Genomic DNA, 144,179 nt, shown 5'->3' with positions numbered 1-144,179 from the left:
AAAAACTGTAGCTAGAAGCGTTTATGTTTTTTTGCAGGTATTCTCACGAAGGAGAAAGACCTGGGCGCGCAAAGCTTCAGTCAAATTCCTGACCGTTTATATTTTATATTAATGTTTAGAGTCATTCCATTAACAACAAGTAGCTCTTGGCTTAGTGGCAAACGGGGAAGCAAATGGTTCATGTAGAGGGAGAGGGTTCGATCCCTGCGCATGCTTATTATTTTGTGAATTATCTTGTTCACAGATTCAGTACATGTGTCCCCATACGGCTTCCTACGCGCCCTCATAATTCCACCAATGGATGAAAAATCATCAGATCCAACGTACAAGGATTGGAGGCTCCATCATGCACACTCAAGGGCTCCCCACATAGGATTACAGCCAGGTTCTATTTAATATTTTTTTTCTTCTTTTTCTTCTCTATTTTATTAAATGTTAATTAATATGGTTTAATTTAATTGATTTGTTTAGTTAAGATTAAAATATAATTTATCAATTAGGATTAAGAGTATATTAGGGTTTGGAATTATTTTCCCGGTTATCTCGATTATCCGATTTGATTTATTTAATCGGTTTAAACTATTATAAAATCACAAAAACCCTAGGAAAGTTATCAATGTATTAGGGTTTGTTCAATCCCATTGGCCCTTGGCCAAATATTAGGATTTAAATTATTATTCGTTTCGACTAAATTTATTAGTCGCGATGGTTAGTAATCGATTAATTTAATTAATCAAATCCTATAAATTGAAATACACTTTATTTTGCTAAATGGTTTTAACCATCTTATTGGTTATGATGATTAGCATATTTTCCTTATCAACTCGTTATTATTTGTAATCGAAACTATCGGTTACGAGGGGTAACGATGAATTAATAAGTTAATAATTAAAATATAAATCAAATTGTATTCGATTAAACGGTTGCAATTATCTTATTAATTGTGGTGATTAATCCTCCCTTTCTCTAAGTTTAATTTGTTATTATTTGTAATCGTATTAATCGATTATGAGGAGTAACAATACAAAATAAAATTCATAAAAAACAATAAAACATATTAATTCATTATTAGTGATAATCGAATCAATCGATTTGAATTGGTAATGATGCAAATCTCCTAATCTTGTAACTATGGTGATCAAATCTATTGATCATTGCGGTTAATAGTGCCAAATCAGGGTTGTACGCCTAAAACATTTAAAACACACTAAACCACGTTACTACAGCAATTCATCTCTTCAATTCTGCGATGTTCACAACTACGATAAGGTAACTCAAAATACCTTCGAACATTCGCATTTCAGAACAACTTCTAAACAAATTCAAATACATTCAATTCAATTTTAGGGCGTACAACCCGTCCCCCGAACTACGTAGACTCTGATCCTCCATAAGGAGGTACGTAGGCACTTGGCAACAAGGCGAGTCCCCTTCCCTAAAATCTCAATTTTCCCCTTATTCATTTCCTTACCTATAAACTTCAATAATTTTAGCCACAAACCTTTACCTTAGATTCAAAGCCAATAGGAAAGGGTTGAGGGTGCCTAACACCTTCCCTCGACCTGAATATAGTATCTTACCCTGATCTCTTAATTGCATAGGTTTCCTATTCGCCTTGGTAGAATAGGTGGCGACTCTCTAAAGCTAAATTTTTAGGCAGGTTGCTACAGCTGGCGACTCTGCTGGGGACACTATAATGGTGAATTATTATGCTCCTATAGGTTTTGGCAGGGTTTAGGTTTTTGGCAGACTTCTTTTAGGGTTTGGCTAATTTGCCAAAATTAGGTTTTATTTATATTTAAATATTTAAAGTTTTTACTTTATTTATTTATTTATTTATAATTTCATCTTTTACATCAATTAAATAAATACCTGTTTATTTTTTAAAAAAAATATATGTTTATTTAAATATTTGCTGCGTATTGTATTTTTTTAAATCGCAAGCGGCTGGAGTTCAAGGTTAGTTTTAAATATTTAAATTTTATTTATTTATTTATTTTCCTTTTCAATTTCATTACTGCAATTTAATTAAATATTTATTTAAGTGAATATTTATTCCTATTATATTTGCTGGTGTTTTTTTATGTTGTGTTAAACCCTAAGTGTGGGAGTTAACTTTGAGACCAATAGGGGAGTATGAATCTCCTACGAGTCTCATTGATAATTCCACTCGGAGTGGGTTGAGTATTCGGAAATGTCCAAAACGAGGCTTGACTTTGTTGAGGGCATGACTGGATACTTGGCTGATCTCTCCGGGAACCTACCCCAAAAATTCGAACCTCATGGATAAAATGAGTTGTTCTAAAATCCAAAGAGACAAAAAGTCTCGGAGGCTACGAACGACCCCATGAGACCTTCTAGAACCCTTCTATAAAAAGGTTGGCTCCCTAGAGCCCCCTACGTCGAACCTATGAACTTAGGACTTTCGTGCTTTTGTGCTTGCTATATGTTTGCAATTTATGTACTTCGAATACCCATGTGTTTCGATTTTGCAGGTATCCCCACGTGGTCCCTAGCCTGTAGGGACTCTAATTTCTAAAGATCATGTCTTTCCCACGAAGGACATCACCATCTATGCATCCCTTAGCCTGTAGGGATTTTATTTTTATATCCTCGTATTCTTGCAAATACGTGTCCTTCCCACGAAGGACATCTTCGCTTACGCACGTCGATTGGCTTCTCGATAGCCATGAGACTAAGTGACTGTCATGAACAGTCACTCCGCGCCCGCATCTACGCACTCCCTAACCTGTAGGGATTTTACTTTTATATCCTTGTATCTACAACTGCGTGTCCTTCCCCGAAGGACATTTCCATTAACACACGTCAATTGGCCTCTCGATGGCCATGCGATTCAGTGACTGTCTTGAACGGTCACCCCGTGCTTACACCTACGCACTCCTTAGCCTATAGGGATTTTCTTTCACACTCGTGCGTTTTCACAACGACGCGTCCTTCCCCGAAGGACAACTTCATTAGCATGCGTTCGATTGGCCTCTCGATGGCTATGAAATCTAGTGACTGTCCTGAACGGTCACTCCATGCTTATTCCCGCGCACCCTCTAACTTGTAGGGTTTGGATCCCCATTTACACATCACATCCCTAGCCTGTAGGGACTTCTCTTCGTCCATATCGTCCTTAGATAGGTTGTGTTCCGCATAGAGAACCTTCCCACGAGGGACAAATTCATTGGTACACGTCAATTGGCTTCTCGATGGCCATGAGATTTAGTGACTGTCTTGAACGGTCACTAGCCGCTATCTTCTGCATACTCTCGAATCCAAAGGATTTCCATTGGCGTGTCATAACATTTACCCTATAAAGATTCCAAGAGGGTCTAATGTCGCCTCTAAGGCTATCCCTAGGATCATATGTTACACGTCTGCATTGCATACGCGGAGTTATAATATAAGGAGTCTCTCGCTTACGCGTGCATTTGCATTTTCATGCATTCATACATTCACATGTGCATTTCTACCTTCGCCCGCATCCATACCAACCATGCTAGCCGGGTTCCCGAAACTCCCAAAAAATCAAAGGATCGTAGACTACGAAGCAAGGAGAATAAAAGATCTTAGTCTTGCTAAAGAAAAAAAGATGCCTTTCGCCATGCCAGCCGCATGTCCATGCCTTGTCATAACAGGATTATGAATACAATGAAGGTTGTCATCGAGCAAGGATTAGTTCAACAAAGAGTTCCCTCATAGATACACTCAAGATGTATCTAGTTATAAAGGGGTTCATCTTAGAACATATCAAACTTTCGAGGACGCTCTACGATAACCTGGGGGCAAGGATTAGTCCAACTGGGGCAATATCCTGAACAAAGAGGCATAACTACGATGGAGGGAATTCGACATATGTCAGCCCCACACCAAGAAAAAAGGGTCATAGGTGATACTATCCTTAGGAAAGGCAAAAGAGGTTCAGTCAAAGGAAACTCATGAAGTTCCGATACGACGAAAACCCACCGCTAACGACTTATTCCCGCCAGGTTTGACATGTCCAAAGAAAATTCGAGGTTGCCCTCACTTCTACAAGTTTAAGAATCTAGGGAGTGAAACAAGGTCAGTGGATCTACAAAGGAGATTATCCCTAGGATCAATAGGTGTTTACCGTGCTCACAATTTCAACCCTTACGACCGCTAAGTGTTACTCAAGATAAAAGTTGTACCTTCGGATTAGTAATTCTAATGGGAAAACCATGCAGGTTTTGGAATCGATTCATTCATTTCATTCACTCACTACTATGACTTTCCAGTCACACACTCCTATTTTTAGGGTTACTAACAAACTTGAGGGAGAATGACGAATACAAATGACTAAGTCCAGCTAAACATATGCTTTCAAGGTAAGACCAAGCCGAGGATGTACAGGCATTGTTTCCATTCCCAAACAGTGGAGATATAAGGATGTTAATCCCTCGTTACCCCCTCGAGCCAGGAGTTGGAGTTTGTTTCTACTTTTCAAAAGAACCTTGATTTTAACCAGGGGCAGGGTAGATGTCAACTAATTCAATGATGTATTTTGGTTGCCAAGAGAATCAGTCAATCCAAGCATAAGGTTCAAGCATATCTTCTTCCTCGCATTCATCCAAGATTGAGGAAGCAATGGAGGTAACATTTACAACACCTTCTTCCTCATTACATCATTCAAGATCAAGGAAGTATCAAAGGCGAATCTTACAAATCAAAATCGACATAGCAGTCACAACATGCAATATCCAAGAATCAATCTCAAAAGGAGCTTTCAAGAGTAAAAAACGCCCGCTAAGTCAAAATGAAAATTCCATAAAAGGAAACAAAAAGACTTAGGCAAAATTGGGGCATCCCGATGGGTCAAATTCAAAAGAATTAGCTCATGCAAAAATAAGGGATAAAAACAAAGGCGAAATACAAAGGATAATCTTGTGACTGCTAAACCATCAAAGCTTCACATCAATGCTTGGATCTTTACAACATATGTCATCAAAGTTTGGATCTCTACTAAGGCTTCTGCTCAACATCGAAACTGAAACGATTCTCTCGCAAATAAAGCACATCCATTGGATTAGGCGAATTTTTAGGATCTGGAGAACATCAAGGAGAAAGGGGTGGGATAAATAAAATTTTGAGCCTTATATCCATTGTTTCTTAAAACATGAACCAGGCCAAGTTACAACATTTAAAAGTCCTAATTGAGGCAAGGTTAACCATGAAAGCATGTTAAGCAGGAATTTGTTATACTGACTCCTATGTTTGTTAAAACTACTTCTAATAACGATTCTTTTCGAAACCATCCAGTCCTAATTCATAACGGACTTCAATTTCAAAACTTGCATACGCATTCCATTGGAGCTACTTCTCAAAAAGTACAACACCATCTACGAGTATACACTTAGCATCGAGGAAATCTCGAAATGGGTTAATCAAAGGTGATCATTTCTAATAAAGACCCTGGAGTCGGGGGAACCACATCTAGAGGGTTCTCCTAAACAGGGGCAAAAATTTCAAGGAGCACAGGGGCATACAATCGAACATCCTATTAACTAGGGGCAGTCTTCCTAAGGTTCAATCGACTTGGGGCACATCTCAAAGCAATCTCAAACAGGGGCATGTCAGACATGGGAAGAATTCAAATTCAGAGGATAGAACACTATGGATAACCTTCCATGCCCTGGAGATCAGGGGCACACCCTTCAATCTAAACATCGAAGCATATGACAAGGCTATTCCCTGGGGCACTTCCTTCATAAGCATCTTTCTCCATGAAAATACTGGGGCAATGGATATCAAATCCGCAAGACACACAACAAAAGGAAAAAGGCGTTCTCGCACTTTACAACATCGAACAAATTCTTTCTCCTAACTACGATCTTCCAAGCTCAAACAAGACAGGTATTGGGAAATCGCGCTAGCATCACACCCCATCCTAGCAAACAGACCTGCAACTCCAGCGAACTATATACGCTTTGGTTATTAATAACCTACCGTTGGAGCATCACACAAATACATACAAATCACGCATTACATACATTGGTTGATACATTACACCGTAACTCTTTATGTGGTCTTCTTCAAGACAAACATTCACATCCATTCAAAAGACCTTTTTCGGGTAATCTTACAGAAGACATTACTTCGTTCCACTCATTACGTCAACCAAGCATACGCATATGCATAAGCATACATAAACATTACAAAGCCAGCATAAGCATAGTCAGGGTATAAGTGCAAGCATGGAATAAACAAGTTCAAAGGGTTTGAGGAGATAAAACCATGAGATTGCATCAGCATTAGCATACATGCATACGCATTAGCATTAGCATATACATATCACAAAAGCCCAATTTTTATTGGCAATCCAAACCATTACAAAGTCCAGTTCCCGTCTGGTAGTCAGTCCTCGTCTGACCGTTTCATCAGTATACATACAACATATACATGTGTAAGCATTCACACATACGCATTATACAAACAACAGGGGCATGTGCATAACGCATAAGCATGATGCATACGCATTTACAAAACAAAATTCTACATAGGTAAATTTCGCGATAACACTCGCGGATAACCCTATTGGTGGTACAGGTAAATTCTGCGATAACACTCGCAGATAACCCTGATAACATAGGTAAATTTCGCGACAACACTCGCGAATAACCCTATTGGTGGTACAGGTAAATTCTGCGATAACACTCACAGATAACCCTGATAACATAGGTAAATTTCGCGACAACACTCGCGAATAACCCTATTGGTGGTACAGGTAAATTCTGCGACAACACTCGCAGATAACCCTGGTAACATAGGTAAATTTCGCGACAACACTCGCGAATAACCCTATTGGTGGTACAGGTAAATTCTGCGACAACACTCGCAGATAACCCTGGTAACATAGGTAAATTTCGCGATAACACTCGCGAATAACCCTATTGGTGGTACAGGTAAATTCTACGATAACACTCGCAGATAACCCTGGTGACATAGGTAAATTTCGCGACAACACTCGCGAATAACCCTATTAGTGGTACAGGTAAATTCTGCGATAACACTCGCAGATAACCCTGGTGAAACAGGTAGATTCTGCGATGATATTCGCCGATAACCCTGTCGGTGCAGGTGAACTTGCTAGAATTATAGCAAGCAATCCTATTGGGGTCCAAACTGCGATGTAACTTGCCAGAACTATGGTAAGTGAGAGGTACAAACTGCGATGTAACTTGCCAGAACTATGGTAAGTGAGAGGTACAAATTGCGATGTAACTTGCCAGAACTATGGTAAGTGAGAGGTACAAACTGCGATGTAACTTGCCAGAACTATGGTAAGTGAGAGTTCACAAACTGCGAGTAGCTTGCCAGAACTATGGTAAGTGAGAAATTCACAAACTGCGAGTAGCTTACCAGCACTATGGTAAGTGAGGGGTTCACAAACTGCGAGTAGCTTACCAGAACTATGGTAAGTAGGGGTTCAAACTGCGATAACGTACCAGAACTATAGTAAGTGAGGGGTTCATAAACTACGAAAACTTACTAGCACTATGGTAAGTAGGGGTTCAAACCGCGATAGCTTACTGGAACTACAGTAAGTAGAGGTTCACAAACTGCTGAAGCTTGCTGACCATAGCAAGCCAATTACACAACCAACAGAAGGTCCTCGCTATTCCTTTTCAGGAACCTTTCCAGGAAGTCTTCTTCAAGACGTATTCCATCCTTTCTAGGAGCTTTTCCAGGCATACAAGATTTTTCAAACGATTCCTCAATTGGGTTTATCACGTTAGTCCCTCGGCAGTGATATTCTCCAAAACATCACCAACAAACAATCAAAGGTGCTATCTTTCTTTTCAGAATTACTAACATACTTCAACTAACATAGTTAATAGTCATGCATCATTCAACTAACATACTTCATTCATACATAATGCATATACATACATCACTCTCATTTATTTTGAGAAGCTCACTGCATCATACATCGCATGCATCATAACATTGCATAAAATTCAGATTGCCTTTTTAGGCCGTGCTATAACCAAAACACAGTGGTCCATTTCAAAAGCGTTTGCTCCACACTCTGAAAAATGGTATTCACCTCGGGTGGCATCTGTAAGCCCATCTCCCACATGACTTCTTCCCAACAAACGCAAATTTAGGGGCATTCTCAGTGTTCGATCATCTTCTACCTTTAGATCATGATAGGCAGACGTGCCTATCTGACTCTTCAGGGTTTAGGGTTTAGGGGCATTCTCAGTGTTTGATCATCTTCTACATCTTTTTTTCTACAAATGTCATTTTTTATTAGTCAATTTTTCCTTTCAATCATAATTCTTTATCTTCTATTCCTTCCCAAACACATTTCCACACCCTTGATGATGTCATACCCCAAAATTTGCCCTCCTCTATTCATCTTCAATGGCTATAGGTTCAAAGGATCGTTCAAGTCATTCCTCCTTATCGATGGTCTCAAAGCTAGGGTTTGCACTTTATCAAAGGATTTTGAATTTCTAAGGCCTCAAATGGATCTCAAGAAGCTTCAATTGAGATGAAACTAAAGAGAGCCTTTAGAGGACACCTTAAGCTTTCTAAAGAGCCAAGAATCACCTCTATGGAATTAAGATCAAGGAAGTTATGACTTGTTAAGGTTGACTAATTTTTTGAGAAAATGCATGAAAGAGATATTGAGCAAAATTGAATTTTCTTTCAAGTGGGCCAATCCTTTCATGTTCTAAAACTCATTTCTAGCATGGTCCATAACCTCTAAGCCCAACTATATGATTTCCTTTTATTTATTTTATTTTATTTTATTGGATTTAATTCAATTCAATTTTAGTTAAAATAAATAAAGAAAAAATCAAAGATTGGTGTTAAGTTTATTTTATCAAATATTAAGAATACACTCATAATATTTGATTGAAGATTTGAGGCAAAAAGATCAAAAAATAGATTGGAGTTAAACTTGGAAAGATTTTATACAAAAAATCAAATCAAACTTTCTTCTAATCAAAGCATGATTTCTTTCCAATTTTCTAAACCCTAAAGTGATCCATATATATTCTAAATGATGGAGGAGGCAAGGGGGGACGAATTTTTGCAGCTCGGGGAACCAAAGCCGAGTCCTCCAAATTGAACAAAAAGGTCAAAATCATTAGGGAGTTGGAGGCGGATTGTAAATATTCTAAGCATCTCAATTGGTTTCTGGACAACTCGGGAAGCTAATCCAATAATCATCATCGATTCAGACGGTGCAGAGGCGTTCATATTTGCTCACGAACGAGCAAATTTTTTTCTGGAATTTGATTAAATACATATACGCGTTATATCTGTGAATTGATCATATATTTGTGTTTGTATTGATGTTATGATGCTATCTGGATAATTTGATTTGAGTTTAGGTGCAGGTATTGGAATCTACCATTATTAGGGTTCATAACCTCTGAATTGGGGCTATATAATTAGAGACCCAATTAACCCAAATTAATCGCGTTTTCATGTTCAGGGGACGGTGTTTAATAAATCTGGGTTATTGCTTGAGGTTGCTTGGCTACGATTTGCAGGTGTAATGAGTGTGGGGTTTTAGCCACGCACAAAAACTGTAGCTAGAAGCGTTTATGTTTTTTTGCAGGTATTCTCACGAAGGAGAAAGACCTGGGCGCGCAAAGCTTCAGTCAAATTCCTGACCGTTTATATTTTATATTATTGTTTAGAGTCATTCCATTAACAACAAGTAGCTCTTGGCTTAGTGGCAAATGGGGAAGCAAATGGTTCATGTAGAGGGAGAGGGTTCGATCCCTACGCATGCTTATTATTTTGTGAATTATCTTGTTCACAGATTCAGTACATGTGTCCCCATACGGCTTCCTACGCGCCCTCATAATTCCACCAATGGATGAAAAATCATCAGATCCAACGTACAAGGATTGGAGGCTCCATCATGCACACTCAAGGGCTCCCCACATAGGATTACAGCCAGGTTCTATTTAATATTTTTTTTCTTCTTTTTCTTCTCTATTTTATTAAATGTTAATTAATATGGTTTAATTTAATTGATTTGTTTAGTTAAGATTAAAATATAATTTATCAATTAGGATTAAGAGTATATTAGGGTTTGGAATTATTTTCCCGGTTATCTCGATTATCCGATTTGATTTATTTAATCGGTTTAAACTATTATAAAATCACAAAAACCCTAGGAAAGTTATCAATGTATTAGGGTTTGTTCAATCCCATTGGCCCTTGGCCAAATATTAGGATTTAAATTATTATTCGTTTCGACTAAATTTATTGGTCGCGATGGTTAGTAATCGATTAATTTAATTAATCAAATCCTATAAATTGAAATACACTTTATTTTGCTAAATGGTTTTAACCATCTTATTGGTTATGATGATTAGCATATTTTCCTTATCAACTCGTTATTATTTGTAATCGAAACTATCGGTTACGAGGGGTAACGATGAATTAATAAGTTAATAATTAAAATATAAATCAAATTGTATTCGATTAAACGGTTGCAATTATCTTATTAATTGTGGTGATTAATCCTCCCTTTCTCTAAGTTTAATTTGTTATTATTTGTAATCGTATTAATCGATTATGAGGAGTAACAATACAAAATAAAATTCATAAAAAACAATAAAACATATTAATTCATTATTAGTGATAATCGAATCAATCGATTTGAATTGGTAATGATGCAAATCTCCTAATCTTGTAACTATGGTGATCAAATCTATTGATCATTGCGGTTAATAGTGCCAAATCAGGGTTGTACGCCTAAAACATTTAAAACACACTAAACCACGTTACTACAGCAATTCATCTCTTCAATTCTGCGATGTTCATAACTACGATAAGGTAACTCAAAATACCTTCGAACATTCGCATTTCAGAACAACTTCTAAACAAATTCAAATACATTCAATTCAATTCTAGGGCGTACAACCCGTCCCCCGAACTACGTAGACTCTGATCCTCCATAAGGAGGTACGTAGGCACTTGGCAACAAGGCGAGTCCCCTTCCCTAAAATCTCAATTTTCCCCTTATTCATTTCCTTACCTATAAACTTCAATAATTTTAGCCACAAACCTTTACCTTAGATTCAAAGCCAATAGGAAAGGGTTGAGGGTGCCTAACACCTTCCCTCGACCTGAATATAGTATCTTACCCTGATCTCTTAATTGCATAGGTTTCCTATTCGCCTTGGTAGAATAGGTGGCGACTCTCTAAAGCTAAATTTTTAGGCAGGTTGCTACAGATGACATACATACTACCAGAACTCCTACGGGTACTAATATGCCTTCCATCTCTTACATGTCTACTTCCGTTGATAATCCTGCAATTTTTACTTCTCCCTTTTCTATTCCATTATTTGTTTCCTACCTAAATGATGTAACAAGTCAATCTAAGCATGTTGAACCTTTATTATCTACTGCTGAAACCAACATTGTTGCACCTAGTACTGATCCTACCGTTATTTCAGATGCATAACCTATCACACATTGTCATGAAAACATTGAGAATTTTGATATGCCAATATCTTAATCAGTCCTAACCTTGACTTGTCCCCATCTTTATCCAATGGTTCTAACCATGACTTGTCCCAACCCAACAGTCTTATTCCTGAATCTGTACCTTTAAGGCAGTCCACAATAACCTCCCATCCCGCTAGCTACTTAGTAGATTACCATTGCTACAATACATCTTCCTCAATCAAACATAATGTTGCACATACCTTATCCTTTGTCCTCTTTTATCATAATTGTTCCCCTTCTTATATACATTTAGGTTCCACCATTTCATCTAATATTGAACCAAAAATTTTAATCAAGCTATTAAATTTGATTGTTGGAAACGTGCTATGGATGTTGAGCTCAAAGCTCTTGAAGACAAATCATACATGGACTATTGTTGATTTACCACCCGGGAAGGTTGCTATTGGTTGCAGATGGGTCTATAAAATCAAATATAAATCTAATGGTTCAATTGAGAGGTACAAGCCTATGCTTGTTGCTAAAGGTTATACACAAATGACGGATGTTGATTATCTTGATACCTTTTCACCTATAGCAAAGATCGCCACAAGAAGAAGAAGAAGAAGAAGAAGAAGAAGATGATGATGATGATGATGATGATGATGATGATGATGATGATGATGATGATGATGATTATCAATGGAGTAAGAAATTTAACCACGAATCCAAATTTAGAGCATGACATAGATGCAAATCACATTGCTTGGGAAAAAAGGAGAAAACCCAAAAAAATACACATCACACCAAAAGAGAGATACATTGGCTAGATCTTGACCCAAAAAAGATAAAGGATAAGGTTCTCAAGTCAATTAAAGAATGCAGATATATTGATCACAGACCTACCAAAATATCATTTTCAAAGTAGAAAAATGTTATTCTCTTCCACCTCCTTTACACATGTAGATGAATATATAAACAGAACATTATTTTGGAAGTTTCATATTGACCATACAACAAAATGTTAGATCATAGATTGACCACTCCTAATTCTAGAGACTTCTTCCATTGATATCAACACCTTAAAAGGAGACAGAAGATATCTAAAAATGACTTAAAGGCACTTCAACCACCTAAAAATCATATACCACATAGACGTCGTGAAGTCACATATGTTACAACACATGTAGATGAATATATAAACAGAACATTATTTTGGAAGTTTCATATTGACCACACAACCAAATGTTAGATCATAGATTGACCACTCCTAATTCTAGAGACTTCTTCCATTGATATCAACACCTTAAAAGGAGACAGAAGATATCTAAAAATGACTTAAAGGCACTTCAACCACCTAAAAATCATATACCACATAGACGTCGTGAAGTCACATATGTTACAAATAGATGAAAAGATTAAAGACTTTGGCTCTGTTTGGCTAGCCATTTTTTGAGCTTATAGCTTATAACTTATAGCTTATAAGCTCATATGACAATAAAAGATTTGTTTGGTAACCGTCTTTTCTTCACGAGCTTATAGCTTATTTTACTGGCTTATAGCTTACTTTTCAGACGCTATTTCAAATAACATTTTAGCTTATAGCACATAGCTTCTCATTTTTTTCTTCCACTTTTGCCCTTATTATTTTAACTAAAACTCACTATTACCCTTTATAATTTATTTTAATTTAAAATAAAATAATTAAATATTAAATATCTTTTATGTCATTTTAATATATATCAGTTAATTGAACCACAAATTTTATCAAACACTTCAATTAATTTATCAACTATAAATCTTCAGTCATCAACTATAAACTATAAGCTACCAGTCATCAGCCATCAATCATAAACTATAAACTATCAACTAGTTTATTTGTCAATCGCTATTTTTACAAAATGAACATTTGTCTGCATAATGTATTGTTTGTTTGGCTTACTAATCTAAAGTTGAAAAAATAAAGGATTTTGAGATTTTGCTTTTGAAATTTGGAATTAGGTAGGATATTCTGATTATTTCATAGTTCAAAAAGATTTTTTTTTAAATTAAATTCATGTAAAAACATATGTAACATATGTATGAGTGAATTTGAAAAGATAAAAAACTAGTATAGTTGACAATGTCACATTAACATATTATAGAAATAATGAGAAAAAATATTTGAGACATTCATATTTTTTTGAAAAATGATAATTAGTTATTTTATGCTATAAATATAAAAAGTTTTAGGGTAATGCTAACTAGGGGCGGGAATAGGTCAGGCCGGCCTACGGCCCAACCTACATAGGTCAGGCCTATTTAATAAAGAAGTCGGGCTTGGGCTTTTTAAAAGCCTATTTTATTAAATAGGTCAGGCTTAGGCTATTAAAAAGGCCGATGAAGCCTTATAGGCCGACCTATATTTTCATATATATTAGAGATATGTTAAGTAAGTTGGTTCATATATGCATATATATTAGGAAAAAAACTAAATAGGCTACCCTATATATATATATATATATATATATATATATATATATAAAACAAATGCTAAATAGGTTCATTTATATACGTATATATAGGCCGACCTGCAAGACTTATTAAGTTATATAGATTAATTGAAAACTTTAATGAGATACAGACTTTTTAAATTTGCTTTCAGGTCAGGTCAGGCCAAAAAACTGAGCCTATGATAGGCCTTAGGCCAGACTTAGGCCTTTTAAGTTTATCGTAGGTCAGGCTCAGGCCTTCTAAAGCCTAACTCAGCCTAGCCTATTTCCACCCCTAATGCTAACGAGTGCCCCAGGGGCTCTGGTTAAGAGATTAAAAAGGTAAGTTGAACATTGTTTAATAAAATAAAAAGATATGTTTTTACTCAAAATATACGTATTCAATGCATTAAAAACATAAATAATTAAATTATTTAAAGAAGATTAGGTATATTCAATGTGTTGAATCTAAAATATTTTCTTTATTTAGAATGGTTAATCACAATCATTCCCTTGTGTGATTTTATAAATGGTTAAAATAAAAGTATAATATCCTTAAACACTCAAAGTCTATATTAACTAATTAAGTAAAATATTTTTATATTATTAATCCATATCATTTAAATTTAAAAACTTAATAAAATTTAATATTTGAAACTTCATCAGAATATGAATTTATAAGTAATTTAATATTTGACTTTACCAAACTAAATTTTACAGATTACATTTTATAATTTTCTTTTGGTAGAACATTCTTTAATATTTTTAAGGCTTAAATGCACTTTTGACCCCCCTATTTTCATTTTAATGAACTTTTGATCCTCCATTTTCAAAATTCCTTATTTTGATCCCCAAACATTCAGTTTTTTGGCAAATTTAGAGCCCCTCTCCAAAAATGCATATGTGGATGTGGGAATTGCTGAGTTGGCTAAAATTACTTAAGCCATGTAATTAAATTTATTTAATTTATAATTTTAAATACAAAACAATTTCTGAAAACCAATTCTCTTTTTATAAAACACGAAGATAGCTCATACGACAATTCTCTTCCTCTTCCTCTTGTTCGTGACCTAATTTCATTGTTCTCCAGCATAGCTTCATACAAATCCCAGAACCTAACCGCTTCACAAATTCGTTTCATCGCCCTCTTCTAGAACGAGCAATATGAGCAAGATTCCACCCATTCGCCCATCATCGGTATGCAAAGAGGATGTTCGGTATTGTATGGGGTATGTTCTCTTAACTCGTTATTTTTTATCACACTATTCAGTTGTCTAAGTATGCTGAATGTAAATTCTTTTTTGTTCAGACCATCTCAAAACAACTACATTAAGATAAGGTTTCATCATAGGGGGAAGTTTGTAGAGAGTCCATGTAAATGGTATGTTGATGGCTTAGTGACTGAATTGGACTGGACATGGGATACGAACTACATGTCGTACATGGATCTTGAAAATTTGATTAAGGCTGAGGGATATTGTAATATCAAAAGTATGTGGTACTGGAACCCTAAGTTTAGCTTTAGTCGTGGCCTTAGACCCTTAAACTGCGATAAAGATGTGCTTAAGTTTGTTGATGATATAAAGGGTTTTCAATTGGTGGATGTATATGTTGAGCACACAATAGAAGTGACTCCCGTTGTTGAGGATTATGTTGATGGCTGTCCAAACTATGCTGATGATGAAGCTGAATCTGATGTTGAAGTTGAAAAGGAGCATGTTGATGATGAAGTTGAAAAGGAGCATGTTGATGATGAAGTTGAAAAGGAACATGTTGATACTAAAGTTGAAAAGGAGCATGTTGATGCTGAAGTTGAAAAGGAGCATGTTGATGCTGAAGTTGAGGATGATGATAAAGAGTATATTGCAACTGAGAGTAAGATGAGTAGTTATAGTCATGACTTGAATGAGTGTGTTGCTGAAAGTGAGGATGAAGGCCAAGATGTGGAATTGGACTGGACAACTATCATTCATGGTGATGATGATAATGCTAAGGCTATATATTCTGAGGAGGATTATGATTCTGATGTATTGCACACACCTAATGAGAGTGACAATGATGATGAAATAGAAAAGTTTCCTTCTTTTAAGAGTGATTTCTCAAAGTTTGAGCTAGGTATGGTGTTTAGTAACAAAGAAAAGATTCACGAGGCTGTGGCAGACTATGCTTTGAAGAAGAACAAAAATGTTCATGTCAAGAAAAATGATGGAAAGAAGATGGTGATGAAATGTATGGAAGGATGCACTTTTCACATGAGGATTAGTAAAAGGGTTGGCAATCAATTTTGGCAAGTTGTAAGTTTGGTTGATGAACACAATTTTTCTAGAACTCCAAATAACAGGCAAGCAAAGACTACATATCTGGCTAAGCAGTTTGGCCACATTCTTAGACACAACCCTGATATGAAGCCAGCAGGATTGATAGCTCAAGCTATTGATAGATGGGGTGTGAAATTGTCATGGGATCAGGCATACAGGGCTAAGAGAAAGGCTATGGATTTGTTACAAGGTGCTTCTATGGACCAATTCAACCATTTGAGAAGTTATGCACAAGAGTTACTAAAATCTAACCCTAGTAGCACTTGTGTGATTAGATGTTCTCCTTCAACTGAAGGCCCTGTGTTTGAAAGGATTTACGTATGTCTGGGGGCTTGCAAGTATGGTTTTGCAATGTACTGTAGGCCATTGATAGGGTTGGATGCGTGTTTCTTGAAAGGTGATTTTGGAGGGAAATTGATGGCTGCTGTTGGGAGGGATGGAAACAATAGGGTTTTTCCTATTGCTTATGCTGTTGTGGAAGCAGAAACAAAAGATGCATGGGATTGGTTCATCAAACTTCTACTGGAAGATTTGGAAGCCATAAACAAAAGAGCTTATGCTTTTATTTCCGACCAACAAAAGGTATGGATCTTGATTGTTTCATGGTGACATGCTATATATTCATTCTCATTTAATATATGTCTTGTTTTTATAATAGGGTTTGCTACCAGCAATTCAAGCTGTGAGTGATCATGTAGAACAACGCCTTTGTGCAAAGCACTTATATGGGAATTGGAAGAAGAAAAATCCAGGGCTTGAATTCAAAGAGGTTATGTGGAGTGCAGCAAGAGCAACAACTGTGCCACAATGGGAAAGGGCAATGGCAAGGATGAAGAACATGAAACAATCAGCATGGAAGGACATGATGGATATCCCTGCACATTATTGGAGTCGATCTCACTTCAAAAAATATTCCAAATGTGATCTTCAGGTGAACAACATGTGTGAGGCTTTCAATAGGGCAATTCTGGAATATAGGGATAAGCCAATTATCACTTTATTGGAAGGCATTAAACACTACCTTACAAAGAGGCTAACTAAGCAAAAGGAACTCATGAGTAGCTACAACGGTGACATATGCCCTAAGATACAAGTGAGTCTTGAAAAGAAGAAGAAGATTGCACAACATTGGACACCCACATGGAATGGTGACGATGATATGGCAATATATGGTGTGACTAATGGAAGGGATACATATGTTGTTAATCTGAAGAAAGAGACTTGTTCATGTAGGAGATGGGATTTAACTGGAATCCCTTGCAGTCATTCGATCACATGTATGTGGCAAATCAAGAAAAAACTTGAAGACTATGTTTCTCAATATTACAGGTATTATGATCTACTATCTGAATTGCATCTGTGTATTAATGTTGTATGAACTAACTCTGACTACTATTATGATTTTAATTGGTTCTGTTGTGATTTACAGGAAGAGTAATTTCAACAACATCTACTCCCATATAATTTACCCTACTAATGGTCCACAGTTGTGGTCTTTGGATGAGGAGTCCACTATGAATCCTCCAGCTATGAGAAGGGCCATAGGTCGTCCCAAGAAAATGAGAAACAAGTCTAACGATGAACCAAAGAATCCACATGTCCTACCTAGAAAATTAGCAACTGTTACTTGTCATAAGTGTGGCGCAATGGGGCACAATAAAAGAAGCTGTAAGGGAAAGAGGGCTGTTGAAAGAGCCATTCCAAAAGGAGGCAATAGCAAAGGTGGACAAGGGAAGAAGAGTAAAACAAACCAAGTTGAGATTGGAACTCATCACAAGCACCTCCATCTACACAACCATCTCAGGAGTAGTGTTCTATAATTAGTGTGGTCATTTTTGTAATGAAAAAGTATATTTTGATGTAGTGTGGTTATCTTTTGCAATGAACAAGTAGATGTTGATGTAGTTTGGTTATCTATTGTAATGAACAAGTATATTTTAGGTTTCTAATGTTATGTTATCTTTTAGTTTGGTTGTAATGAACAAGTATGTTTAATGAACAAGGTGTTCTGTTATGGTATTATTGATTGTCTAATGTTATGATATTCTGTTATGCTTATTAGTAAACTATTCTGTTATAATCATTGGCATTGGCATTGGCTATTCTGTTATGCTGAGTTAGTTAGACATAAAATTACAGTTATGATTCGACACTTAATGCCTATGTGTCAATTCATGAGCCTTTATGAGTTGGCTCATGACTTCATGAGTCGATACATACTGTGATAAATCACAAACCAGTGGCTTCTCAACTTATATGAGTCGATGCAAACGTCGTATGATCCGAACCATACACTTATGGTTCGATGCATAAAGGCTATGGTCCGATTCATATTGAGTAAAGATGCAAAACAGAATTGCATAACAATTATGGTTCGATCCATGTATCGTATGAATTGGCTCATGTTATTTTGGTTCGATGCATAAAGGCTATGGTCCGATACATGCTGAGTTTGAATTGAAAAACAGATAAGCAGAAGCTGTAAAATAAATTGGTAAAAACTGTGATACAAATTGTGCAACAAACTGATCTCATTGATAACCATATTAGTACAACTTGTCTCATAATTAATCAAAAGTATTACAACTGGAAATTGAGACTGATACATCCGTATTCATTTAACAACGATAACTTTAACAAACTAGTTCATTACAAATCCTAACACTAGTCCCACTACTAACACGACAATGGACGCAATCGAAAGCTTCAAATACATTATCCTCATGTTCAAATTCTTGATCTTCTTGCTCATTTCATCTTCTTGGATCTTGGCTGCATCAATTTTGAGATTTGCAATTTTCAGTTTCTGTTTCAATGTTGAAATCATCTCTTTTGCTCTAGGGCCCATCTCTTCATCATACCAAACAAAATGATTACATCTCTTGTACCCCTGAATCTACAGAAATTTACAGATGCAATTTAGGATGGAATTTAGGGTTATTATCACAACTAAAAATTACAGAATAGGGGATGCTTACCTTGTACATCCCACACCCGTAAAAACGACGTCATGGGTTAGAATCAGCCCAAGAAGTCATCAAAGGTGCATCAAGACCACACCTACATTCGCCATGGACGGAAGGGGATTTTGTTCGACTACTTGCTTCAGAATAATGAGACATGGACAAGAATAAGAGAGGAATACGTTTGGGTTTTGTAAAAACGAAAAGGAATATTAAGTTCTGGAATTTAGGGGTACAAGAGATGGTATGCTGGAAAACGAAGAACTTAGGTCATGGCTGTCACGAACAAGATGAAGAAAGGGATTATGTTTCTGATTTATAAAAAAAGAATTAATATTATTTAGCATTTTCAGAAATTGTTTTGTATTTAAAATTATAAATTAAATAAATTTAATTACGTGGCATAAGTAATTTTAGCCAACTCAGCAATTCCCACATCCACATATGCATTTTTGGAGAGGGGCTCTAAATTTGCCAAAAAACTGAATGTTTGGGGATCAAAATAAGGAATTTTGAAAATGGGGGATCAAAAGTTCATTAAAATGAAAATAGGGGGGGTCAAAAGTGCATTTAAGCCTATTTTTAATTTGATCATCTGACTATACTTTATTTATGGAAGTAAAATTTTCAGAGTTTACGTATCTACCGCTACGGAGCTATCTTATTTAAAACGCATCTACCGCTATCTTATTTAAAATGTCATGTTAGTTTGCTAACAAGTAGTGCTCTTAGGGTAATGGTTAAACATTTTAAAAAAAATATATATTTTATAGAAAATTTAATATTTTAATTTTCGAGACATTAAATACATAAATTACCGAAATAAATTTACTATTTTAAAATTTTAACCATGGCTCTGAGGGCATTAATTAGTATTTCCTTTTACTTATATACTCCATTTTCTTACTTATATACTCCATATATCTATCAACTTGAGTCTCCATATGGACACATGAAGTTTAATTTCTTGTTTATTTGATTTGTTCAGAAGTCATCTTTAAATGCCAAAATTGTGTCAACTGTCATGTCCTATTCAGTTAAATTCATATATTAAAAAAAAACAATTTGATATATTTGTGTTTAAAAATATGTATAAAACCATGTGCTCAAGTCATTCGACATATCTTTGAGTCAATTGCAATTTGCATCGTTTCTTGTATGGTGGGTCTAATTTTCATTCAAATATCTGCATGGTTGATTGTTGCTTCTCAAAATATCTAAGCCGCATCAAAAATGTTAAACAGATTGATTATCTTCAAAAGCTTTGGAAACAAATGGTTCATTGCAAAATAATTTCTGGTTTTTTCTTTACTCACCTCCCTATGGGGTCATCCCCAGCGAAAATCTCATTTTACCCCTGCTTCGGAAATGCATTTCCGAAATTTTTTTTTTCTAAATTTTTTCAGACTTCGGAAGTGCATTTCCGAAAAAATCCCAAAAAATTGAGATTTTGATTAATTCAGAGATGCATCTCCGAAAAAACAAAAAAACTCTAAAAATTCCAAAAATTAATTTTAGGATATGAATTAATTTATATATTATAAATTTGATATAATTTATGAGTAATAAATAATAATAATTATATATTTTGATATAATTTATTAGTTATGAATAATAATTATTATATATTTCTATTCTGATTCATATTTTAAAATTTAAAATAATTTTAATTAAAAAAATTAAAATAATTTCACTTACAAAATGAGTTATAATTTTTTATTTATATATTTATATATTTATAATAATCATTATGTATTTACAAAAAAAATTAAAAAAATGAGTGTTTTAATTTATATATTTATATAATAATTATAATAATTATTGTATATTTATAAAAATTATTATATATTTATATATTTATATAATAATTATTATATATTAATTATAAATATATTTATATATTTATATAATAATTATAAAAATTAAAAAAATGAGTGTTTTAATTTATAATAATTATTATATATTTATATATTTATATATTAATTATTATATATTTATATATTATATATTTATATATTTCACTTACAAAATTAATAATTATTATTATATATTTATATATTTCTATTCTGATTCATAATTAAAAATGAGATAATTTTTTATTTAGTTTAAAAAAATTAAAAAAAGATTTTGTCTTAATTTTATTTAATGAATAAATTTTATATTTAATTCTATATAATTCAAAATTTACTTATGGAATTAAAATGTTTTTGATTTATATAAGTTAGTAAAATAATTTTTAACTTTCAAATAGTTTAGGATGTTTTGATTCACCTTGATTTTATACCTATTAATTGTATTGAATTCACCTTGATTTTAAATTTTTTAATAATTATTAATTATTTCGGAAGTGTATATCCGAAACATTCCAAGACCAATTTGGTCTTGGAATATTTCGGAAGTTCATTTCCGAATTCCTCCAAGGGGGTGCGTTCGGAGATGAACTTCCGAAAACACCACATTTTCTGAAAAGTAACTTTATTTCGGAGATGCATCTCCGAAATCAATATTTTATATTAAAAAAAAACACGTTTTCGGAGATACATTTCCGAAAACACTTTTTTTAACAAAAAAAGTACCTTTTCGGAAGTGAACTTCCGAAACAAGGGGTAGTGTGGTAAATTCACCGGGGGTGGGCAAGAAGGTTAGGAGGTGGGTGAAGAAATTTTCTAATTTCTTTGGGTAATGATTAATGCTCACTTTGGAATGACTTTCTATCAGAATTTATCAGTAACAATATATTTTTTAATTAAAACTAAAAATTAAATAGGTTAGATAACTTTCTTGTGATATAAAATACTAGTTTGCTGTTTTGGTGTACCTTGCTTAACTGTGTCTATAAGGTGTATTAGCCTTGGACATCGTATTAATTTAAATTTTGAAATTAGTATTTAAAAATTAAGATAATATCATATTTAAATTTATAAAAGTGTAGGAATAAATCAAGAAAAATAAAGGAAATTTATTGATTAACATGAAAATATATTACATGAAACCATTTGTTAAAATAAATTATGAAGACCAAAACATTTTATCATTTAAAATGTTTTACCCTATACCCCTACATTTATATATCCATTCATTTCAATAATTTTTAAAATAGTATCATTTGGTCCTTTTAACATGACAATTAATTTATCATTTAAGTTTTTATCACTTTCTTTAAGATTTTCGAATTTGAAGAATTTTATAATATGTTTACTAAGTATTTTTGAGAAAAGTCATTTGGTACGTTTTTTTTATCGGAGAACTTGTTGTTATGTTCTCCAGTGTATATTTTTTATACTCGGAGAATTTTTTTGATATGTTCTACGATTTGTAACCTGTGTCAGATAATTTGGTCTAAGGTTATTCTATGACTTTCATTTTGTGTTTCGAAGTACTTACCATTAAGTAATCTGATAGTTTTTCATTTAAATTTTTTAATGTTACACAAATATGTATATTCATTTAGGGTATCCACCAAATGAATGTATACATCTGTCATAAAGGTATGGAACAATTGTGCCACATTATTTCAGACATCCCTTATACAGACATATATCATCAAATGGATGTTCCACTCTATGATTCTCAAATTAGTGTCATGATATCAACAGGTGTCATCTCGTTCAATACATGTCTCAGATCATCCACCTTTAGTGCTCCTCACTTATATGCTCATTTCATAGCTTGCGAAAGTCCACCACTATTAGTTGCAATCCGATTCATTCCTCTTTTTTCAATAGTTGAAAAATACTCGTGAATCCAACATTGTTACAAAATTAATATCATCAATGAAAAATAATAAATAAATAAAAATAAATACATGTAGCAGAATGACATATCCGTTGAGTGACATATCCGTTGAGCTACTTGCAAATAAACATGGAAACATCTCCTAAATATCTACAGGATGTGACCAACACAATTGTCCCCCCAACTATATCTACTACATCCAGCCAAGTCCCTTAATAGTAGTATATACCTTCCCTCGACAAGAGTAAAAGTCTTATTGGAGAAAATGGTGCAACCTACCAGCATCATCATATAGGCTCTAGTAGCACAATCGAATTTAGAAGCAGCTCGATGACGTTTAAATAAGGCGTGCATCCAATCCAGCTTATAATAAGCATCCCTTCAAGCACTCATATTTAGTGTTGGCTCCTCAAATGGCACTCCCAACAAATCAACAGCAAGAGCAATAACTTCTTCTTTAGTGATACCTGGTTGAGGATCAGAGAACTAATCCCTGATCAGAAGGTGAAGCAGACAAGAAATATCGTCAAGTGTAATGGTCATCTCACCAAATGGCATATGAAATGATGATGTCTCTAGATGTCATCTCTCTGCAAATGTTGATAATAAGTTTGGGTCTATCCTCAATAAACTGGTTATCTAGAATATAGATAGATCAGATTCATCCAACCACCTTCTATCATATGTGTGGGACAATGTGGAACCCATCCTATCAGCTTGCTCCCGTTTACAGCAACCTTAAGTTCTTTCTTCAGACCTCTCTCCTGGAAAAAATGTATATATATATATTATAAAATATAAAAATTAAATTAAATTATTCCAAATAAAATTATTGCCATTTACTTAAGCAAGGGGAGCAGCATTGTCGTTCTTTTTTTAGTAACATATCGAAATCATTTCAATAAAGATATACCTAGTTAAATATTGGAAGTGGCATTGCCGCTCCCAAACTTTCACAAAAAATTATATTAGTTAAGTGGTGAAACAAACAAAATTATGTAGTTCATCTGATTATTAATAACAAAACTCTATTTAGTGAAAAGTGATTCTTGCTAGATGAAATGAAAATTTATTAATTATTGCTTTTACAAAATATGAGAAGAGACAAATAACATTGTAACAAAAGTCTTTATGGATGAACCTTATATACATGACACTTATTGTTTAGTTAACATCAATTTTAAATTAAATTTTGTCTCTTGCTCTGAACATATTGGATTCATAAAAGTCATCCTATTCGTATGCCAATTTCGTTTTGCAAGGGTCTAAGATATTTATTATATTGAGCAATTTTTTGTTGTTGTTATCGCTACAGAGAAGAAGATACTGATAGTCATAATCTCTTAATATTGATGCAAAGTCTTCCTGCAATTTCTAAAAACTAAAAAGTCATAAAAAAGTTAAAAAATAATATATCAAATAAATAACGTTTTGGATAAAAAAAAGTAGAAGAACTTAACTAATTTCAGCCAATTGATATCAATCGGGGTGAGTGTAATATGAAATAAAAAATGTTTTCATGGCATATGCATCGACTGTGATCACATGGTAAATCTTGTTGATATGATACTGTTTTTTAGTTCATGATTCCAAATATATTGTCACCATAATATCCTACTTGAACAACAACATTATGGGGGAGGTTATAGTATTGAACAATAGAATTCCAACCGCTGATTATAATATCATGATTGTTGTCTTTGTTATATATAGTAAAATGATGGACCCCTTCGTTGTTTAAGAACGTCCATGTTTTGTTCATGTCTTTTTGATACATATTTATAAAATCTGAATCAATTTTTGGATATGACTGTAAAAATAAATAAATAAAATGATCAAACTTAAAGATACAGTGTTAAATTTATATTTGTCAAAATATTTAGTAAATAAAACATTTAAAGACTTAGAGATATTTTCATAATTGTGAATGTGTCTATGAGAGTAGAATGAATAAGAACTTCATTTTAGGCCATGAATATTTCAAACTTATATGTAATTGGTTGTTGTTAAGAATTATGTGGTTTATAATTTTTAAAAGAAGAAGTTGAAGATGAAGTGTTATGAAATTATCATATAATGAAATAGTATATAAAGAGTGATAATTGTTGTATGTAAATTAACATGGTATGAATGAGATAGAATTGATAAAAGTTGATGCATTTGGATTTATGTAGTAAGAAGGTCATGTGTGAACATGAATGATATATAGATGATAATAAAAGATGTTGCATTTGGACTTATATAGTAATAAGTTCAAGTGTGTACATTATAAGATGAATTATGGCATTACTTTTGTAAGTTAACATGCAAATATGTTATCCATAATTGAGAGCAAGACATTTCCAATTCATGTGCATACTCATTATATTTTAACTATTGTAAAAGCAAAGTTGAGTTAGACATGATGAGTTGGTGAAGAAAGAGTCAAAATAGTTGAACCCTAAGATTATGAAGTATATGTTGAGTGTAAAACTGAAATAAGTAAAATGTTGTAGCATTGAATGGGCCATGAGTAAATGCATTAAAGAATTAAAGAATGAATATAAATGGCATTAGGTTTTCTAAGATAAGGTAAGGGTTTCTAGAAGATGTGTCTTAATGACAGGCTATCAGTGCACGTCATTTAGCAAGAAAAATTGTCGAGTTCTGACAAGAATTGTGCAAGTTAGAGGCATAAAAGTGAAAAGAGCTAAAATAAGCACTTTTGAGTGAATAAGGGACTTAGTGAGAAAATTGGTGAAAAAATAAGCAAAAACACGCCGAGGCCCCTAAAAAATATGCGCCCATAATGCACCGACGTTGTCTCTAACATGTTCGCATCAAAAAGCAATGTGTCCGCGTGAAGTATTATAGCGCAATGCACGCACATTGTAGCTTTTCACTGATATGTTTTTTTGACTACTTTATAAGGAGAAGAAAGAGGTAAAATATGGGGTTCGACTGTCAAGACTTGAAAGTGATGTTTTAGAGCGATTTGTTAGATTTTGGAGGCCATTGAGCCATTGGAGAGCTTTTTCTTCAAGGATTGTTCATGTTTTTCAAATATAAACTATCTGTATTGATTAATTTTAACATAAGTAGTAAGATTCCTCTTAGGTTAGGTTTTATTTGATGATGAACATGTTTTTACGTGATTGAGACATATGATCGGATGATGTTAATGTAATTTCTTTGAATCTTTGTTATTATTTAGTTAATGATTACGTGCATTGCCTTTTATTTGTTACAGCATTCAAATTGATCTTGATAATAGTGACTACTGAGTAGGATTATTTGTCTAACATACTTTAACTATTGAATTCTCTAATTGACTAGTGATAGTATGATTAGAATTTGTGACTTAGGGATTAACGACCTTTGTTGCCTAGCCTGACGTGATAATTGGCCTGAGGGATTGAGAAGTTAACATTTAGGATAGTGAGCTACATGCCAAGGGATTGAGTGTAGCGGTAGTGTTAATTTGTCGTGTAACTCTATATTCATTGCATGTTTGTTAATGCATGTTTCATCAATCAAGTAGAAATAGGGGATCATAATAATAAAACCTTGATGCTTTTGTCATAATCGTTACATTACTTTTTTCTTGTGTTTTCGACCAAAACAATCTCCCCCCCCCCCCATTTATTGTTTTTAATTGCATCGCACAACGTACCTTGTTCTAAAATTGTAATCCATGTGGAAACAAATTTATTTTTATTACTTCGATAACAACACTAGTACACTTGCTAGTAAATTGTCTATCGAGCAACCAAGGTAGGGGAAAACTCCAATTTATATGCATATTGTATGGCAGCGGGTTAGTACTATTCCTTGAAAAACATGTTTTGTGCTTGTCATTACATAGGTATAGATTAATGTAAATGTTGCATAGTGTATTTGGATATTAGATTGTTTCATCACATGTTGTGTTAAGTTTTGTTTGCATGTGTTTTGACCTTTGGCATTTACGATATCTATACTTTGAATCTATTGTGAATTATTTTATTATAGTTCGTCTTCAAATTCAAATGGCCAAAAATAAGAGGTTCAACGCACTTTGGCATCAATGATAGCGGGGGTCGAGCCTCAAAACAATGTCATATATCTTATGGACACAGAATCTGACGATAGTGATTATGAGAGTGAAGAATATTCAAAGGATACTGAAGATTAGAGTTTTGAATCTGATGATAGTGATGACGATGTGCCTCTGTATTTGGATAAAACTATTACATTTACATCAAAGGCGACAAAAATGTTCAGATAGTAAATACATCATAACAATTTTATTTTGACATATTTAGCTTGTTATAACATTATCTGTTGTATTTGCACTATTTTCCCATACCTTTTTCAGAAAGAGTATTGCATAAGGATTAAGATTCAATCCAGCTAATTGACGTTCAAAATGGAAAAAGCTATGAGTGAGATGTATACATTGTCAATAGAGATATAGATGAGAAGTACATTGCAAATGGTAGGTATGAATATGCTTAGGAGAAGAAACTCTGAATAGGTGATTTGTTGGGATTTATGATGCCTTTTGGTCCTGAGATGTTGTATTTAAAGAGGTTGAACCGTTGAATCGAGGGAAAGAGAGGATATCATTTGGTAGGAGAAGTTGTTAGATCAATCAAGGTGTTATGTTAAGCATGATCAGTATATACATGTGTTTATTTGAAGTAATATTTTTTGTTATGATTTAACTTATGCGAAGAATGTACCTTTGTGTAAAATTGAAGGATTTACTACTAAATGTCGCACTTTTATAATCATTATATATAAAGATGATGCCTTTTGGTGTTATGATTTAATTTGATAAATATTTTAAAATCAAATAGAACTAAAAACATGTTTACAAATATAGACAAATGATCCATGTTTCTCTTGAATTGTCTAGCTCGCTTCATAAGATATTTAAGTTTTTCACTCTCAATATGTCATCCTCCCTATTGAGCCTTTATCAACTGAGAGTTTGTGTGGGTGAAACATTTCTACCTATGATTCTATTTTTTTAAAATCTACTTATTTTAAATACAATTAATATATTTGGATGATATATACACTAAATACATTAATTATTAATTATTAGTGATTTAAAAATATGTTTCTTAACCCATAGATATGAGTAAATAGTCAACGAAAACTTTTAAAATAAAAGAAATACTCAACAAAGACAACAGGGCCGAACATCATCAAATAATCAATTCTTATTCATTCTAGTGTTTGGTTTGGCTTTTTCAAAAGCAATTTTAGAGGTGTAAAATAGATTCTAGGTGATTTTAAGATGTTTAGTTAGGCAAAAGTATAATTGATTTTGTCTCCAAAATTTATTTTATAAAAAGTATAATTAATTCTACCTTGAAGTTAGAATTGGTACAAATTACATAGTAATACATTTTCAATCTTTTATTTAATCTCATAAATAAAATTAATATTCATTTTAATCTTTTAAAATTACTTTCATTTCTCTTATTATCAATTTTTCTGTTAACTTCAATCTCAAATATAAGAGTAGACCATCATTTTGATAAGAGTTTAATAAAAATAAAAATACACAGAGCTGTAAAATATTTGATGTTACCATACATCTTCTTCTATTTTTTCTTTTAACAACCTAAAAAAGAGAATTTTTCAATGTACCCCATGAATCTCTTACACAGCGTGTGAAATTTCAATTATATATGTCTCCTGTTTCCTGAGAGGCACACTCGGAAGCATTTTTTTTAAATTGTCACCTTCCATAGGTACATCTACGGAAGTATAATAAACTAGTACAAATGGGGATAAAATACACATAAATTCAGTTCATGGATTGTTTCGAAGGTGCATTTACGGAATGGCTTAGCGCCACATTATTTCGTAGATGCATCTACAGAAGTATCTGATATAGTTTGAACCAGCTTGATCACTCCCCCATTGTTACATTTCTTCATCAACACTCACTCTCCACAACCTAAAAACCCTACTTCTCCAATACCATTTTTCACTCCAAAACTCAAACTTTTTGGTGCAACAAATCAAAGGGAGCAAGAGAATACTGAATTTCAGGTAAATATTCATCTTCAACCATTGCATTGCTCACATAATGCATTAAATTTCTGTTAAAAAAAGTAACGTTACTTCCGTAGATGCATCTACGAAACATGTTGAAGATGAACACTTCCGTAGGTGCATCTACGGAACAATGTCTGTGTTGTTTTTTCCAACAGTGTTGTAATTTTTTGTTATTTTGACCAATGTTTTAAAAACCGGATCAGTCATCAAACCGGTGAGGGAACTGGGTCACTGGTTCATCGATCGAACCACTGGGTCACTAGTCGAACCGCATGACCAAACCGAATTAAACCGGATTAAACCTGTCATTATAATAAAACTATATAATCCATTAAACCGGTAAAAACCGGTCGAACCGGATCATTCAATCTCTAAAAAAATTATAACTAGCACTTAAAAGCTGATCCATTAACAACATAATCTATAAATAAGGCTCTTGAAAATCACAAATTCAGAAGTTGTACATTAGGTGCTGAAAATACTAATAATCCATATAGTTTAAGGCTCTTAAAAAGCACAAATATAGTTTGCTCGGCACTTAAAAATTACAAATTTAGTGCAAATTTAAACATAAGTATTACACATAACAAAGTAGTACAAATTACAAAGTCTAATTGCAACATAAACTAATTGAATACTTTAGAACCAAAACACTCAAATATCTATTAAATTTAGTTCCAATGAGGTAAAATTATCTCAATGTTGGGATCTCCTTCAATATCAAAACCATCTACGACAAAATCAATCGCATTTGCAACATCTTCCCCATCAATGATATCATTACTTTGGTTGTTTTCTCCGGAGTTAAGTGGTGCATCTCCCTCAACATCAACCTCATCCAAATTTAATTCATCTATAAAAACATCAATTTAAAGAGTTTAGAAAGTGACATATTTTAAGAAATTAAAATAACATAATTGTAATCACAAAAATCAATACCATACCAATATCATTTGAAATAGGTTGGATTGTCATACTAGCAAGATCTTTGCGTAGCGCTTCCACCTCCTCAATGGTCAAGAATGGTGGGGAATCCTCCAACACCCAATTAGAATGATCACCAAATGTTTCAAAATTAATAGGATCATAATTTTGTTTCTTCTTGGTTCTACAAATCATTAACGGCAATGTCAAACATAGAACCAAATAAATTTAACAAATCTAACAATAATATACATTCTTAACAAACCAAGAAATATCACATATTCTTAAATATAGAACCATAAAATATTCTTAATAAACCAAACAAAATCATATATTCTTAACTATAGAACCAATATTCTTATGTCATCAAGAGAAGAACAAAATAGTCTTGTTTATAAACCAAACAGCCAAACAATAGCATATTTCTTAACTATAAAACGGTATCATATATTCTTAACCATAGAACCAATATTCTTATGTCATCAAGACAAGAACAAAATAGTCTTGTTTATAAACCAAACAAACCAAACAATAGCATATTTCTTAACTATAAAACGGTATCAAGTATCGAAACAATAGCATATAAAGCATAATAAGTGCAATACCTATTTTGTAGCCGTAAATTGTAACGATCATAAACGAGATCGTTAAGCTTTTGATGCTCCAACCTATTTCTCTTTTTTGAATGAATGTGTTCAAACACACTCCAATTTCGTTCACAACCAAATGCACTAAACTTGAGTCTAAGACTTGTTCCACAAATTGCTTTGCCTCGACATCTTTGGAATAAGTTGTGGTTGTCCACTTTTTGGATGTTACCATGACTCTTAGTGCATCTTTATGAGACATAATACTTTGCAATGCAATGAAATTAGTAGCAAAGCGGGTTAGAGCAGGACGAAGTATTTCTCTTCCACCTGTATGTTGTCTCATCAAATACAATGCAAAACAATGATTATATATGTATTTGGTAATTTTTGAAGCTTGTGACACTGTCTCACTTACTTCCTCTAATTTCCCCATGTCTTGCAACATCAAATTAGTACAGTGTGTTGCACAAGGACACCAAAACAACTTAGGAAACTCCCTTTCCAACAACTTTCCAGCAGCAACATAATTCGCAACATTATCTGTAACGACTTGAACAACATTCTCCTGGCCAACATACAACACAACTTCCGTGAAAAGTTTAAACAATGTTTCTGCAGTTTTAGAAGCACCAGAGGTATCAACAGACTTTATGAAAACAGTTCCTTTGGGGCAATAAACTAAAAAGTTTATAAGAGTTCTGTAGCGGGTCAAAAAATCATCGCCACGAAAATGTATCGAACAGAGTCGCCACCAAATTTTATTTATTCCAAAAGGAAAGGGAAAATAATGATAAAACCCACAAAGAAAGATAAAATAAATATGAAGACCAGATTAGGGTTCGGGAGTCGGTTAAGTAAGGGGAAGGTATTAGCACCCCTTACCTCCATCGTACTCGATGGGACCCATTTAGTTATTTTCGTGATCGATTGTTAGCTTATTATTTACTTGCGTTTTATTATTATAAGAAAGAAACAAAATAAAAGTTTTTATTATCGTGCTCGCCAAGACATTTGTATCTTGTGCCTACGTATTCCCTAGTGCAATGGGAAAGTCAGAGCAATCGTAGTTCGGGGTAAAACTACGAATTTTTGTTGTTTGATTTTAATGAACGACGTGTGAATCGCTCTTTTATGAAAAAAAGTGTTGCGAACTAAGTTAAAAGGTTTTTTTATGGAATCAAAGCATTCAAACAAAAGCTTAACGGCCATCGTCTAAATGCTTTAGAGCAACTTGTACAAGTACGTACAACCCCCTCTTGATTCATCCATTATAAACCGAAATTGATTTGATAAAAAACGTTTTGTAGAGAAAGGTGAGACAAATTGAATTTTAAGGGTCTTTAATGGAATCAAAGCATTCAAACAAAAGCTTAACGGCCATCGTCTAAATGCTTTAGAGCAACTTGTACAAGTACGTACAACCCCCTCTTGATTCATCCATTATAAACCGAAATCGATTTGATAAAAAAAAAAAAACGTATTGAAGTTTTTGACTATGAAAAAAGAAGTTTTGAAAAAGATATTTGGTGTTGACCAAAATTTACTGTGAAATTATTTAAAGCGAGCTCGATGTTGGATCGAGAACGTTTATTAGAGTGAAAATATATTTTTGAAGTTTTGAATTAATTCTAAATAAAACACTTATTTAATGTTAAGAGCTAAAACTAAGATTAAAATTAAAATAAGAAGGTAATGGTGTATTTATCAAATGGGGTGTTTGAAATGCATGACCATGGGCCAAAAAAAGGCCCATTTCGGCCAACCCTAGTATCCATGGAAGAAGAAAACTTTGAGAAAAGAAACCTAGAGCGAAACAGCCGCTGCCTCTTAGTTTAGCAAACCTCTACCAATAACTACCCTTTTTAATTTTGATAAAAACTTAATTAAAACAAAATAAAGGAGCTAATCTCTCTCTCTCTCCTCACGTTCACTCTGTTCCACGAAAAATGAAACGAAAACGCAGAGAAATTCAATCTCAGATTTCTTACTTGGTCCTCATCTCTCTCACGATATCTCTACTTCCCTATTCATCTCTCGCCCTCTCAGTGAATGAAACAACACCACAAGGAAAAATATTATATCTCCGCCTCTCTCGACCTCTCGGTCGTTTTCTCTCATCAATCTCTCCCGATTTTCATGGTTTCGACCTCACCTCTCAGTCGTTATCCCTCACGGTTTCGACAAGAAGGAAAAAAAAATGCAGCAGTAATCAAAGCAATAAAACCCTTATCCCAAATGAAACCCTAAATCCCCAATCATTTCTCATTAAGTTCATGGAGATTACAAGGTTGATGAAGAGAAAAAAACAAACATAGATTTAACGAAAAAAAAGTGAAAAGGAAGATTGAAACAAAACCAGGTATTTTCTACATTTTTGTTTGCTGTTTCAATGGTCTCCTTCCCTTTCTTCGCTTCTTTTGAGAGATTCTGTTGTTTTGCTCCGTGCGATTCTGCCGTGTATGCTTGTCGAAGTCGTTTACGTGTTTTGAGTGATTATTGTTCTGTGGCTTGTGCGTTGTTGTTGTTGTATGAGTGTCAGTGCAGAGTGAGGTTTACTGAGTTTGTATGTTCGGTTGGTGTGCGGATGATGGATTTGAGTATGGTTTGCGGTGAGTTGTGATGGTGGGGATGTGTGTTGCGGTTTTGGTTATGTGGTCTGAGTGTATAGCGGAAATTATGGTGATTGAAAGGTGATTATGCATAGGGATGTGAAGTGAAGCAAGTGTGGAGGTTGCGGTTTGGCTATGAAGATGTTGATAAAACAGTTACGAATCGGGTCAAAACAGGGTGAGATCTTTCTATAATTTCTTTATCTCTGAATCTCTTCTTCTACATTTCTGAAGGGTTTTTTGAATGGAAAATGATGATAGTTTAGGGTGTTATATGAACTGAATATTGTGTGAACTGAGTATTGTGTGAACTGAGTATTGTGTTCTGAAAATTCGCATCTTTGGGTATGATGAACAAATTGATGGTTTGTGAATGTTTGGTTATTTGCTGCGGCTAGGGTTTTGCAGATGAGCCCCCCCTTTGTTCAATGAAACAGTGGAATATATAGTCTGTAGGTTTCGATGTGATTCTAGGGTTGGATAGAAATGTTTAGGTTTGGAAACTGATTGGGAAAGAATGCAGTGTACTTTTGTGTAGCAGCTTGTGTTTTGCTATTTTCTTGCAATTTCTGGTCCCTGCTGTAACATAGTGATAGCAGTAAATGTTTTTGCTATTTTTCTTGTCAAATTTTGATGCAGGCAGCCACATAAAAAGGACAGGGCAAGAGTTTTTTTTTGTCTTGTTTTGTGGACCACAAAGTCTTGAGCAGGCCATAAAACTGGTCCATGTGCAGTCGCTCAGACTATTTGCTGTTGTTTATTTGGAATCTCTTCTTTGCTCATTTCTTTTGTGAATCAAAACCAAGTTTTGTGATTTGCAATAGGATTGCTTTTAGGCCCATGATTAATTATGAAATTGTATGAGGCCTTTTGTTGATTGAAAACAAATCCCTTGACAAAATTCTGATTCCTTCATCAAACCCTAATGATGAACTCGTGCATCCTTGATAAATTGTCCTTCATGTTCATATTTTGTGGATCAAACTCTAACCATTTTCTTCCTTTTTGTTTCATAAGCTACGGCATTGGGCATTGATGGTAAAGCAAGAAGAAGTTTGAATGAAAATTGAAGATTGTAAATTTCAAAAGAAGAAGATTGGAAAAAAAAAGAACTTAGCCTTGTGTAACTTTCATGTTTGTAATATTCGTTGAATAAACCTTGAATTTGTTTTTGTAATGAAATTTGAACCATAGATGTAATGAACTTTTGAATGAATGAAGAATGTTGAATGATCTTTGTACTTGAATTTAAATGACGTCTTGATTATTATGAATGAATGATAGAATTTGCATCCGATTAAATCGTTTGAAAACCCATACAACATAATCTTTGAATTCAAAATGAATCGAGACAAGATTACTTGAACCTTACGAATTAATGGTTAACTTTAACGCATTAAGAACTTGCATGAATACTTCCACCAACGAATTTAAATTCAAATCAATTCCTAGATCGAATTGAAATTTGCATATCAAACAAATAGCATACCACAAAATTCAATGATCATCAATTGAAAAAAAAAACTGTCATGCTCTAGCAACACAGGGAGATGAACCTTAATCTCGCGGCTCATTATGTAGAGATAAAAACAGATGAATTAATCTTTATTTGACAAGCACACTGATAAAACCCTAAATTGTACAAATGTCGTTCATTTGAAATCATGCCTTAGTGAATGAATGATATGCAAATGGTTTAATGGAACAAAATGCATGGTCAAAAATTGGGGTATGACAGATGCCCCTATTTAAGTGTCTTCAATCTAGAGATATGAAGATTGGAATCTTCGTCTCGACGTGATTGAAGAGACTTAAATACAAAAATACACAATTTTTGGCCCTAAGAACTGCAAATATGCCCATGATATGATATGTATGAATGCATATGAGGGAAATTAATGGCACAAGGCGTCACAAGAGACAAACTACCACTAGAGAGACAAAGTAAAAGACAAATGAACTCCACAAGAGAATATCGGCAGACCGACCTAACTATGGAAGGGATTACAACAAAGGGATATCCAAGTCCATTAGGAAATTGAATCCAACTCCAGTAGAGAAGAAATTACAGATCTACAGGGGAGAATACCCCCATTTGTAGAGAAACAAAGGATGCACCGACTTTTACTGAAGGTGAACTACCAACTTTTACTGAAGGTAGAGAAATAAGAGATACACCAACGTTTACTGAAGGTGAGCTACCAACTTTTACTGAAGGTAGAGAAATGAAAGATACACCGACGTTTACTGAAGGTGAACTACCAACTTTTACTGAAGGTAGGGAAACAAAAGATACACCGACGTTTACTGAAGGTGAACTACCGACTTTTACTGAAGGTAGAGAAAAGAAAAAAATACACCAACGTTTACTGAAGGTGAAATAAGAGGATAAAAGAATAACTTCATCTGAATACCAACTTTTAATGAAGGTACAGGAATCTTCATCTGGACATCGACTTTTTACTTGAAGATGCAGGAATCTTGTCATCTGGATACCAACTTTCATTGAAGGTACAAGAATCTTCATCTGGACATCGACTTTTTACTTGAAGATGCAGGGATCTTGTCATCTGGATACCAACTTTCACTGAAGGTACAGGAATCTTTATCTGGACATCGACTTTTTACTTGAAGATGCAGGAATCTTGTCATCTGGATACCAACTTTTACTGAAGGCACAAGAATCTTCATCTGGACATCGACTTTTTACTTGAAGATGCAGGAATCTTGTCATCTGAATACCAACTTTCACAGAAGGTACAGGAATCTTCATCTGGACATCGACTTTTTACTTGAAGATGCAGGAATCTTGTCATCTGGATACCAACTTTTACTGAAGGCACAGGAATCTTCATCTGGACATCGACTTTTTACTTGAAGATGCAGGAATCTTGTCATCTGAATACCAACTTTCACAGAAGGTACAGGAATCTTCATCTGGACATCGACTTTTTACTTGAAGATGCAGGAATCTTGTCATCTGGATACCAACTTTTACTGAAGGCACAGGAATCTTCATCTGGACATCGACTTTTTACTTGAAGATGCAGGAATCTTGTCATCTGAATACCAACTTTCACAGAAGGTACAGGAATCTTCATCTGGACATCGACATTTTATTTGAAGATGCAGGAATCTTGTCATCTGAATACCAACTTTCACAGAAGGTACAGGAATCTTCATCTGGACATCGACATTTTACTTGAAGATGCAGGAATCTCTTTATCAAAGATGTAAAATAAATACACTCTTGATCCAAATATCATTGATTTGAAAGGTCTAAATGATTAGAGACAAAAATCAGTCCAGGAATAAGCTGGAGAGAAACGGTCAACCAAGACTCTTCCTCATGAGAAATAATCTCATCTAAGGATTTATCCTATCCAAAATGGAAAGGAAAGCTAAAGAAAAACACTCCCACGAGGGATAAACTTAGTGGGGAATTTAGAAAGGATATACATTTTTTGCTTAGGGAAGACGCATATCATTTGGAGATAGATACGACCTAATGAAATAGGTTAAAAAGAAACATCGAGAAATGCATATGCACATGAATAATATAGGTATGGATGATGTAGCCATGAATGAATGCATGTCATGTATATGCTGACAAAACTGACAAAGATATATGTACTGGCGATGACCGAAATTTCATATCACAATCAAATACTCGGCGAGCCTCATTGGGGATGACAAGAGTCACTGATGGAGCAAAATTTTGTTATCACACTTGAATCTCTTGGTGGGAGGATAACACACATTTGGATCAAAGTTTGTAGTCCAACCTCCTAATATTAATAATCATGAACTCCACCTTGAAAGAGAGGGAAACAAACTTGAGGGATCACTAGGGATCATTCAAATTCAGTGTTCAATTAGGGGACATTAAATCACACATCCAAAACCCACTATATGCAAATATCTACAAACCATGCCATGATGATAGCCTGTTTTGAGCGACCACTCGGCTCTGTACTTGGATATTTAATCATTCCCTTTTGTGTTCACAAACTGAAAGAAAAACCTTTCGTCGTCATTCTTTTTTAAAATATTCAAACTCTTGGAGAGATTCGTTGAATCTCGACGTAACTGCCCCATATCACATGGTTTATTAGAAGAAACCATCTTAAGAGGATTATTACCGAAAACCTGGCATCCAAAAATGCCCCAATATCTTCAAATTCTTGGAGAGATTCGTCGAATCTCGACATGACTGCCCCAGATAGACTATATTTGGCAACAAAATCTTCAAACTTCTCCCCATAATGGTAAACAAACTGTGAAAGCATCACTTGGGAAAACAACCATCCCATGCTTAAAGTCTTCAGGTAACATGACCCTGGATGTGATCATTCTTTGAAATGATTCTCTAAATTCTCAATAGAGTTTCAGACCTCCAAAGATTAAGTTCAATCATTGATGCTTATATCTAATCTTCTTTAATATCAAGCAATGTTAGCAAGCAAAAAAATGTTTATATTGAGAATGATAATTCTAATGCAACATTCATGTTAATATCGAAGTTTTCATTGAACAGATGCCGCAACACCCTGTGAATGAATAACTGGTTATGATGCATCATTGATTTTTGAAAGACATCATGCATAAGTGATACCAGCAATGATCTTTACGCAACTTATGGGAGTCAGAAAACACTATCTTATCAAAGTACGTTTTCGAAATAAACCTTGCTTCAATTAGGACTTTTGAGGGTTGTAACATGGTCTGGTTCACGGTTTTCAAAAAAAGATTTAAAGGCTCAAAGTTTATTTGTACCCACCCATTCTTCGTGATGTTCTCCAATCCTATAATCAGTTAATTTAACATGAGTATTATCTTTTTAAAAGGACGACTTTGTGACAGTTAAGGAACCAATGAGATTTTAGAGTAACAGTCACCTCTTTTCCTCATAGTCACACGAATATGTTCTTTTGATTAGGATTTATACTTTGCAATCCTTTCCTTTCACTTTTGTTTTCCCTAACTTTTGCCTGGACATATTCTTTTGAATGAATTGACGGTCCAGCGGGATGCCCAATTTTTGCCTAAGTCTTTTATTTGCAGTTTACTGACTTAGCGGGCTTTTCTCCTTTTTTTCATTTCTTTTTTGAACAAATCGTGTGATCATAAGTCATTTTGACTTGTGGAAAATATTGTGACTGACTCAATCTTTGGTAGATGAGGGATAACCATTTTATTTGGTCCTTAGGTGCACACTTTTTGAATTTTGAACGCTCAGAATTAACTGAAGACTACCCTGCCCCAGGTTAAAATTTTGAGGGTTACTTATTTATTTTTTTAGAAAGGAAACTCCTACTTCAAAGCTCAAAAGGGGTTAACGAGGGATTATCTTCCTTATATCTCCAGTGTTTGGGAATTTGAAACAATGCCTTACATCATCAACAGGGTTTTATTCAAAACCATACAACCATACATTTTGCTTTTTTTCGATTTCATCATCCTCCCATCAAGAGTTGCAAAGGAAAGTTGGTATCATAATGCAGAAAAAACATTTTTATGAGTGAATACGAATGAATTACTTTAAGACAAACATACTCATTGTATCATCATTATCATTCAAAAACAAACAAGTTCTTACACACAAGCAAAGCATTATCAATCATTAAAGATTACAAAAATGAAAAGCAGAAGTGAACTAATCATCGAGAAGACCCTTTCCATTTGGACTTGTGTTTAAGGAACATCCTTAATTTCCAGGCATCTATCAACCACGCTTTCATCCATACTTGGACAAATAATTTGAACATTAGGTCCATGCTTCCTTAAAAAGACACAATACCACTTTTGGTTAGTTTTGTACTTCAGCTTTCAAAGTAATTATCTCCATACGAAGTTCAAGGATCTCTTGCTTAATGTTTTCCATTTTCTCTTAGCTCGAGTATTGTACTGATGAGACAACTTGATTTGTGAAGACCAAGAGACAGGAAAAAAGAAATTGGGTAACTCTTAAAAAGCAAGACCAAGTACAACATGATGCATGATATGTAAATGCTGGTTTTATTTGACTTTCAAGGAACTCAAGATATTGAATTCTAAACATCAAAGCATGAAGATAAAAAGTAGATCCAAAATTGGACCAAAGCGTTGATCGAGTTATCATCAAAATTAATCATCCATTTTGATGGATTAGGGTTTTCACCCTATCAACACCCAAGATCCATTAAGTTTGATGAAACTTATGATGTTTACAAATAAAGACCTTTAAGTTCCTTGTAAATCAAGTGAAAAATAGTTTTCGTGGATGCATGAATTTATGATTCACAAGTAGTAGATTTCAAATCAACTGGATACAGAAAGATTCTGATTACTCGGCACAAAGTAGCACACAACAGGATAGTTCTACGGTTCTTTCCTAAAAGGTTCTAGACGTGGTTCTCAGAGTTACAAGCTACTTTTGAAAACTTGATCATCTAGCAAATAACTTCCCATCCAACCACGTTTTCAAATGAAGCCTATTCCGAGTGTAGCTTTCGCACTTACTCACAGTAATAGTTATGTTACGCAAGTTGGGTGCGAAACCACCATTTCCTAAAAGTCATGGTTTAGGGTTTTTCTAAAGGTCCCTAGAGTCGGCGGTCCAAATTGAAAACATCATAGCCCAAGTAAATAACTTACTTAGTCACAGACGTCTCCTCAAAGGACCTACTCCAGGCGGGGTTTTAGTACCTCCCACTTGACACTACGTCAAGCAAGTTTAATACTAGACCACCATCTTATCTTACGTGTCACTCGAGCTCGGGTGTAGAGCTTTTTCTCACATGCGCCAATAATCAAGAGATTCCGACCATAATAATGAGAAACCAAACAAAGATATAATAAAGACAATAAATAAGCAAGTAAATAAAATTAGCAAATATCACAAAAAAAACTAAACTAGGGTTGACTCTCTTAAGTAATTCCCCAGCAGAGTCGCCAACTGTAGCGGGTCAAAAAATCATCGCCACGAAAATGTATCGAACAGAGTCGCCACCAAATTTTATTTATTCCAAAAGGAAAGGGAAAATAATGATAAAACCCACAAAGAAAGATAAAATAAATATGAAGACCAGATTAGGGTTCGGGAGTCGGTTAAGTAAGGGGAAGGTATTAGCACCCCTTACCTCCATCGTACTCGATGGGACCCATTTAGTTATTTTCGTGATCGATTGTTAGCTTATTATTTACTTGCGTTTTATTATTATAAGAAAGAAACAAAATAAAAGTTTTTATTATCGTGCTCGCCAAGACATTTGTATCTTGTGCCTACGTATTCCCTAGTGCAATGGGAAAGTCAGAGCAATCGTAGTTCGGGGTAAAACTACGAATTTTTGTTGTTTGATTTTAATGAACGACGTGTGAATCGCTCTTTTATGAAAAAAAGTGTTGCGAACTAAGTTAAAAGGTTTTTTTTTATGGAATCAAAGCATTCAAACAAAAGCTTAACGGCCATCGTCTAAATGCTTTAGAGCAACTTGTACAAGTACGTACAACCCCCTCTTGATTCATCCATTATAAACCGAAATTGATTTGATAAAAAACGTTTTGTAGAGAAAGGTGAGACAAATTGAATTTTAAGGGTCTTTAATGGAATCAAAGCATTCAAACAAAAGCTTAACGGCCATCGTCTAAATGCTTTAGAGCAACTTGTACAAGTACGTACAACCCCCTCTTGATTCATCCATTATAAACCGAAATCGATTTGATAAAAAAAAAAAAAAACGTATTGAAGTTTTTGACTATGAAAAAAGAAGTTTTGAAAAAGATATTTGGTGTTGACCAAAATTTACTGTGAAATTATTTAAAGCGAGCTCGATGTTGGATCGAGAACGTTTATTAGAGTGAAAATATAATTTTGAAGTTTTGAATTAATTCTAAATAAAACACTTATTTAATGTTAAGAGCTAAAACTAAGATTAAAATTAAAATAAGAAGGTAATGGTGTATTTATCAAATGGGGTGTTTGAAATGCATGACCATGGGCCAAAAAAAGGCCCATTTCGGCCAACCCTAGTATCCATGGAAGAAGAAAACTTTGAGAAAAGAAACCTAGAGCGAAACAGCCGCTGCCTCTTAGTTTAGCAAACCTCTACCAATAACTACCCTTTTTAATTTTGATAAAAACTTAATTAAAACAAAATAAAGGAGCTAATCTCTCTCTCTCTCTCCTCACGTTCACTCTGTTCCACGAAAAATGAAACGAAAACGCAGAGAAATTCAATCTCAGATTTCTTACTTGGTCCTCATCTCTCTCACGATATCTCTACTTCCCTATTCATCTCTCGCCCTCTCAGTGAATGAAACAACACCACAAGGAAAAATATTATATCTCCGCCTCTCTCGACCTCTCGGTCGTTTTCTCTCATCAATCTCTCCCGATTTTCATGGTTTCGACCTCACCTCTCAGTCGTTATCCCTCACGGTTTCGACAAGAAGGAAAAAAAATGCAGCAGTAATCAAAGCAATAAAACCCTTATCCCAAATGAAACCCTAAATCCCCAATCATTTCTCATTAAGTTCATGGAGATTACAAGGTTGATGAAGAGAAAAAAACAAACATAGATTTAACGAAAAAAAAGTGAAAAGGAAGATTGAAACAAAACCAGGTATTTTCTACATTTTTGTTTGCTGTTTCAATGGTCTCCTTCCCTTTCTTCGCTTCTTTTGAGAGATTCTGTTGTTTTGCTCCGTGCGATTCTGCCGTGTATGCTTGTCGAAGTCGTTTACGTGTTTTGAGTGATTATTGTTCTGTGGCTTGTGCGTTGTTGTTGTTGTATGAGTGTCAGTGCAGAGTGAGGTTTACTGAGTTTGTATGTTCGGTTGGTGTGCGGATGATGGATTTGAGTATGGTTTGCGGTGAGTTGTGATGGTGGGGATGTGTGTTGCGGTTTTGGTTATGTGGTCTGAGTGTATAGCGGAAATTATGGTGATTGAAAGGTGATTATGCATAGGGATGTGAAGTGAAGCAAGTGTGGAGGTTGCGGTTTGGCTATGAAGATGTTGATAAAACAGTTACGAATCGGGTCAAAACAGGGTGAGATCTTTCTATAATTTCTTTATCTCTGAATCTCTTCTTCTACATTTCTGAAGGGTTTTTTGAATGGAAAATGATGATAGTTTAGGGTGTTATATGAACTGAATATTGTGTGAACTGAGTATTGTGTGAACTGAGTATTGTGTTCTGAAAATTCGCATCTTTGGGTATGATGAACAAATTGATGGTTTGTGAATGTTTGGTTATTTGCTGCGGCTAGGGTTTTGCAGATGAGCCCCCCCTTTGTTCAATGAAACAGTGGAATATATAGTCTGTAGGTTTCGATGTGATTCTAGGGTTGGATAGAAATGTTTAGGTTTGGAAACTGATTGGGAAAGAATGCAGTGTACTTTTGTGTAGCAGCTTGTGTTTTGCTATTTTCTTGCAATTTCTGGTCCCTGCTGTAACATAGTGATAGCAGTAAATGTTTTTGCTATTTTTCTTGTCAAATTTTGATGCAGGCAGCCACATAAAAAGGACAGGGCAAGAGTTTTTTTTTGTCTTGTTTTGTGGACCACAAAGTCTTGAGCAGGCCATAAAACTGGTCCATGTGCAGTCGCTCAGACTATTTGCTGTTGTTTATTTGGAATCTCTTCTTTGCTCATTTCTTTTGTGAATCAAAACCAAGTTTTGTGATTTGCAATAGGATTGCTTTTAGGCCCATGATTAATTATGAAATTGTATGAGGCCTTTTGTTGATTGAAAACAAATCCCTTGACAAAATTCTGATTCCTTCATCAAACCCTAATGATGAACTTGTGCATCCTTGATAAATTGTCCTTCATGTTCATATTTTGTGGATCAAACTCTAACCATTTTCTTCCTTTTTGTTTCATAAGCTACGGCATTGGGCATTGATGGTAAAGCAAGAAGAAGTTTGAATGAAAATTGAAGATTATAAATTTCAAAAGAAGAAGATTGGAAAAAAAAAAAGAACTTAGCCTTGTGTAACTTTCATGTTTGTAATATTCGTTGAATAAACCTTGAATTTGTTTTTGTAATGAAATTTGAACCATAGATGTAATGAACTTTTGAATGAATGAAGAATGTTGAATGATCTTTGTACTTGAATTTAAATGACGTCTTGATTATTATGAATGAATGATAGAATTTGCATCCGATTAAATCGTTTGAAAACCCATACAACATAATCTTTGAATTCAAAATGAATCGAGACAAGATTACTTGAACCTTACGAATTAATGGTTAACTTTAACGCATTAAGAACTTGCATGAATACTTCCACCAACGAATTTAAATTCAAATCAATTCCTAGATCGAATTGAAATTTGCATATCAAACAAATAGCATACCACAAAATTCAATGATCATCAATTGAAAAAAAAAACTGTCATGCTCTAGCAACACAGGGAGATGAACCTTAATCTCGCGGCTCATTATGTAGAGATAAAAACAGATGAATTAATCTTTATTTGACAAGCACACTGATAAAACCCTAAATTGTACAAATGTCGTTCATTTGAAATCATGCCTTAGTGAATGAATGATATGCAAATGGTTTAATGGAACAAAATGCATGGTCAAAAATTGGGGTATGACAAGTTCTTCTACAACGATCAGTCCACCCATCTGCCATAAGAGTACAACCTGTATCCTTCCAAATAGAACGATATTGCTCTATCTATATCTTCACGTCATCAACCCACTTATTTAACAAATTACTACGAAGGGCATGCATAGTAGGAACCTTATATCCAACACCCATACAACAAAGAGCATCAACTGCAGGTTGAAAATAAGGCGAATTTGCAGCATTGAAAGGAATAGATGCATCAATAAACCACTTCGCAATAGCAAGATCACATTTTTCTACCACTTCTTTACTTTGCATCACACTTTTCAAAGTAGGTTGAGCTCCCGGAGTTGTTCTAGGTAAAAAATAAGTACCAATGCGAGCATCATTCTTTTTAGATGCACCAACCCGTGGGTTCGTTTGTACTTGCAATTCATCCCCCTCGATAGTAAATGACTCGCTTTCAGCCATATCTGAAGTTTTTCTTTTCTCACTCCGCTCATTGAAATGTTGTTTAATCTGAAAACGAATTTCTGCAGGCACTGACTTACAAATTTCAACATTTCCTACTATTCCAGCCAAGTGTTGCTTTACCCTATGAATTCCACCTCCACCAAAAGCTTTGTGACAGTATATACAAACAAGAGATTTTCCATCAGGACTTTTAGTACAATGTACCCAAGCTATATCAGTCTTTCCTCTAACATTAGTTTGAACTAAACTTTGAGCTGAAGAGGCTTCTTGTGATGGTGGTTGTGATGATGGTGTTTCAGAAGATGCCATTTTCCTGTAAAACTATTCAAAAGTATTAACTCATAAATACACATATTTTGTATCACACTCAAATGTATTATAATATAAAGAATACTCAAGCTTTTTCGGTATACTAAAGCTTTTTAAGATGTAATAAATAAATTGCAATACAAGATTTCAAATTTTCTACAATTAATTGATCCAAATAGGAATTTATAATAAAACTAATACGCAAACTTTTTTTTTTTTGGTTTCATCTTACAATTAAATTTTAATTTTAGTTCTATATTACTCATGTGACATTCATTCCATAGCACTGAGCTAAATTCTCTTGCTATCATAATACATAGGTGGTGGCGTGCATAAAGAAGACTAACAAAAGGCAAGCACTAGTAATGAGATTTGGAAGTTGAAAAACAGCAAAATCATAGAAAAAAACATGATAGTGAAACATATAAGGATTCAAAAGCACTAGTAATGAGATCCATATAAGGCCAGTTATGCTGCTACCAATTGGCCTTTCTAAAAAATTGAACATATGGTTATGTTTAGAGACAACACAGTACACGTGAACATGGAAGAAAGGCATTGATGTAGTTACTCACACCATAAACTAATCTCAAATCACATGAAATAAATATATATACAGAGTTGAAAAAAAGTTGAAAGTGGCTTTTTATACACTTATACATAGTCCCATCTAATTAAACTTTTTCTAAAACAAATTTGATCTAATAAATATTTATTATCTATATTAAACTCTCAAAATAAATATAGTGATTTAGTAAATTGCAACAATTCAAAAGTGGGCATAATTTGAGATTGAATTTATTTGTAGTAGGAGAATTGATAGCAGCATAAAAAATAGGATAAAAGAACATACTAGAGTCTCATCTAATAAAACAACAAACAAGATATAAAGGCATAAAGGCATAAAGTTGAAAATGATAGTGGAAAGAGCCATTGAAGCTGAAAATCATATGTGAGACCAATATTAATGCTTGCACAACTGACAACTAGAAGGGAAATTTGATGAGTTCCTGTGTAAACTACAAAGAAGATTATGCATTGTATTCTAGTATGTGTTTGATTAAAATAACACTTCATAGCTGGCTCATTATTATAAAATATAGACATATGTAAAAAACATAGGAGTGATAGGATAGAACAAAAACCTGGTAAGCTGAGGAAGCTGTTCCAAACAGGAAATCAGATGGAAAACTACTACGGTTAAGAGAAACTGCTGAAATGAAAAGGAAATCAGATGGAAAACAAGTGATTTTCAACGAAAATATTTGAACCCTAATTTTTACCACAGATTAGAATAAAAATTAAAGAACATACAGTGGTTGCGGGATGCACGGTGTCACGGCGGTGTTCGAACAACGGCCGACGGTGTTCAGTTCTGGAAACGGCACGGTGGTGTTGTTGAAATCGGCGGTGGTTCGTTCTGCACTGTTTCTCTTCGAGTTTTCCTATGATTTTGTTTTTCTTCTTCTGTTCTGCGTTTCAAATTTTCCTTTTAATTTTTTTTCTATTTCCAATAACTCAAAACGACGTCGTTTTGGTTTAAAAAAATTAAAAAAAAATGCATAAAAACCGCTGGTTTACGGAAACCGCCGATTTTCCGGTTTTCACCAGCCTAACCCGGTTCCCACGATTTTTCATCGGTTTGATGACGAAGGCGATCCAGCTATCGAATCAGACCGGCCACTGGTCCGGTTCCCGGTCCAACCGGTCCGGTCTGGTTTTTACAACTTTGATTTTGACAATTGTTTGCAAATAGGTATGGTGCACTCCGATAATATCGCAAGAGAAGTAGTTCCTTTAGTCGATGTTTATCCTGTTGAACAGTGTGCTACGAAGACCTGCAAAATAAGAACCGGTTAGATAATCTAAGACGCGCTGATCGCGCTGTCCTTAAGGATTTTTCGCGTAATTCGCTAATCCCCCAGGATTTAACAGATTCTTCTCGGTAAGCCAAGGATTCAGAACTTGCAAGACCAATATTTTAGCTACTAAATATTAACCCAGTATAAAAAATCAAAAATAAAATAGGTTAAGAAATCTTTTCTTTTTAATACGTGCAGTATATATTTTTCTATGTTAATCAAATTCCATTGTAATCCATAATATACTAATGAAATTCATATAATAAAATCTAATCATTAATTTCATTAATATCCCATTAATTAAAATATCACATTATTTTGAATCAAAAATTTGTAACGTAAATCAAACGGTATGCATAGTAAAACGGTATCCACAGTAATGATAGTAATAACGATGCACAATTTTTGAAAGCTTATTTTAAAATAGAAAGATGTTATACACATTAAATGACAATTCAATGTTAATTACATCTTAGTCAAAATAATATATTAATGGTGACTAATAAATATAATTTTAAAATAAATAAATAAAATATAATTTGTTTGTTAAAATATTTTAAATTATAATAATAATAATTTTTTAAATAAACAACTACAACAATCCCCCACATATATAAAAAATAATTTAAAAACATTTTTTTTAAATTGGGTTAATATTTTATATGTAATGCATCAAACTGGTGTAGCAAGCTATATGAACCAGTCCTAGAATGATAAAACTTAACATACAGTGACGTTGGTGTAGCAAGCTATATGAACCAAAATCACTTGGTATATGTTAGAGGTCTACCATTCGCATCACACCTCCCCAAATCTTGCTGTTGGCGATGTGGTGCGCTATTAGGCCCTGCGCGTGCCTGGATTTACTGATGAGTGCTCTAGAGATTTTGCCAAGATCTCATACAAGCGGCCCCACTTGACACTCATGTAGGTGATTTCATCAAATGTATGTTGCAAATCATACACCACCTATAAAGGATATGAAATTCATTAAAAGCTACAAAAGTTTATCCTCTCTTTAATGCAGTATCTAGCACTTTCTCACTCACACCATAAGAAAGAGACGAAGAAAAATTAATTAATTAGTTTTTGGTGCTAGCAGAACTAACAAGTAACTTGTTTTTACCCATATGAACCTTCTTCATGGGATCTCCAATCACAAAGGTTGGGTTCCCATCACTTGTTAATTTCAATTAGCTTAAGTCTCATTCCCCTCGATGTGTCACAAATTACTTTCCTCCCCAGGGGCTTTGTCAGAGGGTCGGCTAAGTTGACTTCTGACTTCACATAATCGATCGATATTGTTCCATCTTTTAACAGTTGTTTTACTACATTATGTCTCAATTGAATATGTCTATTTTTACCATTAAATGACTTGTTCTTTGCCACGGCTATTGCCGATTGACAATCACAATGCAACGACACTGATGGAGTTGGTTTTATTCCTAAAGGAATATTAGCTAAGAGGTTTCTTAACCACTCAGCTTCACTGCCAGCCAATTCCAGAGCTATGAACTCTGATTCCATGGTTGATCTAGCAATAATGGACTGTTTGACTGATCTCCATACAATCGCACCTCCACCGAGTGTAAACACATAACCACTAGTAGATTTTGTCTCATCTGAGTCAGATATCCAATTAGCATCGCAGTATCCTTCTAATACAGCGGGAAATCCACTATACTCAATACCGTAATTCATGGTACCTCTCAAATATTTGAGAACTCTAGAAAGAGCCTCCCAGTGATCCTGATTGGGATTATGTGTATATCTACTCAATCTACCTACTGCATATGCAATATCAGGTCGAGAAAAATTCATTAAATGCAGTAAGCTCCCAATAATCTGAGCATATTGAGTTTGATCAATAGGATCACCTGTATTCTTCTTTAATCGAGAGTTAGCATCATAAGGGGTACTCACCGACTTTGAGTCATAATGACCAAACTTCCTTAGAAGTTTCTCAACATAATGTTCTTGAGATAGTATTATACTATCATCCTTCCTTATAATTTTAACTTCCAGTATTACACTTGCTTCACCCATATCTTTCATTTCAAATTTGGAAGCAAGGAATTTTTTAGTACTAATCACAATATCAGTACAAGTACCAAAGATAAGCATGTCATCAACATATAAACATATAATTACACATTCATTATTCACAGATTTAGTGTACACACATTTATCAACTTCGATTGATGAAAATCCATCACTAATCAAAACTTGATTAAATTTTTCATGCCATTGTTTTGGTGCTTGTTTTAAACCATATAATGATTTAAGAAGTTTACAAACTTTATTTTCTTGACCAGAAACTACACATCCTTCGGGTTGTGACATATAAATTTCTTCTTCTAAATCTCCATTTAAAAAAGCTGTTTTTACATCCATTTGATGAATAACCAATTTATAAATAGAAGCAACAGCTATTAAAACACGAATCGAAGAAATCCGGCTTACTGGAGCAAAAGTATCAAAATAATCAATATTTTGTTTTTGAGTAAAACCTTTTGCAACTAATCTAGCTTTATATTTTTCAATATAACCATTAGGAAAATATTTTTAAAAAAAAAATCCATTTACAACCAATTGGTTTTGCTCCTTTCGGTAAATCTACCAAAGTCCAAGTATGATTTTTTGAAATTGAGTCCAATTCGATTTTAATAGCTTCATTCCAAAATTTTGCATCAGGAGAATAAATTGCTTCATAAAATGTTTGAGGTTCATTGTCAACAAGATATATAGAAAAATCACTTCCGAAGGATGTCTCTTTTCTTTGTCTTTTACTTCTTCTTATATCATCACTCGAATTTTCATTTGAAATATCTAAAGTTGGTTTTTCAACAACACTTTCAACTTTAAGAGGAAAAACATTTTCCAAAAATTCAACATTTTTAGTTTCAATAATAGTGTTATTAGCAAGCACATCACTTTTAAGAATAAGAAATCTATATGCAGCACTATGTTCGGCATAACCAATAAACAAACAATCAGACGTCTTAGAACCTATTTTCCTTTTCTTGGGATCAGGCAACATGACTTTTGCTAAACACCCCCACACTTTTAAAAATTTTAAAGTTGGTTTATAACCTTTCCATAACTCATACGGTGTTTTACCGGTAATTCTATGTGGAATTCTATTTTGCAAAAAACATGCGGTTAATAAAGCTTCGCCCCAAAGGTTGTCTGGTGCATTTGAACTAACAAGCATAGCATTCATCATTTCTTTTAAGGTCCTATTTTTCCTTTCAGCTACTCCATTTGATTGAGGAGAATAAGGGGGAGTTAGCTCATGAATAATTCCTTCTTTTTCACAAAAATCATTAAAAGACATATACTCTCCTCCTCTATCAGATCTAACTTTTTTATTTTTCTATTTAACTGATTTTCTACTTTAGCTTTGTACAAAATGAACTTATCAAATGCTTCATCTTTATGTTTTAACAAATAAACTTTAGAGAATCTTGAATAATCATCTATAAAAGTTATATAATATTTATTTCCTACACTAGATACAGTTTGCTTTAAATCTCCTAAATCGGTATGAATTAGACTAAGAAGATCAGATTCACGTTGCACAGACATACATGTTTTCTTTGTTAATTTTGATTCTATACATATATCGCATTTATCGGATTTCTTATTACTTAAACTAATCATATCAAGACTTTGCATTCTATTAATATAAGAAGAATTAACATGTCCTAGTCTAGCATGCCATATATCATAAGAATCAATCAAGTAAGCAGAAGAATAAACTTTATTATTCATAACTTCATAAATGTTCAACACAAAGAGTCCCTGGTCACAATAACCTTTTCCCACAAATATATTATTCTTTGTCATTACAATCTTGTCAGATTCGAATGACACTTTAACCCCACCTTTGCTCAAAAGAGATACAGAGATTAAATTAGTCCTAATATTAGGCACATGTAATACTTCACTTAAAGCCAAGGTCTTTCCTGATGTGAGTTTTAACATAACTTTGCCTTTTCTAGAAACTCCAACAATTCGAGAATCACCAAGATAAACTTGTTCTTCTCCATCCCCCACAGCAGTGTAGGAGGTAAAGGCATCTTTATTAGCACATATGTGCCTAGTAGCCCCAGAGTCTACTACCCATTTATTCACATCAGTCACAATATTCGCTTGAGCAATGACAGCAGCAATAATATCATCTCCTTCAGCCAAGTTAGCTTTAGGAGGATTCTCATTCCTCTTGCGATATCTGCATTGAGGTGCATGATGGCCTGGCTTACCACAAACATAACAATCTCCTCTTTTTTTAAAAGTGGGAATAGTAACACGGGGAATAAAATTATTATTATTATGACCAAGTTTATGATCGGGTTTGTGATCGTACCTCTTTTTATGAAACTTATTTTGAGTATTATTCTGGACCAGATTTGCTCGAGAAACAAAACTTTTTGCCATTAGAGCCTTGCTCTCCTTTCTGTTTGTATCCTCGATAATGATGTGTGTGATCAAATCTGCCAAAGGTAATTGCTTTTGCTTGTGTTTGAGTTGATTTTTGTAATCCTTCCAAGATTCCGGTAACTTCTCAATGAGAATTCCAGCAACAAATTGATTTGGCAGAGTAATGTTTTCAGCTTTTAGTTCTTCCAACAGCTTATGATACTCATTGATTTGCATCTTGATATCTTTATCTTCAGACATTTTCCAATGATAGTAATTACCGATAACGAATTTTTGTTTTCCAGCATCTTCGGCGGTATACTTTAGATTCATCGAATCCCATATCTCTTTTGCTTCCTTGTAAGAGCAGTAGACATCGAACAAATCGTTAGAAAGAGTACTTAATATTGTGTGTCGGCATACCTTGTTTGCATGTGTCCATTGATCAATAACTTTTTGAGTTGCGGACGATGCTGGTTTTAGTTCGGAGAGAGCCGAGGCAACACCGTGCATGTCAAGGATGGAGTGAACACGCTCATACCATCTACGAAAATTCTGACCGTTGAAAACTTCAATTTTTGACACATCGAGAAATGGTTTTGCGTAATTAATCGCCGGCACAACAAGAGTTGGTTGTTGTTGAATAGTTTCAACACCATCTTTTTGAGTTTGACGATTGGAGTCAATACTGACATTGTCTTCGATAGCCATAAATCCTTAAGATTGTTGAACAGTGTGCTACGAAGACCTGCAAAATAAGAACCGGTTAGATAATCTAAGACGCGCTGATCGCGCTGTCCTTAAGGATTTTTCGCGTAATTCGCTAATCCCCCAGGATTTAACAGATTCTTCTCGGTAAGCCAAGGATTCAGAACTTGCAAGACCAATATTTTAGCTACTAAATATTAACCCAGAATATATAAAAAATCAAAAATAAAATAGGTTAAGAAATCTTTTCTTTTTAATACGTGCAGTATATATTTTTCTATGTTAATCAAATTCCATTGTAATCCATAATATACTAATGAAATTCATATAATAAAATCTAATCATTAATTTCATTAATATCCCATTAATTAAAATATCACATTATTTTGAATCAAAAATTTGTAACGTAAATCAAACGGTATGCATAGTAAAACGGTATCCACAGTAATGATAGTAATAACGATGCACAATTTTTGAAAGCTTATTTTAAAATAAAAAGATGTTATACACATTAAATGACAATTCAATGTTAATTACATCTTAGTCAAAATAATATATTAATGGTGACTAATAAATATAATTTTAAAATAAATAAATAAAATATAATTTGTTTGTTAAAATATTTTAAATTATAATTATTATTATTTTTTAAATAAACAACTACAACATATCCGAGTGTTGAAGGGGTAGTCGTAAAGACGCTAGATGTCGGCGGTGACTTTAATCGCAAGCAAGACTTTGATGATCGTGAAAGCATGCTAACATGGATTCGTATGAATGCGACTAACCTTGATTTTGGTGGGGTAATAGGAAGATAAGATAGTGGTACGTCAAGAAGAAACCCTTTCGTAGCAATGTTGTGCGTGGAATGATAATGTCCGACACCTTGGAAATACAACCACCAATAGAGTCGAGTCGGCACATGCTACTTTATAAAATTGGTTGGGTAATAGCAAGGGTGACTTGTGTTAAGATTGGGACACCGTAAATCTCATGATTAAAAACCAACACAATGAGATACAAACCTCGTTCGGTCGGAGCATTACGGTGTTGGAGCATCGATTTATGGACAACATCCTTTACTCTCAATTGATCGGCAATATGTCTCGGGCCGGATTGAACTATATCTTTCACGAGGCCAAACGAGGTGAAACTTTTGGTGGCGATAGCGTTAAGTGTGGTTGCACTATTACTAGCACGTATGGTCTCCTGTGTGCTTGTGTTATTGCTAAAAAGGTGAGACTAGGTGAGCCAATAAGAATGGGTGAAGTCACTCCTCATTGGAAGACTTAGTTTTGATGATGGTTTCATCGAAGGAGAAAAATTGAATATCTCTATTACTTCCGAATTAGAAGCGATACAAGAGAGGTTTTCGAAGGCCAATGACAACATGAAACTCCACATCAAAGAAAAATTGTGGAAGATCGAATTTCCATAAACAACCGACATGAAACCGCCGTCTCAACAGGTTAAGACAAAGGGTGCTCCGAAGAAAGTGAAGCCTACACCGAAGACAACTCATCTACACGGTCTCCTTCATATTGTGAGCACGTCGACAAACTCTTTCCCGACTCACACACTCATAATTCTTTTTGTCCTTATTGTAAATTTTAACTATTATAAAAATATTTATTCACTCTTTTATTTAAATAAATTATTTTAAAAGGAGAAAAATTTTAATTTTGGAAAATTCTTAGAGAATATCTTACCCCACCTCACGGGTCTCTTATGGATCATGCAACTTGTCTAAAACGTCCTCGGCTTCCGTAGATATATCTTCAGAACTACTTTTTTTTCTTAAATTTTGTTTTGTTCCGTAGATGCACATACGGAAGCTTCCGTATATACATCTACATAAGCATTTGATGTAATCTTCGCGCCAGACTCTTCTTCTCCCCATTCTTCACATTTCTCATTTCAAAACTCTCAAACTCTCTCAACCTCAAAAATCAAACTTCCATCGAATTTTTTTTCTCTCGAGTTCGACCGTTAACGTCAACATCAAAGATCAACACATTCCAATAACTTCAAAACTCAATTTAATCGGTAAATTTTTGAGTTATTTTAGAGTATTTCCCGTAATAGAGTTTAAATCGATTTTTAGGTATAGAAATCATTAGTTACTTTTAGAAACATGGTTTAGAGACAATGTAGTTATTGTTTGATGTGTTAAACGGACGACCAAACCACCAAAATGGGATTTTTAACACTTTGCAATAGTTATTGTTACGTGGTCCCGTAGATGTACCTACGGAAGAAACTCGGTTTTTTTGTAATGGAAGGTACTTCCGTAGATGCATCTACGAAAGAGTTCCTTACGTGCACATATGCTGAAGTGCTAAAGCGACAAGCAAAAAGTAATAGGTATTATTTATTACCGGGTTAAACATCAAATCTAGGTGACAATGTAGATATATTTGTAGCTTTTGGGCGTGGATTGTCGGTTAAGGTGACAGCTGCCTATCTAATATATGACCATTCAGTTATTACAGAAACTGAGTTGTAAAATATTTGATGTTACCATACATCTTCTTCTATTTTTTCTTTTAACAACCTAAAAAAGAGAATTTTTCAATGTACCCCATGAATCTCTTACACAGCGTGTGAAATTTCAATTATATATGTCTCCTGTTTCCTGAGAGGCACACTCGGAAGCATCTTTTTTTTTTTAAATTGTCACCTTCCGTAGGTACATCTATGGAAGTATAATAAACTAGTACAAATGGGGATAAAATACACATAAATTCAGTTCATGGATTGTTTCGTAGGTGCATTTACGGAATGGCTTAGCGCCACATTATTTCGTAGATGCATCTACGGAAGTATCTGATATAGTTTGAACCAGCTTGATCACTCCCCCCATTGTTACATTTCTTCATCAACACTCACTCTCCACAACCTAAAAACCCTACTTCTCCAATACCATTTTTCACTCCAAAACTCAAACTTTTTGGTGCAACAAATCAAAGGGAGCAAGAGAATACTGAATTTCAGGTAAATATTCATCTTCAACCATTGCATTGCTCACATAATGCATTAAATTTCTGTTAAAAAAAGTAACGTTACTTCCGTAGATGCATCTACGAAACATGTTGAAGATGAACACTTCCGTAGGTGCATCTACGGAACAATGTCTGTGTTGTTTTTTCCAACAGTGTTGTAATTTTTTGTTATTTTGACCAATGTTTTAAAAACCGGATCAGTCATCAAACCGGTGAGGGAACTGGGTCACTGGTTCATCGATCGAACCACTGGGTCACTAGTCGAACCGCATGACCAAACCGAATTAAACCGGATTAAACCTGTCATTATAATAAAACTATATAATCCATTAAACCGGTAAAAACCGGTCGAACCGGATCATTCAATCTCTAAAAAAATTATAACTAGCACTTAAAAGCTGATCCATTAAAAACATAATCTATAAATAAGGCTCTTGAAAATCACAAATTCAGAAGTTGTACATTAGGTGCTGAAAATACTAATAATCCATATAGTTTAAGGCTCTTAAAAAGCACAAATATAGTTTGCTCGGCACTTAAAAATTACAAATTTAGTGCAAATTTAAACATAAGTATTACACATAACAAAGTAGTACAAATTACAAAGTCTAATTGCAACATAAACTAATTGAATACTTTAGAACCAAAACACTCAAATATCTATTAAATTTAGTTCCAATGAGGTAAAATTATCTCAATGTTGGGATCTCCTTCAATATCAAAACCATCTACGACAAAATCAATCGCATTTGCAACATCTTCCCCATCAATGATATCATTACTTTGGTTGTTTTCTCCGGAGTTAAGTGGTGCATCTCCCTCAACATCAACCTCATCCAAATTTAATTCATCTATAAAAACATCAATTTAAAGAGTTTAGAAAGTGACATATTTTAAGAAATTAAAATAACATAATTGTAATCACAAAAATCAATACCATACCAATATCATTTGAAATAGGTTGGATTGTCATACTAGCAAGATCTTTGCTTAGCACTTCCACCTCCTCAATTGTCAAGAATGGTGGGGAATCCTCCAACACCCAATTAGAATGATCACCAAATGTTTCAAAATTAATAGGATCATAATTTTGTTTCTTCTTGGTTCTACAAATCATTAACGGCAATGTCAAACATAGAACCAAATAAATTTAACAAATCTAACAATAATATACATTCTTAACAAACCAAGAAATATCACATATTCTTAAATATAGAACCATAAAATATTCTTAATAAACCAAACAAAATCATATATTCTTAACTATAGAACCAATATTCTTATGTCATCAAGAGAAGAACAAAATAGTCTTGTTTATAAACCAAACAAACCAAACAATAGCATATTTCTTAACTATAAAACGGTATCATATATTCTTAACCATAGAACCAATATTCTTATGTCATCAAGACAAGAACAAAATAGTCTTGTTTATAAACCAAACAATAGCATATTTCTTAACTATAAAACGGTATCAAGTATCGAAACAATAACATATAAAGCATAATAAGTGCAATACCTATTTTGTAGCCGTAAATTGTAACGAACATAAACGAGATCGTTAAGCTTTTGATGCTCCAACCTATTTCTCTTTTTTGAATGAATGTGTTCAAACACACTCCAATTTCGTTCACAACCAGATGCACTAAGCTTGAGTCTAAGACTTGTTCCACAAATTGCTTTGCCTTGACATCTTTGGAATAAGTTGTGGTTGTCCACTTTTTGGATGTTACCATGACTCTTAGTGCATCTTTATGAGACAGAATACTTTGCAATGCAATGAAATTAGTAGCAAAACGGGTTGGAGCAGGACGAAGTATTTCTCTTCCACCTGTATGTTGTCTCATCAAATACAATGCAAAACAATGATTATATATGTATTTGGTAATTTTTGAAGCTTGTGACACTGTCTCACTTACTTCCTCTAATTTCCCCCATGTCTTGCAACATCAAATTAATACAGTGTGCTGCACAAGGAGACCAAAACAACTTAGGAAACTCCCTTTCCAACAACTTTCCAGCAGCAACATAATTCGCAACATTATCTGTAACGACTTGAACAACATTTTCCTGGCCAACATACAACACTACTTCCTTGAAAAGCTTAAACAATGTTTCTGCAGTTTTAGAAGCACCAGAGGCATCAACAGACTTTATGAAAACAGTTCCTTTGGGGCAATAAACTAAAAAGTTGATAAGAGTTCTTCTACAACAATCAGTCCACCCATCTGCCATAAGAGTACAACCTGTATCCTTCCAAATAGAACGATATTGCTCTATCTGTATCTTCACGTCATCAACCCACTTATTTAACAAATTACTACGAAGGGCATGCATAGTAGGAACCTTATATCCAACACCCATACAACAAAGAGCATCAACTGCAGGTTGAAAATAAGGCGAATTTGCAGCATTAAAAGGAATAGATGCATCAATAAACCACTTCGCAATAGCAAGATCACATTTTTCTACCACTTCTTTACTTTGCATCACACTTTTCAAAGTAGGTTGAGCTCCCGGAGTTGTTCTAGGTAAAAAATAAGTACCAATGCGAGCATCATTCTTTTTAGATGCACCAACCCGTGGGTTCGTTTGTACTTGCAATTCATCCCCCTCGGTAGTAAATGACTCGCTTTCAGCCATATCTGAAGTTTTTCTTTTCTTACTCCGCTCATTAAAATGTTGTTTCATCTGAAAACGAATTTCTGCAGGCACTGACTTACAAATTTCAACATTTCCTACTATTCCAGTCAAGTGTTGCTTTACCCTATGAATTCCACCTCCACCAAAAGCTTTGTGACAGTATATACAAACAAGAGATTTTTCATCAGGACTTTTAGTACAATGTGCCCAAGCTATATCAGTCTTTCCTCTAACATTAGTTTGAACTAAACTTTGAGCTGAAGGGGCTTCTTGTGATGGTGGTTGTGATGATGGTGTTTCAGAAGATGCCATTTTCCTGTAAAACTATTCAAAAGTATTAACTCATAAATACACATATTTTGTATCACACTCAAATGTATTATAATATAAAGAATACTCAAGCTTTTTCGGTATACTAAAGCTTTTTAAGATGTAATAAATAAATTGCAGTACAAGATTTCAAATTTTCTACAATTAATTGATCCAAATAGGAATTTATAATAAAACTAATACGCAAACTTTTTTTTTTTTTTGGTTTCATCTTACAATTAAATTTTAATTTTAGTTCTATATTACTCATGTGACATTCATTCCATAGCACTGAGCTAAATTCTCTTGCTATCATAATACATAGGTGGTGGCGTGCATAAAGAAGACTAACAAAAGGCAAGCACTAGTAATGAGATTTGGAAGTTGAAAAACAGCAAAATCATAGAAAAAAACATGATAGTGAAACATATAAGGATTCAAAAGCACTAGTAATGAGATCCATATAAGGCCAGTTATGCTGCTACCAATTGGCCTTTCTAAAAAATTGAACATATGGTTATGTTTAGAGACAACACAGTACACGTGAACATGGAAGAAAGGCATTGATGTAGTTACTCACACCATAAACTAATCTCAAATCACATGAAATAAATATATATACAGAGTTGAAAAAAAGTTGAAAGTGGCTTTTTATACACTTATACATAGTCCCATCTAATTAAACTTTTTCTAAAACAAATTTGATCTAATAAATATTTATTATCTATATTAAACTCTCAAAATAAATATAGTGATTTAGTAAATTGCAACAATTCAAAAGTGGGCATAATTTGAGATTGAATTTATTTGTAGTAGGAGAATTGATAGCAGCATAAAAAATAGGATAAAAGAACATACTAGAGTCTCATCTAATAAAACAACAAACAAGATATAAAGGCATAAAGGCATAAAGTTGAAAATGATAGTGGAAAGAGCCATTGAAGCTGAAAATCATATGTGAGACCAATATTAATGCTTGCACAACTGACAACTAGAAGGGAAATTTGATGAGTTCCTGTGTAAACTACAAAGAAGATTATGCATTGTATTCTAGTATGTGTTTGATTAAAATAACACTTCATAGCTGGCTCATTATTATAAAATATAGACATATGTAAAAAACATAGGAGTGATAGGATAGAACAAAAACCTGGTAAGCTGAGGAAGCTGTTCCAAACAGGAAATCAGATGGAAAACTACTACGGTTAAGAGAAACTGCTGAAATGAAAAGGAAATCAGATGGAAAACAAGTGATTTTCAACGAAAATATTTGAACCCTAATTTTTACCACAGATTAGAATAAAAATTAAAGAACATACAGTGGTTGCGGGATGCACGGTGTCACGGCGGTGTTCGAACAACGGCCGACGGTGTTCAGTTCTGGAAACGGCACGGTGGTGTTGTTGAAATCGGCGGTGGTTCGTTCTGCACTGTTTCTCTTCGAGTTTTCCTATGATTTTGTTTTTCTTCTTCTGTTCTGCGTTTCAAATTTTCCTTTTAATTTTTTTTCTATTTCCAATAACTCAAAACGACGTCGTTTTGGTTTAAAAAAATAAAAAAAAATGCATAAAAACCGCTGGTTTACGGAAACCGCCGATTTTCCGGTTTTCACCAGCCTAACCCGGTTCCCACGATTTTTCATCGGTTTGATGACGAAGGCGATCCAGCTATCGAATCAGACCGGCCACTGGTCCGGTTCCCGGTCCAACCGGTCCGGTCTGGTTTTTACAACTTTGATTTTGACAATTGTTTGCAAATAGGTATGGTGCACTCCGATAATATCGCAAGAGAAGTAGTTCCTTTAGTCGATGTTTATCCGAGTGTTGAAGGGGTGGTCGTAAAGACGCTAGATGTCGGCGGTGACTTTAATCGCAAGCAAGACTTTGATGATCGTGAAAGCATGCTAACATGGATTCGTATGAATGCGACTAACCTTGATTTTGGTGGGGTAATAGGAAGATCGGATAGTGGTACGTTAAGAAGAAACCCTTTCGTAGCAATGTTGTGCGTGGAATGATAATGTCCGACACCTTGGAAATACAACCACCAATAGAGTCTAGTCGGCACATGCTACTTTAAAAAATTGGTTGGGTAATAGCAAGGGTGACTTGTGTTAAGATTGGGACACCGTAAATCTCATGATTAAAAACCAACACAATGAGATACAAACCTCGTTCGGTCGGAGCATTACGGTGTTGGAGCATCGATTTAAGGACAACATCCTTTACTCTCAATTGATCGACAATATGTCTCGGGCCGGATTGAACTATATCTTTCACGAGGCCAAACGAGGTGAAACTTTTGGTGGCGATAGCGTTAAGTGTGGTTGCACTATTACTAGCACGTATGGTCTCCCGTGTGCTTGTGTTATTGCTAAAAAGGTGAGACTAGGTGAGCCAATAAGAATGGATGAAGTCACTCCTCATTGGAAGAGACTTAGTTTTGATGATGGTTTCATCGAAGGAGAAAAATCGAATATCTCTATTACTTCCGAATTAGAAGCGATACAAGAGAGGTTTTCGAAGGTCGATGACAACATGTTACTCCACATCAAAGAAAACTTGTGGAAGACCGAATTTCCATAAACAACCGACATGAAACCGCCGCCTCAACAGGTTAAGACAAAGGGTGCTCCGAAGAAAGTGAAGCCTACACCGAAGACAACTCATCTACACGGTCTCCTTCATATTGTGAGCACGTCGACAAACTCTTTCCCGACTCACCTACTCCGAAATCGCAAAAATCTCAAAAAAGTTCAAACAAAGGAGCTCGCATTAGCAAACCGCCTCCGACACCAATTTCACCCAAAATTTCAATTATCGAAGAGATACCTATTCCACTGAACATTCCACTCATCGAAGATATGCCGGTTTTTATGCACCCTTACATCGAGCGAATCGTAGATGTTGTGGGGGACGGTAATCGCGGTTATCGAGTCATCTCGGCGTTTCTTTGTAATGGAGAGGGTAGCCATACGATTGTCCGTCATCAACTCATCCAAGCGTTGAAGACGCATAAAGAATCGCACACGCGGTTATATGGAGAGGAAGCTATATTTGAAGCGGTTAACGAAGCTCTTGTGCCTTGGATGGGCCCTTATGCACCGGTGTCAAAATGGATGAAATTCCCGGAAATAGGACATCTTATTGCATGCGCCTATGATATGGTGTGCACTGACTTGACGCGTTATAGTTTTTCGGAAACCTTTTTTCGTAGGTACATCTACGGAAGCAAAATAGTTGCGATCCTTCCGTGGATATACCTACGGAACGTTCTATGACAGAGATTGTGTGGTCCATATTCACCAAGAATTCCTATAAAGTTTGGGTTTCTAGTGTTGTATTACACACAAACACAAAAATGGTATCCCTTATACCATGCTCATGGCAGCGAACATCATCCAAGCGTCCCGCTCCTGAACCGATTATTTTCAAAATGGATGGGCATGTTATTTTCTCTCCTCTCAAACCCCCGATGCAGATGAAATTTTGACACATTCATTTCTTGGACCAACTTAAAAGGTGTCTGATGTCTTGGTTAGAGGGGTAGTACAAAACTGGCGAAATCATCAAAAAGATTCAGAGGCTTAGAACAAAGACCTCGCTTGAGACCGGAGAAACGGAACGTTAGTGTGATGAGGTGGAAAACGTTACAAATGTTGTTCTGATTTTCTGGATCTAGATTGATTTCATGGATGCATCTGCGAAGGTGTTAGTATGTGCATCTACGTAACATTTTCACACAAATGTAAAAAAAATGCTTATAGAGATGCATCTACGCGTACTGTAGGACATTTTTATCAATTCGGTAGTGCGTGAATGTATGCAGTGAATTTAGAGATTTTCCCTAAAAAAATAGTAACTTTTAATTTTAAGTCTTGGATCATTCTGAAAAAATATATTAAAAAATTCAAAATGAAAAGATGCATACACATGGATAATTTTCTTAAATTAAGCTTAAACTGATATTACAGGCCTAATTTTTTATTTAACATTTTCTTAAATTAAGCTTAAACTGATAGTATTACAGGAGGCCTAATATTTTACATTAACCTTTTAATCTTTTTAACAAAATGAAACAGAACTGCACAAGATGCATACACAAGGTTGGCTACCTACTACCCTACTCGAAACCATTTAGACAACAAGTCACCCCAATTTCAGATCCATCCTTTCGTTTCAAAAAATCACGATCGGAGCAGAACTTAAAACCGGAAGTGTAGTTACGGTAACGGAGACCAGTAAGAAAAAGGTGGAAAAGGATCAACATATGAATCGTTTACCGGGTTCGACCCGATTCAAAACCCGGAATCGAACCCGTGTTGGTTGTGGATCAAATATCAATCAAGTCGAAGCAGACGCCTTAGATCTCGCGTTGCAGAGTCATCAACTGTCGCTGAGAACTGCTTCTTCATCAGAAAAGATGGTAGAGGAAGCGCGCTCGGCGATGGAGACATTGAGAACGCAGATCCGGCGTATTTGTCGCTCTTAACCGCTTCCAGCGATGAATCCAGTGATTTACCCCTACGGAGAATCGTCACCTTTTCCCTGCTCTTCGCAGTTACTGAATCATCAGCACTTGATCTCTTCAAGACCAGAGTAGAATCCCGTTTCTTTACGGCTGGTCGGGTAACCGGTTTCCGGTGAGACTTTGAGGTCGCAGCACGGTTGTTGTTGTAACCGTAGTGGTTGCTCCGGTAGGAAAACGAAGCCGGAGTAGGTGTGAAAAAGTATTCCTGGGGGTGTAAAACCTGAGTTCCCATGGCGCTTTAGAACAAAAAAAATGGTTGGTAGAAGATGAAGAGAAAATAAGAGATTATTTAATTTAATTTTTGGAAATGGGTGAGGGTTGATTATATAGTAAATGATGAAGATAAAACAAGTGGGGTATGAACCGTCCTTGCCATGATAATAAACTAAAATGACGCGTCACGAAATAAAAATAGTGGGATAAATTAAGAGAGAGAAATGGCACCTCATTTCTGACTCAACAAGGGAAGTGCGTTGTTGGTGGCTGACCAGACTGGGTCTCTGTTTGTTTCGTTGATGGGGTCATGCGGGACCCACTCTTGGTTTGGATCGCAGATATTTTCATGTCGAACCGACTTGTTTTGCTTCGGGAGGTGGCATTTGAGTTAAGGCGCTGACGTCGGTAGAGTATATTTGATTGATGAGAGAAAGTTCAAGGAAAGAAGGGATAACAAGAGGAAATGATGTAGGTTTACGTGGCGGTTAATTATTATTAATAATTAATTGTATTTTATTAAAGAAGTCAATGGCGGACTTGCATCTCTATTTTGGTAAGAGATGACAACCGAGTCTGTCGTTCTATTTAGGTTTGTTTCGCAAAGGTTCTTAAAAATATTATCGAGCAAGTCTGTAGACACTGCATAGTTAATTTTCACATTTCTAAAAACTCGTATAAAAAGTGATAGACATATTAAAAGATGCGGGCATAAATCCTTGGTCTGTTCTGCAAAAAAGTGAAGGCGAAACAGACATATCCAACAAGTCAGTCCGCTTTGTTACCCCTAATCTTTGTCCCTTGATTCTCAATGGTTGTTCTGTTGGCGAAGACTAGTGTGTTGCTCCCAAGATCTTGAATTTAAATACTACGAGATGTTGATAATCATTGTGTTTGATATACAGAAATGTCAATAAACATGCTCGATAATAGCATAAATTGTATATAGACAGTACTATAAATGGTGTAAACAAATAAAAACACAATTATAGTTGGCTCAAAATATATTGTGACTCTTCTCTTCTTTTCCAATTTGGAATTGGTTGAGTTAAAGAGGCTGGTGGTGTAGACTCAGGGGGTTCTGCCTAACTTGTTGGTTCAGCTTCAGATGGTGTTGCCTAACTTGCTGGTGCATATTCAATTGGTGCTTCATGAGTTGAAGAGGGTGGTGGTGTGTTTACTTTTTGATAGAATAATAGTGTATTTTTTTTCATTGTATAAGATACGCCTAACCTCATAGGGACATCCAACTGGTCCTTGTAGACAACCCATTCTCATAACCTACACACTCCATAAAAAAAATAGCCATGCCCAAATCATTGTCTTTAGAATAATAAAAATACTTAATTGATGCAAAAGATGTAGGTAAAAAACATTCAATTTTAACCGGTGAACAACATTAAAAATGAAAAGACATGGGTACCAAAAAAACATTGAAATGGAAATAACAACTAGCAAAAACAACTCCAAATTAACATTTTATTTTTCAAATGAATGCATTTATATCATTAACCACCTCATTTATTTTCTTTACGTTATTTGCTTTCAAATTCTTCCTTAAATGTCTTTCTACCCTTCAACTACATTTAAAGTGTGGCAAATAACATCAAAAAATCATATTTTTTTAGGTGATAGAATCTCCCTTCTCACCGTATTACGAGTCAACTCATAGTCTTAAGCCATTATAAGTTGATTTTCCTTAGAACTAGATGTTGGATCCTTAATATCTTCCTCGAAACCTCCACCTCAAATTGAGATTTCTCCACCATAATTTTCGAGTTTTTAGCTTTCATTTCTTTTCACTTCATCCATATACGAGTCTCATCAAAAGTAACATCCCTGATAGTAACGAACTTTGATCTTCCTAGTTTCATACTTCACCACTTGTATCCCTTTAATCCTTTGGGATAACCAATTAATACACATTTCACAATTCTCGTATCAAGTTTGTCTTGTTTGATATGGGCAAATATAAAAACTTTTAAACCCTCCAAATTTGAGTAGTATATTGATATTTCACTCTAAACCTCCACAAATGTCATTAAGCCTATACTTGTAGACGGACATTTGTTGATAAAATAAGTTGCAATAGCAACAAAATTACCCTAGAAAATCTTGAATAACTCACCTTCCAACACCATGCATTATAACCGTTCAAAAATGGTTTTATTCATGTCTTCAGCTAGATCATATTGTTGAAGTATTCTAGATATGGTTCTATGTCTCTTTATACCTTGTTTTATGAAAAAAATTATATCATTCTAAATTCTTAAAACATCCAGTCTAGTTCCCATATGATTTCCTACTAAAGTATGAATTTCATCAAACTTTTCAAAGGTGTCACTTTTATGTTTTAAAATGTGAACCCATACTCTTTTAGAAAAATCACCAACCATAATAAGAAAATTAAAGTGCCTTGTAAATTGTCATCCTTGTAAGACCTACTAGATCCAAGTGAACATACTCATGCGGTCGGCTAGAATTATGAATTCCACACCCAAATTATATTTTGTTCAATTTTTCGCTATCTATTAAACTTTCCTTAGCTAGTTCAACCAGACATCTTTCACTAACATGCTGTAATATCAAGTTTAGTAGTTTAGTTTTATCATAAGAGTATTGACTTGCAGGGCCGGCCCAAGGGCCAAGCTACCCAAGCTAGGGCTTTAGGCCTCAAAAGTTCGGGCTTAAAAAAGGCCTCAAATTTGTTTCATTTAATTATAAAAATATATAATGACACTTAAGTTACATATATTATGATAGTTGAGTTGCTAAAATATAGGCCTCTTTTTCTTTTGGTCTTGAGTTCAACTCTTAGCAACTACAAAATTAATATTTTAAAATATATTTTAAAGGCCTTACTTTAAAATTTGCTTTAAGCCTATAAACGGATTGGGCCGGTCCTGGTCGTTACTTCTATTGTTGCGATTTAATATTTAAGTATTATATTGATTTTGTTTATTTGTTGTTGTTGTTATTGTTGAGATTTAACATTTAAAGACTCCGTGGATTTTCTTGTTGTTGTTGTTGTTCTTGTTGTTGTGATGTTTAATGTTTAAGGATTCTATTGCTTTTGTTTTTGATTTTGTTATTGGTGTTGTTGTTCATGATGAGGAAGATTTAGAATTTGTCAAAAAAAATTAGTGCTTTGCAGATTAAAACGTTAAAAAAAGGGTTAAAATTAAAATTTTGTAAACAGGACTTTACCCCTCGGTTATTGTTAAAAACCAACATAAAAAGTAGCATGGTATTAAAAATCCAAAAAATGCAGTTGCTAGGGATTGAATCGATGACTAGTGCCACTTTTCCACCTCGGTTTTTAAATCACCGAGGTGATAAGTGGCAACTTTTCACGTCACCATTCATTACCTTGCCTGTGTAATCGAGATTATATCCATTTCTCCTCCGAGGTTAAAAGCACCTTTTGTAGTAGTGCGCACTCACATTGCTGCTTTTTACTGACACGTTTCTGACTGCTTTATAAGGAAAAGAAAAGATAAAAATAAGGGGATCGATTATGAAGAAAGAAAAATGGCGTATTCGAGTCATTTTTTAGCTTTTGAAGGGTATCTAAGCCATTGGAGAGCTTCTTCTTTGGTGATTTCTCATTTTCTTCGTGTCTACACTTATGATATTGGTTAATTTCAACATAAGTATCTATATTCCACTTAGTTTAGTTTTTATTTGATGATGAACCTGTTTCTATTTAATTGAGACATATGATCGGATGATGTTAATGTAATTGCTTTGAATTTTTGTTGTTATTTAGTTATTGATTGCATTCATTACTTATAGTTTGTTACGACATTCAATTCGATCTTGATAATAAGGACTACTGACCCTAGAGCTATTTATTTATCATACTTTAACTGTTGAATTCACTAATTAAATAGGGATAATATAATTGGGAATTGTGACTTAGAGATTAACGAGCTTTGATGCCTAGTTTGACATAACAATTGGCCTGAGGGATCAGAATTGACGCTTAGGTTAGTGAACTACTTTGTATTCATTGCATGTCTGTTAATGTGCGTTTCATCAATCAAGTATAAATAGGGGATTCTGACAATAAAATATGGTCGCTTTTCTCATAATTGTTATCAAAACTTCTCTTTTTTGTTTTCGACCAAAACAACGTGAAAACCTCCCGTTCACTTTTTTAATTACATCGCACAACATACCTTATTTTAAGTTCGTAATTCTTGTGGAGACGGATTTATTTTCATTACTTCGATAACAATCCACCATCTTAGTCTTCTCTGTCTGTGTTAGCTCGCCAACATCAATGTCATCGCCTATCAATGCTTTTGCACATTTATGTCGAATCAAAATTGCTTCCATTACTTTTCACAATCCAAAATCGATATTTCTGAAAAGCTTTTTGATATCCCATTTAGAACCTATGGTGCAAATTTATAAACTTAGGGTGTGTTTGTTTCAATGTTACAAACGATATTCCTGGGAATATGAGTATGTGAATACAATATTCCCATGTTTGATTCAAGTTTTAAAAAGTTATTCTAAGGAATTTTTTATTCTAAGGAATATTATTTACACATAGTTTTTCAATTCTTATTCCAAGGCATAATGGGTGGGAATAAAATATTCCGATGAGAATAAATTAAACCAACTCAAACTTCCAACTATCTCTCATAATTATTTTTATTTTTATTTTTTTATAATTTAAAATAAAACAAATTTTATATTTATGCCTAGGAATCTAAATTTCTACCAAACACATTCCTAGAAATAGTATTCCAAAAAATATAATTTTTTTTTTGGCTTTTGGCTTTATACCACCAGTTTAATCCGGATCCCCCTCCCGATCGCGGCAATCACCACTGGACCAACTAACGATTGGTAAAAAAAATATAATCTTAAGCTATAAAACAAACACACCCTTGAACCCTTACGGTGAGTATCATTTATTGTGAAATAAATGATTAAACACAATTATGTGTGAGACTAAGAACATTGACAAATAAAACTACACAAACTAATCAATAACCCATCTATTAATTTAATGTATGTAAGTCCACAAACTAACAAAAATGAGATAAAAATAAAGAATCAATACACACAATATTTTAGTCTCAACAAGATATTACAAATGAATTATCAATAAATTCAAATTATTACTAATTATATCAATTTTAGTCTCAATCTCTGGACTCCACAATACTTGAATCACTCATTTTCAAAATACTTAAAATAACTCTCAGTGCTTAAATTACAACTAAAATTCTTCGAATTCTTAATAATACAAAAACTAACAATTCATTCCTTTTTCTCAAAATTCATGGCTATAAAAATGATTCTCATTTTCAAAAATACCACAAAATGGTTTAAGTATAAAATGGAAGACAACATCAAATTAAATAATTTAAAATATATTTATTATTTTATTTTATAAAAAATAATAATACTATCATACTCCTACAAACACTTATTTTAAAAAAGAGTAATATCTTTTTTAATTTATAGACAAAATAATATTAACTACTCTGAAACTTTTGAATTTAAAATTTGAACTATAGATTTTTAAGGTTTATTTATTTCGATTTAAAAAATAATAATTTTTATACAATTATATACTTTAGTTTAAAAATATTTACAGAGTTTTCAAACAAAACTTCTAATTAGAAATTGTTTTAAATAAATTTTTATAAATACTTTTTTTCTTTTTCTTTTTATTATAATTATTTTTTGATATCAAAATTTAAAAAATTATTTAAATTTAAAGTTATTTTGAATAACTTTTTATAAACATTACTTTTAAAATATATATATTTTTTTAAAATTATGTAATTCTGATTATATTTCAATCTTATATTTATGTTATTGGATATGCAAATTAAGTTTTTACTTTATAAAAATAAATTTGAATTTTTATACTATTTTAAAAAACTTTTTAAAAATATAAAAAATCTTTTTTTTTTAAAGTTAAATTATTTTGTTGAGCTAGTATTTTTGGATTTTTTTTCCTCTCTTCACCTCTCACCTTGGATCAATTGTGCGTACAAACAGTGTACAAATTTATTCCTATACCCCACTCTACTGCGTCTACTTTGACCCGACCAAATGAAGAACAGAACAACTCTCTATCTAGCTTTCACATTTTACATCTCAGAAACCTAACATATACAAAAAATTCACAGAAATAACGTGAAATAATAACAATTACAGCTGTACTATTTTTTAAGTAAAAATAAAATAAGAAATAAAAAAGAAAGAGAGAGGAAAGTGGGAGGAACAAACAAACATGACGGCAGAATCAGGTAGTTCGAACTTCGATCTTCCCGAGAATGTCGTGCAAGTGCTACCGTCAGATCCGTTTGAGCAACTCGATGTGGCGCGCAAGATCACATCCATTGCTCTATCGACACGTGTCAACGCATTGGAATTCGAGTTGTCGGAACTTCGTAACAAGATCGCCGAGAAGGATAGTCTCATCGCCGAACTTCAGTCTCAGGCTCAGTCCCTCAACGCCTCCCTTTCTGAAACCGCGGATGAACTCGTCCGAGCCGAACAAGATAAGGTCCCAACCAACCCGAACCGGGTTCAGTTTTTTATTCTTTAAATTTAACGCTTTCTGTTTTGTATTTATTTGTTTGTTTATTTGTTTTCGGTGGTTGAGCTTGTGGCTTTAGGAGAATTTGCTTCAGGAGAATGCTTCGCTTTCAGAATCTGTCAGAAAGCTTAATCGAGATGTCTCCAAGGTTCATTTTACTCGGATTTGTTTATTGTGATTACGATGCTAGTGCTACTGAATTTTGATTATAATAACCCTTTTTTGCAGCTAGAGGTTTTCAGAAAGACGCTTATGCAATCACTTCAGGAGGATGATGATAATTCAGTAAGTTACTATTAATATCGTTGTTGTTTAATGCTGCTTGCTGTCTGTCATTAAGAAGTTCTTTGTCTATGAAACTCGGACAACAGAAACACGATCTCCGACAATGACAAGTCACTAGTAATAATTTGAAAAAATGAATAAATTAAACGTAATAACAAGTGTCAGTGTCGGTTTCAGACACTGACATTGATACATTTTTTTCTAGAATTGTCGGTGCTACAGCGTTATGTGCTGCTTACTATTGTAGTCTTATTTTAATAAAGAGTTTGCCATTCATTTCTGCATGTGAGTGCGGTGCCGGTTGAATACTTAATTTAATCACTGGGTTCATTTTTAACTGTACTAGCTAATACTATTTGTTTCGAGGGAATTTTCTTATTTAACTTTTGGCTGTTGATGGGTGTTTGACATAGGGAGGAGCTCCGGACATTGTTGCTAGAATACAGAATCAGTCGAGTTTGACTTATACGTCTCAGTTTGGAGGTACTTTCAATATGTTATATGTCATTCTTCCTCACTCACAAATCACAGCATTGCATTTCTGTTTAAGTCTTGGTGCAGTATGTAGTATGTAAATTGCTCTCTCATTTAGGCTCAAATGTTGCGTCGGATGTGCGGTAAAACTAAATAAGATAAAATTAGAAATTACAATATTAGAGTGTTGGGGGAACATCTATGGTAGAATAGATGATGGAAACTAGGCTCAGGTGGTTTGAGAGCATGAAGATAAAAGACCTGTGAATTACTCCCTCCGTCTCATAATAAGTGTCCCATTTCCAGTTTTTCCTTGTCTCAAATTAATTGTCCATTTACAATTCCAATGCATCAATCATTATTATTTTTCCACTATTATACCCCTATTTATTAACTTTCACGTTATTCAACTACTATTAATAGGGGTATTCTAGTAAATGACATTAATATTTTTATTAAAACCAATACATCCAATCATTTTCTTAAAAACCGCGCATTACTCAAATGGGACACTTATTATGAGACGGAGGGAGTATGTAGTAAGGAGATGAAGATAAAAGACCTGTGAATTATGTAGTAAGGAGAGTAGATTAGATGAAGGGCAGTCATGCCGCTAAAGGTAGAAGAAGACCTAGAAAAGTTATAAGATAAACCATTAAGAAAGATCTTGAGATTAATGAATTGGACATAAACATGTTTTTTGATAGAAAATTATTGGCTAGTTTGATCCATGTAGCTGACCCTATTTAGTGGGAAAGAGTTTGGTAAGCTCATTTTCTCATCAAGAAAACTATATAAAGGATTTGGTATGTACTAGTACTTCAGGAAGTGTATGCTGGAGACTTTGAAACATTTTGTTAAGAGTCTCACTCCAGTAACTGGAACACTCCAGTTGGACAACGCTCCAGTTGTCTAGTTCTGGCCCAATAGCGGAAACCATAATAGGTGGCCCACCAGATCTTAAACCAGACTTTAATACCATATTAGAGTTTGACCTAACTCATCCTTACAAAACCGGTTGGTAAGGTGAGGAGTGTCACTCCATATAAACTCTTTCAATGTTCTATCTCCAACCAATGTGGGACATTAAGATCTTCCTGATACATTTGAAACATCGGTCTAACTTTTGTCCTTTTGAATGTTCATTCTGCATCTAAATTTCCCCCTCTCCTATAGGGAATACTAGTGAAAGTAGCTTAATTACTTATATAAGTTCTTTGGACTATCAGTGTAGTTCTGAGATTAAAGTTGACTGACAATGTGATGTATATGCTGTATGTAAATCAACGTAACTATTTTAGAAAATCTAGCAATATTAAGCTACTACTTCAATTTGATAAAAAGAGCGCCGTTAAAAGCATTTTAGGTTCTTCTTTAAAAAAAAGCATTTTAGGTTCTGTTTGGGAGAGGGGGAGAAAAGAGTTATAAAAAGATGAATGGAACCATGGAGAGAAACCTTTCTATTTAACCAAGTTTTCCTCTCCATATTCCTCTTTTCCTGCTCACCCAAATGGGTCATAAAAGTTGAGCTCCTTCAGCTGCACTTTTTCATTTTCAGTACTGAGAAGTTCTAATTTTATTGCAGATAATGACTCTTCATTGCCACTGTCTATATCTTCTTCGATGCCTCGTGTTTCTGATAGTGGAAATTCTTTCGCTGAAGATCAAGATTCTGATGGTATGTACTAATGTACCATCAGCTTGCATTACCAAAAAACATAATATGGTGTCTATTTTGATATTTCTGGAAAATGAATTATAATTTTGAATGTGTATCTTGATCTTTCTTGCTTTTTCCATTCCAATATTGCAGTCATAAGACCTAGAGTGGCCTATAATCTCCTCATGGCTTCCCAAAATACCACCCCCCGGATTACTCCCACCGGTTCCCCTCCTAGTTTTTCTGCATCAGTATCTCCAACGAGAACATCTAGAACCATGTCTCCGAGGAGACACTCCATTTCCTTTTCAACTACAACAGGCATGCATGGTGATAGGTCTTCAGTGTTTTCCTCCATTGGTCACGGTTCAATATCAAGCTCCGACTCAGTAACAGGATCACAAGCTGGTGAGTACTTCCAACTTTGCTACCGTTGCACTGTGTTAAAGATTGCATCTAGAAATGCTTTCATTAGGTTGCTCTGTTTAGATTATTTGTTGGATCTCACATCCTTGTGAAGAATGAGGTGCATAATATATCCAACATTGCAGCCATATGAAGAATTTTTCATTAGGTTCGACTATTTGCCCTCGTTTTATTTTATTTTTCTTATATGTCACAGGACGAACACGGGTGGATGGCAAGGAGTTCTTTCGCCAAGTCAGGTGAGTGCTCTTTCTTGTCTTCAAACTTTGAAAACTATTAAATCAAGTTCAAAAACTTGATGTTTCACTACCAGAATTAGAAACTTTGGAAGATGACATGATTTACGAAGAGGATAAAATTTGTTTAGCTCCTCATAATCAAAATAGTCTCATCTTTTACATGTTTTAGTGAATGGCTCATTTTTTCGCTCAAATTATTTCGGGTAGGCCATTATCCTCTATTTTATCTCATGGTTGTTATCATTAGGAATCGTTTATCGTACGAGCAGTTTGGTGCATTCTTGGCAAATGTTAAGGAGCTAAATTCTCATAAACAAACAAAAGAGGTAATTCATCTTTGCTTTGCCTTGTTACCACTGATTCTCTACCACCAACCATACTTTTTTTTTTCTTCCAGTTAATAGACACTTGGCACTGTGTGCAAAATTGCAGGTGACTTTACAGAAAGCGGATGAAATTTTCGGGCCTGAAAACAAGGACCTATTCACTACATTTGAGGGATTGATCACACGCAATGTCCATTGACGATGTGCTGGATGGATTCCTATTCTAAGTTAATAATAACTGATACTTTTTGCTGTTTTATAATAATCCCATTTTTTCCTCACTGTATATTTAAATGGTTGTTGTGTAATAAAACAAGCTTGTAAATTTGAGTTAATGCCATTTCTTGAAAGGGTTGCCATTCGTAGTAGTGGGTTGACATAACTCTCAGGCCTCAGGGGTTGTGAAACAATTAGTAAGGAAACGACATAGGTTAATTAGAGAATGAAAGTTCAAGTTCATTACAATATGATAGGTTAAATATGAATCGTTTAGAAAGAGAAAACAATTTGGTTATAAATTATAAATCGGGGGAGAAAAAGGCCTCTCAAATGTCTTTTAGAGTTTGTTTTTGTTTTCCAGTAAGTTCATCGTTTTGCATTTTGGTATAGTTCTTGCCCTATTGGCAAAATTTAACCATATCTTGAGAATAACAAGTATATCAATCAAGTGAACTACCAGTTTTAACATTGATATTAAACTAATACGATTCTTGACATCTTGTCTTACTACACTTTTGTAGTAGTTTCTTTAGTTTTTTAATTAAATTTGTGACTAAAATTGCATGAATCATAGCAAGTTATAACAAGATAAGTTATAATAAAATTTAAATACCGTGGAAAATTTCATTTCACCTCAAAATCATTCTAATCAAATAACTCTACAATGTTTTACATGACGAATATTACACTGACGAAAAACACAATGGAAACAATACAAAAAAGTTTGAAGAAAAAAAGAAAAATGAACATTATGTCAAATCGTCTCATGATCAGGGGTTATGGCACAGTCTCAAATGAAAATGAAGGAGCGACATTATGAAAACAATATGTCACGATTAGAGAAGATTGTGACGTGACTCGTGAATCGCTTAACTATGTCGCATATGATTAATGAAGAATTGCAGCACCATAAACCAAATTGCAACACAATTGTGCGAAGAAAAACTCTAATTTAAATACTGAACTTATGTCAAAAAGTAGAGATTTCATAATTTTGATTCGAGAGAAGTTTATGCAGAATTCTTTAGGAGACAAGTTGATGCATTTTCATCATTGAAGCTCAATAATTTCCATTTATGGTTTATGTATTGTTTCTCAACCCTTTTTTATTATGTTAAATTGCTTTATGAGTAGTTAAACATTTCTTTTATGTGAGATGAACATTCGATCTTAGGTAGAATCTTGTACTCTTGAATGTAATTGTTGGTTTAATCAATTATTCTTATGTTATTTATCTAATAGCTATGTTCAATGTTTTTTATTGATAAATTGATTTATGATTTATTTGTAAAACACGAGTGAAATTAATAAACTCTTCGAGTTAAGTATTTTAACTTACCACCATTTAGCTTAGTTGGCACTTGCTGACTGAGCGAATGTAGGCTGCTGGTTTGAGGTTCAATCCTTGAAACTTATATATTTATGTTAAATCTAAATATTTAACCTTAAATTATAACTTACCAATGGATTTATCAATTAATTTGAGTTATTAAAAGATTAATTATTAGGGATTAAAATTTAATAACCTTAAAAATGATTAATTACATAGAACAATAATTTTTACTATAAAAGTAAAACCTAAGCTAAACTTATGTCTGACATCTTTTTAGTTAGTAACTTTACAAAAATCCTTAGTTAGTATCATATCTCTCAAACCAACTAATACACATTTTTATTTAAATTGTATAATGATAATTCTAATACTAGTTTTAGTCTATGTGTTCAATACTTAGTGGCAGGCATGACGATGTTTCTTGTTACGATTTAGTACACTTTTCAAATTTTTATCAAGTTTGTTGGCGCCAATGTCAGAGACTATCAAGTTTTATAAAAAATTGTCTAACGTAGTATGTGAGAATTTATCTTTGGCCCTTAAAACGTATTTCTGTCCTGCCAGATTCGTCGGGCGAGTCTGTCATTCGCCGGGCGAACGACACCAGTAGCAACATCACTGTTTTGGCCATAACTTGAGAACCATAACTCCGATTTGCGACTGGTTCGAAGTGTTAGAAAGCTTATTCAATTTCCTATCTAACATTGAATAAATATAAACCAAATTGATGGTTTATTATTATTTGATTTTGAGCTTTATTCGTTGATGCGTTGGTTTCGTTGCTCAAAATCGTGCGTTTGAAGTCGTGTCTTCGACACTTTTTTGCTCATGCTCCAAATACGCCTCAATACCTACAAAATAAATAGAAAACTATCAAACGATACACAAATGAATCAAAAACTCGATTAAACACAAAATATACGTATTTATGTAATATACACTAAAACACGTCTAAATTGAGGAAAAAGAGAAGATAAGTGCCGCAAAATTATACACAGAAATAACTACAATTTGGCACTTATCAATAAGCAAGGTCAGAACTGACGAAAATAAAAAGTAATTAACAAATAAAAGTTACCTATCCATCCCATATACGCCTAGCTATGCTCGTCATACCCTGTCAAAAGGGATGCGCCTACAGGACCCCCAGGGTACAAAATAGGCTCTGGCACCGGCTCATCCTCGTGTCCCTGCGTAGGTGGCACAGCAGATCCTACATCGCAGGTCACTGCCACAGGCACAGGAGTAGAAGTAGAAGTAGTGCCACGACGACGTTTACGGGGTGGTGGCATCTGTGAAGAATCCTCTGCATCATCCCGACGCCTCCATGAAGTAGCAGTAAACGGGGAAGACCTCTCAACAGGGACAAATGTAGAAATCCCGGTTGGAGCGGCTGTATCAGGTGAAACAGCAGCTCCATCAGTCACTTGAGATATAACACGCGCCCGTTCGCGACGCACAGATGCATGTTGCGCAGTCCTCCCATGTATATCTCTATATGGTCTGTGAGTCATAATGTCTGCATCGGTAACCGTTCATGAACAATAAATATCAATAAACAAGGAATTTTAAAAAAATACTCTTTCCGTAAATGCACCTACGGAAGTATGTTAGTTTCAAAAACATTGTGTACTTCTGTATATGGACCTACGGAAGCATGTTAGTTGTCAATATATTGGGTGTTTTCCTAGATGGATCTACAAAAATCCCCAACGTCCATCTCTTCCGTAGATGGATCTACGAAAGCAACTGAAACTCAGAAACACAACAATGGTGTCTGAGTCAATCCAGCCACTACAAACTTTTTTTGTGGCTTGATCGTCCGTTTAAAACGTCAAACAAACCCTACATTGTCTCTAAACACTATTGCTAAACCTATCAATTCATTTCTACTCATAAATATCACATTCCAATTCCATTTTAAAACTACTCTAAATTAACTAAAAATTCAAAAAATTTACCGATTAAAATATCGCTTTGAACTTGTTTGAAGTTGATGTTGACTAGAGATTTGAAGTTGAACTTGAAAGAGATTTGAAGTTGAGAGAGTATGAGAAGAGTTTGAGTTTGAAATGAAGAGACTGAGGGAGGGGAAAGGTCTGACGCGAGTTATAACACCAAATCTTTCCTACGGAAGACTTTCGTAGATGCATCTACGGAACAAAACAATGTTAAACAAAAAAAAGATGCTTTTAGAGATGCATCTACGAAAGCACGAGGGCAAAATGATCAATTTGGTAGTGCTTAAGAGATGCATGGAGTATGTTAAGAAATTGTCTAATGAAATAGTATTTTCTATATTAAAAAAACAGGTAAAGTCGGTGAGTTACCTCAACAATCAAAACACTTGTAAACAATAATCCATTTTATATGCAATTACTTAGGGCCCGTTTGTTTTGGCTTTTTTTAAAAATGATTTTTATAGTGTTACCAAAATTTGTGAAAAATTTTTTTACAAAGAAACTTTATATAAAAGCTTCAAATGAAAATTTTGTTTGAATAGTTATTCTTAAAATGTGATTCTAGGTATTTCATTTATATATGAGGAAAAAATTGGATATCAAATTTTCAAAAAATCACTTAATTTTGAAGCTATTTCAAATAGATTTTCATAAAAATCAATTTTGAAATACCACTTTTTAAAAAAATTGCGATTTTGACTATGTTTTGTTCTTCATATTATTTGTTTATGTTATACGATGTCAAAATTAGTGTTTCATTTTAGAAAAAACGAATATAAAAAACTTGTAATATTTTAAAAAACGGTTTTGTAAAATCTATTTTCATAAATATAAAGAAAAAATCCATTTTTTTAAAGCTGAAACAAACTGGCCCTTACTATCATGGTTGTAAGAATCACTTTAATTTTTCATGAAGACAAACAAAATACCCCTAAAAAAAGAGTTATCAAGAAGATCAACCAAATCAACCTACAACTCTATATAATATATTAAGTTTATCCACTTCTTCATTTGAAAATCATATATATTATAAATATCATCTCTATTTTTATTCTTCTATAAAAAGAAGAAATATACAATCTAAATGCATTTATAAGAAAGGGACCTCTTTATTTAGCAAAGTTGCTCTCTGCAGTAGATATTTTTTTCATGATTTTTTTAACCAAAAGAAAAAATATTATTAAACAAAAAAAAGAGAACAAAATACTAAGTCAAAACTCCTCAATAACAAAACCTAAGTCATTCTTGTCTAACAAGTAATCTCTAATGATATAATGATGAACATAATAGAATCAAACGGTAGCTTTGCTCTTTAAATCAACATTAACAAGAAAATCCGCATAAAAATTGACTTTTCAAAAAAATTCGCTGGCTCTCCTAAATTTATATGTGATGATGAAATTAATCTTAGTTATGTAAACCCAACACAAAGTTAAAGAGATCTGATTTTTCAACACACAAAGCTTTAACAATAAGAGAAATATGAACATATAAAATGAGCCCAAGTCTCTCTAATAATTGAAGCGTTTGATTTTATTTTATTTTTTAAAAAGGGTCATGCTAACGAGTGCCCCAGGGGCACTCTTTAAGCATTCCATATAAAGAAAACATTCCATAAATAAATTAGTTATTTAAATTTTCAATGTATTGAATACAAGTAATTTTAATAAAACAAACTTTGTTATTCCTTAAAAAAAGTCAGATATTTCCATTTTTAAAATATTAAATACAAGTATTACTTACCTTTTTAAACTCTTAACCAGTGCCCCTGGGGCACTTGTTAGCATTTCCCTTTTAAAAAAGGTTTGTTATTTTTGGAAAGTCTTCATGCATTTATTTTAATTATTATATCAAACAAATAATAATTACTATTTTTTTAAAATTTTCACGCTAAATATATTTTAAAAAAAAAAAAAGATAAATTTTGTATTTTTTTTTCGCATTATTATAATTATTTATTATAATTATGATGTAAAATAAAAACAATAGATTAGTGAGAGAGGAAAAAAAAAACATTAGTTAAAGTCAAGTTCCTGGCCATTTATAGACAAATTCTCAAGAAAATTGAAGTGGAAATCCAAATCTGAAATGAGTAGGATCATTTGGTTTTCGCTCTTCTTGTTGCTAATCTCTCAAACCGATCAAGTCCAAAGCTCCTACGCTGGTTCAGCTAGTTCCATCATCAACCCTTCTAAAGTCAAACAGATTTCATGGAATCCAAGGTCTCTTTCTTTCTTTACTTCAATCAAAATTCTCCGTATCTTCCAACTAACTTTCTCATACTTTATCTTCCTCTATATATTTTGCAGAGCCTTTGTTTATGAAGGTTTTCTCACCGACTTGGAGTGCGATCACTTGATTTCTTTAGTGAGTATTGAATTGAATCTATATGCAAATTCCATAACTCTGTTGCTTGCTCTTAATTATTAAATAATTTAGAGTTGTTTGTTTGTTTAGGCGAAATCGGAGCTCAAGAGATCTGCTGTTGCGGATAATCTTTCTGGAGATAGTCAGTTAAGTGATGTTCGAACAAGCTCTGGCATGTTCATTTCCAAAAACAAGGTTCCTTTTTCTTCCTCTGTTTATTTCATTCAGTTATTTATTTTTTAGTTTTAAGTAATTTTTTTACTTTTTCTTTACCTTTTTTATTTAATTATAGGATCCTATTATTTCTGGTATTGAGGACAAGATTTCTGCTTGGACCTTTCTTCCTAAAGGTACTTCATCATATTCAAAATATTCATACTATTTTTATTGGAAAAAATTATAAGGTCTAAAAATATTTTATAATGTAACTCATTAAAGAAAATTACAGTAAATAAGTATACAAGTCGGAATCACGTTGGCTAAAAAATAAAAGTCAATATCGTCTAATTCATAGAAGTCTTTGACAAAGTTTGAGCTTTTTGAAAATCTTCTAGTGTCTCCTCGGTGCTCCCTCCAATGAATCAATAAACTCAATCTCGGTATTTAGATGTAAAATTTTGAGTAAAAGAGCTTAACCACCATATGATGGACGCCCAAAGAGAATAGAAAATGTTAACTACCATTGGATAGAAAACATTTAAGAAAGCCATGAATGGCTAAACAAGAATTAAAAAATCTTACCATCAAAAATATTGAGGTGTGAGAAACTTCAATAAATATATGATTTCACAAATCATTTGATTAAAAGAATTCAATTATATATTGTCGTGGAAGTCAATAAAGGGTTGGTGATCAAAAAAAGAAGAATATAGTGTAATGAGAATTTTTTTGAAAAGAACGAAGGAGGTGATTGGAGATTATTTCATGTGATAAGTAGGATAATCTCTTCTTCTTGGCGGCAACCATGTCTCAGATACTATGTTGAGAAGCATGGTTGAGCCCAAAAAAGGAGAAATTAAATAAGAAATTATTGAATTGTTTTGTATTAATTCAATGATAAGATCTACATTACAATGAATACATGATCACTTTATATAGTGATTATGAACAACTAACAAATTTTAACTAACTTTTTACAAAACTAACTAATTAATAACTACCTATAACCAACTAACACAACTAACTCTAACATATTAATCGAAGGCAAATAAAGATGAAATGCAGGTTTCTCTATAATAATGATCATATAATCACGACAATGTTCAGCTGTTTGTTGGAATGGGAATACTAGCAATATTCAACCAGTAAGTGAAAACAATAAAAATGTAAAATTATGCGACGAGTTTAATTGAGAAAATTAAATGCTACCCTCATTAATTTGTGATGCATTGTTAAAAGATCAAAAAGGTAATCCATCCATTTCTGAATATGTAGTTTCTTCGCGCAAATGATTTTCATGCATCATATTCTATTGATTGCAGTAAGGGATTGTAGAAAAGAGTGAACTAGTACTCAAATGATATAATCAGCTTAAATATGAAAATGATTCCTACATATGATCAAGCTGTCAGGCTCTAATCAGTCTCGTAATTTTTATGGTTGAATTTCAGAAAATGGAGAAGACATGCAAGTATTGAGATATGAGCATGGACAGAAATATGACCCACATTATGATTACTTTACTGATAAAGTTAATATAGTTCAGGGAGGACATCGTCTCGCAACTGTTCTCATGTATCTCACTAATGTGACCAAAGGCGGTGAAACTGTATTCCCAGAGGCTGAGGTTGGTATAGTAAACTAGAAGTTGATGCGTGTTTATTGTGAGAATTGAATAAGCGTTGCAGCTATAGTTAGTCATATATTAATTTTCTTGATTGGATGATCTTGGTTCTGGCTTTTTTTCCTATTCGATGGGTGGATTTGATAGTTTCAGAGAGGAAATTGTTAGGACTTTTACTACCAATAGCTTATTTGGATAGCTTATAGATTTACATTTGGCTTACAGGAACCTCGACGTCGCAGGGGTTCTGAAAAAAGTAGTGATCTCTCTGAGTGTGCCAAAAAAGGAATAGCAGGTGGGCAATTCGATAGAAATTACTTTTGTTATGGGTTTCCTCCGTTATTATACTTTCATGTAAAGTTTTTGCTGGTTATCTTATGCTAAATGGTTGCTGTTTCCTCTTATTATTACCTGGTATTGCATAGTGAAACCAGTTCGAGGGGATGCACTTCTTTTCTTCAGTCTTAACACACATGCTAGCCCGGACACTAACAGTCTCCATGCTGGATGCCCAGTACTCGAAGGGGAGAAATGGTCAGCGACCAAATGGATTCATGTAGACTCGTTTGATAAGATTGTAGGCGCTGGAGGGGGATGCTCCGATCAGCACGACAGCTGTGTGAGATGGGCTTCCCTTGGAGAATGCACTAACAATCCTGTGTATATGGTTGGATCTTCAGATCTTCCTGGATACTGTAGGAAGAGCTGTAACGCATGCTAGAATTTTCACCAAATGCTCTCTGGATTCTACTTTGTATCGGAGAGTTGTATGAATGAATGATGTAATACAATATGATATTTTTCATAAATTACTCAACAATGTTCTAATTATTGTTTAAATAGAATAGAAATTCATAATGTTTTATTGTTGATAAAAGTACATATAGCCGAGTCTTGTGCTGGTTGTAGCCACTCTTAACCATGGAGATGAGCACCTTTTTCTTTGCTAGGCTTATCATCATGAGGATGACTCCACTGTCTCTTCTGTTCTTCAAAGCTTGCCACCTTAGCTGATTGGGACTGATCACCAAGTTTGTTTGCATACAAATTATAATATGCATTTTCCTCCACATAACTTAATATTTTGACTAACTTTCCTTTTTTCTCATCCACCACTATTTTTCCATCTGTGGATTCATTGCCACTAGCTAAGACTTTAATGGACTTCGCCTCGAATTTTGCCTTCAGAGTTGAAGCCTTATCAGCCAAGACCACTGCACCTAGAATTTCTCCCAGGAATGTGTCCTGCAAATGCGAAAGGGCTTAAATAACAGAAACAGTGTAGAAAATCTATAAACAACTTAAACTTTTAGCGGGTTACTCTCCTAAGATCGAGCTAGAAAAAATAGTTATGGATAGAAACTTATACCATATGGTGATATCTGGAACTGATGTTCTTCAAATGGTTTAGGCTTGACAATAGATGCTGCGTAAACACAGCCTCTGGTGTTTTTCTTGTGCCACGCAACTTATTTATCACTGTTGCGAACTCAATCACTCTACGCTGAGTATTTAGTGGAATGAGTGTGATGTTAAGTTCTGATTCGAACACTGTTTTGGCCGCATAAGGATCTAAGTACATGTTGAATTCTGCATATTGGTTTGAAGGAACTGAAAACACATTTCCTTTGTCTTCTGCATTACTGCTGATATGTCCCCCCATTACATAGACCTCCTGCAACATGTTTCAAAATTTATAAGCAACTATGTTTCTGCTTTTACACCTGAAAAAAAATCCTTGACACAAAACTATATTTATATAGAATGATCATGGATGATAACAAGTATTATATACTAATGCTTACCTGAATTCTAGAGCTTATGTTTTTCACAGAAACAACCTTTGCCAAATTAGTCAAGGGTCCATTGGTTAATACTGTAACATTGGTCCCTGGTTTCAATGTTTGCAAAACCGACTCCCAAACTTCCATAGCTAGTGGTTGTCTAAGTTCAGGGTGATCCGTATCGCGTGGGGCTCCAAACTTTACCGAGTTTTCTCCTGTATACCTGAAATAGTTTAGTCTATTAGTCCTTTGCTGGTAACAAATTGTGAAGTTTTCATGGAAGTTACTAAAAGCACCTTCTTGGGCTGTGTGGAAGATATCGAGCAAGACCATAAAGAGTGTCGGAATCCAAAAACCCCCCACTCCCATGAGGAATGGCTTTAACATACTTGCATTCTCCAACGGCTGAGATTACCGGATCTATCTGATTCACTGCAAAAACATCTCCCCGACCAACCGGTATATCATCACGACCCATCATGTGAAGTATGTCGTAAACTATGTCTATTGTTGCTGCATTTGCCCATCCAGTAGGACTCACAATGATTGCCTAAAACCAAAGTTACAACGTAACCCAAATCAATGTTACTATATCAGTACGTCTCTGAGGGAATTGGTACTCGAAAGAAAAATCAGAATACCTTAAGGTCGATTACTTGAACAGGAACTTTAAGGAGGTAAAAAAGAGCTAGAAAATCTCCTGCACTCATGTCCATGTCAAACACAACAGGTTTTCCCAATGCTTTGTTACTAAAATCTGGCTTGTAAGTTACTTCTTTGTAGTAAGGAAACTGTGTAGTGAAGTTGTATCTCCCTGCTTGTTGTGGCTGCTTTAGAACCTTTAAGAAGTTTATGAAATATTCTCTGTCAAGTGAACTCTTAATATCTCGGTTCGGCTTTGCTTTTGTAGCAACAAGTACTCTTACTGAATCTGGACCATTTTCCTCTTTTGTATAACCATCCTATAAAACATGTTGCATTGCATAACATGTTAAACATTCATTGCTAGAAAAATGAAATATGTCTTTAACTATCTCATTATTAAATTTAACGAAGTAATTAGAGACATATTTTATATTTTTGGAATGCGACAACTACCTGACATTTTCCTTTTCCATTCTTGACAAAGCAAAGAGGATCTCTGAGTCCTTGTTGAATATGACCACTATGAACACCGTCTTTTTGAATATTGAACTTGGGAACTTCTAGGCCATCAATGAGTGGATTGGATCCATCAGATATTCCATATGGTTTATTTGAAGTGACTACTGTTATGTTCATATATTCCATTTCAGCAAATTCATTTTCTCCATTGTAGTTATTGGGTTTGCTCATGATTGAAATGGCCACTCCAGCCATGAAAGAGTCCCACATAAAATAACTCTGTTAACAATTCAGTCATTTTTAAACATCAGTCCCTTTCTATTCCGTCAAGCATGAAACACCAGTGAGAGTTTCATGTTTGATGGATATGTAATAAGTATCACGTATAAACTCATTAAGAGAATTACCGTATAGAATTGATCATCGAACCAAGTATCACGAGATATTTTCAAGGATTTGAAACAGTATTGTGCCTCATACGTGTCTTGACTCTTTTCAAACGCATCAAAGAATTGTTCACTGATTGGGATTGTGTTTGATGCATCAAGAGGAACAAGAGTGATAGGAACTCCGGAATGAATCACCTATATAGAACAATATTTACTTCTTGTCACAAACAAACATCTTGTAACAAACAAAGAATGTGTATTGTATCATTACCTGGTAAGCTGCAAAAGGGTCTCCAAAGATATTGAATTCTGCATAAGAGTTAGTATTATAATCTGTAAACATATTTCCATGATCACCACACTGTCGAGGCACGCATGAAGACGAAGCATTCTTAGGGCAACAGCCAGTTGGATTACTTGACCTTACACCTCCACCCATTATATAAATATGTTCCACATTTTTCTTCAAATGCGGATTATTCATAAGGAAAACTCCGATATTTGTATGTGCTCCCATCATAAGCAGAGTTGTTGGACCTGCAGATACTTTTTCAATCAACACTTGTTGGGCAGTTGGTTGCTGCAATGGTGTGTATTTCCTTTCTCCCTGATATCATGATCAAATTAGTAAGAAAATAAGTATCATTAGTAACTAGGATATACTATATAATTAAGGTTTAACACTTGAACTACATTATTATGAGACAGGCCGTCTTTGAGGGTGTGCAACATAGGCTACAGCAAAGAGCCTCCAATTTGCCACAGTTAAACCGTGGCTAAATAGGATTTCATAATAGATTTGTCATTACTAAGCCATAGCTAAAAAAGACCCCTAATTATTTTGTCAATGTTGAACCGTGAATAACCTACACAGGCGCTTCCAAAAACTTAAGACGACCGTGTTACTGAGAGGATTAAAATCAGTAAAAATAAGCTTATAGGTAGTTATACCTGTGGTAGGAAAGCTTTCCTGATACCGTAATTTGAATCGATATCTAAGCGTCCTCCAAGTCCGACGGGAATGGCTTGCCTGTATCTGCAACTTCCTGCTGTTGTCGTTCCCTGATTCAATTCAATCAAGTGACATGTTAGATACAATCTATTAGGTGGATGTGATAGCTCAACTGATATTTGACATTTGGACTAAATAGGTGTGAGTTGTTGGTCCAGAGTTTAGTCTCTGTCATTTTGTGCTAATGTAAACAAGTATAAGTTGTTGATACGTATAAATCAAATTTATTAGTTCGAAAACGGTGATTTAAATGAGGAATTAAATTATGACCTGGTCTATAATTGGAAGATATCCACCAACATTTGGGAGCATGGTCCCATTAGGGAGTATTCCACCCTCACCTCCAACACCAACAGCAACATCATCTCTTCCCATCATGTAAAGCAAGTCATAAACTTGGTTCACAGCATGCCCCCCATTGGTCCAGCTATTTGCACTAATGGTCACTGCCTGCATTAATATACAATTTCAACTAAATTAATATAAAACACTACAAAAATTTATTATTAATATGAAGCATTTTATTAAATAAACTATTTTACATTTTAAAGGTGTAAGGTAATTTGTTTTTGTGGCCATTCAAACCATTTGAATCCCTTGAAATTCAAGGATTTAGCATATTCAGTGTCAATGTGACTACATCATGGATCCATCATAATATGGTTGTATTCTATTTTTGTTTGATTATTACTTTGGAGGTTATATGTATGAGTTAGAAAATATGGTATAATTTAGTCTAGAAAAAATAAATATTTTCATCTATTTTAAATGATTGAATTTGTTTGAAGAAAAAATAAGTATGTGATCTAAAATGGCTTATCTATTTTAATTTTTAGGTTTAAATAAGTATGTTGGTACTCCTATTTTAATTTTAACTGTTTCACAAAATTAATCTCTTTATTTTAAATTCAAATAATTTTAACCTCATTCACATTTTAATATGCATCAATTTGTCAATTAACTTAGTTATTTCGGAAAGAGTAATAAGCCTTTGAACTTTAGAACCTTTGTCACGGATAATTTAAACAAAAACGCTCTAATTATAATTACTCTATTTGATTCTATTTATAAGAAAAAATCTGTTTTTATATTTATTGAATAAATAATATATTTAGACAAAATATAGACCAAATATATTATTTGTTGAATAAACTAAAGAGTAAATATTTTTTGTAAATAAGATCAGAAATAGTATATAATTGTAAATAATTTTTTTTAAATTGAATGGTTTTTTTCAATTTTATTATTTTACTATAATTTCTAATTAATAATACTTTTTACAAGAGTCTCAATTATTTTGATTGAAAACATTGATTTTTTAAAAGTTCTACAATTCAATTGAAACATTGATTGTTTCTTTCTTGAGAAAAGCCAAAACAATTGTCTTAAAACGGAGGGCACCGGTGGTCCAATCAACCAAAAGTACGCAAGAGTTAAAATTCAACAAGTAAATAAAACGCCTATACACAAGCACAAAGACTGTCCATCCATCCATGTGCAAAACAAGTGACTATACTAAAGACAAATCACTTATATTTTTTATTTTAAATTTTTATACATATAGTAAAATAGCAAAAACTTAATCTCTTAATTAATTCACTCTACTTCAATCCAATACTATCAAGTGTTAAACTATTCGATATTTTTTAAATTTTCATTTTTTTTCCTCTTTCCACTTACAATCTCATTCTTTTTTCTCTTTTTCACTTTATTATTTTATCTTTTCTATCTAAGTATTTAATATTCTCCTAATCATTTTTAATATATTAAATTTTTTAATTATAATATATGATTATCATGTTAAATATTAATTGGTATATAAATATATACAATTTTTTAATCAATTAATTTATTATTAGTAATAATATTAATTAATCTATTTTAAAATTTTAATAAAATTAAAATTTTACTTTAAGAAATTGGATAATACTAATGGTCATACACACAATTAACTTTTCACTTGATAGATCATTATTAAAAATTATCTATCCTATTTTAATTAATAATTTTTATTCTTTGAGATACAAAAAATTTATTTTTAAAAGTCAAAATTTTTTTTTTTCACATGTCACTATCAACAAATTACTTATTTTATTTTAATTAACAATTATCTTTATTTGAAACAAAAAATTCTTATTTTTAAATGTCAAATTTTTTTTCTTACAAGTCACTATTAGCAAAATATCTTTTTTATTATGTTTCTTTGTCATGGTATGAGACAGATTTGAGAGGAAATCCTAATGTGGATAGGGATTGTGCATAGACCGGATGATTGGGAAAAAGAATTACACTGAATTATTGGTGAATGTGGTAAGAAAGGGACCAAGGCTCGCGTGTTGTTGTGTGCCTTCACGGAGACGGTACATGAGTGTTGGCTGATTAGAAATCAAATGATATTTGATGATGGAGATACCCCAAGTGTAACAGTTAGCAGAATTATTGATGCAATTGTTTACAAATGCTGGCTAAGGCTAAAATTAGGAGATTTGTGAGCAATCGGTTGCTTTGAGTCCTATTTGTTTTTGTTTAGCTAGTATGTAATTTGTTGTCTTTGACTTAGTTGGATCTTGTTAAGATTACTTGTACTTCAATGCTTTTGGAAATTAATAAAGTTTATTTCTTCAAAAAAAAAAATATCTATTTTATTTTAATTAATAAATATTTCTTATTTTTAAATGTCAAAATTTTTTATTTTTTTATTTCTTCATTTCACGAATTTTTTTATAATTATTTTATATAATTGAATTTATATTATTATTATATATTTTATAATTAAAAAATTTATATCAAACTTTTATATATATATATATATATATATATATATATATATATATATATATATATATATAAGTAAAATTTATAATGTATTAAATGATAAAATTAATAAAAGAACCAAATAGTTTCTTTTTTTTACAAAAGAACCAAATAGTTTAACCAAACAATATCAACACTTTATAATATCCATTATGATTTCCGCCAAATAAGGAGAGTATCAAACTTATTTTAAAGTTCAAAGATTTGACTCTAAACTTTTCTTCTAACACCATCATTAGAAATAATATAAGATAAGTTATTTTTATAACAAGAGTACTATCTTTATGCATAATTATAGAAATAATTTTTAAAATTTTTTAGAGTGAGAACATCGATAAAAAAATTTAATACTACTCATTACTTTGGCGATATTAACACCTCATTCAAAATTTTGTTAACTTTAATTTTTTTTATTATTTACAATTTTAAGAAAATCAAAAAGTTAAGAATTTTTGTATAATTTAAATAAATTACTTAAAAAGTTATCAATTTATAAAAGACTTTAAATTAATATCATTCATCCACCTTTTCAATTATCAATATCATATTAATTATTTTATTTTAATAATATTAATTAATTAATATTATTTTTAAATCAATATATTCTAGAAACTTCTTAATCATTTAAAGAGTTTTAAAAACTCAAAAAGTTAATATCTTTTTAGTTAAATAAATTACTTAAAAAATCACGTATTCATACACCTTTTAAAAGTTCAATACAATATTAATTATTTCATTTTAATTATATTATTAATTAATATTTTTATATTACTTTTAAATTAATATATTCTACTTGCATTTATAATAGTGGTTATTATTTGACTAGAACAATACTTTAAAAGTACTATTATCTATTTTTTATAAATGTTTTTAACATCTGAAAATAAATAATTTGCTTATAGATGAAAGACTAGTAAGATCTAAAATCCTTGAAAATGACATATAAAAAATAAATACAAAATTGAAAGAAAAATGACATATAATAAAGAGGATCAGCAACACGTTGCAGATTGGTCAAAGAATACCAAAATGAAAAGAGAAGAAAAAGAAGTAGGTAAGACTTGATTATTCATCATATTCATATACACATACCTCGAATTGAAACTGTGATGTGTTGACTTTTAAGAGATAAAGCATAGCAAATAAATCATCAGTATCAACATCTGTATCAACAACAATCCGACGAGGTTTTCCATCTGCTCCGACCAAACCTCCTGTTATCATTATCAACAGCAACACTGCTGCAGCTACCCTCGACAGCAACATTCTCCTCCCACAACCGTGGCGGTTCTTCAACTACTTTATGTTATCTTCAAATATGGTTGCTTTTGCTTTGACAATTTTTTATGATATCATGTTGTGTTATCTATAACCGCTATTTATATTTAACGTCACTTCCACTTTCTTTCCGGAACCCCAACAACCTTGCTGACGCGATGAGATAAAAAAAAAATACTAGTGATAACGAGTTTTGAGCTTTTGATTAAATGACAGAAATGCCAAACACAAGCACCATTCAACCACAACAACACCCTATATTATTCGGCGTTACCGTTTTTATTATTTGTTCCACAGCTATATTTTACCACTTATCCCTTACACCGATGCTATTAAATTTCATTTTAAGTGTGGCACAAATTTTAATACACATAAATATATTTATAGAAGGGAAAAAATAAATTCTATTGTATAAAAATACGGCGTAATATGTTAAATTTGGAAATAGGTCAAGTCAAAAAAATCAATTTAATTTAAAATATTTAAGTCAAAAAAATTTATATAAAAAAATTAAATTCTAAATTAACCTAATACTATATCATACTAATTAAAAATAAATCAAGTCAAAAAAATCAATTTAATTTAAAATATTCAAGTCAAAAAAATATGTATAAAAAATAAATTCTAAATTAACCTAATACTATATCATACTAATTAAAAATAAATCAAGTCAAAAAATCAATTTAATTTAAAATATTTAACAAAGTTAATTTCAAATTTTTAAAATAACTGTTTTTTCTTCTAAAATTTAAACCAACATAGACTTAGAATATTTGTCACTATATATGAAATGCTTTAGTATCATATTAATAAGAGATATATTTAAAAATAATAATAAATATAGTCAAATAAATAATTTATTTATATTTTTGAAAATATTTAAATTTTTTCTAATATTATATTTCATTTTATGCTTATTTTTACTCAAATTTTTAACGCTTTTCTTTTTTCTTTTGGTTAAAAGGACATTTGTTTGCAAATATGGGAACATTTTATTACTATGTGGGTTGGGGTTAGAATCTTCGCATTCTCACAGTTACTAATGTTGGATTTCATTTCCTATTTTACTAAATAATTAATAATTCTATTATAAAAATAATAATAAATAATAATTAATCATTCTCGTAATAATTAATGCCGCATTTTATATTCTAAATAAATTATTGACTTAATTTTAGCTTTTGAGGGAATTAAGACTTTTAATTTTAAGTTTGAATAATTGTGTTCTCTAATATTTTTGCACAGAAAATTGAAGAATTGTTTAACGTTTAAATTAAATTATATGGGAGAGAGTGATCAAAACTTATATAAGTGATGTTTATATTTAAATTGGTATGCCTCTTTAACTTTAAACTAGTACGTCTCTTTCAGCTCCAATTGACCAGTAATGTTATGTTTTCAGCGCATAACGTCTTCGAAGTCGAAGGAAGGAGCCAAGACACTATCAACCCGTGAAATCGGGAAAGGGAACCAAACAAACCAATCAGGAGGGATGTGTTACTGCCCGTGATCAGGTAGATCCAAAATTCAGATGTGAGGGTTGATCTCTTTGTTTAAAAAATCTTCAAAACTTGTTTCATTAATAAGAGGGTTGCTGGACCACAAGTCCGTCTAGAAATTAATATTGGTTCCCGAACCCAGGTTTCAGTAAGAGTTGCTCAAAAGTGTAGAGTATTCTGCCTTAATGCTGGTCCAGATGGAGGGAAAAAATATGGTACCTGATGAAACCATAAGGCTTGAGCACCCTCTTTCTAAGCAGGACAATCAATCTTCCTTGCTGTTGAGCAAATCAAAAAGTAGCTTCAGATTTGTTGCTTCATTCATCCAGAGTAAGGATCTTAACCCAAACTCCCTTTCGAAAGCGATTGGCAAGTCATCTTCCATGGCACCACACAAACTTTTTTGCTATTAGTACTTTCGGTCCAAACGAAATATCTGCAGGCTTTTTCCAACTCTCTGATATAAGCAGTAGGCCAATTGTAGATACTGAAAGTGAACAACATCATACTGTGAATTACGGATTTTACGAGAAGCAGTCTATCGGCCATGGAAAGACAAGATCCCTTCCAACTAGAAGCCTAGCCGTAATCTTATCTATAATAGGGGCAATGTAACGGGGCTTAACCCGACCTTTAAACAGTGGCGCGCCAAGATGAGAAAAGGGAAAGTCACCAAGCTGGAAGCCCGTGTCAGTGAGGATGCGAGCTTTAGAACTATTAGACAAACCTCCCATGAACAAAAAGGATTTTGCTATGTTTACATGTTGCTCGGAAGCTAAAGAATAATTCTGAAAAATCTCCTTCAGACTGTTGATATTAAATCATCTACCGGTGCAGAAAATCATGATATCATCTGCATACATAATGTGAGTGGGAACCCAGTTGGATTTAGAGGCGCAAATAAGGATGAGGGAGCCAATAGAGACATAATTGGTGATAAGCCAACTCTAAACTCAAAACATCTTGAGCCAAAACTAAAAGAAGAGGTGAAAGTGGATCCCTTGACGAACACCACGATTGCACTAGAAAAAACCATGAAGTTTCCCATTGAAACAGATGGTGATATATTTTCATTCAAAGTTGTAAAATAATTTATCTATTGTGTATAATAAATCATTCAATTTTATTTTTTATTTAAAAAGCAAATTAGTATTATATTAATAAGAGATATATTTAAAAATAAGAATAAATTTAGTATAATAACTAATTAATTTATATTTTTGAAAATATTTAAATTTTTTGTAATACTAAATTTCATTTTATGCATTTTTACTCAAATTTTTAACGCTTTTCTTCCCTTTTTTCTGGTTAAAAGGACATTTGTTTGCAAATATGGGAACATGTCATTAGTATGTGGGGTTTAGAATCTTCTGATTCTCACAATTACTAATGTTGCATTTCATTTTCTATTTTACTAAATAATTGATGGTTCTATTATAAAAAAAAATGATACTAGTACTTAATCATTCTCACAATAATTAATGTTGCATTTTATATTCTAAATAAATTATTGACTTAATTTTAATTTTTGACTTCACATTTTATTTGATTTACAGAGTTAGACTTTTGATTTTAAATTAAATTAATTTTGTTCTCTAATATTTTTGCACTCTAACTTGAAAAATTATTTATCTTTTAACTTATACATTTTATTTAAAAAAATTTGCAAAATTCATATTTATAACATTTCACAAGCGATTTAATAAAAAAAGTAAGGCTAAATTACATTTTTAGTCCCCCTGTTTTGGTATTTTCACGATTTTGGTCCCCCTATTTTCTTTTTAAACAGTTTTAGTCCCCCATCCCAATTTTGTTCATAAACAGTGCATGATCCGTACATGAACAGTACATGAACAGTACATGACCGTACATGAACAGTTGGTTCAAAATTGGGATGGGGGATCAAAACTGTTTAAAAAGAAAATAGGGGGACCAAAATCGTGAAAATGTCATAACAGGGGACCAAAACTGTAATTTAGCCAAAAAGTAAATGTAAATATGTGAGGGAGTGATCAAAACCATTTAAATTTAAACTAATCATGAATAAAATAGAAAAAAAAATTGGTTAAACTATTGTCTTTATATCGTATAGAATAAGTAAAAATGATTTCTTTTTAAACACTACAAAGCTGAGCTGTAGCCAATCGTTCTACTTAGAAAGTTGTGCCCAACTATTCTATCCAAAACAATTTGGCCAGCCAATCACAAAGCTCAAGAAAATACTATAGTCGTACTAGTACTTCTTATCCTACAAAACTATTTTAAACGTTTCACAAATACTCTTTCAACGTGCGTTAATTTTGGGCCCGCTTGTTTTGTTTTTTTTTTTTAAATTGTTTTTTATAGTGTTAAATAGTATTGTGGAAAAAAAATTAGAAAGAAATTTTTTATAAAAATTTTAAATAAAAATTTTATTTATATAGTTATTCTTAAAATATGATTTTAAGTATTTTATTTAGGGTTAAATATGTTTTTAGCTTCTATAAAATTACCCAAAATGACTTTTAGTCCCTATAAAAAAATATTGAGTTTTAGTCTCTATAAAATTACTTTTGCACTCAGTTTTAGTCCTTGTAAAGGGACCAAAAGTGAGTGCAAAAATGATTGTATAGGGACTAAAAGTCAATATATTTTTTATAGAGACTAAAAGCCAAAATTGAGATATTTATAGGGACCAAAAACATATTTAACCATTTCATTTATTTATGAAATAAAATTTTGGATATCAAAATTTCAAAAAAATCACTTAATTTTGAAGCTATTTCAAATAGATTTTCATAAAAAATCATTTTTGAAATACAATCTTTTGAAAAAAATTATAATTTTGACTAAGTTTTAGTTTTTAATATGTATGTTTATATTATAGGATGTCAAAATTAGTGTTTTATTTTGGAAAAAATGAATATAAACAAATTTGTAATATTTTAAAAAACGGTCTTGAAAATTTTATTTTCAAAAATATAAAGAAAAAATTTATTTTTTTAAAGCTGAAACAAACAGGTCATTTATTTACCTAACATAATAAGTTGGATAATATTACCGACATAAATACTCAATACTAATATATTACAATAATTCAAAAGTATGTCACTTAACGTAGAAGATATAATTATAAATTATAATATTATACTTTTTAATAATTATAAAACTTATGTTAGTTTTTAATGTGCTATTTCAATTAATGAGAAACAACACAAATTAAATTTTTTCTTAATAAAGTATCACTCTATTGAAAGAAAAATGATGCACAAAAAGGAAGGAAATGTAAGATATTTCGCTATTAAAGTTGACCTCTCAAAAACATATGATAAATTAAGCTGAGAATTTATTTGACAAACGTTGAAAGAGATAAATGTTCCAGAAACAATGATGAATATTATCATGAATGTTGTTATTAGCGTTGAAACAAATGTGAACTGGAATAGAACTCGTAATGCATTTTTCTGGCCTAAAAGAGGTATTAGGCAGGGTGATCCTTGAACTTCTAAGTAGCCTTAGCAATTAAAATGCCATTAGTAGAATCCTACCAATCTAGTCTATTAGTCTCTTTGTTGTTAGTTAGAGGTGTCACCATAACTTTATGGGCCAAGAAAGGGAAAGAGTTGAGCCAATGTGTGGGAAAAAATCACTAATTGCTCACAATAAAATCTTCCACATAAGAGTTGACATTAATAGAAAGAGTTTCAAGAATAGACAGAGAAGTTTCACAAATCAAAGGTTCTCCACACCAAGCTTCTTTCAAAAATAATTGATTGTGGTTCCATCTCCCAATAACCAAGTCGTTTTGGATAAAAGAAAAGAAAGCTCATGTTTTAGGTTGGACCATAAAGAAGAGTACACATTGTCACACTCACACCCCAAAATTTACCCGATCATATCTACGCCGGTCTAAAATTTATGCATTAAGAATATACCAAAATAGGAGCCATGGGGTTTAACATTTCTATTGTTAAACCCCATCTCTTATAAAAACCATTTTAATTAGAAATTAGGGTATGGTTAGTATAAATTTGGGCCCTATCGAGGCTTAGCCCATTTAAAAAAAAAGCTTTGTTTTATATTTACGTTTCTTTAAATCTTGCATATATATATATATATATATATATATATATATATATATATATATATATATATATATATATATATATATATATATATATATATATATATATATATATATATATATAGAAAATGGGTGATGCACTGACAGTGTAAAAAAGTTTTACACTGTCAACCAATCACGGCCATGAATCAGGACAAGTCAGACTGTAATTTTAAAAAAACTTATATGACATGGCAAAACGATTTGTTTCTATTGGATGACAGTGTAAAAAAATTTTACACTGTCAGTGCACTACCTTTAACCTCATATATATATATATATATATATATATATATATATATATATATATATATATATATATATATATATATATATATATATATATATATATATATATATATATATATATATATATATATATATATATATATATATATACACACGTTTCTTTAAATCTTGCATATATATATATATATATATATATATATATATATATATATATATATATATATATATATATATATATATATATATATATACGTTTCATTAACCCTATTTATATTAATAATTAATTATGTTGCAAAATACAGATTTTAATTATATTAGTTTTTAAAATAAAAAATGTTTAATTATTTCTTCATTATGACACTAATATTTGATTTAGTAATTTTGTTAAAGTGTAAAATTATTAAGATTATTATTAACATAATTTGGGTATTATTATTATTATTTTAATTAAATTGGTATAAATTAAATTAACTTAATTAAATGGAAAAGTTGACCGGAGTCAAAGGGTCAAACTAGGGTTCACGAGGAACCCTGTTCACCTCCTTCCTCACGGCACCTCCACCATCTACCACCAACAGCTAACCCTAATTCCAAATCCAAAGCCCAGTCACAAGATTGAATCAAAAGGAATCAAAACATAAATTAAATAAAATCAGATCTTAATAAAAACTTATTTCTTTATTCAATCAAACACGATCAAATACAACAAATCAAACAACAAAAATGAATCGAATCTTTCTGAATCAAACTTAAAACTAAAATCTAATCTAAAACTACCTAAACTAACCTAAACCTAACATTATAAAAGAAAACCCTAAGCCTAAAAGAAAGGGGACGGAAAAATCTGAAGAGGAATCCTAATCTAACAGAGAGACAGAATCGGAGAAAGCCTTCAATCTTCCCCGCGTCCTCATCGCACCTGCAAAACAAAAAGGAAGAAGAAGGAGAGAGAGATTAGCGAAAAGGAGCTTACACGTTCCTGAAATCAAGACAACAGGTAACAAATTGATCCACGTAGCTTAATTTTCTTGATTTGCATGCTTGATTTGTTGTTTATTATGTGAATCTGGGTTTTAATCGAGGGTTAGGGTTCGTCGTTGGGGTTAGGGTTCATATGTTGTTAGGTTTAGGGTTCATAGGGTTAGGGTTTGGAGGTAGGTTGAAGATGAAGATCAAGAGGATCTTCATCTGGTTTTGGTGTTTTTTTTGGAAATCTGGGTTAGGGTTTGAAGATTCCGGTTGAAGTAGACATGGCAATAAAACCCAGACCCACGGGTGTAACACCCTTCTAAACCCCACGACAATTTTTTTTTAAAACAATTATATCAGAGTAAAACATAAAACACAAGGGTGCCACAATTATATAAAATAAATAAACCAATCATGGTCAAGTCATGCTTCATTAGGAAACGGTTCACCAAATCGTAATTATGTTTATCACAGCGGAATAAGAAACATTATCAAATACATCCAATGGAATCATAATCCAACATCAATGAAGTAGATTAATTTCATAAAACTCTATAACTATCGTTCCCCAGTGTTACAGATTAGAGCATGACCGACACGACCCAACATAAACGGATAAACTCTATGAGTCATCCTCACCGAGCACTAATGCCGCTACTTCTCAAATCTGAAAAATGTCAACAAGTAAGGGTGAGTCTCATTCTCAATTAATCAATGTTATGCAATCATAAGCAATAAAACATCATAACATATCATTCATCCAATTTGACATATATTCAGATATTCAATTATCATTCATCTATCACAACAAATACAACACCAAACATAACACAAAAATCAACTTAATCATGTTATGACAAAGATGCATATGACCGACTGACACTATGCATGTGGTACCAATAATCCGTGGAATCAATCCACCTAACCGATCTACGCCTCATCGAGATACGGCCCACCGACACAATTTCCGCACAATGGGAAATATGTCCACCAACGATCCAAACATCACCGGGATCCATCATCAAATGCACATGAATGAATGCACACATATAACATACTTAAAACTTCACCGATCCGATGCACTGCATCGTCTCACCATAACTCACATAGTTATCACCAACAAGTATGTACATGTATCATGCATCATTCAAAACAAATCAATCATCATCATACGATCAAAACAATCACCACATGATCAAAATGAACAACGTCATCACCAATAACTCACCAAAACAACATCGAATGATATATTCTGTTTCAACACCATATACAATTATATCAATATGATTCACACCACATATAACGTCAAAATCACCGTTATATCATTACAACCTCACCACATTGTTACATTAACCAAATCATGCACAATCATTAAACTATTAAAACAATCATCCTAGTAATAATAATTACAATTCTTCCATCATCACCCGAAATAAGGTCATATTCACACAATTCCACATATGCACAATATTTCATTTTACAAGCAATTAAATCAGTTTTAAAAATAAGTCAAGCCACCGCTCAATCACCTATTCCTCATATAAGATATTTAATTAGCTTTACAACGCCCAAAACGGCACCAAGAAATGATACACGGATCAAAAGATACGCAATTTCTAAGTTTGGAAAATTTTCTGCCCAGCAGGGTCCGCTCAGCGGAGCACCAGCGGGACCAGGCAGAAGCGAACTATGTTGGGACCTCCGCTCAGCGGACCCCCTCCGCTCAGCGGACCTGCGATTTCAGCAATTCGCTATTCTGCGACAGACCTGCGATTTCGCACTCCTTTCACCCCAAATGCATTCACAACATCATATAAAGGTATAAAAACATAGTAGACATTATCACACATCATCAAGCATCATTAAAACACATTTTCCAATCATAATTTCATGCAATACCATCAATCTCCCCAAATCCAACAATCCCAATCCCAATATACTCAATCGAATCGAATCACATATCAATCTATTCTATTACCTACAATAGCATAATAGAAATTAACTAGAAGAGTCTCCCCCTTACCTCGATTCACTGTTGGATTCTATTTCTCTTCGCGTTCTCTATACGTATCCCTCCATGTTCTTCGTGCCCTAGCTCTCTCCTTCTTCCTCTTCTCAAAACTTTAATCGTGCAGAATGATTCCCTCTTTTCTCTTTTCTCTTTTTACCCCTAAGACCCCTAATATGGTCTTCCCATATTGCCCTCAATTACTCTTCACAATTGACCACTCTTGCCCTTAATATCTCTAACACTAATATTGTTTTATTTTACTAATTAAAATAATTCCACTCATTATTCTAATTATTCTAAAATACATCGAAATTCATCAATACAGTTAAGCATCACTGTCATACCCCAAAATTTGCCCTCATATATTTACAAACGTCATTTATTTCGAATAAATAAATTGACACGGTTGGTAAGAATTTGAGCGTGAATGGTACATTAGCGCAAGGTCCCGTGCTCGAGTCCCATTACTAACAATTTTTTATTTTATTTGTTACTAACGTAATTTCCGTTTTAAATTACTTTTTCTTAAAATCACAAAAAAATTGTTTTTTATTTTGCAATTAATTTTTATAGCTTTTTCACTTTTTCCATAAAAAATAGAAAGATTTTAAATTTCACACCTTTTTTACATTTTAGGTTAGTTTTTTTAATTGGTTAAATATAATTATAAAAACTCAATTAAAATAATTCCTTTTATTTGGGCTTTTAGTTATTTTTAATTAATTTTGGTCCATTAAATTTAACCTAATTTTGTATATTATAAATAGGAACAAAACCCTGATAAAAAAGAGGAGACTCTCGATCCCTCTCTCGCACAAAACCTTGCCGCTAACAATTTCTTTCTCACACAGTCACAAAAAACTTTTCTAATCCTAACCTAACCTACTCTTCCACTCTCGCGAACTAACAACAATCCACCGTAACTTTTGTTCACGTAAAAACTAACAATAAACCTTTATTTTCGGTCCGGTGCAGTATACCATTACCAATTTCTAACACCAAAACCTTTGGTTTAACATTTGAGTCAAAGCCAAATTTTATCTTTCCAAACCCTTTTGTCAGTTCATCATCAACGAAATTCACAACCATCACCATTTTTTCAACATAAAACCAATCCAAAACTCACTTAAAAATCCATCAGTGTCAAACTCAACAATCTTTCTCAAACTCATCTCATAAACCATTAAATCCTAACAAAACCAAACAATGTCACTCAATTAAACATTGCAAATTTTTCAATTTTTTTAACTAACGATTTGTGCACCAGGTATTGGTTTTGTTACAGAAAAAAGAAGAAGAAAGACATTGATCTCGCATCAACCTGTTAACAACGGCAAATCGGGAACAACAACATCATCACCTCACGTTCAACACTTCGAACCGTAAACCGCAGCAACACCGAAGAACCTCCGCTCCGCCATTCGGACAGAAGAAGCCAGATATATACTCAATCACGCACTTGTATCCTCCATCACCGTTACGCCGCCGACAACCTCCCTTCAGCCGCCGATAGGCTTCCGACGACAACAAGCTAACCGCGAATTCAACACATCAGTGCATCAATAACAAAGCCCGACGCGTCAGCTTGCGATAACAACGACGTCATCGAATCGTAACTCGATCCATTCAACGAATCTGCAGATCTAATTCCACGAGTTAAGCACTACCCACGCCGTAATCGCACACAGCACCAATGCTTTCCCCAATTGACTGTTCGGCATTCGATTGCAATTGTGAGCCCTCCGATGAACAACAGCCGCGACAAACTCGATCACTCTATAGCTTTGCCATCGGCCATTCAGGTTTGTTCCTCTTCCATTGTTTTGGGGCTTTTATATGTGAATCGTTTTTCGTCAGATCGCGTTCATGGTGTTGATATTTGAGGATTTAGTGTGTTGATTTCTTAAAAAAAAAACAGAGAAGAAGAACTCGTCTTCTGTGAAGAAGAAAGAAAATGAGAATGTCTCTTTCTCTCTCTACGTATGTGTGTATGTAGTGTTGTTTAGTTTGTTGTTTTTTTCTATTTTTATTTTAAACATGCCACATGTCACGCTGTGATTGGGTGATCTATATTGTTTTGAAAAGTCAAAATAATTGATGGCATGAAGGCATCGTCCATGTGCTGCTATGTTCTTTTAATTGTATTTTTATTTAATGTTATTCTGCTTTATTAGTTAATTTTCAATTAAATTAGTTTATTAGATTTAAATAAGTTAGGTCTTTTAACAAATAAAATAAATGTTAGTAATTAGATTTTTTAATATCAATATACTAAAAACATTTTACATGAGTTTTTTTCTTTGAAATTTAGTATTTTTATTTTTATATTTTTCTTTGCTAATTGTAATTAATAAGTGTTAGTATTTTGCGTTATTGTATATATATGTCCCTTCCATTTTCTTGTTTTTGCGAGGTACTACCATCGTAAGCATTGGACTGCTTTATAGACATTCATAGCTTATGCATGCGCGGATTAATCTAACGTTTCAGAGCCTGCAGTCACATGGTGAACCTCCAGGATTTGTCCGACTGCCAACCATATCAGATCAAATTAAAAGCTAAGTTCTATTCCTTTCTTCTTTAAATTTCTCTTTTACCTTTTATTTATTTTTAGGGTTTGCTTCCCGTTGTCAATTCCGAGGGTCAGAGTCAATGCTTCAGGCAACCTCCGACCATCGACCTTCATCAATCGAAGCTAAGTGTCTTTACCCTTTTCTCGTATTTTTACTTTTTTATTGATTAAGGTTAACCGTATTTAGGGCTGAACTGATAATGCACTCACATATATCATGTTTCCTATTTTTCCCACCTTTTCAGGGTTTGTCAAATTGCCAAAGCTACAGTATTGGTAACCCTAAACCCTAACTTTGATATTTGCTGTTTTATTTTTTAATTATATCCCGCTGGTTTCAATTCCCCCTTCCTCCGCTGGTTACAATTTCCCTTCCCCGTATTGCTTTAATTGTTTGTTTATGTTGATGTGGTTAGTAATCTTAGGGAGTGCAAGTCTTGAACTGAATTAGAATAACTAATTATAAGATAAATAATCGAATTAATCACGTGTTTGATGCACCCACGCACACTGTTAGGGTAACCTCTCTGTTGCCTGTTGCCTTGTGTTATTTTGCAGAATAGCCAGTCCCTCGAATACGAGGATACCTTAGCCAGTTGCCTCGATTAAGATCATGGTCCCTAATGATGCTGCCTTCGATATGCATGATCTCGACCCTCGGAAGTTGCCTACGGAAAAGGCTGAGGTATCCTCTGGTTGCCTACGAATAAGGTTGTTCTGGCCTTTCCCTTAGACTACCTGCCTCCCTATGGTATGGGTCAGTCTTATGGCGAAGGATATTTCGATGACCCGTTTACCTCCAAATGAAAGGCTTCCTGCCCTCCATGGCATGGATAGATCCTTTTACCCTGAAAGGCTAAAAGAACCTTTTTTTTTTAAATTATAAGGTAATTGCCTCTAATTGCCTTGCTCTGGCTAAAATGTCTTTTATCAACTTTTTCTAAACACTTTCAAGGCTACGCTCATTTACGAGCTAAAGTCCTTGTTTCTTCATCTTCTATACATTTCTAAACTTTTGGTTTCAAAACGAGCAAAGCAATTAAGAGCCCATGGAAAACCAGGGATGCAAAGGGTGCCTTACACCTTCCCTTTGCATAATTACCCCCCGAACTCAAAATTTCTTTTAAAGGTTTTTTTCTGTTCTTTTAGCCTTTCTGATAAATTTGGATAAAATAAAAGTCGGTGGCGACTCTTGCTTACCGCGACATCTCGATTATTAAAAAGTCAGTTCACCGTATTACAATCACGCTAAGATAATTAGTTTAAAATTTGGGGTGTTACAACGGGTACCCACCCGAACCCGCCCCGAAGTTGACGGGGAAAACCCGCTTTGACTGGGTTTGGGTTCGGGTTTGGGTTTTCCCCGATTAGAAAACATGGGGATGGGTCAGGTAATGGAGACACTAGTACCCACCCCGAACCCGCCCCGTTTATTTTAATATGTATATTATTATTTATATTTCATAATTTATATTATTAAATATGTGGCTAATGTTTTAATAATTTGATTTGTATTTATTATTTTAAATATTTGAAATATATGTATGAAATTTTTTGAGATTGTTTTATTTTGTTATTATAATGTAATTTGATTTTTGAAAAAGTAAATATTTTTATTAAAAAAATTGATTTTATGAAATACATGGTGGCGGGGCGGGGATACCCGAACCCGTTAAGGACGGTTTGGGTTTAAATTCCCCATCCCCGTTTGGGTTTGGGGCGGGTAACGGGAATTGATTGGGGATTCGGGTTTGGGTTTGGAGGAGGTAAAAACCGTCCCCGACCTGCCCCGTTGCCATGCCTAGGTTGAAGCTCAACCGGAAAACTGGGTGTGGTGGTGGTTCGCAAGGCGGTTTACGGTGGTTCAGGGGGTCGTTTCCTTTTTTTTGGGTTTGTGTGAGAGGAGAGAGCAAGAGAGAGAGGGAGCTGAGAGTGAGAAGGAGAAGAGGAAAAATAAAATGAGATTTGAGAGGATGAGAGCTAATCCCCTCACCAATGGTCAGATTGGTGCCTGTTGAAGCGGTAGAGCGGCAAGCAACAAAAGATTTGGAAATATTTATCCGGGATTTATCGTGTCCACAGAGATTGGTGATACCGAACTGCCGTTCGACGGATTCATAGCTCTTGAGTTTGGGTTAAAATGGGTTTTAAGTAAACAAGGAAAATATAATATATGAACATAAAAAGAATTCATTCTTGATAGAGAATAGCTTATCTGGTTTGAATCTAAACTACTCCTCACAAACTTAGATTTATCACTCCGCCGTACTCAATCTACAATACTCATCAGAATCACCACATATCCCTCACATCAATGTCCATGTCTGCAACACCGACGGAAATTCACTATATTGCTCTTTCGACGATGTCTCCATCGATCGAACAACACAGAGACATTAAACTCAGATATTATGTGGATGTTAACCCCAATCCTATGTCTAGAATCAAAAGCTAACAGATATCCCCCTAATCAAGATCTATGGTGTCCATGTCTGCAACAACACAAATCCAGCGCATTTAAGCAAAAAGATCAAGGACACACCGATTAAGATTTGTAAAGCAAATATATTATACAACTAGTACAAAGAGTAACAAACATCCATGTGTTTAGAGTAAACTTACAAACAAACCCAATAAAAGTGGTTACAAAGAGAAGAGGAGGAGAAGAAAACCAAATCTTTCGCGGTGTCAATCACGATCAATCGAGCTCCCGACCGAGAATCTTCCGATTACAAGCCACAAATGTTGTTTTCTAAGCTCAATCTACCAAAAATTGAAGGTTGATGAGTTGGGGTTCAAAAATACCCAAAACATACCTAAAAAATATGATTTTACAACATATATACCAAAACTGAAGTTACAGACCGCGCTAAGCGCGCCCACCGCGCTAAGCGGGCTGCTTTTTATTTTTCTTAGACCGCGCTTAGCGCCAAAAAGCCGCGCTAAGCGCCCAACTTTCTGCCAAATGGGTCAAAAATGCTCCCAGGCCGCGCTTAGCGCGCTCAACAGAACAACAAATCTTGTTTTGGTCATATCTTGAGAACCGTAACTCCGATTTGCGCCCGGTTCGAAGCGTTGGAAAGCTTATTCCATGCTCTATCTAACAATGAACAAATTGCAACCAAATTGATGATTTATTATTCTTTGGTTTTGAGCTTTATTCGCCGAATGAATTGATTCTGCCGCTCAAAATCGCGCGTTTGAAGCCGTGTCTTCGCCATGTTATTGCTCATGCTCCAAATACGCCTCAATACCTACAAAATGAATAGAAAACTATCAAAAAGTATAAAAGTATATGAAAATACATCTATTCACAAAGTATACGTTTTTATACACAAAACGGGGTATTATTCGAACGGTATTAACAAAAAGTATCGATAAGTGCCACTATTTACAAACACAAAATAACTACATTTTGGCACTTAACAGTGCCATGTGGCTTCATGATAGCCACACGGTCTGCACATGGACTTCGATCCGGTGCACATCCCTAACCATATTCCCTCTCCCTACAACACATGCAGACCCTTGGATACGAAACCAACGATTACGATCACTGAACACACAGCCAAGGCCATACGCCTGCACCACACTGAATCGCACCGGGCCCAATGCTTTTAGCTCCCCCCTGAATTACTCATTAACTAAAAAATACACCCCCCTGCGAAAATAAAAAATAAAATTTAATTTATTTTTTAATATTAATTGTTTTGGTTTAATTGGTTTTTTTATAACTTTTCTTCTACTCGATTATATTTAATAATCGCGTTGGTGAAAAAGCATATTTTGTAAAAAATATAATGATAAGATTAATTTTTAATTAATTATTTTAGGGGTTTAATCGTTAATCGTTTTAATCAAATTAATCGATTATGATATGATGCTTTATGGTTCCAAAAGGTCTAATAACTCTAGCCTTGCTAAAGGAAGCCCAAGGCTCCAAGTTATTCATGAAATCCCAACATAATTTTAAGTTATAGGCTTCGTTTAGATAGATCAAAGATCTAATTTCAAGACCCTCATGAGATTTTGATTTGAAAAATTTCTTCCTAACAACACTAATCAATTTTTTTTTAAATGCATCTCCATTCCAGATGAAATTTCCACAAACTTAATCAATGGTTCTGAGAAGAGAAATTGGCCTCACATAAATAGAAATGGAATAAGTAAGCATTCCATGAATTATAGAACCTTTGTAGAAAATAAAAAATGTCATATGCATAAAGAATATGGGAAGGGACAAAAACCTCTCTGGTACCAGTCATGAGGGTAAGGGTACCCTCTAAGGCAAGCTTAGAAATATTTCTACTTAAGACTTCCTCTACAAAGAAAAAATAAGATGTGATAAAGGATCACCTTTTCTAACTCCCTCTGAGCAATTTAAGTAGCCATGTTGAGTCCCATTAAAGGAAACTAACAGATGAGGTGATGAAAGAATGACTTGAATCCACTGACAAAATTTGTTACCAAAACCAAATTTTGAAAGAACTTAAGGAATAAAATCCGAGCTTAGGGTGTCAAAAGCCTTTTAGACATCGACCTTTGAAGCTAAATTACCAAGACATTTCTAGTCAGAAGGTTAATAGCCTCAGAGTCCAAGTTGATGTAATCCTTTATATTCCTTTTATGAATAAACATCATTTTCTCCTTGGAAACCAAAAAGGGCATAATGGTGTCCAGTGTGTCAGCCAACACTTCGGTGATGATTTTGAATTTGAAATTAGCCAATGCAATTGGCCTAAACTTGCTAATAATACCAGCTTCCTTGGATTTAGGCAGCATGATGGTGATGTTAGAAGTATAGTTTGGATGAATGCAGCTAGACCTAAAAAATTGCATCACTCCATTGAAAAGATCATCTCTGACTATATCTCAATAAGTGTGGAAAAAGACACCTCCAAATTCGTCCGACCAAAGTGCAATATGCTTATTGAGACTAAAGACAACATTTGTAACCTCCTCCATCGAGGGAAGCATAGTTAACAACTTATTCATTGTGTCATCCACCAAAGAAGGTATAACATCATCAACAATGTCGAATTTGACTCTGCAGCTAGAGGAGTAAACATGTTATGAGAAACAACATGATTGGTCGCTAGGGTTGGATCATTGATGACTTCATCATCAAAATTTAATAACTTCTAGAATCTTTTACTTTATCCATTCTAAGAAAGAATGTTGTATTTCTATCCCCGTTGATTTCCATTCAAAAAAGCTCCTATTTTAGAAAAGCACTCTCAAGTTGTTCCTGTGCAGTTTTCTCTTGAGATTGAATGCAGTTTAGAGAAGCATTTGAAATATTGACCAGGTTATGAGCATTCCCAAAGGTCTCTTTATTTTGAAGTCTCGTCTTAACTTTAAGTAATTAGAGTTTTTGTTATAATGTACATTGGGCAGCCAAAAATAGGAGTGTTACACAATCAGAAATGAAATCCTTGCATGTATCATGATTAGTCCACATATGGAGAAATTTAAATTGAGACTTAAAATTGTGGGTGTTGAAATTTGCCTCAAACAAAATAGGATGATGGTCATAATGCAACCCACGAAGAGAAGTCACTAAAACTATGGAACTGGAATTGAGTCAATCAAGAGATACAAAAGTTTTACCTAACTTTCTTTCAACCATATTAATGATAAGCCAACCATTAAACCAAGAAAAGAAGGAACCTTTAGTAGGCAGGTCAACCAGGTGATTTTGCTCAGTCCATTGGAGGAAGTCAGTGATGGGGATCCTATTAGGACAGTAAAGACCTCTATGCTCGTGAGCACAAAGGATAGAATTGAATTCACTAAGTAAGGCCCAAGGTAAAGTGTGCTAAGATTGAAGGTTTGAGAGGTCAGACCATAAATCTCTTTTTTTGAGGTAATTTATTGAGGCATAAATGGCAACATTCCATAGGTAAGGGAATTGTGATTCAAGTGGAAAGCAACAAATTGATCAAAGGTGGAAACAAAATTAGGGTTGAGGGGTTTGTTACAAACACACTACATATTAGGAATTAAATTAGGCCTAGAATTAACAGAAAAACCCCGTAGGTCTAATCTATTGAAAAAACTCATAGTAAAGTTAGACAAATTCATCCAGGGCTCTGCAATGAAACAAAGGACTGGTTTATGAATGAGAAGAATATTCTTGAGGGCCAATTTGGTAGGAGCATTAGGAAGCCTTATAGCATACCAAAGGTAAGAACTTCATACATAAGGCTTGTGAGCATCGTCTTTAGACCTTGTTGAATAACTAGTCTTTGCCTTAGACTTCTGCCTCAACTTCCTCTTTTGGGATTTTGATACCACCATTTGAAAATGCAGATTTGCCTCTTGTTCCAAAATTTCCTCAAATGGGACCTCAACATCAATGTCTTTGCTATGCTCCATATTATGCCAAGCAGACTCTAGAAACTTCATATTAATATTATGAAGATTACTAAACTCCTTAATGTTATCAATGATTTTTATCAACTGAGCGTCATCCTGGAAATTTGCATCTTAATAGCTAACTTCCTCCACCTCCACAGACTGTGTTGGTGTTTTCAAAATATCCTAATTTTTGTTGACTAAGTGCTTTTCTAAGCAAGTTTCAACCTGATTTAGGATAGGATCTTCCACCTGTTCCAAATTTCTCATAGGTATAATATACCTTTTGCTAGATTCAGGTTGCTTTACATGTTGCTTAACCTTGTTAAGCAAGTTAGGTAGGTCTGTTGAGATTGTTTTCTGAAAAAATATTTTTTGATACCATAACTTTTTTAGGCTTATGTTGGGATTCAGAATTAATAGTTGCTTCTTTGTTAACGAATTTGCATGTTTCTAATGAGTGCCCTGTCTTTTTACAATATGTGTAGAATTGAGGAAGGTTCTCGTACTCCAAATCAATGAAAAAGGAAAAACATTATCTTTCAACCAAAATTTTGTACCTTAATTCGTTGGTGACATCCATGTCCATAAGAACTCTGATATAATATCTAAAAAAATTGTCCATCATTGGCTTGGTAGAATCTACATCACATTAAATGGGTGTCTATATTCCACTTACAATGGCGAATAGTATTTTAGGCCGTCAATACTCTTGCAAAAGGCCGTCAAACTTAACCCAAATTTGAGTCGTATTGGAATGTTAAAGAGAGGGGTTGAAGTCTTTGTACCAGGAAAAAGTTTGAATAATTCGGGTGACAAATTCCAGGATCTAGATGCTCTTACTCGTCTAACATCTTCAATAGAGGGGAAGGATAATTCAAAAATACCTTTCCCTAAGGATATGATTCCCCACTTACCAATGTCAACCCAAATAGTATCGTGTTTGAGTTTTAATCTTGCGAGTGAGAGGAGTGTGGAACTTTTTTGCCAGATAACTCTCTTATGAATACTATGCTTGTAGGCTTCAACTCGATTTGTTGATCACGGGCAGCGACTAAAGGTGTGTTTAGAAGTTCAAGAGTGAACTTATGAATGAATTCAAGATGACCGACCTTGGTCTCATGACATACTTCATTGGCATTGAGTTCCACAAGTCCAAAAAGGGACTGCTCATACACCAAAGAAGGTAGGCTCTTGATATATTGAAGAAATGGAGCATTGTAATTCTATCATTACTCTAACTGAACCAAGGTTACAATTTTCTAAGAATAAGGATGGCCAAGATGTTAATCCAACTCAGTATATGAGGCTGATTGGATCCTTGTGTTACTTGTGAAATACGTGATTGAACTTGGCGTTTAGTGTCAGTATTATGAGTAAATTCATGAAGAGACCGAAGGTGTCTCACTTAGCACTAGTTAAGAGGGTCCTAAAATATGTCAAAGGATATATTGGCTGTGGAATTCTCGTGGAGGACACAGGCAGAAAATGCAATTTAGTTGCTTTTATCGATTTCAATTGGTGCCGAGATAAAGATGATCGAAATTCTACAGCGGGATACATCTTTATGTTCGATGGAACACCAACTCATGGTGTTCGAAGAAGGAACCAATAATAGCACTCTCGTCTGGTGAGGTCAGATATATCGTCACTTCGTTGTGTGTGTGCCAAGCCGTTTGGCTAATGAATCTATTGAAGGAGCTGGGCAGCGGTGAAGGTGGCGTTGTAATGCTCTTGGTTGATAATATTCCTGTTATTAATCTTTCTAAGAACCCAATTACATATGGGAGGAGCAATCATATTGATATGAGGTTTCACTACTTGAGAGAACTTGTTAGTGAAGAAAGGTTGATATTGGGATATTGTAGAAGTGTTTAAGAGATTGAAGATGAACATGGGCATGGAAGACTTGGAGCACTTAAATTAAGGTGGTGTGTTAAGTGAAAATTGATAATTCAAGTGCTTTAACCGGTTAACACGGAGGTGTAACAGGTTACAGTTGAGTGAAATTCACTTATGGGCAAGTTAACGTGGGCATAATCGGTTAAAGTAACTAGTTACCACTGAATGGAATTATTTTTGTAACAGCAGTAGCATGTTACAGGTTTAGTGTAACCGGTTACAGGTCTGAGAATTTAATTTATCTATTATTTGGATGATGTTGTTTGTGTCTCAATCAACTTGTAATATTTGTATAAATATTTTGGAGGCATTCTCATCAATATTAATGAAAATATACATTCTCACCATCAACTCTCTCTCTCTCTCTCTATCTATCTCTCTCTCTCTCTCTCTAACCCTCCCTTTTTACCAATAACGTGATTCCAAGTTCTAACAAAATTGGTTCTCAACAAATTACGTAAATATTGTTGGACATGAGACTTGTTGGCTGGTTTCTTTCCTTTACCAATTGACCAGAACTTTATCATCTCAAAAAGTGATAGCATGACTACGTTAATGGTTGGAAAATAATACGTGTCAATGGTCATCGCAACAGTCTCCTTATCAACCAACTTGAACGTGTCTTCTTTGATAGCCATTTGAATGGCTTTCTGGAAGAGCGTACATCTAGTTGTTGAATGATTATAAGAGTTGTGTTAATAGCAATAACCTTTTTCTTTGATCTCTTCTGATAAAGGTCTTTGTGACAATTTATAATTAAATCTGTTTATCATTTCGTAGACAATGAAATATTTGGCCAACATTGTTGACATAAAAAGCACACTCAAACTTACTATTTCACAAATCAATGTGTCATACCCCAAATTTATTCGTATTGACGTTAATAGTCAATTCGATTTATTCTACTAATTCTTTTTCTTTATGTTTGATTACTGTAACTCGGTGAACTGACTTTTATTTTTTAAAAGCAACAATGTTGCGGTAAGCATGAGTCGTCACCGACTTTTATTTTGTCCAATGTTAGGAAAGATAAAAAGTACAGAAAAAGACCTTTTTTGAAAGAAAACGGGCTCGGGGGGTAAGTTATGAAAAGGGAAGGTGCAAGCACCCTTTTCATCCGTAGTTATCTACGGGCTCTTAACTTGCTTAGCTCATGTTTGTTTTTGTTTGTTTGAAAAGAGTTTTTTTGAATAAAAGGACTTTAGCTTAAAAGCGTAGCCTTTGTTTTTTGAAAGGAGTGTGAAAGTAATTTTGGATTTGAGCAAGCAATCTAAGAGCACTACCCTAATAGTTAGTCTTTTTTTATGCTTTTTAAAGTTCCTAGGACTATCCGTACTATGTAGAAGTAGGTAGTCCTTGTTTATATTGGACGTGCGGGTCATCGAAGGGTCATCGGATGGTCGTTTGAAGGCAACAAGTAGAGGTACCTTTAGCAATATTTGAAGGGACAATCATCGTTTTGTAGGCAACCATTCGAGGGACTAGATCATGCATTCGTAGGCAGCAATTCGAGGGTCATCGAGGGACTTATGATTTTTGCGATGATTTTAATCGAGGGACTTTTGCTAATAGGTACCTCTACATTTCGAGGGACACGACCATTATACCCGTAAGGCAACAAGAGGAGGATACCCTAGAGGTGAGTGAGTGCGATGTGTGTTGATTCGATTATTTAATCTTGATTAGAGTTAGCTAGCGTTCAATTGATTAGTCTGGTCATACATGCCTAGTTACTAACAGTTAAAATATATACAAAAATTTAAAGTGCGGAAATTAAATCCTACGCTATTACATGGCTTCGGGATGGGGATTACAATTTGCCGGATGGGGGATGAAAAATAATATTACAAACCCACAATGAAATTTAAAGCATAAATGATATACAAAATTTAAAGAAAAGACTTGTAAATGCTCATGCAATAGCCCAATGCCTCAGGGTGTAGTACCTCGCAAAAACAAGAAAATGTTAGCAAAATAATAATGCACACGTGAATAATGAAAAATGCGAACAAATAATGATAAAAAGCTTAATAAAAGAAAATCTAAATCAAAACATTAAAATATTTTTGTTTTTTTTTATTTATTCTAACATGTTTTTTTGGATTTTTGATAATGACATCAAACAAATAAACAAAATTAATTTGATAAAAGAAAGTAACAATTAAATTAAGTTATTAGAAAAACTAATCTAAACAACTAATGTTAATAAAAACAAATGTTTTTCATCTTTTTGTATTTTTTTTTATATAATAAAACAATTTAATAAAAGAAGAAAACGTGGTCAGTAATGCTACCTCTCCTTTGATTTCTCTCCATACATTATTTTATTTTTTCTTTTAAATAAATAAGTTAAAGCTTATACTAAAAATATGATTAAACAAAGTCAAAAAATAGCTTCCTCTCTCATTGAAACAATATGTCTCTTTTCTTATAAACAAGAACACTAACCATGAACCACACAACACACCAATCAATAGATAGAAACCAAAAAATGAATAACTTACCCGACGGAAGACCAGCGACGGCGAGATCATTGAGGCGGAGTGGCGTGGCGCAGATTTCGGTGGTGGATCCTTCGGTGTAGATCAGATCTGCGAGTGGTTATGCAGTCGGGTACGGAAGAGATTCCGTTTGAAACTTCAGCTGGTCTAACAGATCCTTCGGATTTGCGGGGTTCCAATTCGTGCTCATCTCACAATTCTTTTCTATTTTTCTCCGATTCCTGTTTTCAGAAAGAGAAATAACAAAAAACATATTGTTTGTTAGATATTGATATGTGTTGAGTCGCGAGGTTCGGTTTTGAAGCTTCGGCGTGCTGATGTTGTGATGGGAAGATTGAAGAGTTGCTGCTACGTTGGAGGTGGGTCCGTTGTGAGGAGGAATCGATCGTGGTCTGCTCCCGAATTTCGCTTCAGCTTTGCGTTGACTGAAGATAAGAGAACGTTTCCGATCGCGATGTGCCTGTTATCCTTTTCATCCTGCAAAACACTATTTCATATCAGTTGTTAAGATCCATGAAAATGATGATGAAAAATTGTTGGATTGAAAATTGGGCAAATGTTGTTTGAATAGAATGTTGATGGATTGAAAACAAGTTGTAACTGTATGAAAATTTGTATGGTTTCCAAATGGTTTATGAAGGATTTGGATGGTGAGAATGTTTTATGATGTTGATGATAATGTTAATTTGTTTTGTATATGGTGTTAGTTTATGTATGTAAATGTTAGGATTAATAGTGTTATTGATGTTAATAATGGAGATGTTTGAGAGTTTGTGCACAGGCTTGTGAAAATTGAAGGATGCTTGTGTTGGTGGTGAGAAAAGCGTAAAAAAAAAAAAATAGGGTGAAGGGACCGGATTTGTTTGTGTGAATTGGAAAATAAGGGTCCGTTGTTAGTAACAAAACAAATCTAAAAGATGCGTGTCCCCCCGTCCGTACTAGGATTAGGATTGGTCTCTATTTTATACAGTGGAAATTAGGTTAACACAAATGGTATAAGACAAATGTGATAAAAATATTTAATTTGGAAATCAATCACATTCACTCATTTCTAAAAATACTATTCTAAACATGGAAAATAAATAAATAACTTCCTTTTTTTTTAAAAAATATTTTGATCAATTTAAAATACGAAATAATAAAAAAAAAATGAAAATTAAAAAGAAAATATACTATTTTGTGATTTTTTTGGAATAAAAATAAAGCTAATGTTAGAAACAAACAAATAAAAGAAAAAAATGTCAGAAGTGAGATTTGAACCCAGGACCTTGTATTTGCAAACCTTGCTTCCTTACCAATTGGGCTATATTATTTGTTGGAAATAAAAAGCCAATTGAAAGTGGAAGAAGCGTCGGCCAGCAATTTGCTATTTATTAAAATATAAATAATTTAAGAGTAAACTATTATATTTTAAAATAGACTTTAAATTGGATATTTATAAAATTCAGGATGTCGATGTAAATGAACCCGAGATTTTATAAAAATCCAAATTTTGAAATAGTTTCGAATTTTTGAAAAGTGTGGGCAAATTTTGGGGTATGACAGCTGCCCCTGTTCAATCTTCTTAAACCTGAGGGTGTAGATTGGCCTGTGTGCCTATTGGAATCTGAAGGTGGAAGAGGATTGAACACTAGAATGCCCATAAATTTGCCCTTGCTGAGATAGGGATTTTTGTAGGAGATGGGCTTAAAGATGCCATCCAGGTGTGTCGAGAAGATGTATGATGGAGATGGGCTTGAAGATGCCATCTGACTTGATGTACTTAAGAGTCAGAACGTGTCGTACGTTAGACTGTTTCTGAGGAAAAGACCTAGGTTGAGTCGTACGTTAGACTGGGTCTAGCTTGCATCAGCAGATGTCTGGAAAACCGTGCGTTAGGTTGAAGAAATGAGTCGTGCGTTAGGTTGGAGGATAAGTCGTGCGTTAGACTGATCCCCTGTATTGAGGAGTATTTGAATGTTGATCGTGTCATTACCGTTCGTAGTAGATGAATTAGATCTTTGAGAGTTGGTCGTGTCAGCACCGTTCGTAGTAACTGAATTAGACTGGGAAGGTCAGTGATCGTGTTTACACCGTCCGTGATGATAAAATTAGATCTCTGAGAGTTGACCGTGTCAGTACCGTTCGTAGTAACCGAATTAGATCTTTTGTCGTGTCAGTACCGTTCGTAGTAGCTGAATTAGACTGGAAAGGTCAGTGATCGTGTCTACACCATTCGTGATGATAGAATTAGATCTCTGGGAGTTGACCGTGTCAGTACCGTTTGTAGTAACTGAATTAGATCTTTGAAAATGACCGTGTCATTACCGTTCGTGGTAAATGAATTAGATCTTTGAGCGTTGACCGTATCAGTACCGTTCGTGGTAACTGAATTAGATCTTTGAAAGTGATCGTGTCATTACCGTTCGTGGTAAATGAATTAGATCTTGGAAGATGACCGTGTCAGTACCGTTCGTAGTAACTGAATTAGATCTTTGAAAGCGATCGTGTCATTACCGTTCGTGGTAAATGAATTAGATCTTGGAAGATGACCGTGTCAGTACCGTTCGTAGTAGCTGAATTAGATCCTGGAGGTGGTTGATTGTTTAAGGAACCGTCTGAGGTATCGACTTAAATTTGAGGGTATATTGTTTAAGGAACCGTCTGAGGTATCGACTTAAATCTGAGGGTAGATCATTGGGGAACCGTCCAAGGTATCGACTTAAATCCGAAGGTAGATCATTAAGGAACCGTCCAAGGTATCGACTTAAATCTAAAGGTAGATCATTAAGGAATCGTCCAAGGTATCGACTTAGATCCGAAGGTAGATCATTAAGGAACCGTCCAAGGTATCGACTTAAATCCAAAGGTAGATCATTAAGGAACCGTCCAAGGTATCGACTTAGATCCGAAGGTAGATCATTAAGGAACCGTCCAAGGTATCGACTTAGATCATTAAGGAACCGTCCAAGGTATCGACTTAGATCTGAAAGGTTTTGAAGTTGTTTATTTGCTTGCAGCAGTAACCTGAAAAAGGCAAAGTTAGTTTTTTTTTTTTTTTGCCATGTCATGATGCATGTAATGCGTTTATGTGACGGGATTCTCAAAATAAATGAGAACCTTGCATGTTATGTACGCATTTGTCGTGATGCATTATGTATTATGTATGAATATGTTTATGATTTATGACGTATGACTATGATTTATGCTATTTGACACATCTTGATTGAGAAGGTGGATCTCCATGTCATTGTAATTTTGATGTTTCATCTTATCTTGAGGATGCTCAGCTGGGGATTTATGATTTCTGCCTGGGGATAAATAGTAATTTTGACGTACCCTGACTGGGGATAGAAGATATTAGTAAACCATGTTGGAGAAGATCAACGTGTAGGAGAACCGGTAGTGTTGAAGATGTAAACTCTGTTGGGGATCCATGTCTTTGTCGGGACGAGAGCATTTGAAGATATCTTCTTAATAATTACTCTGTGGGAATATGATCTTGTGAACCCGGCTTTGTGGGGAGACATGGATGTCTTGAAAGTTGGCCCCAGTTTTATAGTAACTACCATTCCTAGATTTGATTAGGACACACCACTGAATATTGATCAAAATGTCAGAACTGGATTTGCATAGATTTGCTCCTGCTAGTAGGGACTTTGGAAAGATTTGCCTTGCGAGGACTTTATGAGATGTGCACTATGGGCGACATGCCCCTAGTACTTAGTACGATGCCCCTGACTGATCGGGAAGTAGTTTCAAACCCACTTGGGTGCGTGCCCCTGATTGTTTGATGCTTCTGAGAGATTTTTGGAATTTTGACTTGATTGTCCCAGATTGATTTGGAAAAACGTGTCATGCCCCTTGTATACATAGGAGACATTGCTTCTTTGGAGTAATCTTGTCTGTCGGGATAACTTTCAGTCCTTAGTTGTACCCTGTTGCAAGTTCTTTCTGATGCTAACATTTGAAATTATGTAGTAGAACATGTTTAATAATGAATTCATGAGATGCAATGCATACGTCTGTCTTGAGTTTTTGGAAAACATTAAAACAAAAGATGTAAAAGCGTGATATTTGTAAAAACATGATATTCGTAACAATGTGATGTTTGTAAAAACGTGATATCAACTTAGCATTTTTGGTAACCTTAAGGAGTCAGGATACCTTTTAGTGACAGTATGCTTTCGAACTAACCATGCTTCAATTAGGACTTTCAAGGGTTGTAACGTGGCTCGGTTCATAGTTTAAGAAACAAAGGATAAAAGCTCAAAATTTGATTGTACCCACCCCTCTTCGTGATGATCTTCAGTCCTAAGCTCAGTTAATTCAACTTATGCATTCAGGTTCCAAGAGACTTTTGGATTTGCGCCTTTGATAATGATGATGGTTCACAAGCAAAGAGAACTTTTTGAGATGGCAGTCACTTCTTCCTTTTGGTAGTCACAACATTGTGTTGTTGACTTCTCTTTTTTCATCTTTTTGATATCCCTAACTTTTGTCTGAACTGTCTATTTTGAGCTTACAGTCAGCGGGATGCCTTGATTTTTGCCTAAGTCATCTTTTTGATTTTTGACTTAGCAGGCTTTTCTTTGTATATATGTTTTTCTTCTTTTTTTTCATCATTTTTTCTCTTTTTCTTTGAAAGATATTGACTGCCTTGATTAATGATTGATGAACCATCATTGGCTTTTGATTGACATCTCCCATACTTCTTTGATGTGTGCGGATGAACGCTTGTGATTGAAGCCTTTGTTGAAAGGTGTACTGAATGATTCTCTTAAAATAGAATGCACAACCAAACTAACTGAGAACTACCCTGCCCCAGGTTATGATCAAGGGTTTTAATTAGTACAAGAAATAAACTTCTACTTCTTAGGCTCAAAGGGGTTGACGAGGGATTAACATCCTTATATCTCCACTGTTTAGGAATTGAAACAATGCATGTACATCGTCAGCATAGTCTGTTCAAAAGCATACTGTATGAGGTTGCGGTATCATTTTCGTCATCCTCCCTTAAAAGGCTTACAACTTAGCAGGAGTTGAATATCACAAAATACATGCAAAGTAAAGACATAATTTAAAATGAGTGATAGCGAAATAATTAATTCAAGACAAGCATATGCAATGCACTGATGATGATTATTAAAACAGATAATATCTATCATGAGTCAGATGTTTAAACAAACAGAAAAGAGACTTGTAAACGAGAGTAGGTCTAATGATCCAAAAGTTCGTCGCTCTTGAAGTTAATCAGTCTTGTCATGACTAGGCATAGGAGCGGTGATTACCACAGAAGTTTTCAGGAGGGTTGAATTTGACCTCTCCGTCATCGATCAGATCTTGAATCTTATTCTCCAATGTCCAACAATTGTTTGTGTAATGTCCAAGACTGTTGGAATGGTACGCGCACCTCGCATTGGGTTTATAGTAGGTGTTAGAATTCGTTGGCTCGATTGCCCTGGGCGTTTGGATCATATGAGTGAATTCCTTGTTGTGACTCAGTTGTCGTGATTCCATTATCGTGACTCAGTTGTCGTGATTCCATTATCGTGACTCAGTTGTCGTGACTTTGTTGTCGTGACTCAGTTGTCGTGATTCCATTATCGTGACTCAGTTGTCGTGACTTTGTTGTCGTGACTCAGTTGTTGTGATTCCATTATCGTGACTCAGTTGTCGTGACTTTGTTGTCGTGGTCTTTTCTGATTTGAGTGTCATGATTAAATCTTTAATCACACGCTTCAATGGTTTACCAGCCTTTACACCATAACCAGGATTGTTCGAATAATAAGCGCATCTCGCATTGTAATTGTACCCCAAGAATAGGAGTGCCTTCAATTCTTCTTGCCCCTTGGGTGAGTTCAGAATCAAAGTCTGGGATCGGGTATTCCGAGCCTGCAGGTGTTTGACTGATTGCTCGAGATCCATTTGTGATGAAATAAACAGCGAGTAGGTGAGAAACCTGCAGTGGAAACCTGTGATGCAATGTTATGAATGCAGATGCAATATTTTCAAGGATCTCCAGAAATTTAGTTAGCAACGTAAAAAAAATGATTTGGTCGCTTCTTCGTTTGAAGAACTCTGATTTTTGGATGTTCTTCTATGGGAATCAAGCTCACCATATCCAGTGGGTCATAGCCTCTGATTCGGGAACTTTTGACTTTGAAGGTACATGGCTAGAGGAAAATAAATCCTCTTGCCCCTTAATAGGTACAACGTCTCTGAATTAGGAGACATGTGGCTAGAGGAAAATAAATCCTCTTGCCCCTTGATTAGGAATTCAGTCCTTGATAAGAGCACCTGAAATTGTGCGCCCTAAATCCCTAAGATCCTTGAAAGGGTTAGTTAAATCATGTTATGCGTATGATGTCATGGTGTCATGATGTTATGCAATGCATCAGGCAATGCGTAAGATGGTAAAGACGAGTGAGTCCCACAGGAAAACCTGCAAGAAAACCAAAGGGTTAGTGGAAAGCACAGACAAGTCACACAAGTGTCCTTAGGTTTAAAGGCTTGCGTGAAGTTCGTAGGTAAGTACCCTCCCCACTGAAGTTAAGTTGTTTCAACCTGTCCTAGAATAGTAACCGGGTTCTATGGTGCTCATATCCCTGATCTTTCTCGCATGCATTGTCTTAACATGGCACTCGATCGGCCAGCCTAAAGCATCCCTAGAGTCCAATCTCAATGAGTGTAGCATCGAGTATCAACCGGCTTCATTCAGGAATCCAAAGCCAGCTATCTCGCTACTTCCTATAGGCCAAAGTCAAGTTCAACTAGGGTTCTAAGGGCGAATTAGTGCTTGTGACACCACGCGGTAGCCAAATGTCTCCTCGATCATATTCAAGGGCCATCAGGACAAACCAAAGCGTCGCACTAACGGTGGCCACCAGTTCAACCATAACGATACATGTCGTACAGCCTCCCTGGTCTCATGCCACATACCTAAGGTACACTAGATCCGGGCGTAGGATCTTTCACACAGTAGAATACCCAAAACAGCCTTTAAACATAAAGCAAACAAGTCAAACAAATTTAAAGTGATCCTAGCTCTAAGGTAACCCCTCTTTTATTCGAAAGCGTCCCCAGCAGAGTCGCCAGTTCTGTAACTCGGTGAACTGACTTTTATTTTTTAAAAGCAACAATGTTGCGGTAAGCATGAGTCGCCACCGACTTTTATTTTGTCCAATGTTAGGAAAGATAAAAAGTACAGAAAAAGACCTTTTTTGAAAGAAAACGGGCTCGGGGGGTAAGTTATGAAAAGGGAAGGTGCAAGCACCCTTTTCATCCGTAGTTATCTACGGGCTCTTAACTTGCTTAGCTCATGTTTGTTTTTGTTTGTTTGAAAAGAGTTTTTTTGAATAAAAGGACTTTAGCTTAAAAGCGTAGCCTTTGTTTTTTGAAAGGAGTGTGAAAGTAATTTTGGATTTGAGCAAGCAATCTAAGAGCACTACCCTAATAGTTAGTCTTTTTTTATGCTTTTTAAAGTTCCTAGGACTATCCGTACTATGTAGAAGTAGGTAGTCCTTGTTTATATTGGACGTGCGGGTCATCGAAGGGTCATCGGATGGTCGTTTGAAGGCAACAAGTAGAGGTACCTTTAGCAATATTTGAAGGGACAATCATCGTTTTGTAGGCAACCATTCGAGGGACTAGATCATGCATTCGTAGGCAGCAATTCGAGGGTCATCGAGGGACTTATGATTTTTGCGATGATTTTAATCGAGGGACTTTTGCTAATAGGTACCTCTACATTTCGAGGGACACGACCATTATACCCGTAAGGCAACAAGAGGAGGATACCCTAGAGGTGAGTGAGTGCGATGTGTGTTGATTCGATTATTTAATCTTGATTAGAGTTAGCTAGCGTTCAATTGATTAGTCTGGTCATACATGCCTAGTTACTAACAGTTAAAATATATACAAAAATTTAAAGTGCGGAAATTAAATCCTACGCTATTACATGGCTTCGGGATGGGGATTACAATTTGCCGGATGGGGGATGAAAAATAATATTACAAACCCACAATGAAATTTAAAGCATAAATGATATACAAAATTTAAAGAAAAGACTTGTAAATGCTCATGCAATAGCCCAATGCCTCAGGGTGTAGTACCTCGCAAAAACAAGAAAATGTTAGCAAAATAATAATGCACACGTGAATAATGAAAAATGCGAACAAATAATGATAAAAAGCTTAATAAAAGAAAATCTAAATCAAAACATTAAAATATTTTTGTTTTTTTTTATTTATTCTAACATGTTTTTTTGGATTTTTGATAATGACATCAAACAAATAAACAAAATTAATTTGATAAAAGAAAGTAACAATTAAATTAAGTTATTAGAAAAACTAATCTAAACAACTAATGTTAATAAAAACAAATGTTTTTCATCTTTTTGTATTTTTTTTTATATAATAAAACAATTTAATAAAAGAAGAAAACGTGGTCAGTAATGCTACCTCTCCTTTGATTTCTCTCCATACATTATTTTATTTTTTCTTTTAAATAAATAAGTTAAAGCTTATACTAAAAATATGATTAAACAAAGTCAAAAAATAGCTTCCTCTCTCATTGAAACAATATGTCTCTTTTCTTATAAACAAGAACACTAACCATGAACCACACAACACACCAATCAATAGATAGAAACCAAAAAATGAATAACTTACCCGACGGAAGACCAGCGACGGCGAGATCATTGAGGCGGAGTGGCGTGGCGCAGATTTCGGTGGTGGATCCTTCGGTGTAGATCAGATCTGCGAGTGGTTATGCAGTCGGGTACGGAAGAGATTCCGTTTGAAACTTCAGCTGGTCTAACAGATCCTTCGGATTTGCGGGGTTCCAATTCGTGCTCATCTCACAATTCTTTTCTATTTTTCTCCGATTCCTGTTTTCAGAAAGAGAAATAACAAAAAACATATTGTTTGTTAGATATTGATATGTGTTGAGTCGCGAGGTTCGGTTTTGAAGCTTCGGCGTGCTGATGTTGTGATGGGAAGATTGAAGAGTTGCTGCTACGTTGGAGGTGGGTCCGTTGTGAGGAGGAATCGATCGTGGTCTGCTCCCGAATTTCGCTTCAGCTTTGCGTTGACTGAAGATAAGAGAACGTTTCCGATCGCGATGTGCCTGTTATCCTTTTCATCCTGCAAAACACTATTTCATATCAGTTGTTAAGATCCATGAAAATGATGATGAAAAATTGTTGGATTGAAAATTGGGCAAATGTTGTTTGAATAGAATGTTGATGGATTGAAAACAAGTTGTAACTGTATGAAAATTTGTATGGTTTCCAAATGGTTTATGAAGGATTTGGATGGTGAGAATGTTTTATGATGTTGATGATAATGTTAATTTGTTTTGTATATGGTGTTAGTTTATGTATGTAAATGTTAGGATTAATAGTGTTATTGATGTTAATAATGGAGATGTTTGAGAGTTTGTGCACAGGCTTGTGAAAATTGAAGGATGCTTGTGTTGGTGGTGAGAAAAGCGTAAAAAAAAAAAAATAGGGTGAAGGGACCGGATTTGTTTGTGTGAATTGGAAAATAAGGGTCCGTTGTTAGTAACAAAACAAATCTAAAAGATGCGTGTCCCCCCGTCCGTACTAGGATTAGGATTGGTCTCTATTTTATACAGTGGAAATTAGGTTAACACAAATGGTATAAGACAAATGTGATAAAAATATTTAATTTGGAAATCAATCACATTCACTCATTTCTAAAAATACTATTCTAAACATGGAAAATAAATAAATAACTTCCTTTTTTTTTTAAAAAATATTTTGATCAATTTAAAATACGAAATAATAAAAAAAAAATGAAAATTAAAAAGAAAATATACTATTTTGTGATTTTTTTGGAATAAAAATAAAGCTAATGTTAGAAACAAACAAATAAAAGAAAAAAATGTCAGAAGTGAGATTTGAACCCAGGACCTTGTATTTGCAAACCTTGCTTCCTTACCAATTGGGCTATATTATTTGTTGGAAATAAAAAGCCAATTGAAAGTGGAAGAAGCGTCGGCCAGCAATTTGCTATTTATTAAAATATAAATAATTTAAGAGTAAACTATTATATTTTAAAATAGACTTTAAATTGGATATTTATAAAATTCAGGATGTCGATGTAAATGAACCCGAGATTTTATAAAAATCCAAATTTTGAAATAGTTTCGAATTTTTGAAAAGTGTGGGCAAATTTTGGGGTATGACAGCTGCCCCTGTTCAATCTTCTTAAACCTGAGGGTGTAGATTGGCCTGTGTGCCTATTGGAATCTGAAGGTGGAAGAGGATTGAACACTAGAATGCCCATAAATTTGCCCTTGCTGAGATAGGGATTTTTGTAGGAGATGGGCTTAAAGATGCCATCCAGGTGTGTCGAGAAGATGTATGATGGAGATGGGCTTGAAGATGCCATCTGACTTGATGTACTTAAGAGTCAGAACGTGTCGTACGTTAGACTGTTTCTGAGGAAAAGACCTAGGTTGAGTCGTACGTTAGACTGGGTCTAGCTTGCATCAGCAGATGTCTGGAAAACCGTGCGTTAGGTTGAAGAAATGAGTCGTGCGTTAGGTTGGAGGATAAGTCGTGCGTTAGACTGATCCCCTGTATTGAGGAGTATTTGAATGTTGATCGTGTCATTACCGTTCGTAGTAGATGAATTAGATCTTTGAGAGTTGGTCGTGTCAGCACCGTTCGTAGTAACTGAATTAGACTGGGAAGGTCAGTGATCGTGTTTACACCGTCCGTGATGATAAAATTAGATCTCTGAGAGTTGACCGTGTCAGTACCGTTCGTAGTAACCGAATTAGATCTTTTGTCGTGTCAGTACCGTTCGTAGTAGCTGAATTAGACTGGAAAGGTCAGTGATCGTGTCTACACCATTCGTGATGATAGAATTAGATCTCTGGGAGTTGACCGTGTCAGTACCGTTTGTAGTAACTGAATTAGATCTTTGAAAATGACCGTGTCATTACCGTTCGTGGTAAATGAATTAGATCTTTGAGCGTTGACCGTATCAGTACCGTTCGTGGTAACTGAATTAGATCTTTGAAAGTGATCGTGTCATTACCGTTCGTGGTAAATGAATTAGATCTTGGAAGATGACCGTGTCAGTACCGTTCGTAGTAACTGAATTAGATCTTTGAAAGCGATCGTGTCATTACCGTTCGTGGTAAATGAATTAGATCTTGGAAGATGACCGTGTCAGTACCGTTCGTAGTAGCTGAATTAGATCCTGGAGGTGGTTGATTGTTTAAGGAACCGTCTGAGGTATCGACTTAAATTTGAGGGTATATTGTTTAAGGAACCGTCTGAGGTATCGACTTAAATCTGAGGGTAGATCATTGGGGAACCGTCCAAGGTATCGACTTAAATCCGAAGGTAGATCATTAAGGAACCGTCCAAGGTATCGACTTAAATCTAAAGGTAGATCATTAAGGAATCGTCCAAGGTATCGACTTAGATCCGAAGGTAGATCATTAAGGAACCGTCCAAGGTATCGACTTAAATCCAAAGGTAGATCATTAAGGAACCGTCCAAGGTATCGACTTAGATCCGAAGGTAGATCATTAAGGAACCGTCCAAGGTATCGACTTAGATCATTAAGGAACCGTCCAAGGTATCGACTTAGATCTGAAAGGTTTTGAAGTTGTTTATTTGCTTGCAGCAGTAACCTGAAAAAGGCAAAGTTAGTTTTTTTTTTTTTTTGCCATGTCATGATGCATGTAATGCGTTTATGTGACGGGATTCTCAAAATAAATGAGAACCTTGCATGTTATGTACGCATTTGTCGTGATGCATTATGTATTATGTATGAATATGTTTATGATTTATGACGTATGACTATGATTTATGCTATTTGACACATCTTGATTGAGAAGGTGGATCTCCATGTCATTGTAATTTTGATGTTTCATCTTATCTTGAGGATGCTCAGCTGGGGATTTATGATTTCTGCCTGGGGATAAATAGTAATTTTGACGTACCCTGACTGGGGATAGAAGATATTAGTAAACCATGTTGGAGAAGATCAACGTGTAGGAGAACCGGTAGTGTTGAAGATGTAAACTCTGTTGGGGATCCATGTCTTTGTCGGGACGAGAGCATTTGAAGATATCTTCTTAATAATTACTCTGTGGGAATATGATCTTGTGAACCCGGCTTTGTGGGGAGACATGGATGTCTTGAAAGTTGGCCCCAGTTTTATAGTAACTACCATTCCTAGATTTGATTAGGACACACCACTGAATATTGATCAAAATGTCAGAACTGGATTTGCATAGATTTGCTCCTGCTAGTAGGGACTTTGGAAAGATTTGCCTTGCGAGGACTTTATGAGATGTGCACTATGGGCGACATGCCCCTAGTACTTAGTACGATGCCCCTGACTGATCGGGAAGTAGTTTCAAACCCACTTGGGTGCGTGCCCCTGATTGTTTGATGCTTCTGAGAGATTTTTGGAATTTTGACTTGATTGTCCCAGATTGATTTGGAAAAACGTGTCATGCCCCTTGTATACATAGGAGACATTGCTTCTTTGGAGTAATCTTGTCTGTCGGGATAACTTTCAGTCCTTAGTTGTACCCTGTTGCAAGTTCTTTCTGATGCTAACATTTGAAATTATGTAGTAGAACATGTTTAATAATGAATTCATGAGATGCAATGCATACGTCTGTCTTGAGTTTTTGGAAAACATTAAAACAAAAGATGTAAAAGCGTGATATTTGTAAAAACATGATATTCGTAACAATGTGATGTTTGTAAAAACGTGATATCAACTTAGCATTTTTGGTAACCTTAAGGAGTCAGGATACCTTTTAGTGACAGTATGCTTTCGAACTAACCATGCTTCAATTAGGACTTTCAAGGGTTGTAACGTGGCTCGGTTCATAGTTTAAGAAACAAAGGATAAAAGCTCAAAATTTGATTGTACCCACCCCTCTTCGTGATGATCTTCAGTCCTAAGCTCAGTTAATTCAACTTATGCATTCAGGTTCCAAGAGACTTTTGGATTTGCGCCTTTGATAATGATGATGGTTCACAAGCAAAGAGAACTTTTTGAGATGGCAGTCACTTCTTCCTTTTGGTAGTCACAACATTGTGTTGTTGACTTCTCTTTTTTCATCTTTTTGATATCCCTAACTTTTGTCTGAACTGTCTATTTTGAGCTTACAGTCAGCGGGATGCCTTGATTTTTGCCTAAGTCATCTTTTTGATTTTTGACTTAGCAGGCTTTTCTTTGTATATATGTTTTTCTTCTTTTTTTTCATCATTTTTTCTCTTTTTCTTTGAAAGATATTGACTGCCTTGATTAATGATTGATGAACCATCATTGGCTTTTGATTGACATCTCCCATACTTCTTTGATGTGTGCGGATGAACGCTTGTGATTGAAGCCTTTGTTGAAAGGTGTACTGAATGATTCTCTTAAAATAGAATGCACAACCAAACTAACTGAGAACTACCCTGCCCCAGGTTATGATCAAGGGTTTTAATTAGTACAAGAAATAAACTTCTACTTCTTAGGCTCAAAGGGGTTGACGAGGGATTAACATCCTTATATCTCCACTGTTTAGGAATTGAAACAATGCATGTACATCGTCAGCATAGTCTGTTCAAAAGCATACTGTATGAGGTTGCGGTATCATTTTCGTCATCCTCCCTTAAAAGGCTTACAACTTAGCAGGAGTTGAATATCACAAAATACATGCAAAGTAAAGACATAATTTAAAATGAGTGATAGCGAAATAATTAATTCAAGACAAGCATATGCAATGCACTGATGATGATTATTAAAACAGATAATATCTATCATGAGTCAGATGTTTAAACAAACAGAAAAGAGACTTGTAAACGAGAGTAGGTCTAATGATCCAAAAGTTCGTCGCTCTTGAAGTTAATCAGTCTTGTCATGACTAGGCATAGGAGCGGTGATTACCACAGAAGTTTTCAGGAGGGTTGAATTTGACCTCTCCGTCATCGATCAGATCTTGAATCTTATTCTCCAATGTCCAACAATTGTTTGTGTAATGTCCAAGACTGTTGGAATGGTACGCGCACCTCGCATTGGGTTTATAGTAGGTGTTAGAATTCGTTGGCTCGATTGCCCTGGGCGTTTGGATCATATGAGTGAATTCCTTGTTGTGACTCAGTTGTCGTGATTCCATTATCGTGACTCAGTTGTCGTGATTCCATTATCGTGACTCAGTTGTCGTGACTTTGTTGTCGTGACTCAGTTGTCGTGATTCCATTATCGTGACTCAGTTGTCGTGACTTTGTTGTCGTGACTCAGTTGTTGTGATTCCATTATCGTGACTCAGTTGTCGTGACTTTGTTGTCGTGGTCTTTTCTGATTTGAGTGTCATGATTAAATCTTTAATCACACGCTTCAATGGTTTACCAGCCTTTACACCATAACCAGGATTGTTCGAATAATAAGCGCATCTCGCATTGTAATTGTACCCCAAGAATAGGAGTGCCTTCAATTCTTCTTGCCCCTTGGGTGAGTTCAGAATCAAAGTCTGGGATCGGGTATTCCGAGCCTGCAGGTGTTTGACTGATTGCTCGAGATCCATTTGTGATGAAATAAACAGCGAGTAGGTGAGAAACCTGCAGTGGAAACCTGTGATGCAATGTTATGAATGCAGATGCAATATTTTCAAGGATCTCCAGAAATTTAGTTAGCAACGTAAAAAAAATGATTTGGTCGCTTCTTCGTTTGAAGAACTCTGATTTTTGGATGTTCTTCTATGGGAATCAAGCTCACCATATCCAGTGGGTCATAGCCTCTGATTCGGGAACTTTTGACTTTGAAGGTACATGGCTAGAGGAAAATAAATCCTCTTGCCCCTTAATAGGTACAACGTCTCTGAATTAGGAGACATGTGGCTAGAGGAAAATAAATCCTCTTGCCCCTTGATTAGGAATTCAGTCCTTGATAAGAGCACCTGAAATTGTGCGCCCTAAATCCCTAAGATCCTTGAAAGGGTTAGTTAAATCATGTTATGCGTATGATGTCATGGTGTCATGATGTTATGCAATGCATCAGGCAATGCGTAAGATGGTAAAGACGAGTGAGTCCCACAGGAAAACCTGCAAGAAAACCAAAGGGTTAGTGGAAAGCACAGACAAGTCACACAAGTGTCCTTAGGTTTAAAGGCTTGCGTGAAGTTCGTAGGTAAGTACCCTCCCCACTGAAGTTAAGTTGTTTCAACCTGTCCTAGAATAGTAACCGGGTTCTATGGTGCTCATATCCCTGATCTTTCTCGCATGCATTGTCTTAACATGGCACTCGATCGGCCAGCCTAAAGCATCCCTAGAGTCCAATCTCAATGAGTGTAGCATCGAGTATCAACCGGCTTCATTCAGGAATCCAAAGCCAGCTATCTCGCTACTTCCTATAGGCCAAAGTCAAGTTCAACTAGGGTTCTAAGGGCGAATTAGTGCTTGTGACACCACGCGGTAGCCAAATGTCTCCTCGATCATATTCAAGGGCCATCAGGACAAACCAAAGCGTCGCACTAACGGTGGCCACCAGTTCAACCATAACGATACATGTCGTACAGCCTCCCTGGTCTCATGCCACATACCTAAGGTACACTAGATCCGGGCGTAGGATCTTTCACACAGTAGAATACCCAAAACAGCCTTTAAACATAAAGCAAACAAGTCAAACAAATTTAAAGTGATCCTAGCTCTAAGGTAACCCCTCTTTTATTCGAAAGCGTCCCCAGCAGAGTCGCCAGTTCTGTAACTCGGTGAACTGACTTTTATTTTTTAAAAGCAACAATGTTGCGGTAAGCATGAGTCGCCACCGACTTTTATTTTGTCCAATGTTAGGAAAGATAAAAAGTACAGAAAAAGACCTTTTTTGAAAGAAAACGGGCTCGGGGGGTAAGTTATGAAAAGGGAAGGTGCAAGCACCCTTTTCATCCGTAGTTATCTACGGGCTCTTAACTTGCTTAGCTCATGTTTGTTTTTGTTTGTTTGAAAAGAGTTTTTTTGAATAAAAGGACTTTAGCTTAAAAGCGTAGCCTTTGTTTTTTGAAAGGAGTGTGAAAGTAATTTTGGATTTGAGCAAGCAATCTAAGAGCACTACCCTAATAGTTAGTCTTTTTTTATGCTTTTTAAAGTTCCTAGGACTATCCGTACTATGTAGAAGTAGGTAGTCCTTGTTTATATTGGACGTGCGGGTCATCGAAGGGTCATCGGATGGTCGTTTGAAGGCAACAAGTAGAGGTACCTTTAGCAATATTTGAAGGGACAATCATCGTTTTGTAGGCAACCATTCGAGGGACTAGATCATGCATTCGTAGGCAGCAATTCGAGGGTCATCGAGGGACTTATGATTTTTGCGATGATTTTAATCGAGGGACTTTTGCTAATAGGTACCTCTACATTTCGAGGGACACGACCATTATACCCGTAAGGCAACAAGAGGAGGATACCCTAGAGGTGAGTGAGTGCGATGTGTGTTGATTCGATTATTTAATCTTGATTAGAGTTAGCTAGCGTTCAATTGATTAGTCTGGTCATACATGCCTAGTTACTAACAGTTAAAATATATACAAAAATTTAAAGTGCGGAAATTAAATCCTACGCTATTACATGGCTTCGGGATGGGGATTACAATTTGCCGGATGGGGGATGAAAAATAATATTACAAACCCACAATGAAATTTAAAGCATAAATGATATACAAAATTTAAAGAAAAGACTTGTAAATGCTCATGCAATAGCCCAATGCCTCAGGGTGTAGTACCTCGCAAAAACAAGAAAATGTTAGCAAAATAATAATGCACACGTGAATAATGAAAAATGCGAACAAATAATGATAAAAAGCTTAATAAAAGAAAATCTAAATCAAAACATTAAAATATTTTTGTTTTTTTTTATTTATTCTAACATGTTTTTTTGGATTTTTGATAATGACATCAAACAAATAAACAAAATTAATTTGATAAAAGAAAGTAACAATTAAATTAAGTTATTAGAAAAACTAATCTAAACAACTAATGTTAATAAAAACAAATGTTTTTCATCTTTTTGTATTTTTTTTTATATAATAAAACAATTTAATAAAAGAAGAAAACGTGGTCAGTAATGCTACCTCTCCTTTGATTTCTCTCCATACATTATTTTATTTTTTCTTTTAAATAAATAAGTTAAAGCTTATACTAAAAATATGATTAAACAAAGTCAAAAAATAGCTTCCTCTCTCATTGAAACAATATGTCTCTTTTCTTATAAACAAGAACACTAACCATGAACCACACAACACACCAATCAATAGATAGAAACCAAAAAATGAATAACTTACCCGACGGAAGACCAGCGACGGCGAGATCATTGAGGCGGAGTGGCGTGGCGCAGATTTCGGTGGTGGATCCTTCGGTGTAGATCAGATCTGCGAGTGGTTATGCAGTCGGGTACGGAAGAGATTCCGTTTGAAACTTCAGCTGGTCTAACAGATCCTTCGGATTTGCGGGGTTCCAATTCGTGCTCATCTCACAATTCTTTTCTATTTTTCTCCGATTCCTGTTTTCAGAAAGAGAAATAACAAAAAACATATTGTTTGTTAGATATTGATATGTGTTGAGTCGCGAGGTTCGGTTTTGAAGCTTCGGCGTGCTGATGTTGTGATGGGAAGATTGAAGAGTTGCTGCTACGTTGGAGGTGGGTCCGTTGTGAGGAGGAATCGATCGTGGTCTGCTCCCGAATTTCGCTTCAGCTTTGCGTTGACTGAAGATAAGAGAACGTTTCCGATCGCGATGTGCCTGTTATCCTTTTCATCCTGCAAAACACTATTTCATATCAGTTGTTAAGATCCATGAAAATGATGATGAAAAATTGTTGGATTGAAAATTGGGCAAATGTTGTTTGAATAGAATGTTGATGGATTGAAAACAAGTTGTAACTGTATGAAAATTTGTATGGTTTCCAAATGGTTTATGAAGGATTTGGATGGTGAGAATGTTTTATGATGTTGATGATAATGTTAATTTGTTTTGTATATGGTGTTAGTTTATGTATGTAAATGTTAGGATTAATAGTGTTATTGATGTTAATAATGGAGATGTTTGAGAGTTTGTGCACAGGCTTGTGAAAATTGAAGGATGCTTGTGTTGGTGGTGAGAAAAGCGTAAAAAAAAAAAAATAGGGTGAAGGGACCGGATTTGTTTGTGTGAATTGGAAAATAAGGGTCCGTTGTTAGTAACAAAACAAATCTAAAAGATGCGTGTCCCCCCGTCCGTACTAGGATTAGGATTGGTCTCTATTTTATACAGTGGAAATTAGGTTAACACAAATGGTATAAGACAAATGTGATAAAAATATTTAATTTGGAAATCAATCACATTCACTCATTTCTAAAAATACTATTCTAAACATGGAAAATAAATAAATAACTTCCTTTTTTTTTTAAAAAATATTTTGATCAATTTAAAATACGAAATAATAAAAAAAAAATGAAAATTAAAAAGAAAATATACTATTTTGTGATTTTTTTGGAATAAAAATAAAGCTAATGTTAGAAACAAACAAATAAAAGAAAAAAATGTCAGAAGTGAGATTTGAACCCAGGACCTTGTATTTGCAAACCTTGCTTCCTTACCAATTGGGCTATATTATTTGTTGGAAATAAAAAGCCAATTGAAAGTGGAAGAAGCGTCGGCCAGCAATTTGCTATTTATTAAAATATAAATAATTTAAGAGTAAACTATTATATTTTAAAATAGACTTTAAATTGGATATTTATAAAATTCAGGATGTCGATGTAAATGAACCCGAGATTTTATAAAAATCCAAATTTTGAAATAGTTTCGAATTTTTGAAAAGTGTGGGCAAATTTTGGGGTATGACAATTACAATCATATTTATTTTTATAAGAACATTTTAGATAGAGGGATTCATTTTTATGTTTTATCAAATGGGCCTCTCCTTTCTAAAAAATTAACTAGATGGTCCATTAAGATCTAAATTAGGCCTGTTAGATATAATTAGAAGTATTTCAAATATAATTAAATCTAATTTAACTAAATGTTTAAATTCTTGTTTAGTGTGTGTATATATATATATATATATATATATATATATATATATATATATATATATATATATATATATATATAGGCTATATCTTTTTTTTATAAGCAAACAGTGTTGTATTAAAAATTACAGCACTAGGGGTGCTGAACCCAAATACAACCAATAAAACCGATTCGAACTATACACCAATCAGCTGAACAAGAACCTACAGGAAAACAGATAACGGACTAACCAACCACAAGTTCTTATCGAATGTCAAAGGACCTAATTGCCTAGCTACATACCAATCCCAAGACAATTTTTTTGAAAGCAAAATAATGTCTTCCGCACTTTGACGACCTCTTTCAAACAGTATGTCGTTCCTCATGAGCCAGATAGACCACATTGTTGACATCCAAAAAAGGAGCTTGAATCTCCTAAATTTCTTCCCCTTCATTCGAGACTTGAAAGCTAATATCTAATTTGCGTGTCTAATTTGTTATAACTAAAAAAAAGAGTTATTGTTGAATGTTTTAGAAACAAAAATTTAAATAACAATAAAAAAAAATTATCAAAAAAATAAGTTTTTCAAAAAATTTACCAAAATGTCTAGGTTTTGCGGGACCCCTTAGGGTATGCGCCAAACCATTTGGCACATTGGTATATTATTTTACTCAATTAGCCAAATCATTTGGCGTATGAGTGTAATAGGAATACGAAAAGAAAAAAAATACCCACATAGGAGCCAAACCATCTGGCGCATACACCTAATTTTGTACCAATGCGCCAATTCATTTGACGCATACTCCAGGGGTCCTGCAAAACCTAGACACTTGATAAATTTTTTGAAAAACTTGTTTTTTTATAATTTTTTTTAAAACCCTGTTATTTAAATTTATTTTTTCAATGTTTTATGTATTAGATTTTAATGCTAATTTTTAGTATTATTAGAAACTAACTATTTCGGTAGATTTTATTTCACTACTTTTGCTCATATTAAGAAAAATCAAAATAAAAAGAAAGTTTATGTTAGTCATTTTTTTTCATTATTGTTAACATAAAATAATATTATTTAGCTATAATTATTAATATATTTATTATTGTTGTCATTATTATTTTCATTAGTTATTATTTAATGGGTCATGCTAACATATGCCCTAAGGGCACATGTTAAAGATATTATAAATAGAAAAAGTTAAATGTAATTAAATACAATAAAGTTATATTTAAAGTTTCGATACATTGAATGCACGCGTCTCAAGAAAATATTTCTATAAAAATCTCATTAATTTGTGCCCTTGGGGCACATGTTAGCTTTTCCCTTATTTAATTTGTCAAGAGGTCAGGAAACAAAATGACCAGAGAGTAAAAGTGGTCGTGGAAATGAGATCATATCATTCTGTTTGCATCAAATTTCTATCGCTCTCCGTTTACGGTAATCAAACTTTTTTTTTAATTTTGAATGATGATTTTGTTTTGCGGATCCGAGGCGAGGAATTGACGCATTTAGTTCTTTTTGTTGCTGATTTGAAAATGAGAAACTTGAATCAAAGAGAGGGAACACTTTGTTGTTTTTTAGAAGAAGGTTTTGTCTTGTTTCATGGTGAGAGGAAAAATAGATAGGAGATGAGTGTTCAGCCCCTTCTGTGTTTTTGACTCTGTTTCCTTATTTTTAGCTTTTTATCATCATTTTTTTTAAACTAAATGAGAAAATATATTAAAAACAAAAGAGGATTACAAAAAACACAATAGCGGGACCAAACCAAGTAATCCTTAGTAATTTCCTTATGAACATAACTAAACCAAGAAATTGTTTTGCTCTTAAGACCTATATTAGCCAGGAAATCTGCACAAAAATTGGCTTCACGGTAAATGTGTTTGATTCGAAAATCAATGCTAAATGTGTAGTTCCAGCACGTACGCCAACGAGACTTTAATTTCCATGGCACTAAATTACAATCAGTGGAAGCTTTGACAACCAACTTACAATCCGTCTCAATCCACAATTTCTTCCACTGCATTTGCTTAGCTTTCTCAACTGCCATAACAGTAGCAACAAATTCAGCCATCACCGGAGAACCGTCTCCAATGAACGCATTAAAACTCGCGATGTGGTTAGCCTGCCAGTCCCTAAAAAAGCCACCACAAGCAGCCAAAAGGACCTTCAGCCATACCGTCGACATTACATTTGATCCAACCCAAGACCGGAGAGCACCAAATAATATCATTCAAACGAAATGTCTCCCGGGGATGGATATTAATGTCAAAAGTTTTTAGAAAAGTGAAACTTATCAGGGAATCATCAGCTTTCTTCTTTGTTAGGTTACCTACCACTTTAGCTCTAGCCATGATGTTGCTAACACAAGACTGCCAGTGAGTATGTTTATTCTCAAACCTGAGCATATTTCGAGCTTGCCAAATCAGGTATAACACATGAAGCATACAAGCTTTTGCTACTGCTTTGGCCTGCGGGCTCCAAGGTCTACACAAGATCAGGATGCATTCCTTAATAAACATGATAGGAATTGGACTAAAGAGGACATAACTGAGCCAGGTCCAGATCTTCCTTGCAAACTGACAGTCAAAGAACAAGTGTGTGGAAGTTTCAGTTTGCTCACAGCAAAGAGAGCACATAGAGGGAAACAAAAAACCTCTTATCTTTAAATTCTCATCCGTTGGAATATTGTTATGCAGCAATCTCCAACAAATCATAGAGTGAGTTGGAGCTGCATCTTTATCCCAAGGAAGGAGAATACCTCATCAGAACTAGCCTGCTTCAATAGTCTGTAGGCATGCTTAATTGTAACCTTTCCATTCTCCAAGTTCTTCCAGGCCAGAAAGTCTTCAATGTCCAAATCCATGATTTTGTAATTGGAAATTGTTGTCATAATGTCTGGTCTAGCTAGCAGCAGATTCTCATGTAGTGACCATTGATTATCCTTCCAAAAATCAGCAACTAAGGAAACAAGGTTATCATGATATTGAACATGAATGTTGTACTTGAAAGCTAATGGCTCTCCTGTCCAATCATCCAGCCAGAAGTTCACCTTCTTACCATTCCCAATAATCCACCTAGTGTTTTCCCTAACTATAATGTTGTGCTCCTTGAGACCTTTCCATAAGGAGGACTTAATGGAATACTTTATCAGCTTGCCCTTTCTAAACACTCTAGAAGCAAGCACCTTAGACCACTCACTGCTCCTGTTGAGGAAATGCCAATACAAGTAAAGATTAGTAACTTTGTTATATTGCTTGAGAGAGATAATTCCCAGCCCACCTTCATTAGTTCTCTTGCAGCATTTCTTCCAAGACACAGTAACAATTTTTCTTTGGTCCACATTTCCACTCCATAAAAAGTTTCTTGTCCAAGCTTCAATGGATTTGATAATGTTGGCTGGCCAATCATATATGGCTATACTGTGAACCATCATACTATGAATTACAGTTTTCACTAACAACACTCTGCCTGCCATGGATAAGAGTCTTGCCTTCCAAGCAGTCAGCTTCATTCTGATTTTACCTGCAAGGATTGAAAGTGGAGAGCCTTAGGTTTACCAATAAAAATGGGAACTCCCAAGTAAACAAAAGGGCGAGCAGCCATTTTGAAACCAGTAATTCTAGCAAGATTATTATGTCTGTCAAAGGACAGACCACCAGCATATATGAGGGACTTGGTTGTGTTACAAATCTGGCCAGAAATTTGAGCATATTCTTTAAGAACCTCAGCCACAACATTAAGAGACTTAGTATCACCTCTGCAGAAGACCATAATGTCATCTGCAAACAGAGTGTGAGAAGGCACATGGCAAGAAAGAGAAAAAACCTTAAAACTTCATTTTTCTAGGAAGTCACGTGTGTATGCATTAAGTTTAATGAAAACTAGTAACAAACCCGTGCGTTCGCACGAGTTCTGGTATGGGACGCGTATTTGTTTCAGATATATATTTTTTAATAGAAAAATGCCTGGTACCCGTAAAAAGATAATAATTGAATATAAAAAAATATCTTGTATCCGTGAAAATCATATGGTACTCGTGAAAAAATAATAATTGAATGTATAGGAAAATGTCTGGTACCCGTGAAAAAATAATAATTAAATGTATAGAAAAATGTCTGGTACACATAAAAACATTTAGATCAATAAGATTTTTTAATACAAAATATAATTTTGTTATAAAGTATGTGAATAATAGAAGCTAAAAAAATGTAATAAAAAAAATAGAAGCTAATAAAATTATGAATGAAAAGAGTATCAGAAAAATTAAAGAGAAATCTTATGAATATAAAAAAGAAAATAATATTTGAAAATAAAATAAAAGATAGAAAGAAATATTAATTAATTAGAAGTAGAGGAATATTATTTGAATTTGAAATTTATGAAGAGTAATTTAAAAGGTTTTGTAGGTGTAGTCATATCAATGCAGTATAAAATATTATAATAATGTTGCACGTTTACAATTCAAAAAGATGGTATTATAATAATATTTCAAAACCAAAAAAGAAATGAAAATAGCTTAAGCCATCCACGTGGCAGTCTATTAAAGCAGCAGGGCATATTGGTATTTTTCATAGCATAGAATTTTCTTATATTGTAGATATTATAACAAATACCATAATTTTTTTTTTAAATAATGCTTGAAATGTATGCTGGTTTAGTAACTATCCAACAAATAGAATTATTTAAATATGACAAATTGATTAATAAAATTTGGCTTAAATGCACCTTTGGTTCCGGTAAGTTAGCGAGTTTTTGATTTTCGTCCCTGTAAGTTTTTTTTGTTGGTATGAGTCCCTATATTTTACTTTTTGCGTGCGGTTTAGTCCCTAAAGCTAAAATCCGCAGGGCAATCTGTAGGTTTTCCTGCGAATTTTCCTGCGAATTCTGATTTTAGGGACTAAAACAAACGCGAAAGTGAAATATAATGACTCAGACCCAGAAAAAAAACTTACAGAGACAAAAATCAAAAACTCGCTAACTTACCAGGACCAAAGGTGCATTTAAGCCATAAAATTTTTAGTTTCTTAAAAAAAAAACAATTAACTTGTATATAAACTATTAGTAAAGAAACAAAAGACAATCTTTTCAAGTTAAAACCTTGTAAAAAAAAACTTTTCAAATCAAATTAACTTCAAATTTTTTACAAATAAGCGGATTGACAGATACGGCACACATCCATTTGATTCAAACGGATGAGGAATGTTCCTTTGAACCAAGACCTTCCTTTCAACACCCCCAACCCATTCCTGTTTACTACTTTAATTAAATATACACCCCAACGTAACTGGATCTCAAATTTACATTTGAGTCAGAACCCTTGTTATTAACACACCCTATTTTACTAACCCTTAACTAAAATGTACCCTCTTTAATATGAATAAATAATTAAAATAATTTATTTATTTAATAAAATCATTTGTTTAATTTGATTTATAAATTCAATTAATCCTTATTCTTAATTTTTTTATTGGCGTGAAAATTATCTTATCGATAATAATATATTTATAATAATTATTAATTATTTTTTTTCAAACTTTTTAATTTATTTTTAAAATAAACTCAAATTTATTTTATAATTACATCATACATTAAAATAGCTAACCAATTTAATTTTTTTTTATATATAAACCTAATCATAAATTCAACTTTATTTTGAAAAGGGATTGTGAGTCTGTTTTCTAAGTTAACTATAAAACTACGCTGCCTTTTTAATCAGACAAGATTCAAAGGAGGTTTCTAAAACATTTACACAATTCATAAAAACAACTAACCAAACAATATGATACTCTAACTTCCTCATTGTAATAGATGATATGTAGGCATAGTGTTTTCAAACCCTAGCTAGTATAACTCTAAAAAAAAAAAACACACATATATATATATATATATATATATATATATATATATATATATATATATATATATATATATATATATATATATATATATATATATATAATATTAACATAATTATGTTTGACATGAGTGAATGTACGTTGACTGTATCTCAATTTTAAAATTTATTAAACTTAAACTTAAAAGGGATCCCCTTGAATACAAGAGAGACAAATGGTGCCTAATACCTTCCCTCCGTCTAACTGACTCGCGAACTTATAATCTCTAACTTAGGGTAATCCGTTTAAATCCCTTTCTTTGGGATAAAATAAATGGTGGCGACTCTTTACCTTTAAATTTTAAGCCGGTTGCTACACAATGGCCTTCCCTCAAGAAGGTCTTAAGGCATGACATAAGTAATTTTTTTTCTTTTTAAGATCTCAACTATTAATATGTATGTCGAGGTATTGACTAATAACTCTCAACTATGTTTTTTTTTTTTTGGAGTGATTACACTGAAAAATAAATTATTTTCCATAGTTATAAGTTCATTAACTCCTAAAAAAATATAACTATAACTTAGGGGTGTTAATTGGTTTGGGTAAATCCGAATCAAACCAGAATCCAAACCAACCCATAGTGTTTGGATTGGACATTTTTTCAGTTTGGGCAAGAACCGAACAAAAACCAATGAAATCCAATGACAATTGATTCGGGCATCAGATTTTTAATTTTCAACCTGCAAACCCAACCCAAACCAACTATAATTAATTATCATGAAAATTACTACCAAACATTCAACTTCAAGAAGAAAAATGTGAAGTGCCGTATGTGGACAAGTTATGTTATTTTAATTTGTTATTAGAAAATAGTTAATATAACGTGGTAAATGAGCGTAGAGTTATGAAACTCATTCATTATAATACTAACTCAAGTGACTAGTTATAGATTCAAAAGTCTTTATGTAAGATATTTTTGAATCTATTAGGAAAAAATTTATAGTCTAATATTTACAATTGAACACTATTAATATTATATTTTTTCTATTATTATAAAAAAATTAATTTTCATAAATAAGTTATTTTTTTCAAATATTTTGTATTTTTTATCTACCCGATCAATCCAACTCAAATCAATCTGTTGTTTCTCAGTTCGGTTTGGGCTTTATAACAAAAATTTGTAAATCTAATTCAAACCAATCCATTTAATTTTAATCGGTTTGAGTGTCAGATTCTCTTTCAAAATCAAACCAAACTAGCCTGCGAACATCCCTAAAGTATGAATATTTTATTATTTTGATCCATTAAATAAATGTATAATGTAAAGTAGAACGATAAATGGAAGGAAAATAAAGTGCACACAACTTGTTGATGGATTTTGTGTTGAATTTTTAATTACAAATACAAATTTACTGCCAAACAATAATTCTAGTTGTTAAACGACGTGACTTATAGAATTCAAAATTTATTCTTGCTTGACTAACTATGCAGACACTGCATAGTTCTTATTTCCATTCTGCTAATGGAAGTACATGACGCCCTGCGTTAAACTTATTCTTCCCTCTTCTACAATATTTTTTCGATTCTCAAATTCACATGTGCACAATTTTAGATAGGAGTGTTCAAAACCAAACCGGTTCAATAAAAAACTGTAAAATTGAATCAAATCGAAACCACAAAAAACTGCATTTGGTTCTAATGTGTTTGAGCCTTTTTTAATAAACCGCGCAGTTCGGTTCAGTTTAAGGTTTGTATTTTACAAACCGAACCAAACCGCATTATGTTAAAATCTCCAAACTTCAATTAACTTATATTCAACCCAAACTCAAACCTATTATGCATTAGTCTTACGATTATGAATGATTTTCTCTTCCTCACAGTTAATGTTTCAGTTTAAGTCTTCTTAAATATCTCATAGCGGTATTGTACCTTCTTCTCATCTTCTTTTCCAAATACATATCGCATATTCTTGTTCTTATTTATTTTTACTAAAAAGATATTCATTCATTCAAATTGAAAAATACATCGATATTACAAATTCAAGATCGCTAAAAACTGAAAAAGGTGAATCTGCAAATAATCTTGCAGCACCTAGGTTAATAGCATACAACGGCAACATGAAAGTGCCTACAAATATGACAAAATAAAAGTCACCAGAATATTCATACTTCTGGATCTGCAACATTGACGCTCAAGTCTTTCTCAGATCTGTAATGATTTGAAGTAAATGTGTCAATCTGAACCAACAAACACCGTACTAAGACGGGAAAATCAACAAACACTGTATTAAGACGGGAAAACCAACAAACACCGCACAAGACGATGAAACTTAAAAACACACAAGAGAAGAAGAAAATCTATATGGATAACCACTTATTTAAATAAAAAGAGAAAGAAAACCAGTGTTGAGGGGTGATTTCTAGGCAAAAATGGCCAAAAACCACCCCAACGATGGAAGAATGAAAAGAGAGAAAAGTTTAGAGGAGAGATAATATATCACATATTCTTCTTATCTAATCGCATCTCACTTTCAGTTACGATTTTAATGTTCCTCTTCTTATCTAATCGCATCTTTTTTGCTCTTTCTTTTTCATCTTTTCTAATATTTCATCTCCCTTTTTTTCTATTTGATTATAATGTTTTTGATATTATTTTATGCTACTATTTTATGTTTTTTATTCCACTTTTATCTAATATTATTTTTGTATATTAAATGGAAAGTTATTATCCAAATATGATGAATTTTGTTATTATTTGATAACACATAAATGACTAAATATAAAGTTATGTTGTCATCAATATGTGTATATAGCTCAATAAATTTATATGTCAAAACTGCACCGCGAACACCCCTAATTTTAGATCATACTTTCATGTGCCACTATGGCTACTTTGGTTAATATAATTTTAAAATATTTAATTAACTACTTTGGTTAATATAATTAAAAAATATTTTATTAACTTGTGCTTGTTTGTGTTTATACTTGTCTAATCTTCCTTTGACCAAAGGCAAATCTGATAGACCATAAAAATATTTAAATCACAAATTTGAACACTTAATAACAAATAATGTTTGTGAATTTTTTTTTAAATAACCGATTTAAAAAAAAATAGAAATAACTAACATTTCAAATTAATTACGCAAATAGTCATTTTTTTTGCTAAATATACACGTTGTCGTCAGGAGGGTGGCGACAACACTTACCTTTCAATGATGTCGCCAATGGGCCTGGCGAAGATGTGTAAAAAATGGGTGTTGTCGCCACCCCCTAGCGACAACACCTCCTTTATATTTTTTTTTCAAATTTTTTTATATAATTTTTTTTGCCTATTATTTTTTACTATTTTGTGCATTATATTTATTGACTTTAATTTGTTAGTTAGAAAAATAATATAAATAAAAAAACAAGTAATTTATATTAAAATAAAAAACAAGTAATTTATATTAAAATTAAAAAAGTACAATTACATTAATCACAATAATAAAATTTCTAATGACCTAGCGCGGACCCTAGTACGATCCGCACACAAGATGTCTAATAACTCGTGTAGAAGGCTCACGAGTTGGTAGTACTCCCCTATTCCTACGATGTCCCCCTCTATTTGGTTCCTCTTGTGTTTGGGTCGACGACCCTCAATGCACTCCAGATCTACAAAATCTGTGAGCCGTCTTTGACCTCTAGAATTCCCGCTATAGGAAAGGCGGGTGCCCGCGACGCCTTCAAAGCTTTATCTTGGGGGGACGAAATTTCTCTTGGTGGGCGCGGCCTCGAAGTTTGGTCTTTGGTAGTTGGTGGTGGAATCGGGTTGGTTAAAATACATTGGTTGTGGTGGTGTGTTGAAGTTCAATGGTTGGTTGGGGTATTGTGATGTTTGTTGGTCGAATGAGCCGTATGGCAGGTATTCTTCATCTATGCCTATGTCGGGGGTAAGTGGTGGTGATCTGGAAGAGCCCACCACATTGTGATCTTGGAAGCGTAGGTGGTGGGGTTGAGTTTGTGGTTGAGTTTGAAATGGTTGTTGTGGGTGGTATTGTTGGAATTGTTGTTGTTGTTGTTATTGGTAAATAGGTTGTTGTTGGTTTATTGGTTGTTGTTGGTAATTTGGTGGTTGTTGTTATGGGTAATATTGTTGTTGGTGATTTTGTTGGAAATTTGGTGGTGGTTGTTGTTGTTGGAAATTTGGTGGTGATTGTTGTTGGAAATTTTGTGGTTGTTGTTGTTGGAAATACGGTTGTTGTGCTCGCGGGTCTGCCAAATAGAAAGGGTCAGACACAAACATTTCAGGATTTGTGATCGTTCTGTACTAGTCGACATATTCAGCCGTTGGTTTCATTTCGATCGGCGCCACAAGAAAATGTAGGACAGTGGTGGAACGACGAGCCCATATTTTGCGATGCTTTTTAGCGAATGACTTCCAATTTTTTGTGTATCACTGTTGGCTGACCTTTTGCAGATGCCAAGGTTCCAAACACTCAGGGGGTCAGAGATATTTTGATGCATGCCGAATTGTAGCTTGACACAGTCACTTTGGTGCATCTCCAGAGTGGTGAACCGTATGATAGGTGATTTTGCCGTTCAAACAGCCGCCTCTGCAGGGTCGGGTTCATGGCACAATTCCAAATACGGTCTCCAAATAAACTGCAACGAAATTTATTTTTTATAAATTATAGAAGATAGTTTATTTTATAAATATAGTTAGATAATGGAAATTTTTAGTGGTATTACATCTTGGGGTCGAAGTCGATCCAAGAGTTGGCGGTAAAAAATTATTTTGTTTACAGGCGTTTTGGTGTTATCCAACCCAGTTGCATTAAACCTAAAAACATCGAAAAATAGAAATCAATATAGTTACAATTAATAATAGAATAAATACACTAAATAAAATAAGATTATTAAATTACCTTGACGCGTAAGGGAAGATGTATATGTGCGGGTTTTCAGGGGCTAATACTGGCATTCTCCACCATCCCCCATGCTTGTAACAAGAATGCACATCCATAAAATGTACAACTATCATTTTTTGCATTTTTGCACAAGGAACTGTACAGGTAAGCCAACACCGCAGAACCCCAACTATACGTCTTGATTTCATCAATGTCCTCAAGCAAAGACAAGTACATAAAATTGACACTATTCCCCGTGCCTTCGGGAAATAGAAACTTACCAAATAATAACATAATATACATTCTAGCTTTAAATAGTATTTTCTTCGCTAGAAAACTGATCCAACTTAAGATCGTCATAACGTTGTTGAAAGGCCGCAAGCTTAATACCTTGGACCCTACCTCTTTCTCGGCCCTCACCCTCAATTAAATCTACACCCAACATTTCCATGCATAGAGCATTGGGTTGTTGGACATTTCCAAACACTGCTTTTCCATTTCTTGAGAGACCCGATAACATGTACACGTCCTCTAGCGTGACGGTACATTTACCCGTTGGAAGGTGAAAAGTATGAGTCTCGGGCCTCCAACGCTCACAGAATACTAATATAAATTTAGTATTAATTGTGGTATATAGTAAATTCCTTACGTACCCGAATCCTGCACGGTCAATATAAGACACAATCCATGGGTCGGGAGCATCCATCAGTTTTGCACGGGTCTGAAATCTAGTGAAATCCTATATAAAAAATATTGAACCATAAGTATTTGATTACCTTAATAAATAAATAATTGAATTTAGTAAACTTAAACTTACGTATTCGGCAATGTTTGAAATAGTTCCTCGGTGTTCTTGACCCATAGTTAGAAGAGACATGTTTGCAGGAGTTACAGACTATTTGCTCTGATAAAAAGTGTTTGGTGATGATGAAAATGAACAAGAATGTGCACCTATTTATAACCAAAGACACACAATAAAAACATATAAATAAATCTGATAAGACAAGTGCATGCAATGGTTTGATTTCGTACACAATGCAAGTCGTCACCCCCTTTGGCGACTACACTACAAAATCAATTGATGTCGCCACCCCCTTGGCGACTACTCTTTAATTTTATTGTTGTCACCACCTAGGTTGGCGACTTCCTCCATGCGTAAGTGTCACATGCATGGGTCAGTCTGCATGCATGCAAAAGTGTAAGGCTAGTGTGTAAGAGATTCTATAGGTACGTGGTTGGCATGCATAAGTCTTGTCCAAATTGATTCTTGCATGTATTATTTCCACTACCTAATGTTTTGCATGCATTCAAATGAATTCTTGCATGTATTATTTATACACCACTTATCACAAATATTTTGACACACATTCATCAACTACTTCATTTTATAGAGCAAATATTACTTCATTCAAAAGTATGGCATCCACTCTGCAATACAAAGTTCGGACTCACATGAATGGTGAGACTTACCACTGCGACACAAACGTTTTTCTATTTAGAAACACTAACTCCACACGTGTTTCTCTAAATAGAAAAATGGATTTCTCGTATCTAAAAAAGAAAATCGAGTCCAAAATTAGAGAACTTGTCTCTCAAATTTTGTACCAACAACCATATGTTCAACCCAACAACTCAGTCAGGTTTTATCAATCAAAGATACAATCTTACGTAGAGGTTCAAAACATGTTCCTTAACCATGAGTATAATGGTTATGATTATATGGAGTTGTACATAGTGTTGGAGCAAATTGTTCCGTCGCAAAATATGTAGTCACAGGTTATTGATCCCGTTGTTGATGATAAACAACATGCCGAAGATGTCGTCGAAGAAGAAACTGAAGTAGAAGATGTGGTTGATGAGTTGGTGAACCGTGATTCCGAAGATGAAGAACAAGTTCCAGTACTCGATGCGCATGCATATTCACCTCCTGCGCACTTCACTTAAGAAAAAAGTTAATGCTTGGGTGATACGTTCGATTTCTCAATCCCACACCTACGTTAACACAAATATGGCGCAAGATCATCGGAAACTAAGTCATGACATGATATGTCATACCATAATACCTCTCGTCGAAGCTGACCCATCACTGAAGGTGAAGACGATTATTTCTCATTGCGTTTCTGTGTTCAAATATAGATCGTCGTACAGAGCTTGGTTAGCGAAGCAGAAGGCAATTGAACTTCCTCGTTACTTGGCTGCACTTCAATTATATTCACCTGGGACGGTTACTATATTGGAGACACTGTCGGTACAATCCCAAGACAGAACCCCTCTCGAAGGTAATGCAATCTTCCATAGACTTTTCTGGGCATTTCGACCATGCATCATCGGATTTGGTTTTTGCAAGCCGATTTTTCAAATTGATGGAACCTGGTTGTATAGGAAATACAAAGGAACATTGCTGATGGCGGTCGCGCAAGATGGAAACAACAATATTTTTCCAATAGTCTTTGCTCTGGTAGAAGGAGAAACAACTGCTGCTTGGAGTTTCTTTCTGAAGAATCTTTGAGCTAGAGTTGCTCCACAACCTGATTTTTGTTTAATTTCGGACATGCACGCTTCTATTGACAACGCATACAACAATCCGGCAAATGGTTGGCACGACCCCCCGTCTAAGCATGTCTATTATTAGGCATATCGCACAAAATTTTATGCGAGAGATCAAAGATAAATTTTTGAAGAACCATTTGGTGAACGCGGGGTATGCCTTAAACCAACCTGGATCTCAATACTACCACCGTGAAATAGCGTTGTCAAATCCAGATGCGGGGAGGTGGATTGCCAGCATTGACAGAGCGAGATGGACTAGGTGATACGACGATGGGCGAGGTGGGGCCACATGACTACAAATCTTGTGGAATCAATGAACGGCGTTCTCAAGGGCATATGAAACCTATATGTAACGGCTTTGGTGAGTGCATCATATTTTCGGATGGCAACTTTGTTCGCCACAAGAGGTAAGCGGTGGAATTCAGTGTTACAAACACAACAAGTATACAACGATGTCTGCATGAAATATGTACAACAGGAATCTGCCAAGGGGAACACTCATCGAGTTACAGAGTTCAACCGTCATGGCCACACCATCAGTGTCAAAGAAACAATTGATCACAACCAGGGGCTGCCACGACAACAGTATAGGGTCTCAATCCCAGATCGTTGGTGCGACTGTGGCCAATTTCAAGCCTATCACATGCCTTGCTCCCATGTCATTGCAGCATGTTCACATACTCACTTTGATGCATTATCATTGATATCAGAAATTTACAAGGTATCAACGTTGCTCAATGTATACGACAATTACGTTCCGGTGGTAGCGATGAAGGCATATTGGCCTGTGTTCGAGGGGGAAACAGTTTGGCACAATGATTTAGTGCGCCGGAATAAAAGTGGTCGACCAAACAGCAAGCGTATTAGAACCGAAATGGACACCACTGAAAAAATGCAGAGGAAGTGTAGTATATGTCGTGAGATAGGACATAATAAGAACAAGTGTCCCAATCGTGGATCTAGTTCCACAACATAGTTTTTAGGTTCAATGCTATTTGTAATTTATTTTACCAATGAAATGGACTTTTTTTTTCATTAGTCAGATGAGTTACAACACACATGACAAATAACATAAACTAGGACTAGAAAGAAAATTTTAACTAAAAGCAACAATTGAAAAGACAACACAATGACTAAAACAACAACACAACAAACAATTAAAATCTACGAAATTACAACGGTTAAAATAATGTCATCTATTTCATCCATTATTTGTTCAGTATCAAGGTCGGTTTTCACATCAACCCACCAATGTATCTTCTCTCCGGTCATAAGCGACACCCTTGTTCTAAGCCTCTGGATCCTTTTGATTTCTTCCCCGGGACTATACTCCCCTTCTAACTGTGACATCAGAGTCCGCTTCAGGTTGTTAAAGGTACGGATGTTCCAAAACGTAACTAACATAGGGGGTTTGACCGGAGAATAAATAATATGCCCATAACATCTTTTGTATTTCGGTGCCGGCACAGGACGACTGGATGATGTTCGGAGCCATGACTCCGGCCTTATGCGAGACATGAACAATAATGTGCAGTGAAAATGGGAAAATTGGTGGAGAAAACAATGAATCTTGATGGAGGAATGGGCT

At 34.2% G+C, this 144,179-nt stretch overlaps 5 protein-coding genes across 5 annotated transcripts; 2 read left to right on the top strand and 3 right to left on the bottom strand.

Annotated features, from left to right (window-relative positions):
• Window positions 1-54,899: 54,899 nt before the first annotated feature.
• Window positions 54,900-57,391, bottom strand: LOC131597378 (uncharacterized). Its single transcript, XM_058870103.1, has 3 exons — window positions 55,956-57,391; window positions 55,379-55,542; window positions 54,900-55,287 (listed from the first exon to the last, which is right to left on the bottom strand). The coding sequence occupies exon 1, from the start codon at window positions 57,389-57,391 to the stop codon at window positions 56,348-56,350; it is 1,044 nt and encodes a 347-aa protein (XP_058726086.1). The 3' UTR covers window positions 54,900-55,287; window positions 55,379-55,542; window positions 55,956-56,347.
• A 3,930-nt stretch (window positions 57,392-61,321) lies between these two features.
• LOC131631960 (uncharacterized) lies at window positions 61,322-62,272 on the bottom strand. The gene has a single exon (XM_058902727.1). It carries the CDS (start codon window positions 62,148-62,150, stop codon window positions 61,728-61,730), a length of 423 nt encoding a protein of 140 aa, XP_058758710.1. The 5' UTR covers window positions 62,151-62,272; the 3' UTR covers window positions 61,322-61,727.
• Window positions 62,273-68,232: 5,960 nt separating this feature from the next.
• On the top strand, window positions 68,233-72,462 carry LOC131631951 (uncharacterized protein At4g15545). Its single transcript, XM_058902717.1, has 9 exons — window positions 68,233-68,669; window positions 68,782-68,850; window positions 68,931-68,987; window positions 69,401-69,470; window positions 71,047-71,139; window positions 71,275-71,529; window positions 71,744-71,786; window positions 72,034-72,112; window positions 72,219-72,462. The coding sequence occupies exons 1-9, from the start codon at window positions 68,394-68,396 to the stop codon at window positions 72,309-72,311; spliced, it is 1,035 nt and encodes a 344-aa protein (XP_058758700.1). The 5' UTR covers window positions 68,233-68,393; the 3' UTR covers window positions 72,312-72,462.
• Window positions 72,463-77,635: 5,173 nt separating this feature from the next.
• LOC131631945 (probable prolyl 4-hydroxylase 4) lies at window positions 77,636-80,652 on the top strand. Its single transcript, XM_058902706.1, has 7 exons — window positions 77,636-77,847; window positions 77,935-77,992; window positions 78,083-78,187; window positions 78,285-78,342; window positions 79,603-79,778; window positions 80,001-80,070; window positions 80,201-80,652. Exons 1-7 carry the CDS (start codon window positions 77,714-77,716, stop codon window positions 80,494-80,496), a joined length of 897 nt encoding a protein of 298 aa, XP_058758689.1. The 5' UTR covers window positions 77,636-77,713; the 3' UTR covers window positions 80,497-80,652.
• On the bottom strand, window positions 80,574-88,424 carry LOC131631938 (nucleoside hydrolase 3-like). Its single transcript, XM_058902699.1, has 11 exons — window positions 87,971-88,424; window positions 84,335-84,514; window positions 84,004-84,114; window positions 83,324-83,659; window positions 83,071-83,247; window positions 82,658-82,942; window positions 82,201-82,521; window positions 81,856-82,109; window positions 81,581-81,782; window positions 81,145-81,450; window positions 80,574-81,020 (listed from the first exon to the last, which is right to left on the bottom strand). The coding sequence occupies exons 1-11, from the start codon at window positions 88,142-88,144 to the stop codon at window positions 80,691-80,693; spliced, it is 2,676 nt and encodes an 891-aa protein (XP_058758682.1). The 5' UTR covers window positions 88,145-88,424; the 3' UTR covers window positions 80,574-80,690.
• Window positions 88,425-144,179: the final 55,755 nt, after the last annotated feature.

The sequence above is a fragment of the Vicia villosa genome, linkage group LG1, assembly GCF_029867415.1.
Source record: "Vicia villosa cultivar HV-30 ecotype Madison, WI linkage group LG1, Vvil1.0, whole genome shotgun sequence".
Classification (NCBI taxonomy): Eukaryota; Viridiplantae; Streptophyta; class Magnoliopsida; order Fabales; family Fabaceae; genus Vicia; species Vicia villosa.
This window is presented reverse-complemented; position numbering and strand designations above follow the sequence as displayed.

Coding starts and splice junctions, on each gene's coding strand:
- LOC131631951 (XM_058902717.1), top strand. CDS start 68,394: ATGACGGCAGAATCAGGTAGTTCGAACTTCGATCTTCCCGAGAATGTC. Junction 71,530..71,743: donor AGTAACAGGATCACAAGCTG/GTGAGTACTTCC, acceptor TATATGTCACAG/GACGAACACGGGTGGATGGC. Junction 71,787..72,033: donor GAGTTCTTTCGCCAAGTCAG/GTGAGTGCTCTT, acceptor TGTTATCATTAG/GAATCGTTTATCGTACGAGC.
- LOC131631938 (XM_058902699.1), bottom strand. CDS start 88,144: ATGTTGCTGTCGAGGGTAGCTGCAGCAGTGTTGCTGTTGATAATGATA. Junction 84,515..87,970: donor CATCACAGTTTCAATTCGAG/GTATGTGTATAT, acceptor ATATTAATGCAG/GCAGTGACCATTAGTGCAAA. Junction 84,115..84,334: donor ATCTTCCAATTATAGACCAG/GTCATAATTTAA, acceptor GAATTGAATCAG/GGAACGACAACAGCAGGAAG.
- LOC131631960 (XM_058902727.1), bottom strand. CDS start 62,150: ATGGGAACTCAGGTTTTACACCCCCAGGAATACTTTTTCACACCTACT.
- LOC131631945 (XM_058902706.1), top strand. CDS start 77,714: ATGAGTAGGATCATTTGGTTTTCGCTCTTCTTGTTGCTAATCTCTCAA. Junction 77,848..77,934: donor CAGATTTCATGGAATCCAAG/GTCTCTTTCTTT, acceptor TATATTTTGCAG/AGCCTTTGTTTATGAAGGTT. Junction 77,993..78,082: donor GCGATCACTTGATTTCTTTA/GTGAGTATTGAA, acceptor TTGTTTGTTTAG/GCGAAATCGGAGCTCAAGAG.
- LOC131597378 (XM_058870103.1), bottom strand. CDS start 57,391: ATGGCATCTTCTGAAACACCATCATCACAACCACCATCACAAGAAGCC.